We start from the raw sequence: 137004 nt of genomic DNA on the forward strand, positions 1-137004 counted from the left end.
CACAGAAGTGCTGGCAGGGGCCATTATTTCTTTGCTGAGCCCTCCCCCTGCAGGTGTTGAGCCCTCCCCCTGCAGGACATCTGAGTCCCTGTCAGCCTGGCTAACACAGCTTCCCCTGACCTGGTAATTCCCTGTGGCCCTGCCCCTCCCAACTTGTGGGCTCATCCAAGCTGTTTCCAGGAGCTTTCCCATACAAATGTCCTTTTTTTGGCTCATGCTTCAGACTTTCCTAAAAATCTCTCAAGCAAGAAACATCTAGCCTTGGCATGCCCCATACTTCTTGCTAAGTGGGTTCTGGCTCAGCAGCAATTGGCCTTGATTCACAGTTTGGCCTCTCCTGGGCACTTCCAAGACAGCACAAGTTGCAGCCACTTGGAAGATTGCTCTATAGTATATGCATGGTGGCCAGGTGGCCCCAGGCAGGGCACAGGTGGCAGCTGATCTTGGCCTGTACTTCCCAGAAGGTCTGAGAGCCAGTGCACCTAGTGGACAGCTTCAGACTATGCTGAAGTGCCTCCATGAGCAACACACTTGAGGGGTGGACTCAGCAGACAGCAAAGTCCCACTGAAGGGACTCCTGGTCCATGGGGTGGCCCCCGCACAGCAGATCCTCCACATGGTCATACCTAATCTTTACAGTCAATTGGCCTGGGGATAAATCCCTCCCATTGATGTGCCAACAACAATCAAGGCTCTACTACAACAGGAGGGTGCACACAATCCATATGGTGGGGGGTCACACCTGGAGCACTCAGTTCAGGTGACCAGGGAGGCAGTGCCACTGGGTCCTACATAAGAAGGACATCTTCTACATAAGGCCACTCTACCAAGACCAGATCTGGAGACATAGCAGCTCTAACTAATACACTGAAACAAGCAAAGAGAGGCAGCTAGAATGAGGAGACAAAGAAACATGTCCCAAATGAAAGAACAACACCCCAGAAAATAACTAAACAATGGAGACATGCAATCCACCAGATGCACTGTTCAAAACACTGGTTATCAGGATGCTCAATGAACTTAGTGAGTACTTCAACAAAGAGATAGGAAACAGAAAAAGGGAGATAGAAAACATTAAAAAGAACCAGTCAGAAATAGAGACTACAATAACTGAAATGAAGAATACATTATAGGGAATCAATAGTAGAATAAATACACAGAGGATCAAATCAGCAATTTGAAAGGTAAGGAAGCAGAAAACACCCAATTAGAACAGGAAAAAGAAAAAAGAATTAAGAAAATGAGAATAGTTTAAGGAGCCTCTGGGACAACTTCAAATTAACCAACATTTGCATCATAGGGGTGCGTGAAGGAAGAGAGACAGCAAGAAACTGAAAACCTACTTGAGCCCTGGCTGGTGTGGATCAGTGGGTTGAGCGCCGGCCTGTGAACTAAATGCTCACCAGTTTGATTTCTAGTGAAGGCATATGCCTGTGTTGTGGGCCAGGTTCCCAGTTTAGGGTATTCGATGTTTCTCTCCCTCTCTTTCTCCCTCACTTTCCTCTCTCTAAAAAATAAATAAAAATCTTAAATAAAACCCAAATTTGTATTAAAAAACATTTTGAAAAAATAATAACAGAAAACCTGGTGAAGAAAATAGACATACAAATCCAGGAAGCACAGAGTCCCAAACAAGATGAACCCAAAGCAGCCCACACCAAGACATGTTATAATTGAAATGCCAAAGGTGAGAATCTTAAAAGCAGCAAGAGAAAAACAGTTAGCTACAAAGGAGCTCCTATAAGACTGTCAGCTGATTTCTCAACAGAAATTGAGGCCAGAAGTGATTGGCGTGAAATATACAAAATGATGAAAAGCAAGGACCTGCAACCAAAATTACTCTAATCCGCAAAGTTATCACTTACAATCAAAGGACAACTAAAGAACTTTTCAGGCAAGAAAGAGCTAAAGGAGTTTATCAACACTAAATGAGTATTACAAGAAATGTTAAAAGGTCTACCTTAAGAAGAAAAAGATTAAAAAATGTAAACAAAAAGGCAATAAATACATATCTATAAATAATTACTTTGAATGTTCCAATCAAAGGACATAAGGAGGCTGAATTGATAATATAACAAGATCCTTCCTTACATCTGCTGTCTACAAGAGATTTACATCAGATGGAATGACCTAGATCCCTTTCATCCCAACTTCTCAGAAAGTAAAGGGATGGAAAATGATATTTCATGAAAATAAAAACAACAACAAAAAAATAGAACTTTAAAACAAATATGATATCACAAGAGGAGAAGAAAGGACCCTGCAGTTCCACTTCTGGGTATTTATTTGAAGAAACCTAAAGCACTAAATCAAAAAGACATATGCACCCATATGTTCATTGCAGTATTATTTACAATAATTAAGATATAGAAGTGACCTAAGTGTCCATCAATAGATGAGTGAATAAAAGAGAAATGGTGCATATATAAACAGGATATGATTCAGCCATAAAAAAGAATCAAATCTTGCCATCTGCAACCACATGGAGAGACCTAGAGGGTTTCATGCTGAGTGAAATAAATCAGACAAAGAAAGGCAAATGCCATATGATTTCACTTATAGGTGGAATCCAAAAAGCAAAATAAACAAGTAGGACAGAAACAGACTCAGATACAGAGAACATTTTGACAATTGCCCAGTGGGAGGGGGGTTGGGGAATGGGTGAAAACGGTGAAGGGATTAAGAAGTAAAAATTGGTAGTTACAAAAGATTCATGGGAATGTAAAGTGCAACATAGGGAATATAGTTAATAACATTGTAATAACTATGTGTGGTGTCAGATGGGTGCTAGATTTATTGGGGTGATCACTTTGTAAGTTATATAAATGTCTAATCCCTGGGTTATACACCTGAAACTAATATAATATTGTACATTAACTACAATCGAAAAATTAAAAAATATTTAAAAATAAAATCTAATATTAAATTTTAAAAATATCATTATCCTCAGAGAGATGAAAGAAGATATTGTATTTTGGAAATTAAAAGAACAAATATATGTAACAAAACTTTTTTTTTTTCCAAGAATGGAGGCTATATTGAAAACTTCCAGGAAGTAAACAAAAAGACAAATGAGTTGGGGGTGACCAAAGGAACTTCAACTTTAAGTGTAACTTTTTAATATTTTGCACGGAGAATGCAGTCACAGTATTCGTGTAATTAAAAACCTTAGCTCATGTGGCAATCCCTGTAAAGCCTCTGGCACACAGTAGGTCCCTGGTAGTTTCTCTTCCCTCCAGGAGCCCAGAGCTTGGCTGGCAGCCCCAGGTCCTTCCTGACTGGAGGGCTCAGCCAGGGGTGGAAAGTGGTGAACAGCTGATTGGGTGGTGGTAGTGCCCCCGGGCCTGTATTCCAAGCAGCATTCCCAAGGGCGAGCTTCATTTGTTCCTAATTCGGAGGCCTTGATTTACAAGCTATGATGAGGGACACACAGGTCTCTGAAATTAATTACGATTTTGGTCTTTTTCGACTCATGTGGATGGAAAAAATTTATGCGTCCATGTGGAAACGACCAAGCCCGCTTTCATCCCAACTTCTCAGTGTGTTAGAAGAGGGAAAAATAATGCATGAAAAACTTTATTAAAGTGTCACCTACATGGGAATCACTAGGAGTACTTGTTAGTAGTGTGCTTGGGCCCCCTTCCACATCCTGTGAATAAGCCTTGGGAGTGGGGCCCAGAGATTCAGCTGACAACCCCTGAAGAAGGTAAATGTAGAAACCAGATCTCAGTTATACAAATATATTACCTTATTTTTCTTTAGTTCGACTTACCCTTATTTGAGTTTCCATTCTACCTGCTCAAAGGAAACATTCTCTTATTCATTTCCAGGTAAATTCCCTCATACCACCCTTTCCCTTCTGCCTCCACCATTGATCTAAATTTGGGGACGCCTTAACACTGCAGCACAGGATGCAGGGGAGGGGCCGCTCAGTGAGAGTCCTCTCTCGGAGATTAATCCGCCCAGTCCCTGATTCCCTGGATCACACACGCTTCATTTCTACTCTGCTGCTGTCCCCCCCCCCCCCCCCCCCCCGCCACCCTGCCCCGCCCAGGATCCAATAGCATTGTGCCAGCATTCCAAGACACACCCTTTGGGAAATTTACTTCACATTCTGTTCCTTCCATGTACTGGACTCCACCATGGGTGGAGATAGGGATCATTCCTAAAACAGTGTCTAACATCCTGATTAGTCCTCCACCAGTTTCTCCACAGCTAGTGCAGGAAGGGTGTTGGGGGTGGGGGCTCTGCCTGTTTGTACCTCCTTCCAACCTTCCCTTAGACCCAGACACTATGGCTTTTGAACTTAAAAGCTTAGAATTAGCTATTTTTCTTCTCTGGCTAGATAGTAGAGTAGTTAGTCTCAGGGTCAAAACACAAGAGCTAGCACCGCAGAGTGGGATCTGAGGCCATCATGGAAGCCACTCTTTTCTTCCTTTTCACATAGGCTGAGCCACCGGACATTGTGTGTCATTGCACAAGGACCGGGGAAGTGGCTGCTCCTTAGAGGAGGGGGGAGTCGAGAGCATCTTACCTGAAATCTGCTGAGTCCCCACACCCAACACTAAGGCTCCCTGTTCACTCACCTCCCCCAGACAGCTAGGAAATGACACCTCTGGTGACACAGCGACTCCCCAAGCTTCTGTTGGGAGGGGTGGGATGCTGCATGCGGGAGGTTCTCACACCGGGAGGCCCTGGGAAGCCTGGGTGGGAGAGGGAAGAAGCTGGCTCCTGTTTCTCAGAGACAATGGTCACGGGCCTCCCCTCTCCCCTTCTGGGGATACAGTGAGGACCCCGACTAGGGCTCCCCTAAGACGCCTCCTTCTTCACCTGTGAGACTTGCCTTCACCCACCCCACCAGACAGGCAGTTCATCTGGTCCTGTCTTCTCCTAGGTGAGGTGCCAGGCCCGCTGGGAATGAGCTGGGTGGGCACGTGCAGCTGCTGGGTCTGTTACTAGGACCTAAAGAGAGGCCAGTCAGGGATGGAAAGGGCCATGGATAATCTTCTCCACCAAGTTCCAGATCAAGCCATTTAACAAATAGGCATTTCCTGCCTACACAGCTAATGTATTTTAAGCCCAGAGACAGGGCTGGAACTATCCAAGGTCACATCTATGAGGCCAATACGCATGTAAAGTAGTACCATTTAATCTGGGCACACCAGTAGTGACTTGGATAGGATGTGGGGGAAGGGCCTGCCTCATGTCTTTTCCTTCATAGCCCCCTACTCAGGGTCCATGGACCGCAGACCTCCTTTGAGACATCCACCTGTAGGGTGGTTCCCAACTCCACCTCAGCACCAGGGTCCCAGTTATTCTCATTGCCCTGGGACCTGTACTTACCCTTTCTGATTTCCCACCCCCAGCCCGTGCCCAGGGCTGAAGGCGACTCACCAGGTACTAGGACCTGGCTAAAGGGTGAGACCTTGGGCTGTGTGGGGTGCAGACTGATTTAGAGCACAGGAGACGGCTGTGTGGACTCTGGTCCCACAGGGCAGGGTGGCGGGGGGCGTGCGGAGGCCGCAGCCGGGAAGCGGCGGGAGATGAGGGGACCCGGTAGCGCCGAGACCGCCGCCCCGCGGGCACGCCCCCCTCCCCGCTGCGCCCGGCCCCCGCGGCCCCGCTCCGGACCAGTCACCACGGCGCCCCACCCCCGCCCGCAGTGCCCGGATGTGGGTGACGTGCGGCCGCCATCTTCCCGTCCCCGGCAGCCAGCGCCAGTCGGAGCTAGCGCGAGCTGCCGCCGCTGCTGGTGCTGCTGCCATCCCTGTAGTTGCCAAGTCCTGCGCCCGCTGCCCGCGCCATGTGAGTCTGCCGCTCTTGCCCTTCCTGCACTGGCCTGAGCCGATCGCCGCCCTGGGCCCCAGACCCAGGGTTCGACCCGCGCCCCGCGCTCCCCACGCCCGGAGGCCGAGCCAGCGCCCGTGACTGCGCGCGGGCGGTGGCTGCAGGAGGGAGCGGACCCGGTGTCTGCCCTCTCGCCCAGCCCCTGTCCTTTCGAGTCGACCCCAGACCAAGTCTCTGAGGTCGCCCTCATTTAACAGGCGGGGAAACCGAGGCCTGGATGGGGGAGGGGGCCTCATTCAAGGTCACGGATCTTTTAGGCGGTGGGGCCGGACGGGATCCGGGACTTCCAGCGGGTGGCCTTCCTCCCGGGAAGGAGGAAGGGAGGAAAGGATGGAGAGACAGGCAGATGGGCGGAGCCCTGACTGCGGGGCCGAAGCATTCGGGGCCGGGGCCTTAATCCGTCTCTGCCCCCCAGGTCGGCTACCGCTGCCACCGTCCCCCCCGCCGCCCCGGCTGGGGAGGGAGGTCCCCCTGGGCCCCCTCCGAACCTCACCAGTAACAGAAGACTGCAGCAGACACAGGCCCAGGTGGATGAGGTGAGTTGGAGGGGGGGGAGGGGTGCCGAAGGCAGTGGGAAGGTTGGCAAACTAGTGTGGGGATCCACTTGAGCTAGGGATGATGACAGTTCACCTTTATGAGTTTTGGAAGAAAGGTAGCATGCCCCATCCCTGTCAGCGTGCACTTGAAAGGTCCCTGGAATGGTAGCCTTGCTAGCCTGGGGTGTTTCAGCCTGGGCAGACGTGCTCTGGTGACAGGCAAGCTGCTTGAAACTCGATCGAGGGTGCTGCTTTGACATCTGAGATGTCTGGCTATCATCTGCTCCCAATATATGCTCCTTGTGTGGCCTCAGGTGTGGTAGGTATGTTCGGTGTGTGTCCTTGGCATGTTAGCCTGGCAACATCAGGGTGCATGTTCTGTATGTGGGCACGTGGTGGTACAGGAGTGCCCTCATTGAGGTGGCCTTGGCACACCCCCTGCCTTGTGGTCTTGTCCCCCAGGTGGTGGACATCATGAGGGTGAACGTGGACAAGGTCCTGGAGCGGGACCAGAAGCTGTCGGAGCTGGACGACCGTGCGGATGCACTCCAGGCGGGAGCCTCCCAGTTTGAAACAAGTGCAGCCAAGCTCAAGCGCAAATACTGGTGGAAAAACCTCAAGGTAAGGGTGGAACCAGTTAGGAGGACTGGTGGGTGAATAGGGGTTTCATGATCTGTCTCACTGACTCTCCCCTCTCACCTCCAGATGATGATCATCTTGGGAGTGATTTGCGCCATCATCCTCATCATCATCATTGGTGAGTATGGTAGGAGTGGCTAGGGCCCTTTTCTTTGGAGAGGTTTCCCCTATGAGTTCTGGGTTTTGAAGGTCATTAATGTAGTTTTTACTATTCAGCAGAAAGTATATAAAGCTGCCAGTGGCGGTTCTGATTCATTTAGAGCCCAACACCTTGATGTTGTTTAGCCAGTGCTTTGTCTGGTTGTGGGCAATTCTGTTCAGATTTTTGAAAACAGGAAAGCTGGTGGATCCCCACTGTTTCCTTGAGGAGGACCCCCGTCTGGGAAGCCTGGAACTGGGGAGTAAGAGAGCAGGAAAGGCCCTTGGGAATTGAGGCATGGCTAGAAAACCATTGATTAAGAGTTTGTGGTTTCAGAGGCCATAGCACTGGGGGGGGGGGGGTCTCTGGTCCCAAGGCCATGCCATGGGGTTGAAGAGACCTTAGAAGCCCCCTGGCCAGCCCCCTTGCTTTACATGTGGAGAACCTGAGGCCTAGAGGGGAAGGGATGTCAGCCAGCTGGGGAGTGGGGAGGGTGGAAGCGGGGCCAGGCCTGACACACTGCTTTCTCTCCTCTCTTTCTCCCCTCTCCCTCTTCTTCCTTCTCTTTCCCTCTCTGTAGTTTACTTCAGCTCTTAAACCCCCGAGGAGCCTGCCCAGAGAAGGGCCTCTCATCCCCACCCATCCCCAGCCGCTCCTCCACCTCTCAGCCATATCTTCCAGCCCCCCATCCGTGTGTGTGTCCGTGTGTGTGCCCCCTGTAAATAGCCAGCTGTTATTTATACATATATAATATTATATATATTTGGTCTGTTTGTAGTTTTATTACTAGAAGATTTTTCCGGTTGTCCTTAACACCCCTTCCTGAGGTTCCCACCACCTTTCTCTTTCCCTCCTTCCCTTTCCCTCTTTTCCTGACCAGCCCCAAGTCCCTTCATTTGCATCTGCTATGCAATAGCCCCTCTTCCTCTCCTTCTTCCCTTGGATTTAGCTGATCCTTCCTCCCACCCTGGCCTTCCCCATACCCCCACCCCCCTACAAAAAACAGAAACAAAAAGCAATTGTCCAGGCCTCCCTAGGTGCATCTTCTTTGCATTATTTGGGAGGCTCTGAGACTGGCCCCACTTGGTCCTAAGAATCCCAAGGTCTGGGAGCTTCCAGCATGTTAATTAGCATTCATTTACATACTGACATCCCTTTTGGTTTCCTTTTTTGTTCATCATTCTTTAGTTCATTCTTTCAACCCGTGGTTGGTTGGTTTGTTTGTTTCCACTGAGGAGTTGGTCCTCATTGGTCATTGTATCACAGTTTCATTTGCATGACATTACTTGTAGGTGGTGGGGAGCCTGGGCTTTTTGGGGAGCCAGGCTGTTCTGGCCCCCAGAATCATCTCCTAGCCCCTGTAGTCCAGTTTGCCTCCCCTACCCCCATTTTCCAAACCTCTTGTCCCCTCCTCTCCCTCCCCGGAGCTGGTGTGTAAGTGTCTTGGAGTTCAGTGTGTTATGATGGACCAATAATTCTGCCACATGGAGTTTTTCCCCACATTCCTGATCCCCAGTTTTCATGTGGGGCACTCAACTGACATTCCCATGGGGTCTCCCTCCCTCCCATCTGTCTGATCTTCCCCCTCCTCCTCCCTCCAGGAGAGTTGGGGGTTGGCCACAATCTGATCTCTTTTGGGAGAGGTGGCTGCCAGTGTCTGAGGGGTCATCACTGCCTTGGAGAGGAGTGGAGCAGGGCAGAGAATCTCCCCAGTTCCTGCCTGAAGTCTCCTCTGGCCCCATCCCTGCTGGGGGTTGGACTGAAAACTCTCCTCCCCAGTTTGGAGGGTGTTGCCTCCTTCACTGCCCAGCTCCTCTGACTGCCCCCCACCCGAATTCAGGATGGGGGGTACTAGTCACTGCCAATGTGTGTGGAACTTGCTGGAAGACGGGGGTTCTTGCCCTTCTCCAGGGTGGTTGAGCCCAGAGAGAGACCTGTCTTCTCCTTAGGTGAAGTGATAGAGGAAAGGTCTAATGTCTTTTTAAATGGCACAATCAGGGGGGGCCTGAGGGTACAGTTCCTTAAACTGTCACTGGAGGGGACCCCCCCAACTCTTTCCCCCACACTCAAGGTTTCTGTGTGGAGGGGGAACAGGGAGATCTAAGCTGTGGTGTGAAAGGGTAGGGAGAGATGCTGGGGGTGGGGATGCTGTGCTCTAGATCCCCCATATTATCCCAGTGTCCTCTGCCCCCCATTCCTTCACCCCATGCCCCCAATTCTGTGGCGCATCCAGATTGTGAAAATGTACAATAAATGTGTAATGAGTAACTAAATGGTGTCTGTTCTAAGGCCTCTTCTTAACCAACGGGAAAGGTATTGGGTCTGCAGGTTTGTCCCGAAGATTGAGAAGATACATTGGGAAGGGACTGAGCTTTGCTGGAGGGCCTGACCTTGGGCAGGGCAAAGTGTGATTCCCAAAGTGGCCACGGTGGGGCACCAAGCGGTACCACGCGTGGTTAATGGGAGTGTTGATGATCCCTGTGTCTCACCCTGGGGAACCCTGAAGCCTAGGTTTCCCAGCTTTCCGTTCTCCATTACCTGAGGGTATGCTCTTGCTGTTTGTTGGATCCCTTTTACCCCTTGATTTAACTTCCAGACATTGTGCAGTCGCTTCTGGAGTCATTTATACCTAGATCTGAAGTAAATGGCCAACTTCGGTGAAACATCTCTTCCACTTTGTGCCTAGCAGTCCAGCATCCAGAAGGGGTTAATAAATACTGAACTTACCCCTGCACTCTTGTCAGACTCCTGGCGCTAGTCCATGATGCCCCTAATATGGCACCCTAGCATTCTTGTCCCTGGGTGCTTTAACAATGAGTGCAGCCAGATAGTGTTTCCCAAACTTGTCAGCTCCTAAGAACTACCAGCAATTCTTTTAAAGTAGATTTTTAGGCCCCTTCCCTGGAGATTCTGATTTAGCAGTTCTAAGGAACCGAGATGATTCTTTTGAGTACACAGTTGTCATAATGTTCGCCATTTTTTGAGGGTTTACTACACTATATTCCCGTCAGTGCTCAGGACTTTCTAATATTTCATCTACTGAATACTTGTAAGGTTTAGGGTTCCCACAGGCCCTAGGACCTACTTCGTTATAGTGCTAGGGACCGCGGTTCAAATCTTGGCCCCACTACCGACTGGTGTGTTCGTCCAGAAGGATTATGTAACCTTTCTGGATCTCAGTCGCATTTGTGAGGCAGAGGGTAGTAACCAAGCCGGCCTCACTCCGGGTTTGTGAGAAGCGCCTGGTCTGGTCCATAGAAAAGAATCTGGGAGCCTGCTGTCCTCTTCACTCTCATGGTGGCACTGGGGTCTGAAGACAGCTCTTCATCCTAGTGCTTGCACCTTCCGGCTTCTAGGAGCCTCAGGGTCCCAGTGCCAGAGTCTCAGCTCTGGGGAAGGCGGTGACGGAGGCTGCTCTCTTCAAGCTGGGACGCTTGCACTCAGGGTGTCCGCACAAGTCGCCCCCATCAAAGCGACTGCCGCACGCATCAGCCACATCAGCGCCTGCGCGCGGGTCACACTCCCTGCGCCTGCGCCTGCGCAGACTCCACAGTCTCGAGTAGAGTGTCGTCAAGGAAAATCCCCAGCTTCTAGGTAAACAAGTTGCCGCGTGAGATCGCTCGCACGTGTCCTCTACAGCTCCGAGACCTCTCAGCCTATGAGGAAGTTTGGAGGGCTGGACCGGTATTTGCGTCACGGCTCTAGGCTGGGGGGACGTTGCCACAGCCAATAAGAACTTCGGAAGTGGATGGGGGCGAGGCTTTCTGTGGATCAACGCTCTCCGGGGGCGGCCCGCCCGCACGTGGACTTGTCACTGAGGATTGGCAAACCGACTAATCAGATGATGACGGGCGGCAGGCAGCACCAATGGCGACTACGCGGAGGTCGGGCGATGGCACGCGGCGCTGGGCATGGATCCGCGCCCTTAGGCCAATAAGCTCGAGGGGCGTGGCATCCCAGCCGGTGGGCGGGCCTGGAGAAGCAAGTCCCAGTCGCGGCGGTCCTACTTGGGAAGAGATTGGACCCCCGCGTGCTTGCCAGGAGGTGAGTGCTCGGAGGTAGGGGGAGATGAGTGGTGGTCAATGTGAGTTTTTCTTGGGTGGTGCGTTATGTCAGTAGGGATGTTAATGGAGTGTGTTTGCGTGGGTGAGGTGGGGGGGTGCGGTGGGGATACAGCGAATGCGTGATCGCAACGGTGGGAGCCCTGATCGTAGCGGCGGAAGCCTTGATCGTTCTAGGGAAGAGACCATAACTCCGCGCTAGAGGGACGAGGGTGAGGTCTGGGGGAGCCTCTGAGATCAGATCTTTCACTGCCCTAGGGCACCTGGACCCCTGACTGCCTGGGAGGCGGGGCTCGGAAGCCCTCAGCGACCTAAGGGAGCTGAGACCCCTGCTCCCAGGGAGATGCAGGCTCGGGATTTCTGAGAGTGAGTGGGGGACGTTCCAGTGCATGGCTGCTGTCTGGGTATGTGCCTTAAGCACTTGGAAGGCGCAGGGGTTCTGGGGCTGCAGGGACGCCCTGGTAGGGCAGGTAGGAGGGTTCAAAAGGTTTGACATGCTGATGATTTGTGTGACCCTGAACCAGTCATATGGCTCTGGATGTCTTATGAGTAAAGGGGAGCCATCCTTTGAAGTAAAGGTGAGGTAGCAACCTCACCCTTTGTTGGATCCTGAGAGGGAGGATGAGGTTGTACAGATTGGCTGTGCACATGCCTTCCTGAGCCCCTGAAGGTGAGGAGGCACCAACAGGGTGCTCTGGTAACTGTGCAAACAACGAGGCCTGTGGGAGTGTAAGAGTGACGAAGTGGAGTCCCTAGGAAATCACTGGGGCTAGTAGGTGCTAGGATGAACTCAAGGACTTTGTGAGCATGTGAAAACTGGGGCTATGATGATTGGAAATGTGTGGGGAGTGCAAACTGAACGTCCTAAATGATAGGAGGGGTTAAATGGAGTCTGAGTTCTAGGCACCAAACTCAATCGCCTGGACATTTGAGAGGGTCAGGTTTCCCAGTGCTGGGTAACCCTTCACAGGTTCCAGAAAGCTAAGAAGCCAGCATGACAAGCCATTATCATAGGTTACATTTGAACTCTGCGCTCTATTTGTTAAGAGCCTGAGAACATATTATGAGGCAATTTAGTCAGCATTTAGTAACTTGTGAGCCTGAGTAGGTCCTTATGGAATGGGGAGAATGATACCCATCTCAAAGGGTTGCTCTGGGGATTAAATAAGAAAATGTATGTAAAGTGCTTGGCATAATGCCTGGGTCATGTTTTAAAAATTATTTAGCTAAAAAATGCCTATAGACTGACAAAACAAGAGTGGCGGGGTGAGAGATTTATGTGAATATTGTGATTAGGAATTATTCTCACATTTTCAAGTTTTTCTGCAAGTTTTGGTGACTCTGTCTGCATTTCCCTCTTCCTGGTTCCGGTCTTCAGGCACCTGCCCAAATCCCTCATTCCACCCTTTTACCCCTCTGCCAGGAGCCAGGCTTTAGGCTGAGCCACTTGCTGTCCCAGTTCGATTTCCTCATCTTAGACCCATTCTCCTCCCTTCCCCCCCTTCCTCTTTGCCATGGTAACGAGAGATTCAGGCCTGAAGGGGGCCTTTGAAAGAGCAAAGGTGCGTGTTCTCTCACAGAACCTGGGCCTCCAGCTTCCCCACCCTGGCTGTTTGGGATTCGGCCAGCAAATGTGTACAGTTTGGAAGAGGGGAAAAGCCAGTGCCAAGAGCTGTGGGGACAAGCCTAGGGGAGGGCGATGCGTGTCTGGAAGAGAACCAGTCATAGGGGAGGGGGAGGGGGACCCCTTCCTTCTAATCCTCTCTCCAGGAATCCCTGGCTTTGGGACAGGACGGCTGTCGTTGGGTTGGGGGAGGCGCCCGGGTTTGTGCTTGTCCTGGGCCACCAGCCAAGAGAACATGATGTTCCTAAGTGCGCTGGCCGCCGCCCTCTCGGGCTGGCCGCCATCCAAACCGCTGCCTCCCCAGCCTCCCTGCCCCACATTCCCCCGCTTTCTCGCCCCGCCCCCTTCCTCGGCTTTGACGTCACCGCGCTCTCCCGCCCCCTCTCCTCCATTGACGGCAGCAGGGCCTGGTTACTGTGGGGACCGTGAGGCAGGACAACCTGGGCCGTGGGAGCAGGTGAGGGCTGCTGGAGCGCTGGACCCTTTTGTCTATGCAAGAAATAAATATGGAGGTGGAGGAGGGAGAGCAAGGACTGTCTGTGTCAGGGGAGGTTACACCTAAATCCCTGAGGTGAACTAGGGTGGAAGAAAAATTGTTTCCAGAGAAGAGACTGCTGAAAATGAGACAAGGGACAGGGCCACAGTATGTGAGTTGGGGGTACATTTTCAAGTAGAGAAGTCTGGAAACCCAAGCTCCTGAATCCTTTGTTTCCTGTGTTTTCTTGCTTTGGTTTTTCTATGTTATGTTATTCCCTCCTGCCCCCGCCCCCAGTTTTTCCACTGAGCTTTCCCCCTGGCCCCCCAGTGGGGAACACCACTGCCAAGGAAAGCGTAGGCCACGTGACAGTGAGGGGCGTGCACCCACAGCTGATTGTGTCAGCGTTAGCTGGGGGAGGGGGCGCTCTTCACTCTGCCAACCACATTTTCGAGGAGCCCGACAGAAGCTGCTCCTCACAGCCCTGGATGGAGTGGGCCTGTGCGCCTGCAGCGCTCCTCGGCCCAGCCCGGCACTTCAGCCCCCAGATCAGGCCCCTGTTCTTTTTTTAGGACTCAGTGTTCTGTTCTCTCTTCTTTTAAAAAAAGTTGTAATTTTCAGCTCCTTCCTCATTGTTGAGGCCCCTTCCCCTCCCCTATTTTATTTTTAAATTTTTATTTATTGATTTTAGAGAGAGGAAAGGAGAGAGAAACATTGATTTGTTCCACTTACTTATGCATTCATTGGTTGACTCTTGTATGTGCCTTGATGAGGGATCAAAACCACAAACTTTGCATATCAGGACGATGCTCTAACCAAGTGAACTAAAAAAAAATCACTGTTTTTTATTGATCACCTATAATGTGTCAAGTTCTGCCTTAGGGACTAGGGAATACAGTAGAAAGAGGATGTCCTTGGCTTTCTCTTTTCCTAACAGTGGGGATCTGAAGCCCTTACCACCCCACCTTTCTCTGCATAGGGTCTCTCAGGTATTCCCTTTGTTCCCCTGTAACCCTGGGCTTCTGGTCCTTCACTTCGGGGGCAGCCCTAATTGTGTGTTGCTACATCCTCAAGAGAAGCAACGAGTAGGCTGCCTGGAGACCTTTTCTCTGACTGGCCACGGAAACACCTGCCATTGTTTCCCTTCACAGCTCCTATTGGCTCTGGGTACCCATTGTATTATTTGTATCCTCCACTCCCACACTCCCGCCCCCACTCCTGCACACATGGATACTCAATTGCCTTCCTCCTAGCTGTCCAAGTATTTTAAGTGTCAGAGGAAAGGGTTAGGTAAAACAGCTTTATTAAGAAAAGGCTGGGGAAGGGAACCCAGGAAAGGTCAAGCCAGGTTTCTGTCTGTCCCCCTTCTCCCAGGGACCAGCCATCTCATCCATTTTAGCTCACTCACCAGGACTTGCATTTCTTTTTTCCACCCCCAGCAAGGCCAAGGTGTCCTGCAAGGCTGCTCAGTTCAGTAAGTGAATATTTCTTAGGCACCTATTGTGGCCCGAGCATTTTCCCGGAAAAGGGACAGTTTACTTCCCCTCTTTTCCCCTCCCCTCCCTTTCAGTATGCACTGTACAAGGCGTCCTGCGCCCATTGGCTGGGCGGTGGTGTCTGGGGCCCTTCGGTTCAGTGCCAGCACCCAGATCCACGTGCGCGCGCGTGTGTGACACAGACCTGACCTCAGTAGGGGCCAGTAGCCAATCACGGACCAGGATGAGATCCCCAGCCAATCGAGGGCGGGGCTTGTGGCTCCTCCGGTAGGAGGCCAATGAGGGGCAGTGCCTGGCATTATGCAACCCGCCTCCTGGCCCCGCGGAGCTTCCACTCGGCTGCGGGCTGCAACGGTGGGCAGGCGGCCGAAGGGCGCTCGCGCGGGACAGGTAGGCGTCTCCTTGACCACCCAGGGTCCGGTTACCAGCCCAAAACTGGATCGCCATTTCCAGCCTAATGTGCCGCTTTCGGCCCAGGCGCTCTGATGGCCCACCAGTAAATCCGTCTTCCTTTCCGCTGTCCACTCTCTCTCTGCTCCCGGGGATCCAGGGGATCCTTGCAACCCTGCACCGGATGTCTGCACTCCTGACCCTCTTACCTCCGCTTTGCCTCGCGCTGCCAGTTCTTCCAGTCCCACACCTGACCCTCAGCAGGCATGCCGCCTGCCGCCTTTCCTGTCACTCGGGAGGGTCTCCGGGTTTCCCTGGGTACCAGGATCCCTCTGACTTTTCCGCGCTCCGCTCTCTCCCCCCTCAATCCCTGGCCCGGCGCCGGCCGTGATGTCAGCCCGTTTCGGGCTGGAACATCCCGTTCCCAGCTTTAGTTCCTGCTGTTGGCCACAACCTTGCCTTTTCTCTTGGCGCTCAGAAAATGCTTGAGGGGGTTGGGGGTGTGGTTGGACCCAGAGTAGGGGAAGAAATATCCGTTGGCTGTTGTGCATCTCTTGCTCAGAGCTGAGTGTGTCTGCTTCGGATGGGGGCGGGGTATGGGTGTCTAGAAAAGTAGCGGACTGAGGAGAGAGAATTCCTAGATCCCTGACAATAGCAGATGCCGGTTTCTGTTCTGGGGGTCAGGACAGAGTGTAGGGGCCGGAGAAGGTAAGGCTGTGTGCGAATGAACAGAATGACTGGGATCCAGGCGAGCGTCAGGCTGTGGGGCTTTTGTGTGGAGGGCGGTGGCGGTTGTGTTTTGCCCTGGGGAGTGGGGCCAGTCCACGGAACCCCGATGGGCCGCCTCTTTCAGGGGACTGAGGGTGTACTCGAGGTGGGCGAACCCTGGCCACACCCGCCTGTGTGGGAGGAGGTAGATCCCCTTCTTCCGCCGGGAAATGGGGGAGGGTCGTTCCTCCCGCCCTTCTGTGGTCCCTCCAGCAACCGCTGAGCTCAGCTGCTGACGTCGGTTTCCCTGGTGACCGCGGCGGTGGCGGAAGCGCATGGTGGGGCCGCGCATGTCCCCGCGCATGTGCAGCGGGGGTGGCGCCGCCCACAGATAAAATTAGCTCCGAGACCTAAATATAGGAGGAGATTGGCTCACCCCCTGCCCAGAGGCCTTGGAGTCTCAGGCAGAGTGGGAGCCCGAGGGGAATTTGGGGCTGGAAGGTGTCCAGACTTTGGCCTACAGCCGTTCTTCTAGTAGACTGCTCAGGCTGTCTTACCCAGGCCACGCTGGCAAGGCATATGGGGGAAAGCCAAAGAAATGCCCCTTCCCACCTCCAACCCCCTGGCGGGGCAAGAAACAGAACTTACCTAAAGCTCCCTTTTGGAAGCCGGGCTCCCAGGAGCATGGGGGCATGTGGGGGTAGGGTCTGAGTGAAGCTGGCAGGTACTGTGAAGTTCACAGACCAGCTTTTTCTAAGCCCTCCTTATGGTCTCCCTCTCCAGGTACTGGCTGTGATCGAACTTCTCACAATCTCAGAGGCTTGGGTCCTCCACCTCACTCCCCTAGCCAGGCCTCCCGGCCCCCTTGTGCATCCGTGGTGGCCTCTCCGTCATCACTGTTTTCTGCCAGCCCTCCCCATGGCCCAGACATGAGTGGCCCCTTAGAAGGGGCTGATGGGGGAGGGGACCCCAGGCCAGGGGAATCCTTTTGTCCCGGAGGGGCCCCATCCCCTGGGCCACCACAGCACCGGTCTTGCCCTGGCGCTGGCTTGGCTGATGACACGGATGCCAACAGCAATGGCTCAAGTGGCAATGAGTCCAACGGGCTCGAGTCCCGGGGTGCATCTCAGCGTAGCTCACATAGCTCCTCATCTGGCAATGGCAAGGACTCGGCCCTGCTGGAGACCACTGAGAGCAGCAAGAGGTGTGTATGGACGTGTGTTACAGGGCCTGGGAGTGGTCTTATGAGCAGGCCGAGCTAGGAGAAAGGCCCGCGCTGCCAGCCACTTTCTCTTCATCTTGGGCCTGTTTGCTTCTCCTTTAGCACAAACTCTCAGAGTCCATCCCCACCCAGCAGTTCCATTGCTTACAGCCTCCTGAGCGCCAGCTCAGAACAGGACAATCCATCTACCAGTGGCTGCAGGTTTGTGGGGTAAGGGCTGGGGGAGAGGCTGGGGGCCTGGGCCATGCTTTGAGACTAATGCCTATACCCCCCTCCCTTCCCGTGGGCCTTGCAGCAGTGAACAGTCCGCCCGCGCAAGGACCCAGAAGGAACTGATGACAGCACTGCGGGAGCTCAAGCTTCGGCTGCCGCCAGAGCGCCGAGGCAAGGGCCGCTCTGGGACCCTGGCCACACTGCAGTACGCACTGGCCTGTGTCAAGCAGGTGCAGGGTGAGTGGTGCTTTCTTGGAGGGCAGTGGCCAGGTCCTGGGCTTCTATGGTGGGGGGGCCATCTCCCTGAATGCCCCACTGCCCTCACCCTGTAGCCAACCAGGAATACTACCAGCAGTGGAGCCTGGAGGAGGGGGAGCCTTGCGCCATGGACATGTCTACCTATACTCTGGAGGAGCTGGAGCACATCACGTCTGAGTACACACTTCGCAACCAGGTCAGCCACCGCCTAGCTTCCCTGTCCTAACTCACCCTCATCCCCACTCCCATGGCTTCTGAATCCGCTCTTTTCCTCGCTCTCCTGCCCAGGATACCTTCTCCGTGGCCGTCTCCTTCCTGACAGGCCGAATCGTCTACATTTCGGAGCAGGCAGGCATCCTGCTGCACTGCAAGCGGGACGTGTTCCGGGGCGCCCGCTTCTCTGAGCTCCTGGCTCCCCAGGATGTAGGCGTCTTCTATGGTTCCACTGCCCCATCCCGCCTGCCCACCTGGGGTGCTGGGGCTTCGGCAGGTGAGGTCCCCAAGTGCCTGGGGGAGATGAGCAGTCACAGGAAGCCCCCTCTGGGAGGGACCGGGGGACCCAAGGTATTCCTTGCTGGGTTCTTCTCAGCCCAGGGAGGATGTGGGGGCCTGTGCTCACCTCTCTCCTGGTCTGTCCCAGGTTCAGGCTTCAAGGATTTCACCCAGGAGAAGTCTGTCTTCTGCCGTATCAGGTAGGTGGGAGCAGATCCCCTCTACTTTCTACTCGTCTCCCTTCTTTACTGTGTGAATCCTGACCGTGAGGTGGAGGGTAGGTGGCCTTTCATTGATGGTCCCTAACGCCTCTTTCCCTCTTTGTTTCCCTTGCTAGAGGAGGTCCTGACCGGGATCCAGGGCCTCGGTACCAGCCATTTCGCCTAACCCCATATGTGACCAAAATCCGGGTCTCAGATGGGGCCCCGGCACAGCCATGCTGCCTGCTCATTGCAGAGCGAATCCACTCGGGTTACGAAGGTGGGCAGGCCAGGGGCCTAGCCTGGTGGGAGTGGGAGGGATGCACCTTCTCTAGGCTGAGGGTGAGGCAGGACCTGAGTTTGGGAGGCACGATTCAGTCCCTTGGAATTTTGGAACAGAGAGGGTATTGTAAAGATGAGGATTTGAGGTCTCCTTTAGAAGTGGAGTTGGAAAAGAGTCCTGAGCTAGGAGAGGGTAGAGCAGAGTGTCTTGTTCTCAGCTCATTACTACTATGGGGCACAAGAACGGTCCCGGCCATCTTTGTAGGCCAGAAGGCCCAGGGAAGGGCTGTGGGGAGGATTGCCAGCCAGCCTGGGCCCCAGGCAGCGTGGAGGGCTGGGGAGCTGACCACTTCAGGTGAAACCCAGTGGCTGCATTTTCTGTGCTCAGCTCCCCGGATCCCCCCGGACAAGAGGATCTTCACGACACGGCACACACCCAGCTGCCTCTTCCAGGATGTGGATGAAAGGTGAGGGCAGGGCCTGGAGGAGAAGTGGGGAGCCAGGGCTGAGGCCGTGGCCAGACTGATGCCTCCTCCCATTTCAGGGCCGCCCCGCTGCTGGGCTACCTCCCACAGGATCTTGTGGGGGCCCCAGTGCTCCTGTTCCTACACCCTGAGGACCGACCGCTCATGCTGGCCATCCACAAGAAGAGTGAGTTCCTCTCGCCTGGTCGTCCCTCCCGGCTCTCCGCAGGGCTTCTTAACGGACGGACGCCTTTGTGCTTACGTCTCTCAGCGCCTTGCCACCCTGGATCTCCCATGGGGTGGCTCTCTGTCTTGCTCAGCTCTCCCTCCTGCTGACCCTCACCTTATTTCCCACTCCCTTCAGTCCTACAGCTGGCTGGCCAGCCCTTTGACCACTCTCCCATCCGTTTTTGTGCCCGTAACGGGGAGTATGTCACCATGGACACGAGCTGGGCCGGCTTCGTGCACCCCTGGAGCCGCAAGGTGGCCTTTGTGTTGGGCCGCCACAAAGTACGAACGTAAGTGGGCCGTGACCCAGAGCTGGCATTGGATGATGTGGGAGGGGGCAGCGTTTGACTCGCCCTTTCCCACCTCACAGGGCACCCCTGAATGAGGACGTGTTCACTCCCCCGGCCCCCAGCCCAGCTCTGTCCCTGGACTCTGATATCCAGGAACTCTCAGAGCAGATCCACCGGCTGCTCTTACAGGTGAGAGTTGAGGAGAAGAGGCTTTGGAGATGAGGAAGGGGTGGGGTGCAGGGCTGTGGACACTAACTGCTCCTCTCCGCCTCAGCCCGTGCACAGCCCCAGCCCCGTGGGGCTCTGTGGAGTCGGCCCTGTGACCTCCCCAGGCCCTCTCTTCAGCCCTGGCTCCTCCAGCGATAGCAACGGGGGTGATGCCGAGGGGCCTGGGCCTCCTGCCCCGGTGAGTGTACTCCTCCCACTTCACCCCCTAGTCTCCCGTTCCCCTGTCCACCTTTGAATCAGCATTGCCAGTCCCAAAGGAGCCCCGCCGCGTCCCCCCTCCTTGTCTCTCTTGCCCTGCTCTCATCACGGTCTCCATGTCTGCCCACTGGTACCTCATGTTGCTCTGTGCCCTGGGCTGCTGACACTGGCCAGGCCTCCCTCCCAATGCTGCCCGCTGTCCCTCTCTGTCCCACAGGTGACCTTCCAGCAGATCTGTAAGGATGTGCATCTGGTGAAGCACCAAGGGCAGCAGCTTTTTATTGAATCCCGGGCTCGGCCTCTGCCCCGGTCCCGCCTCCCTGGTGAGTTGGTGTGAGCGTGGGTTGGGGGGTGAGAAGTGAGACCAGGTGGTCTCCTGACCTTCACCCCAACCCAGAGGAGCTTCCCTCTCTTTTTTCTCTCCTTGCCTCAGCTACAGGCACGTTTAAGGCCAAGAACCTTTACTGCCAGTCCCCAGACCCAGAGCTGCGGGCAGACCCTGCTTTAGTCCAGGCCCCACCAGCCTTGGCCCCTGAGGAGGCTGAGAGGAAAGAAGCCTCCAGTTGCTCCTATCAGCAGATCAACTGCCTGGACAGCATCCTCAGGTAAGGCCAGTCTGGCACCTTCTCCCACTTGGGCACTGACCTTGCCCCACCCCAGGCCTTGCCCTCATGTGTTCTGCGGCGTCGCCAGGTACCTGGAGAGCTGCAACATCCCCAGCACGACCAAGCGTAAATGTGCCTCCTCCTCCTACACCGCCTCCTCAGCCTCCGATGATGACAAGCAGAGGACAGGTCCAGTCCCTGTTGGGACCAAGAAAGGTAAAGACTGGTGCATGCCCTGTTTTCACCGCCCGGCTGCCGGCCCTGTGTCTCTCCCCTCCTGCCTTGGGGCCCCCACCTCGCTCTGCCCTGCCCGCCCCCACCCCCAGCCTCCACACCCCCTCCCTGCTGTCCGCCCTTCCCCCGCCTCCCTGGGATTTCCTCTCCTGACCTCCCGGTGGGGGCAATGGTGGTAACTGGCACCATCTCTTTGCACAGATCCATTGGCAGTGCTGTCTGGGGAGGGGGCCACCCCTCAGAAGGAGCCGGTGGTAGGAGGTGCCCTGAGCCCGCTCGCCCTAGCCAATAAGGCGGAGAGCGTGGTGTCTGTCACCAGTCAGTGTAGCTTCAGCTCCACCATCGTCCATGTGGGAGACAAGAAGCCCCCGGAGTCGGGTATGGGCTTGGGGTGAGGGGCAGTGCCCGGGCTCCCTTGGGCCCCTAGCCAGAGCTCCCTCCCGCCCGCCTTTCCCTGCCCCTTCTGGCCCTATTGGAGAGAAGGAGGCCTCCATCTCAGCTTGGAGCTGCCACTTCTTGCCTCCATCCCCACCAGCCTTTGCTGCTTTGTCTTTTCCCTGCCCTGCTTCCTGTGTTCTTACCATCAGTTCACACACACAGTTTGGGGTGGGGGTTTCAACCCGAGGTGCTGACCACGGAGAGTCAGAAAAACCCTGTTGAAAAACCCAGAAGGACATTGACCTGGAAAACGTGGGAGGGAAAAACAAGGGGTGGGCTTCCCTTCCAAAGAGAGTATGGAGTTGTCATCCTTGGGTAGTGCCACTGGAGGGGACTGAGTACCCTCTGTCTTGCTGGGGCAGTTTTGCATGGAGAAGAGGGCCCGGAGCCAGTCCTCAGTGGGGAGGAGGGCAAGAGATACACACAGGGCCCGGGCTTGGCTGCGGGGCAGAGGCCAGGGGTAGCTAAGCTGCCGCACAGGGAGGGTGTGGTGTGGCGGTGGTAACCCCTGCGGTGATTCCGATGACCTTTCCCCTGTCTCGCCTTCCTCAGACATCATCATGATGGAGGACCTGCCCAGCCTGGCTCCAGGCCCAGCTCCCAGCCCAGCCCCTAGCCCCACAGTCGCCCCTGACCCGGCCCCAGACGCCTACCGCCCTGTGGGCCTGACCAAGGCCGTGCTGTCCCTGCACACACAGAAGGAGGAGCAGGCCTTCCTCAGCCGCTTTCGTGACCTCGGCAGACTGCGTGGACTCAATGGCTCCTCCATGGCCCCCTCAGCCCCCGGAGAACGAGGTAGCCACCCTTGGCTTCTCTGACCCTGTCCTCCACCAGGTCTAGGACCAGACCTCTTGGGGGAAGGTGGTTCTTGAGGGAGATGCTCCTGCTCCAGGGACCCAGCTGGCGTTTCCCCCACCACCAGCGCCCTGCCTAGGGACAGGCCCCTCGCTAGCTTCTCCCCATTAGGCCAGGGTTCCAGGCTGCAGCGAGAAGAGGGTAGCCTGGGGGGCTGGCGCTGAGACAGGCAGGCAGAGGAGGTCTCTGCTCCAGGTAAGCTGCTTCAGGACCAGCCTGGGCGCAGGAGCAGAAGGTATGCCCGCTTGGACTCAGTTGTCGCTGATTAAGACATCTGTATGGACCCTGGGCCAAACATAGACAAGGAGCACCTGGACAGCTCTGGGGGGGGGTCGGGCTTCAAGGGCAGGAGGCAGCCCAGCAGATGGATGCCCGAAGGAGGCCTGTGGCAGGCAGATGCAGGACTCTGGACTTGGCTTTCCTGCCTACCTCTTCATTGCATCAAGAGCTAGGCAGAGTGTGGCCTTAACTGGCAGAAGGAGCGCCAACGTGAGCAGTGCCTGAGGCAGTTTGGCACATGGACTGAAGCCTTCCACCCATTTGTTTATGGACCCACCCTGCTCCTCCCAGCTGCCAGCGCGTCTGTCTCTTCTGCACACCCCCAACTCATTCCCTCGTGTAACCTTTCCTTTCCCCCTCCTTTCTCAATAAATCCCCCTGTTCCTGCCTCTTGTGATTCTTCCCTGAAGCTCCCATGTCCCCAGAACCTGCTCTGTTCTGAGTGGTTTGGAAGCCAGACTCTCTCTGGGGCCTTCCCTGCCCTCTCCCTGGTTAGAACGGCCGGGCAGTAGGGGTGGCAGGGGGACTGAACCCCAGGTTGAGGCTGTCGCTAACCCTGGTTTCTCCCCACAGGCTGCCACCATGGCCCCACACCCCCCAGCCGCCGACACCACTGCCGGTCTAAAGCCAAGCGCTCACGTCACCACCAGGCCCCTCGGGTCGAATCGCCCTGCTACGTCTCCCACCCCTCACCTGTTCCACCCTCGGCCTCCTGGCCCCCGCCACCAGCTACCGCTCCCTTCCCAACTGTGGTCCAGCCCTATCCGCTCCCAGTGTTTTCTCCCCGAGGCGGCCCCCAGCCTCTTTCCCCTGCCCCCACGTCAGTGCCCCCTGCAACTTTCCCTGCCCCCCTGGTGACCCCAGTTGTGGCCTTGGTGCTGCCTAATTATCTCTTCCCTACCCCGTCCAGCTACCCCTATGGGGCACCTCAGACTCTCCCCGAGGGGCCTCCTACCCCCGCCTCCCACTCCCCTTCTCCGCCCCTGCCTCCCCCGCCCCCCAGCCCTCCCCACCGCTCGGACTCTCCACTGTTCAACTCGAGATGCAGCTCCCCACTCCAGCTAAATCTGCTGCAGCTCGAGGAGTCCCCCCGTGTTGAGGGGGGCGCGGTTGCGGGGGGCCCTGGCAGCAGTGCTGGGCCTCTTCCTCCCAGTGAGAAGGCTGCTGAGCCAGAGGCCAGACTGGTGAGCACCGATCCGCACCCCCTGCCCCCGTACCCGCTTATGGTCCTCGCGCAGCCCTTCTCCCCTCGCCTCTCCGCTGTGTGCTTCCTGCTGCCCGCTGCCCGCTGCCATCTCTGTCTCCATGAGGTGGTATAGTGCGGTGGGTGACCCCAGCTGAGTTTCTGAATAAGGTGGACACCAGCTGCCTCACCTGCGAAGGAACCCAATAACTTATGAGTGCATCTGCCACTTGGAAATGGTCCAGCATCACGTCCCTAGTCTTTGTCAGCTCCCTGCGCTCTCATTCTGGTCCCGCTGTCATGGAGTGGGATCGGAGACCACGTGGGTTGGTGTGCCCCCCAACCAGTGGAAACAGTGGAAGGGAAACCCAGGTGTCGATCCCTTAATTTCTCCCCATTTCCTTCCTTTCTCCCTCCTCCAGGTGGAGGTAACTGAGTCCAATCAGGACGCGCTTTCTGGCTCCAGTGACCTCCTGGAGTTGTTGCTGCAAGAAGACTCTCGCTCTGGCACAGGCTCTGCTGCCTCAGGCTCCTTGGGCTCTGGCTTGGGCTCTGGGTCTGGTTCCGGCTCCCATGAGGGGGGCAGCACCTCAGCCAGTATCACACGTGAGTGGTCCCCCCAATACCTCTCAGGGTAGGACAGTGACTGGGAATTAGGAGGCCAGGCACCACCATGGCTGAGCTGCCTGGGCCCAGGCCCTGCCTCTCAAGGCCAGGGCAGTGGACGTGTATGTGGTCCTGAGGGAGGCCTTGCGATGTCCCCGGAGTGGGGAGCACCGGCTGGCCTGACGTTGGCTGGCCCTCTGCTTCATAGGCAGCAGTCAGAGCAGCCACACAAGCAAGTACTTCGGCAGCATCGACTCCTCTGAGGCTGAGGCTGGGGCTGCCCAGGCCAGGGCTGAGCCCGAGGACCAGGTCATTAAGTACGTGCTCCAGGATCCCATCTGGCTCCTCATGGCCAATGCTGACCAGCGTGTCATGATGACCTACCAGGTGCCCTCCAGGTGAGGAGTTTGAGGCCTCCTTGGTGACCTTCACTCCGCAGCTAACTTGGGTTTTCCTTTCTGGGGCTGGCTCTGCTCTGTGGCCCTCTGTCCCATCCCCTGCCTTTTGGAGCTCCCGCATTAGTTCCTCCCAGGCTGAGGGCAGCTTTCTTGGTCTCAGGAGCCCTGAGCTCCCAGAGCACTCGATTCAGAGGAGGGACATGAGGCAGCAGGTGGGGCTTGTGGTAGGGAAAGAATACCAGCCTCGTGGGCCCTGGTCCCCGCTCCGAGCCTTTGCCTTCTGAACCCCTTCCCTGGGCAGGGACGTCGCCTCTGTGCTGAAGCAGGACCGGGAGCGGCTCCGGGCCATGCAGAAACAGCAGCCTCGGTTTTCAGAGGACCAGCGGAGGGAGCTGGGTGCTGTGCACTCCTGGGTGCGGAAGGGCCAGCTGCCTCGGGTCCTGGATGTGATGGTGAGAGGGAAGTCTGGGCCGGGAGGGAGAAGAAAGAATTGAGCTCAAGTCCAAAGGAGAGAGGCTAAGGGCTGACTCCTTTTATTGTCATTGGATTATTCTGAAGGTGGCGATTCCACTAAGTTTGCTGCTGGGTTATATGACCACATGTGTTTGGTAGACTTTTTCTGGGCCAAATCAGTGCTAATGTACGTTGTGACTTTCCCGTAGTAGGGACTAGATACGGGATACAGTGCATTTTCCAATCTTGATCCTGTAGTCTCTTTGTGGTCTCACGTTTCTTCCAAGTACATTTGGGGAAGTCTCTCGGGCTGGGGGACAAGGGAGCTGGGGGAGCAGGTCACCAGCGAGGGAACCTTGCCTGACTCACTCATTCCCTTTCTCCCTCCAAGGCCTGTGTGGACTGCGGTAGTAGCACCCAAGACCCTGGCCACCTTGATGACCCGCTCTTCTCAGGACTGGATGGATTGGGGCTGGAGCCCATGGAGGAGGGTGGAGGCGAAGGTGGTGGTGGTGGTGGTTGTGAGGATCAGGGCGGCGAAGAGGCCCAGGCCCAAGGTGGGGCTGGGGCCTCCAGCCCTCAGGACCTGGCTATGGAGGAGGAGGAGCAAGGTGGGAGCTTGTCCAGCCCAGCCTTACCTGCCACAGAAAATGGCACCAGCTAGACTACTTTTGGGGGCACCTCCAGGAGTGCATGAGAAGCTTCCTTCTTCCACATCCAACTCTCAGAACTCAGATGTGGCTGGACCAACCAATAGCAAACTGCCCCAGGTTCTCCCGCTGTGGGGGCTGGACCCCCATCACCAGCCCAGGATCCAGGCGTTGCCTCTGGCTTTTGAGGGAACAGAGGATGGAACTCTCCAGAAAAGCCTCACCTTCCACCGCTGGTGGAGTCCTTCCTTCCCTGGACAGAGTTGCTGCCAGGCTGCTGAAGCGGTCTCTCTGAGTCCCAGCTGAGCCCTAGTCCTGGTCCCCGAGGGTTGGGCTGCACTTATTTATTGAGGGAGGCAATCCTCTCTCCTACCCCCTCCCCAGATGGGAGGAGGAGGGCCTGAGGCCCAAGCAGGAGCCAGTGGTCCAAACCCCGAGCTGCTCCAGGGTGGGGGCGGTTGGTGGACCGTGGAGTCCCTGGTGCTGCCCCTCAGGTGGGACCCAGGTGTTCTCAGCTGTATCCTCTACCGATGACATTTGTGTTTTTGATATTGTGTCTGTTAATATTTTTTTAATACAAAAACAAAAAACAAAACCCAGGAGTTTGTGGAATGAAGTTTGCAGGTTGGGTGAGGGGCGGTCTTTGTGGGGAGGTGTGGCCCAGCTTCCAGGAGGGATGTCCTGGGAGTGATTCCCAGCCCTCTTCTCCCCACACCCTTTCCCGCGGAAGGGCCTTGCTGAACCTGCTAAATCTCCACCTCTTCCAAACCCTCCTCTCACCTCTTAACATTACCTTAGCTGTGTTTGTCCAGGGAAGGAGAGATGAGCAGCAACTTGTGGCTATAGGCAGGGGTCCCCAACCTTTTTGGCACCAGGGACCGGTTTTGTGGAAAGACAATTTTTCCATGGACCAGGGGTGGGTGGGATGGTTTCAGCATGAATCAAGCGCATTATATTCAAGCTCACCTCTTGCCATGGTTCCTAACAGGTTTGTCTCCCGCGGTTGGGGATCCCTGGCTAAATAGGGGCTTAGGCAAGCTCCATTGTGGGTCATGGTGCCTGAGTGGGGGATAACCCACTGAACCTACTAGCATCCTGAAGCAGTTGAGGGCTCTGGCTTTGTTGCCACACAGGAAAAGACCTGAGGGTGTCTAGGTGGCTAGGGGAGCAGGAGTCATGCACCCATGCATGGTCAAGGTGGCTGCCAAAAGTGTGGGCACAGAGCATTAACTTTCTGGTTCAGATCGCGGGACCTAGAAAGGGAAGTCAGAACTGGAAGGGATGAGTTACTGAGGACTTTGGGTCAGCCATTGTTCTGTAATTATTTCTCACTGTCCACATAAGTTGTTCATCTACCTGTAGATGTAGCACTGGCTTAGCTGGTTAAAGTGCCTGTCTATAGTAAACAGGTTATCCTGGATTCCAATCCCAGCGATACCTGGGCCAGTTGACAGTAGTACCTATTGCTGAGGGTGAATGCCTTTCCACCTCTTCCAAAGGGCCTATCGTGGAGCAATCGAAAAATTCTTCTTACCAAGTCTCATCCTTCTCTGAGCTTCGGTGGCCATGCTCTTTCCGTGTTCACCTCTAGGCTGACTCACACTGCGTTTCCACGAACTACTGTGAAGCGGGCCTTGTTTCGTCAAGGGTGTAGGGCCCTGCCCTCAGACTTTGACTGACTTTGTTGGGGCCGTATTTGGCTCCAGGGGAGGAGGGGGAAAAGGAAAGTCGTGCCGACTGGGCTGCCGGTGGCTGGTGCAAAGCAGATAGGGTCAGCAGCACCCAGCCAGGGCACACATTCGTAGACGTCTCCAGATAGTGGGGTAGGGTCGCAGGAGGCGGGCCTGTTTATAGGCAGCTATAGTTGCACAGGCCTTAGCTTCCACGTGGCTGTGATGGCCGAGTGGTTAAGGCGTTGGACTCGAAATCCAATGGGGTCTCCCCGCGCAGGTTCGAATCCTGCTCACAGCGTCAGTAGTTTTGGGAGCGTTCCTTAGTGCCTTCGGGGAGATAATTTGTTTTCTCCACTGCTGTCTTCCCTTGGAGAAGATCTGTCATTTACTCTGGGACTCGCAGGGATTCAGCTACATGTAACCATTCCGCGAGCGCCCCCTGGCTGGCCTTAGAGTCCTTTATGCGTACACCTCTGAAGGTTGTGTCCGGCAGGAACCTTGTAACTGAGGATATGGGTCGTAATTCTGCCAAATTTAGGTGATCCCTCAGGGATATTCCGCAATTGTAATCCGGTCACCTTGCAACTCATCTGTACTGTTTCATTCCTCTCCATTCTCCTCAAACCACAAATCCCTGAATTCTCTCTCAGCTTTGTATGCTCTCTTACCGAGAAAATAAGGCATTCGGAAGACATTTCCCCATCGATATCCATCTACCTACCTACCTGCCCACCTGTCTGTGGCCACACATTTTCCCTTTCTCTCATTACTGCAGATGTACCCTTCCACCTAAGGTCAACCCCTACACTTACTAGATAGACGTCCATTTCCCTTTTGGCCCATAACGGCTCAAGAACACTGCCCTCTTTCCCATACCATCAAATTTTCCAAGTCAAACTGGATTATTCCCACCAGACTACAAATATACTGAAATGTATTCCAATTTTGAACAAGCAAGACAACAAAAGGTATCTTGACCTCATGTCCCCACGCCATCTACCACCTCATTCCTTTGTTTCCCTCTCCTGCAAAGTAAGTTATACCCACTGTCTCTAATTCCATCTTCCCAGTCTCCTTTGAACCATCTCTCATAAAGTGCACCCCCTCCCCAGTTCATCAAAGCTGCCCTTGTTAAAGTTATCAAATGGCCATTTGACACACATGCTTACTCCCTTTTAGAAATACTCTTTTCGCTTGTCTTCTAGGAGACCACGTTCTTCTGATATGCCTTCTACATCATTAGCAGTTCATTCACAGATTCCTTTGCTGGCCCATCTTCTGAATCTCTAAATGTTAGAGTGTTCCCAAGGCTCAATTTTCCAACCTCTTCTCTATCTGCACTCACTCCTTTAGTGATCTCCAGTCTCAGAGCTCTACAGATCAACTAGTAATACATGCATACATCCAAAATTTTCATCTCAAGCTCTGGAATTCTTTCCTGAATTACAGAATTCAGAAAATGCATATATAGTATTGTCTACATATCATTCCCACTTGAATATCTAGTAGGCAATTGCAAACTTAAAAAATCCACACAAAACTCCTGGTGGTCTCCCCAAAACCTGCTTCACCAGCAGTTTTTCCATCTCAGTTAATGGGAATTCCATTCTTTTAGTTGGTCAGACTAAAGACCTTAGGTCATCTCTGATTCTTCTCTCACACACTGCACATTCACTCACTCAGCAATTTCTTATTTAAAATATGCAAAAAAAAATATTCAACTACTTGTCACTACTTCACCACTACACCCTGGTCCAAGCCACCCTCATCTTTCACCCGGGCTATTGCATTAACTCCTAAATTATTTCCTTGCTTCTGCTCTGATTTCTCGTTCCCTCACAGTCTACTCTGAACACATTGGGCAAAGTGATCCTTTTAAAAAAATAAATTAGGTTCTTTCATTCCTTTCTTCTTTTAAGGGGGTATCAATATGAATTCATTTTTTAATGTATGTGAAGAAAAATGTATGCACATACACAACCAAAACACATACATATAAGAATATTTCCTAGCTCTGTTCACTGTGAGAGCCTAAAAGGAATGATACGCAAGTAGTGATAAGTACATGAGTGTCCAGATCTTGGTTACTGAATATCATTCTCTACTGAATTGAACCAGAGCTCCTTGGAAAAAGGCTGATTCCAGAGCTGTGGTTGAATTACAAGAGAATCTTGAAACATTTTGTTGCACCAGGAAGTAAAGAGGTACTCAAAGAATGGTGGGTATGTATCAAAAAGACACAGTAGCTAAGGACTGTAGTCAAAGGGGTTCCTTTGGCAAATTTGGGACAATTTGAGCATTAAAATACATAATGATTGTGGTGAATTATAGCTCACTGAATCAAGAAAGAATCCAAAGTTCATATCAGTATAAATAAATGGGAGGAAAACTGAAAGCTCTTTTTCCAGTAAACTGCCAACTAATAAATACAGGAGTGCTGAAGTTAGAAATCAGCAGTTAACACTGCATTAGTGGGTGAACTTTTGATGAGGTACTAAAGAATCTCAAAATGTCTTCCCACAAATTACAAATTAATTACTACTAAGGGGAAATAACTCTACAGTGGAGTTATTATTGGCAAACACCACTTTAACCATGTGATCAAAGTGAATATCTCAGTATTGGGACACACTGACATGTGTCCCCTGATGTGATGCATTGAGAAGGACACAACATTCCTTCTGTGGTGACATTTCTGCCAAAAGTGTATAACCTGAATAATTTGAATCTAACTATGGAGAAACACCTGGCAAAACAAACTGAAGGACATTCTACAAAATAATGATCCCAAACTCTACAAAACTGTGAAGATCAAGAACAAAAAAGATTCTTCCCGATTAGAATTTGATAACCAAACTATCAAATTAGGTGAAGACATTTTCAGACATACAATGTTTAAAAAAAAAAAAATCCTACCTGTTCCTTCTCAAAGCAAACTAGAAGCTGTGCAACACCAAGACTGAGGAAGTCAGTCAAGAGGACAGGTGTTATTAGAAGCCCAGAGTCTAACACAAAAAACACGTGAAGGGGCTTCTGCAAGGTGACGATATAGAAAATCCCAGGAGCTGCGCAGCAGAGAGAAGCAGCAACCAGTCCAGACTGGAGCAGGAAAAATGCTCCAGAAGGAAGACCCTTAAAAAAAATGTAAAGCTGAAATTGAAGGATTATGTGACCTGTTTGCTCACATTTGAGAGTTTAAATTGAGTTTCAGTGAAGAATTAGTAATACATTATAGAAAACTAAACCAAAAAATAAAGCAATTATTAACTCCAGGAAGAATAAAACTATAATAAAGTTGACTCAAATGCAAAAATATTTACCTTATCATAATTATATAAACACTAAATATTCATTTAACTAAAAGTTCCAATAACAGAACTGGAAGAATGAGAGAGAAATAAAAACATCTGTGGAGAGGGTTCTGGAGGAACAGTGTAGAAAGCCCATAGAAAGTGTCTCAATGGGGGAAAGGGCATCCAGTATACATGTATGTAATTCAGAAGTATGCAGTACAGATTTAAATGGCAGAATAAACAACTATGAGCTGTTAAGTTGCCTCTGAAAAGTAGGAATTGGGGATGTGGAATGGAAAGCCAATTAGACAGACATCGAGGAGAACTAAATAGAAGCCACCTGGAAAAATAAAAATTAAAGAATCATAAGTGATATTTAAAAAAATATATTGATTTTAGAGAGAGTGAAAGAAACATTGGTGATTGGACCTGCAAGCTTTCGGTTCACTGGATGATGCTCCACCCACCTGAGCCACGCCAGCCAGGGGAAGGTATATTTTCAACAAGGGCAAAAGTAGGTGTGAAGGAGTAGAAACATGGCAAAACAAAAGGAGGTGACACACACATGAAAACACAATGGGAGACCGAGGAGGTATGAGGCTATGGACCCGTCCCTGCCCTCCGGGACACCAGCAACCCAGGAAGCAGTCAGTTCTGCCGAACTGGGTGCCCAGCAAATGCTAACCTCTTTCTACTCTTCACAGCTGCTGGCGTCCAGTGCTGTCATTTCACTGAGATCTAAGTGTATAGACTACCTTCACAGGTTCCAGAGTCTCCCGCTCGTCAGTATGCCCAAGTTAACGATTTTTTCCTTGTTTGAAGAAAAACATCTGATTAAAATAATACTCTTTAAATGTTTAAAAAAGAAAAGATTCTTTCAGATTAATTGAGGCTAAGCAGACATAACAACTAAATGCAACATGTGGTCCTGTATTGGATACTGGATTGGGAAAGAAGAAAAAAAAGAGCTATAAAGGATGTCAGCAGAACACTTGGGGAAATCTGAATATGGAGTGTGGATTAAGTAATAGTATTTTATTAACTTTAATAGCCTGATATGGATAACTGTACTATTATGTACCATTATGCCGCCACTGTCCTTGTCCTTAGGAAACACACGCTGACATATGAGCATATTTCCTAGCTCTGTCCACGGGGAGAGCCTAGAAGGATTCTTCCCCAAAGGGCCTGATGTCTCCAACTTACCCCTGCATGGTTCAGAAAACACATATTTTATATTTGGAGGGCAGTGATAAAGCAAAGGGGGCAAATGTAAACAGTTAATGGTCCAGGGAAAAGAGTATACAGGAAGGAGTTCCTTGTATTATTACTGTAACTTTTCTGAAAGTGTAAAATTATATAAAAATTTAAAGTGCCAGAAAACAAAACAAAACAAAAAAGCAGAGAGAAAAGAAAGCCCTCCAGTGGCTTCTCAGCTCACTCAGAGGAGCAAGTCCCGGCAAAGTCTTCGCAGTGGCCTGGACGATCTACGAGATCAGCCTTCCAGTTTATGGCTCCAACCTCACCTCCTACAACTTCTGCGCTTGCTACCTCCACCCCAGCCATGCCTCTGGCGGTCCTTACCGCTCTCCGTTCCTCGGACAAGCCAGGCCTCTCGGTCAGCCAGGCCCTCGGTCTGGAGCGTTCTGCTCCCAGGCATCCCTGTAGCTTGAGTCCTCCCCTTACGGTTTACTGGTTTACTGGCGTAGCGCCCCATCTCATCTCACCGGCTGTAACAGTAGTTCTCACTCTCTACTCCCCTGCCTCACTTCTCCGCGCAGCACTCATCACCATCTGACAAAAGATAAGTTTTGTATAATATTCATTTGACTGTTTCCCTGCCCACTCCCACCCAAGAAGTGTATGACTCATAAGGGCAAGGAGTATTTGTTTGGTTTGGGATGTATAGAGGTCTTCTATCCCCATTCTTCCCGTGGCCCAGAGGCCTGGTCCTCCTACTTCCCAACCCCCAGCCCGCGGGATTCAACCTTCCAGGTACTCCCCCTACCCAGGACCCAGGGGGTCCCAGGAAGCCAGCCTTCCCTTTGAAGAACAAAGAGGGAGGAGCTGAGCCCTGGAACCCAAGCCTGGGGAGACAACACAGCAGGGGAGGGGAAGCTCAGACAGCGGGACCAGCCCACCAGCCTGGTGCTGTCTCAGTTCTTTCCCTGCCCCCGCCTCGCCTCCGTAGGGGCCCAGCTCTGTGGGACAAGAGCTCACGTTTCCCAATCCCAGACCTGGCTCAGCGTTGAAGAGGCTGGAGGCCCAGACATTCATACGCACACCAGGCACACAGACACAACCACAAACAGACATACGTACAGGCCCACGCTGACACAGAGGCGTGTCAAACACACAGAGACCCGATCCTATAACCCCAGAAACGCTGGGAATGGGGCTGGGAGATGTCCTCAGAGCCACATCTGCACAGGAGTAGTGGCTGGAGAAAAATCCCCCAGCCCCAACAACTGCTCTCAGGTTTAGGGCAGCTGAAGTGTGTGTGTGTGTGTGTGTGTGTGTGTGTGTGTGTGGCTTTTTAATTTTCTCCATTACCATTTATCTACCTTTATACCCCCCACCACAATCACCACATTGTTGTCCATGCCCATGAGTCCTTTTTCCTTTTTTGCTGGATCCCTCGACCCCCCGCCACATGCCCCCTCCCAGCTGTTAGCCTGCTTTCTATGAGTCCGTCTCCATTTTGCTTGTTAGTTCAGTTTATGATGTGTATTTTTTTTTTTTTTTGGAGCAGAGAGGGCTTTTTATAAAAATAATACAAAATTAGGTACAAAAAGTAGTATTGAGAGTGACAGATGAGATCACATCTTACAAATTGAAAAACTGACAAATGTCACAAAGTCCAGAAAAATAACTTACTTGTATTAATTATCTGTCTGAACACCTCTACAATACTTTCCAGAGACTAGCTACTGGCTCTAAACATTCCGAATCTTGTTTCTCCTCTACTACCCACGTACATATAGTGACAAGAGTCACTGGACACATTCATATCACAAGTGCCCTCTGGCTTTGCACCTCCAGAGCACAAAGCCTGGTGAATGGGCACAGGCGGTCGGAGCGCTCCTGGCAGCCATTCTGACACCAGGGTGGCGAGGCTAACTTACCTGTGTGTGGAATGACTGGGAACCATGTTAAGATATCCCACAAAACCATAAATCTTATGTCTTTCCTACGCACCTTCCCTATAACCAAATCCCCCAAATGCCCATAGCCACGCCAACACAGGTGGAGGGCAGGGAGTGTGACAGGGAAGTGAAGTGCAAAGTGACAGTGGTCTTTACCATGCAGAGTTAAAAATGTCTTCACTCCGAAACGTTACAGAAGCACACAGCGTGTGAGGAGGCTGCCGGGGTCCTCCCAGAGGCTGTGTCAGTGAGGAGTCCTGAAGCCTAAGCTTCTTCAGTTTCGCGGTGAGTTGGCCTCTGAAACGTTTCATTCCACATCTCAGATGGACTCTCAGCCTGCCTAGAAACCCTATTCTCCTAGTTTAGGTTTGTTTTTCTACTCTCTAAAGTGAACGTTTCACACTTTCTTTCTGCTCAAAGGACCTGTAGCTCTCTCCCCTCCAGAGATAAGCTTGATTGATTCTTCTTTGAGAAAATGAGAGCAACCAGAGATAACTTGCCTCACCCTTCCCCCACCCCAACTGACAGGGCCCTCTGTCCCTCCTGCCCACCTCAATACCAGCTGAGGCGGATTTCTCTCCCTGGCACGGCAGTGCACCTACCCGCCTCCGCCCTGCCTCACAGCCCAGCTTTTGGTTGTTCCCATCAGCCTCAGACCCTTTCTAGCAACCCTCCTCTCTTGTCCTCGTACCTGCCACACATTGTTCTGCTTACCATTCAAAGCAAAACTTGATGGAGTTGTCTATACCCACTGTCTGCATGCCTTCACTTCCCATTCTTCCCTCATCCAGCTCAGTGGGACTGCACAGTCACTCTCCCCCGCCGAGGTCATCTGTGACTTCCAAGATGCTAAACTGGATGGTTGCGTTTCTCTTCTTACTCGGCCTCCCAACAGCTTAGCTAGGGCTGACTGCTCCCTCCGTCTTCAGACATTCTCTTTTCTTGGTTTCCTGGACACCCCACTCCCCAGGCCTTTCAGCTATCTCTCTGATCACTCCAGATTCCTTTGGCAATTCCACATCTTCAACTTGACCTCAAGTGTTAGGTTGCCTTAGGGCTCCTTGCTCAGTCTCTTCCCTTTTCTCTGTCCACATTCTCTCCCTAGGTACTCCAGCCTCATGGAATTAAAAACCATCTCTTCCAATGACTCCCCTGTATTTACCCTCCAGCTCTGATCCTCTAACTTGTATATCCCTCCACTACCTGGAACCTCCACTTGGATGTCTAAGGGGACCTCAACTAACCTGACTAAAATATAATGTTTATTTTCTGTCCCCAAACCTTCTCTGTCCCCTCCCCCTTCCCATTTCAATTAAAAAAAAAAAAAAAAAAAAGCCACCACCAATCTCCCTGTTACTTAAGCCAAAAACCTAGGTGTTCACTTTCCCTCTTTGCGGCCGCCACCTCAGTACCAGCAGCAATCATGTCTGCCTAAATGACTGCTCTGCCAGCCCAGATGATATCCCTGCTTCCCTCCTCCACACAGCAGCCGAAGTGATCTTTTAATACATAGGTCAGTGAATATAACATTCCTATTAAAACTCTCCACTGGTTTCCCATGGCACGTAGACTACAATCCAAACTCCTGGAGCTTCCAGGGCCCTGTGTGATGGGCTATGCATTCCATTTTTATCATTCCACACTCTAAATTCTCCATCCTAGGGACACTGGCCCTCTTTCTTCAGCTCTCACCAGCAAACCCCGTTCCTGCCTCACAGCCTTTGCACTTGTTATTTTTGCCTGGATTCAGAGCTGCCGGAGCCGGGCTCAAATACCACCTCCTGATAGAGGCCGCCTCTGAACACCCAGAGTTAACAGCACCGCTTCCCTCTGAAGTCTTTGCCGTGTCTGATTGTTTCTCGCTGCTTCCCAGTATTATACCATCTGAACTTATATTATTTTATGCTTTCTTAATTATTTTTGACTTCTCTGACCACTATAATGTAAGCTTCAGGGTAGCCCGGACCCAATGTACTCTCAAAGCCTAACCATACTGAGCACACAGGAGGCGCTCCATAAATAGCAGCCGCTGTGCAAGCAAGACACACAGATGCCCAGATTTTTGTACAATTTTTTTTTTTCTGGGGACCACTGTCCCACCTTAGAATTAAGAAGAGAGCATTCCCAGTTGCTGACACAATCCAGAGACAAGACCTAGACCCGGGCCCAGGCGACACAGGCTGAAAGAGAAAGGAGACAGAAACCAGAGGCAGACGCACAGACCCAGAGCGAGTTCTAGAGAGAGTGACCGAGATAGACAAGGCCGAAATCCAGGCTCAGAGAATCAGAGACCTGGGCCTCCACAGGCCCAGGAAGCAGCCAGAGACAGGGCCAGAAGGAGGGGCACGGAGGGAGGCCGAACAGGCCGGAAGGCAGAGGAAAACCAGCACCGCCAGGGAGCCGGGCGGCCCCCGCCCCCGCTTACTAGTGGCCGCTGCATCTGGCGGGTGTGCCCGGCCGCCCGCCGGCCAGACGCGTGCGGGATCAAAGCCGCCGGGAAGGGGCAGGCGAGGAGGTGGCAGGAACCTGGAGGTGTGAGCGAGCTTCCCAGGGAATGGCAGGAGCGTGGGAGCGCAGAGTGCTGGCAGGCGACAGAGACCCCGAGGGAAGGCGAGAGACCCCAGAGACCCGGAGACAGCCAGAGATCGAGACGCGTACGCAGATGCAGAGAGAGACGGAGAGACCTGGGGCCAAAGCTGCAGAGGCAAGTAAAGACCCAGAGAGATGAGCGCAAAAATTGCTGAGACCAGGAAAGAACGTGAAATATGGAGACAGAGACGCCAAGAGGTATGCAGCACAGAAAAACTGCGACAAAAAAGGCCGAGGCACCTGGGCTTGCAAAAAGAAAGGGCGCTTTAGAGAGAACAAGAGGTAAGACAGAGAGCGAGGCAGAGAAATGGAAAGAAGAGCCAGGGAATGGGAGCGCTTGGGGCCGGGAGATCTCGCCCCGCCCCCGCGGAGGGTCCAGAAGACCCCCGGGGCAGGGATCCGAGCGCGGCGTCTTTTCTCAGGGTCACGCCTGCGGAGGTGCGGGAACCCGGGGCGGAGGAAGGGGTGGGGAAGGCAGCAGGAGCCCCTGGCTAAGATGGGCGTGTGAGGGTATATGGAATCAAGACCTCCATCCATAGTGTCCAACCCTGCGATGAAGTAAACCAGTTAAATATTAATATCTGATGGAAATATTAAACACAGATGCTTCTCAGACGTAGCATCAGGTTTTTTCCCGTTTTGGGGAAAAAGGGGAAGAAAACGTGAGCTTGCATTGGCCGGGAATCGAACCCGGGCCTCCCGCGTGGCAGGCGAGAATTCTACCACTGAACCACCAATGCAGATGTACACAGGGCTTTACCAAACTCTACAAGAGATTAAGGCAGAGGTGGCACGGTGGCTTGTTTGAACCGCGGACCCAGTGAAAGAGTGGCTGTGAATAGTTCTTCGGGGTGGAGCAATCAAGCCAGCCTTCCTCTCGCCGGAATCCGGTCACCCGGCCATAAAATCGCCCCATATGGCCAGGGGCGGCCCCACACCCGGGTGCGAATAGCCCGGGGCCCCCAAACCTCGCGTGCAGGTGAGAAAAACTCAGCCTGAGCCCAGGTTCCCAAGGAGGGGGGCGGCGGGGGCTGCTGGGGCCACACATCTGCGCTCCCATTTGGCCCAGGTAGGGGGAGGTGGGCTTGCCGGGGGCCCTGAACCCAAATGGGAGGGCCCTCCCCAAGGTCTGTGTCCCTTCGGGCTCGGACTTTGGCATGGCAGGCTTGGTGAAAAACGGAAAGGTGTGGAGGGGCTCGGGACGGCTAGGCGGAGTCCCATTCGTTTCCGCCTCCGCAGTTACCTTCCGACTCCGTCTCCCGCCTTGTCTTTACATCTCCTTGTTCCTAGCACTTTTGCTGTCCCGTTAAACCTCTGATTTTATCTTCTCAGGCATTTTGTCCTGCAGTCTCCGAGCGTTCACGCATCATTTTTGCAGAGGGCCATGGTCCTAGTTTGAGGTCGGTGTTGATCCCTTTCTTGTATTCCTTTCTTGTCCCTTTCAGAAAACTGTCTGCTCCCCTACAATCACGAGGGGCTTCCTGGGAACAAGCAAAGCGAGCACACTTGTGTCAGGTGTTCTGGCAGCCACACGCCTAACTGCCCTATAGTTTTGAATCAAATAACTTGTAAATAGAAAGGTCTCTCCACCTCCTCTCCGTGCTTCAAATCTTTGCTTCCTCTTCCTTGGGGTTTCCCCCGCCCCAGGTCAGATGTCCCTCAGGATGATCCTTTTCCCGATCACCTACTTTACTCTGATACTATAATAGATATTTGATAACATATCCCCCCGCCCCCACTAGATCCTTTCTAGTGCATATCTCAGTATAAAACGGTCCGGGCCTAGGCCAGTGCGTGCCCACCGCTCACGAGCGCGGATGGCCGTCGTTCCTCCGGACTCCGGCGTGCGGACCGCGTCCCTGCCCTGCTGGGGAACTTGGACATGACTGCCCTAGGTCTGCCAGAGCTGCTCTTCCACCTCCAGACAGAGGCCCAGTTGAATCAGACGGATCCATCCCGCACCCTCGGGTCTCTCCCTAACTAAAGTAGGAGGTAAAATCTGGGGGAAGAAGTATAGGATCCAGCCTTGGAGCTAACTTCTACTTTACGGGTCAGTGGGGGTACAGTGATCTCCCCCAAAAGCTGCGATTCTGGGGCGAGTTCTTCCCCCAAATCACCTGCACTCTCTCCCCCTAATAACCTCCTCCCTTCAGCTGGGACCCGCCCCGTTATACAGCCTTATGGTCTTTAAACCAGCTGGTGCTGCATTGACCCCTCAGTTCCCACACTTCCAGGCCGGTGCACGCCTTCCCCTCCCCCTTGCGCTCCTCCCCTTTCCGGGAGCCTCGTGCCCGGGGCCGAGCTGGGGGGGATCCGGGTGCCTAAGAGGGCGGGTCCGGGTCTCCCCTGCCCCCCACCGGGGAGCCTGAGAGATATAAGGGGCAACGCGAGCAGGGACTCGGTCCACACCAGGGTCCAGAGGAGCGATGGTCACCCGGGATCGAGCCGAGAATAGGGACGGCCCCAAGGTGAGAGGCGGGAGAAGAGGGAGCAGAGAACCCTGGTCCGGTCAGGGGACCGTTTCTCTGAGGCCGTGGGTCTGGGAAGAGGCTGGAGACGCCGGGCTGGAAGCGGGGGGCTGGGGAGGGACGTGCACGGGAGATCCGAGGAGCCAGGAGCTGGGGAGGAGGTTGCAAAGTGTCAAGAAGGGGACAGGGTCAGAGCAAGACCTGCGCGGGCGGCGGAAGCAAGGGTCGGGGGTTTGGGCGAGGGGAGTCGGCCGCCTGCCCCCTCGGGGGCGTGGGAGGGGGCTGGCGCTGGAGGGAAACAGCCGAGAGGAGCATAGAGCCAGGGGCGGAGGGTGGAAAAAGAAAGCGGAGATACACACTTGCTCCACGCTGGCTGGCCCAGTGGGCGCTGGTTCCAGAGACCTGAGACCGGGTGGAAGGTTTTGGGTCCCCCTGAGAACGGTGACCGCTTAAACGGGTTAGAGAGAGAAGAGGAGGCGCGGTCGCGCTGGGTATCTCGCTTTCTACACTCAGGGTCGCCAACTCTGAGTCCGGCACCTTGTGGCCCACGTGTCTGGGCGCAAAGAGGGCCCCCAAAGTTCTCCACTGAGACAGAGAGAGACTGCACGGTGCGGAGAAGTAGAGAGAAAAGAGGAGGAGAAGGAGAGACACAGAGAGGGGAGGAGGGAGGACGAGACTGAGAGAGGAGGATGCAGAAGACCCGGGAAAGAGAGGAGGCGAGCTTCAGAAACTGACCCTAGGGGCGTCGGGAGGGGGAGCGGAGAGGGATCGAGCGGGTCGGGCCCTAGGCTCTCCGGGGCCTTGGGGAAGGGGCGGCGGCGGGACCATCCCAGCGGCGGGATTCCGACGCCCGCGCGGCCGCGCTGAGCCTTGGTCCGGTCGGCCCGCTCTCCCTTTCCTGCTGGTCGCAGATGCTGAAGCCGCTTGTGGAGAAGCGGCGCCGAGATCGCATCAACCGCAGCCTGGAAGAGCTGAGGCTGCTGCTGCTGGAGCGGACCCGGGACCAGGTCAGTCTTTCCGGACCCCCAAGCATCCCGTTCCTGCGTCCCAGGGTTTCCCACTCGGGTGGGGACATAAGCTGGCTGCACTGGCGACCCTGGCCCCCAGGGCATCCTGACCTGAGTCCCGCCCTTGGAATCCCATCCCAGACCCCCTCTTGCTCTCAGAACGCGATCTTCACGGCCACCCCTCGGGTCTGTAAGTTCCACACCCGGCGCTGTAAATTTCACTCCCGGGGGTGGGGGGGGGGTCGGTTTCAACCTCTGGGTCTGTAAATCCTTCCTCCTCCCCCTCCCCCTCCACAGCCAGCGGGGTAGTTAATTTCAGCCATTGGGTTTGCTACTTCAAATGCCCTCCTCACCACGCGGGACTGGTTTCATTCCCTCGGGTTGGACATTTGCGTCTCAGGGTGGGTGAGGACCGTCCTTGGTCGTCTCCACTCCGCATCGGGGAGCGCGCTCTGTGGCCCGCGCGCACGTGCGATCCGGGGGCACCCGCAGCTCCCGCACCCCTCCCTCCTTCCTTCCCCCTGCCACTTTCCCCCTCTCTCCCCACCCCTCTGTCTCTGCGCCCTGCCTTCCTGTCCGTAGAACCTCCGGAACCCGAAGCTGGAGAAAGCAGAGATACTGGAGTTCGCCGTGGGCTACTTGAGGGAGCGAAGCCGGGTGGAGCCCCCGGGTACAGCGCGGGGGTGGGGCAGCGGCGGGGCGGAGGGGGGTTCCCTGAAGTCCGGGCCGGGGTAGAGATGGGGCGGACTTTGCCGTGGATGGTGGGCTTGGGGAGTGGCAGACTCTGCTCTGAGGCGAGGTTAATAACACCCGCGCGTGTCTGTCTCTGTCTCCCTCATTTTCTCCCTCTGTCCGTCCATCTGGTTTCCTGTCTCTGTGCGCCTGTCGGGCCTTGGTACCTCTGCGCCCCGCCCCTTCCCTTACCCCTGCTGGGTCCCTGCCCTGACTGCCCGTGCTCCCGTCGGCCGCACCCGCCGCCGCGGCTCCAGGGGTCCCCCGGTCCCCAGCCCAGGACGCCGAGGCGCTCGCCAGCTGCTACTTGTCCGGTTTCCGCGAGTGCCTGCTTCGCCTGGCGGCCTTCGCGCACGACGCCAGCCCGGCCGCCCGCGCCCAGCTCTTCTCCGCGCTGCACGTCTACCTGCGCCCCAAGCCGCCCCGGCCGGAACCCGTAGATCCGAGACCCCAAGCGGCGCGCCCACTGCTGGACCCCGCCGCCCCGGCGCCTGGCCCCGCGCTGCACCAGCGCCCCCCAGTGCACCAGGGCTCCTCCAGCCCTCGCTGTGCCTGGTCCCCGCCCCCTTGCTCCCCCCGCGCCGGGGATTCCGGCGAGCGGGCGCCCCTCACCGGACTGCTGCCGCCGCCTCCGCCGCCTCACAGACAAGATGGGGCGCCCAAGGCCCCGCCGCCCCCGCCGCCCGCTTTCTGGAGACCTTGGCCCTAAGCTTTGGGGGGTGGGGGCGGGGCTGGGGGTAGGTAGAGACTCCAGCCTAAGGGCAGGAGAGGGACCCGGGCGTCGGGGTGAGGAGGTGTTGGGGAGGGCGGCGGGGCGCGCGGGCGCAGCGCGCGGGTGAGATGTGGTCTATATTAGAGTATCTATATAAATATATATTTCCCTGGTTTCTGTCCCTTTCCCCTAACTCCCCACCCCCGCGTCTAGGACTGTACCCTCTCTGCCCCCGGCCCAGCCCCAGTCCCTTCTCGAGTCCCTAGTGCATGGAATAAAGTGGTTATTAAACCCCCGTGTGTCCCAGAGCCAGGGGCCTGCCTTTATCTCGGCGTCCACGCCCACTTTCCCCTTCCTTATGTCTCCCATCCCTCCCTCCGCCCCCACCACCCCAGTCCTGCTCTCCATGGCCCAAGCCCCGGGGCAGACAGGTAAGTAAAGAAGAGAGCAGAGCGAAGACTGAGGTTGCAGCTGAAAACAGGTGGGAAACACAGAGATAGGGTAGAGGGAGAAGGGATGGGGGACCTTTAAGCAAAAACTAGATATAGAGGAAAAAAGAAAGTTGAATAAAATCGACTCTGGTGGGATTCGAACCCACAACCTTTGAATCGCTCATTTCATCACTAGAAGTCCAATGCGCTATCCATTGCGCCACAGAGCCCACTGGTGGGCTGTGGCGTCTGATGGTTTACGGGTAATAGCATGGGGGAGGGGAGGATGTGTGCCAAGAACGCGTGGTTTGAACCTCGGAGGCCTGCCTGGGAGAGCGGGCGCAAAGCAGGTGAACCAGGTGGGAGTGCGGGCGCACATGGGTGGAAGAAAAGAGAGAGAGTAACCAAATAGGAGCGAGGGGGTGAGCTACAGAGCTCCGGCTGCCTGCTTGGGGGATGCTTCCAGCCCAGGCGCACCCCACTCCCTAGATGTGGCCTCACCCATCAAAATAAACTTGTTTCGTTGTAAATTTCTGTGTTGCTGTTTCCTTTAGTCTACCTGCTCTGCCATCCGCAGGTTCAGAGTTCTGAGTCTAGATTACTTTCAAACAAAAAAACGGTTAATTAAATACGACCATTACTCGGTTACTTCTCCACAGTCTCTTAGGAGGACTGCGGAGGAACCTTCACTTCACGCAGGTAGCGTGGCCGAGCGGTCTAAGGCGCTGGATTTAGGCTCCAGTCTCTTCGGAGGCGTGGGTTCGAATCCCACCGCTGCCAAGTCAGAGTTTTTCCCGTGGGTTATACACAATGGAAAATTATATAAGCCCCTGTGGGGTCCTCCTCAATTTTACGAGGACTCCTGCTGGAATTCTCACTAATCTTCCCTTTCTGGTAGTTCCAGACGTAGTTTTAGCTAGGACTGTGTTCTGGTCCCAAACCAAAACCTGAAGGAAACTGCCAAAGTAACCCTCATTTCTTCACGGCTTATCTCCCCTTTAACATGTCCTCAAATGACGTTCTCAAATCTCAGAATAAGTACACTCGTTCATAAACACATTTAAGTGACTTACTGTGTGTTTTCCTAACTGTGTGCTAGAGCATCCAACTATCCGCCCCGAAAAGCTCATCGGTTTGTAGTTTTTCTTTTTAGATCCTCAGATCATAAAAGCACCTCATTTATAAAACTAATAAGACGCACTGGTAATGAAAACAAAGCTCAAGGTTCCACCGAGATTTGAACTCGGATCGCTGGATTCAGAGTCCAGAGTGCTAACCATTACACCATGGAACCCGCTCGCTCTCCGTCTTTTCTGAATCATTATACATTAGCGAACCCCCTGTTCTACTTACTCCTCTGCACTCCGCCCTTTACAGAAGACAAAATAACATAAGAACAGCTGTCGGATAAGGTAGAAGCCGCTATTGAACATCTGAAATACGAATTGAGATGTACTGTAAGTGTAAAATAGAAACTGTACTTAGCATAAAAATTGTAATTTCATGAATATGAAAATGTTAATATGTGTTAAAATGCTAAGATTTTTAATATTTTGGGTTAAATAAAATGTTATGAAAATTAATTTCGACTGTTGTTTTTACAGAAAAGATTTTCTTTTTTTCTTTTGTTACACTTTTCCAACAGATATTTATTGTTAGTTAAGCCATAATTCAGGATCCTAGGATGGGATGTACCCAGGTCCCCCCTTCACCTCTCTGGGAGAAGGATGGAAGACAGAGGACAGGTGGGGTGCAGCCAGTTCAGACCTTCCCAGGAAATGTACCTTGTGCCCGGCGGTCATCCCAGGCCGACAGCCAGGATACGGGGCAAAGGGACTTGTACACACGCCGGTACCAGTCACACACGGAAACTTCACCCCCTTCAGCAGTCATTGCCTTCTCACAGCGGTGGAAATCCAGGTAGTTGTGCCAACAGTTTCTGGTCTCATTCTGGTTGGGGAAGCGGCTATCAGAAGGGACAATCTTGTTGTTCTTGATTTTGGTCTTGATGTCTTCTGCTATGTTGTTGACTCCTAAAGACGCCCCTGAAGCCGCTCGCAGCTCAATGGGAATAACAGATTTTATTTCTTAGAACAGTTTTAGGTTTCCAGAAAATTTGAACAGAAAGTACAGAGAACTCCTGGCACATCCACAGTTTCTTCTTCTACTATTATTATTCCATTTTTAGCCTTATTTAGGTATAATTGATATACAAAAACTGCACACATTTAGTGTATATACACTTTGGTGGAACATTTTACTCTTTTTCATACAGCTACTAGAAAACGTAAATTAGTGTATGTGACTCGCATATGTAATGTTCTAAAACATCTTTGCTTTCCTTCCCGTTATTCGTTCTGCCTTCTGAAAACTAAAACCCGCGACGCACTTAATACTACTTTTTTTTTTTTTTTTACAGACTATAAAAACTCTTTGTTAATATTCGAATATCATCCCCCATGGGCCCTGTGGTCCACCCAGACATCCAAGACCCAGACGCAAATCCAGCGCAGCGTCGGAGTCTCTCGCTGTGACTCCAATAGGGTGAGCATGCGCCCTAATGCACAGGGCCTTTCACGCTGTGGATGATGGAGCGACTCGTGTCGTCCACGAATTTCACACGTACCTGCGTGCACCGTCCCTGGGGGAACGGTTCTGATCAGCACCTTAGTGACCCTGGCTAGCTAGATAGGTTACACAAGACTCGTGTCTATAATGGCAGCGGCCCTGCCACCACTTCCTTCTAAAATTAAGAAATAGTATTTTCTTTATTCTTTTCCTTTTTTTGTTCGAAGGAGTACGAATACTAATTGTACTAAAAAAGGAGAACGGTGGTGTTTAGGTAGAAAAAGTAGTCGCCCGAACAGGGACTTGAACCCTGGACCCTCAGATTAAAAGTCTGATGCTCTACCGACTGAGCTATCCGGGCTCCTGCATGAAAGCTGCTCCACTATCCTTAATAGTATATTACTTGTAAAAGTTCACGCTCGCTAAACCGAGGGGTAATTGTATGTACGTGTTCAGAGGACTCCGGCACACTCTAGGGAGCTGGAGCAGCCGAGCTACTGCTGATAGAGCTTCTTAGCCTCTCTCGAGCACAGTTCCCGTGGAGTTCGGTTTGCTAAGGCTGGAGCGCAACGAAGGCTGGGATGGTGCAGTGCCGAGACTGGCCGCGCGAGGTCGCTGCCGGCTGCCTGCTGCCGGCTTCCCACGCGGGGTGGTTTCTGGCTAATCTGGAAGACGTGAATTCGAGGCACCCCGGCACCCCCGCTCCCGCCCAAAGGTCGAGGGCGGGCTAGGAGCAGAAGAATGCCACATGGGGCTTTCAGATGCTGTGCACCTGGAGTGCACTTCGGTACCTAGACGGGCCCCATTCCAAGGGAGAGATTGATACTGGTGTGCCGAAGACGGGGGACACGGAGGACTGGGCGTGAGAGGGTGGTGCGGAGTGCGTGGGGTGACAGGAGAGTTGTTTCTGACCCCTATCGAGTTTGCAGGAATACATGTGAGACTCACCTGCGTGTGGCTCTAGTCACGTGTGGTTTACGGTAGTGTGTATCACTTGTGTATAGTGATTCACATGGATGATTCACAAGCGGGAATGTGGGTGCTCTGTTCCCAGTTGCGTTTGAGAGAAGAAGAAAGGGTCTTGTGGGGGAATTTGGGTGTGGAGGGACGGACAAGGGCCCCAGCGTATCTGCAGGTCCCCTGACGAGGAGGAGGGCAATGTTCCAATCATACAGACGTCACCTACTCCCTCTTTTTCAGCATTTGGTCCCTCCCTTCCCAATGGGGCTCGAGCTCCTGATATCCATCCGGGTGATCCGCCCTGTTCTGCCAGCCTGAGGGACCGGCTGTGCCAGAGGGAAGCAAACAACTATTAGGGTGCGAGTGTGGGCGGAGAGGGGGAGCCGGCAGTGAGCAAGGGCAGAGGCCAGGAGTTTCTGGACAGGGAGCATCTCAGAGAGAGCTGAGCCTTTTCTCAGAGGCCAGGTCTGCCCCCACACCTCCCACCTCAGACCTCCCCTCAGCATCCCAGCAGTCCAGACCTGCCGGGTCTGCGGCGCACCTCCAGGCCAGCTGCTGCTGGGGCTAACTTTGTCTGAGGGCATCCCACCTTCTCTCTCTTCATGGCAGTGTACCGCGTGCGTGTGACCACTGGTGCCTACCTGGGGGCAGGCACACTGGACAACATCTCTGTCACTCTGGTGGGCATGTGTGGCGAGAGCCCCAAGCAGCTGCTGGATCGCTTGGGCAGGGACTTTGCCCCTGGATCGGTGAGTACAGAGAGAGGGAGGAGCGACCCAAGGGGCAGGGCTGACAGGGGACCCTGAAGGAGGGGACCGTTTTCCCTCAGGGCTCATCAAATCCTGAAGAACTCAGAATGCGGGCCCTGACCTCTTCACCATCCATGGTTCTGTCTGGTTCCTTGTCTTTCCTGGGGATAATAAATCTTACCTGGACAAGGGCTGTGAAGGAGCCCTGGGCAGGAGGGTCAGAAGAATTCCCCTGGCTTCCTAACTCCTCCTCTCAAAACTGAAGGTGGGCTTTGGGCAAATCGCTTGACCTCCCATAGTCTGGGTTTCATCTTCCTGGGGGGATCAGCCTGTCTCTACCAGGTCCCAGGATTTTTTGCTGATGGGTCTTGGGGAGAAGTCGGCCGCCAAGGGGCCTAGTGAAATCCAGAACCCTCCCTTGCCTGTGGTGGCTGTGGTTGCCTCTGCCCTATGAGGGGAGGCTTTTTTCTAATACCTACAAAACATCACATGGGTTAGCAGCAGCTCAGGTTTCTATGCCAGAATAAGCATAGGCATAGCTGCTCTTTGCAAGGTGCAAGGACAGCTCTGGCAGTTCCTTGCTTCTCACCCTCTCCCTCTCTTGGTCCCCTCAGGTGCAGAAGTACAAGGTGCGCTGCTCAGCAGAGCTGGGTGAGCTCTTGCTGTTGCGTCTACACAAGGAGCGCTATGCTTTCTTCCCCAAAGACTCCTGGTACTGCAGCCACATCTGTGTCACAGCCCCAGATGGTACCCATTTCCACTTTCCCTGCTATCAGTGGATTGAGGGCTACTGCGTTATAGAGCTGCGACCAGGAACAGGTGGGCCAGAGGCAAGGGCTGGCCTGGGCTGCAAAAAGCATCTGTTGGGATTAGGGGCAGGGTCTCCACGAGCCCGGGGTGTAGGAAATAGGGTTGGGGTTAGTGTAACAAGTTGAGGGCTCCCAAGTAGATGCTTTCTGGAAAAAAGTGAACCTCTGAAGCTCTGAAAGGCAGGGGTTTCTGGACAGTATGTACCCCTCTGGAGACACACATAGACTAGACACATACTAATGCACACTCACACCACCCAGACACAGACACAAACACACACGGAGGGCAGTTTTCTTTCTGCTGACTCCCTCTGCACATCCCCAAAATGGAGTCCCCTGGAGCCCAGAGAGGAGCTAACCTGCAAACTGGGTGAATTTCAACAGGTGGAGAAGCCCTGAATGTTGAGAGAATTTAGCTAAAAAGTCCCCGTCCACTACTACTGACTTTTCCAGAGTGGATGAAGTCCCTGTGGGGTGCTGTTAGGATTCCTTCTTGAATTTGGGTGGCCTTTCAAGAATGCTGGGCTCTAGCTCCTTCAGCCTCTGGACCCCTCCTGAGCTGCCTGATCTAGAAAGGTAAAACTAGGGCTAGTCTACGGTTTGAGATGAGTCTTAGGGAGAGATGCTGTTTTAGATCAAGGTAAGGAGAGTGAACATTACCCTTTGGCCCATAGTGAGTTCTTCATAGATTTCATTCTGAACCCTCATCTATCATCATAGGAATCCATTCATCACTTCACAAAATACACTCTTATATGTTTGTCTTGTATAGTGTGTGCATGCTATGTGCACTGCGCTAGGCACCATGCTAGAGGCTGAGAATACGAAAAGTGAATACAATGTGACTTCTGCCCAGAAAGAGTTTATAGTCTTGGGAAGGAGACAAACATGCAAACAATGTGGAATGTTGTTATAGTTTCACTGCCCCGGATCCCTTCCACTGATGAATGCACAAAGAAAATGGGGTATCTATGTCACTGAGAGATTGGACACAAAGGTTAAGGGGTTCAGGCAAGCTTTGCTCAAGAAGTTGTTTGAAAAAAGACTTAAACGATGAGTACTTTTCATTTCCCACAGCGCGAACTATTTGTCAAGACTCCCTTCCAATCCTTCTGGACCACAGGAAACGGGAGCTCGAGGCCCGACAGCAATGCTACCGGTGAGGATGGCCTCATTTGATTTCTTTCGCCATCTTTATTCTGACCTCAGAATTAATCGCTTTACTAACTCTGACCTCAGTGCCAACCTTGGGGGCCCAAACTCCAACCAGGACCATTATTTAAACCTAACCTCAACCTAATACTGACTGTGAGTCTGGACTCAGAACACCAGTACCAATAGTTGTCTCAAAAGCATCAACGAATCCGCACTCCGCCCCAGCTACCCTTCATGTGACCTGAGTACTGATGAAGCTCAGCGCATCCTCAGACTCACCCCCTCAGCTTCACTCCAAAACTGTCCACGATCGTAACCTTAGCACAAACCTGACCCTAACACAGCCTGGACATTCATGTCATCCTCTAATCCTACCTTGGTCTGAAGCCCAGTGCCTCAGGGAGAAACTCCCAATTTTTGTCACCTACCCAGAAAGTGGGAGTCTTGGGAGTTTTAACTTCAAGGCACGCCTTTAAAAGCCAAAGTTCCTGTGTACCCTAAGTTCGACTTACCACCTCTAACCTCGTTTCCCTGGAAGCTGGAAAGTCTATGCCCCTGGCTTCCCGGGCATCGTGGACGTCAGCAGCTTTGAGGAGATGGAATCAGACAACAAATTTGCCTTGACCAGGACAACACCTTGTGCGGACCAGGACGACAGGTAAGGGAGGACGTGGGCTTTGGGAGGAAGGTGGAGGGTGTGAACTGGAGCATCTGCTGGGAGGCTGGAACCCAGGCAGCTTGGAAAGAGAAGTTGGGAACTATGATAAGTGCAACTGAATCCAAGTGTTGGGGATGGAATAGGCTGGGATGGCCCAGGGGCCTGGCAGGGGGAGGAGGTGGTTTCAGTTCTGATGGGAGAGGGCAGGGGAAAGTGGGAGTGAGGGGAGGCCTAGCAAGTAGGGGGGGGGGGGTGGAGAAAGGGAAGGGATTAGGGAAGGGAGCAGCAGATCTTTCTGACTGTTCTCTGTTCTTCTTCTCCACAACCCCCGTCCCTAGCAGTGGGAATCGGTACCTGCCTTTCTTCCCCATGAAAATTGACATCCCGCCGCTGCTGCACATGGAGCCCAATATTAGATACTCAGCCACCAAGACGACCTCGCTGATCCTCAAGGCCGTCCCTCCGTGAGGCAGCTGCCCGCTCTGCACACCTGCCCCTCTCTTGTCTGCCTCTGCCCCTTCAGTGCACAGCCACATTCTGCTTCGCTCTCCCTCCTTCCTGCCTCCAGTCTCCCTCTCATTGTCCCCTCGTCTCCCGTATGTGGCCTGTAGTCTCCTCTCTGGCCCCCAGTCTCCTCTCTCTCCTTAGACTCCTCCATTCTCTATCTTCCCATCACCTCCTCTTTGCTCCTTATTCATACTTTCTTTTTTTATTCCTCAAACCAATACCATTAACTGTGCGCAGCATGGTCCCAGGCACTGTTGGGACCATACTGAGTAGAACAGAGAGGGCTGGCTCTTAGGCTTTAAGGAGGTGGTCAGACCACCTCAGTTTCAATTCCCAGGACCAATGCTTTCTAACTGTGTGAACCTGATTTCACTTAGCCGCTGAATAGTTTCCTCATTTATAAAATGACAATAATACTCATACCTACCTCTTAGGTTTGGGAGTGAATTTAATGAAGTAACACCCAGCACAAAATAACCTGTCAATAGATGCTAGTAGTAGTCGGATATAATCTTGGCAGGGAAGAGCTCAGTATCACTAGGAAGACATGTAACATAGTTAATTAGCAATTGGAAGGGTCATTAGCAGCTCAAGGCAACAGTTGAAGTTCTAAGTGTGACATGGTTGGAGAGGGTACAGTCCATACTCTGGTGTCTAGAGGAGACAGGGATGTCAGGGTGGGTGGGCAGGAGGTGGCTCCTGGGGTGGCAGGAGGGACTAAAGCAGGCTTTGAGCCACAGGGAGAAGGAGAGGGGAGGGGAGGGCAGGTGGGTCCTGGGCAAGCCCATTGACCTTGTCAGTTACCCCCCCGGACCTCTAGGCGGCGGACACAGTGCTCCTGGCAGCCCCAGACTCCACCTTCACTTCCTCTACCCCGCAGGTCCTTGGGCATGAAGCTTCGAGGGCTGCTTGACCGAAAGGGCTCCTGGAAGAAGCTGGATGACATACGGAATGTCTTCTGGTGCCGCAAGACCTTCACTTCAGGTGTGCAGAGCCAAGCAGGAGACGTCCATCCGCTAGCCTGTCCCATGCTCACAGCCCTCTGCCCGTCCGGGGAAAGCGCCCTCCCCAGCATTCCCAAGAGACTGCTGGGCTCCAGTGGGAGGGGCTCCTGGTTTCACTGGTGGCAGCCTCACAGACCCCCCTCAGGAACCCACGCATCTCCCCTTCCTCCGGGGGGGGCAAGAACAGGGGGGTGAGGATGAGAGATACTCTGCTTGCCTGAGAAAGAGTCAAGTGTCATTTAGGGAGTCCTGCTCCTGACCAGGAGCACTCACCTCTCTTCCCCCCAGCCTCCCCACCAAGCGTTCTGGGCTTTGGGGCCAGACTTAGGTTCAAAGTCCTGTTATGCCACACGACTAAGCAACTTACTCCATCTCTTTGACTCTCAGTGGCCGGTGTTAAATGAAGATGTAATTCACGTACTTCATAGGGTTGCTGTGAGGAAATCCTAAACCATAGCAATGAGCAAAGTGCTGGGCTTTGCAGGATCTGGGGAGGTAGTTTCCAGACCAACTAGTCCTGCCCCCTCTTGCCCTCTAGAATATGTCACAGAGCACTGGTGTGAGGACTACTTCTTCGGGTACCAGTACCTGAATGGCGTCAATCCTGTCATGCTCCACTGCCTCTCCAGCTTGCCCAGTAAGCTGCCTGTCACCAGTGACATGGTGGCCCCCTTGCTGGGACCTGGCACCTGTCTGCAGACAGAGCTAGAGGTGGGTGAGTTGCCGTGATGGAGAAAGGATGGTGTGAAGAGTAGGATGGGAGGGCCAGGGCTGCCTGCAGCCTGCGGGCCTCATCCTCTGGGCGGCCCTGGCCCTGCACCTTTTAAGGAGAGTAACTGTGGCTGAGGGCCAGGTGGCACTGGGGGTGACCTGAAGCCTGGCCTGGGGTCCGGGGAAGTGATAGGAATGTTCAGGACTCACTGAAGTGGTATGAATGAACAGGACAGTTTGGAGGAGGCTCTCCCTCTATTCTGGGCCTCTAAGATCCTAAGTGCTGATGCCCAAAGTAGGCTCTTTTAGGACAGGCGGTGCCACCAGATACAGCAGGTAGAATCACAGAGAACTAGGAGTTTTGAGGGTGTGGGAGAAGATGATCCAGTCTCTCTGAAACAGTCAAGTCCTCAGGTATCCTCCAGAAGACTGGAGATGTGGTTGGTGGTTTTGTTTTTCTTGCATACCCTGATGTCATCTGCGTTGAGAGTAGGAAGGACCAGGTATGGGCAGAAGGGGAGAGGATGAAGGCTTGTCCAAGCTGAGAAGCCAGCTGAGAGAGGTCGCAATACGAGGTATTCTGCAGGACCTCATTCCGACCATTCTGGGAAGGGCGGGGTGCCCAGCATTGACCATGAGTGCAGATAGCAAGCATTACCGAGGCCAGAGCTGAGGTGGAAATGGGCAGAGAACAGGGAGAAAAGCGGAGCGCGGGTGGGAAGGTTACCCTGAGGCTCTGTGCGTCTTCCGCAGAGAGGGAACATCTTCCTAGCCGACTATTGGATCCTAGAGGATATCCCCGTCCAGTGCCTGAACGGCCGCCAGCAGTACTTGGCTGCCCCGCTCTGCCTGCTGTGGCTCAACCCCCAGGGGGCGCTAATGCCCTTAGCCATCCAGGTGAGCCTGGGGAGGGCTTTTGGAGGTGGGGCTTCAAGGGGCACACTAGCGTCTTAACTCTCATCCCCTTATCATTCTTGGACGCAGCTCAGCCAGACCCCCGGACCCGATAGCCCCATCTTTCTGCCCACTGACTCAGACTGGGACTGGCTGCTGGCCAAAACGTGGGTGCGCAACTCTGAGTTCCTTGTGCACGAGAACAACACTCACTTCCTGTGCACGCATTTGCTGTGCGAGGCCTTCGCCATGGCCACGCTGCGTCAGCTGCCACTTTGTCATCCTATCTACAAGGTCGGTGCAACGCCCGGTTAGGGCGAGAGGGGGCGGGGCCAGGGCGGCCTCATCCCCTGACCTTTGGCTCCTGTGACCTCATCCCACTCGCAGCTCCTGCTTCCCCACACTCGGTACACGCTGCAGGTGAACACCATCGCCCGCGCCACGCTGCTCAACCCTGACGGCCTGATTGACAAGGTGCGGCCTCCCCGACCCCAGCCCACCCCGTCTCTGAGGTCCCGCTCCGAAGGATACTTTGCCCGACCTATTAACTCAGTTCGGCCTCCAATCTCATCCCACAGTTCCAACCAGCCCCTTTTCCCAAGACCCTCCCGTCCCCTCAGTCTCCTACGTGCACCCACCCACAAACCCTGTCTCCTCCGCCCACCCCTCTCACGTACGGGTCGCACCCCTCAGGTCAAGTCCCAAATGCTCCTTGATGTGGGTGGGGTACTCCCAGCCTAAGCACAAGCCCTCGCTGACCCTGGGCCGAGCCCTGCTCCACATCCTTTCCTCCCTAGCATCAGTTACCAAATACCTAAGGATTACCTCCTGTGCACATAGTAAGGCCACAACCTTGGCAGCCCATGTCAAGTCCCAATGGGTAATTTTATTCCTTGATCTTGGAGCTTGATTAACTGAAAAATCCCTTCTGCTGAGTCACTAGCCCCATCTTGTCCCCAGGCAACAGGGTTGAGGTTGGGAGGGCCCCAGAGCTGAGCTGTGATGTGTCCTCAGGTCACCTCCATCGGGAGGCACGGTCTCCTACACCTCATGAGCAGTGGCCTGGCCCACTTCACCTACACCAATTTCTGCCTTCCGGACAGCCTGCGGGCCCGCGGAGTTTTGGCTATCCCGCACTACCATTACCGAGATGACGGTCTGAAAATCTGGGCTGCCATTGAGAGGTGTGGGCCGGGGACCCTGAAGCCAACCCGGCTCAGCAAGGCCCTCCTGGTCCAGGGGCTGCCTGGACCTCTGTGTTGACGCAGGCTGGGGTGCTTGGTGCTGGGGTTTCCGGTGTTCTCAGCTTGGGGCCCTCCCAGGGGTGACAGTTAGGGTCGGGGTCCCCTATGAAATGGCAGATAGCTTTGGGCTGGGGAGAGGTTGGGCTGTGTGTGAATGTAGTGGAGGAAGGGAAGGCCCAGGTATCCAGAGAAGGTGAAACAGCGAAGTGCAGCCTGGGGCCTCCGGGCAGGCAGGTCTTCTTTCTCCTGGGTGCTGAGCGGGGAGGGTATGCAGCATGAGTCTGGCTCTCCTCTGTGGACCCTCCTCCCGCCACCTGTGCAGGATGGAGGCCCAGAGCACGCGTGACTCAGGAATGGGGGGTAAGACTTGAGGGCAGCCTGGGCACTCAGGTTCCAGCTGCATCTGGGGATCTGCCATGGGCTCTCAGTGGACTCTGACCAGCTGGCTACCCCCAGCCTGAGCAGCACTGGACCATGGTTTTCTAGCCAGGCCTGAGCCCAAGGTCACTGCTATGGCATGGGCATCTCTTTCCTGCAGCTTCGTCTCAGAAATCGTGGGCTACTATTACCCCAGTGATGCGTCTGTGCAGCAGGATTCGGAGCTGCAGGCCTGGGTCAGCGAGATTTTTGCTCAGGCATTCCTGAGCCGGAAAAGCTCAGGTATCCCTTCTCTATCCCTTAACCACAGGCTCCCAGTGGCCCAGGGCCCCCACCCCCAGCCTCACCATTAATCAGTTCCTATTTATTGATGAGAGTGTGAAGGACATGCTAGTATTAGCCCCAATGAATAGACGAGGAATAGGCATGGAGAAGGTTATGTAGCAAGTGGTAGAGGCAGGATCCGGAGCCAGATCCCGTGATCTGCAAAGCCCTTGCTTTCAACCACTACCCTAGGCCCCTCTGGCCCCTTCTAGACCTTTCCATGAGTCCAAGCCCATCCATTCTCTTCTGCTTGCTGAGTTGGATGGATGTGTTCCATCACGCAGTGGGAGCCATCTTCGGCCTCAAACAAGAATATTTCGCAGGGCATGCTGTGGTCTCCACCTTGCGTCATCCTGGGAGGCACATACTGTCAGGTTGTCTCACTATTAATGATGCCTAGAGTGATTTCTGAGTAAAGGTGGTGACAGCCAGATTGCTTTGGGGTCCTTTAAAGGGCGACCGCTCCCCGAGCTTTGCAAGCCTACTGTTAATCACGGGCAGTCCCGATTCCGACCGCTCCTCTTCCTGAAGGCAGTTTCTCTTTGCGATGGTCTGTTTCCTATGGAATACCCAGAAGGGGATATAATTACCCTTGGCTCCACTCTCCTATCTTACTTAATTAAGCTTGTCTCTAATTTAACACACCAGAACGTGCTTCAGACTGGCAAACATCTCTCCTGCCCAGTATAAACTTAAACTAGATTCATATGTTTTAAGGTAAAGCACTCATTCATTACCTCAGTCAGTGTGCCCTTTGCTCCATATTTCAAGGGGGGAAATCAATATGAGTTACAGAAAAACTCCCAGAGACGATCCGACGGCTTTACTTTTTTATTTTCAGCCCTCAAGTTTAGCAGAGCAACCAGGAATAGGGCACTCAGAAATTTCCCACACACTCCCAGGCTGATACCCAGTCCTTCCTCGAAACCTCCCGGCCTGCTCTGTTGCCTCAGCCTCTCTCCAGTCATCCTGACTCCAAACCCTGCAGCCGTCTTTGACTCATGCTCCCCTTTGTCTTCCTCTTCCCCTAAATCCAGTTGGGTGGTAAATCCTATTGTCCCCATAATTTCCCACTGTCATCACCCTAGTCCCAGTCCTCTCACTATTCCCGCATTGTGGCAGCTGCTTCTCAACCAGTCCCACCTCTCCCAGCTTTGAGACGCTCGCCTGCCCGGCCCGCGGGGCGCCGCCCGGGCAATCCTCTGAAAGAGTGCCCAGAAGCCACCTGGCCTGGCGCCCTGCTGCAGCCTCGCCCCCAATGAGTACCCTCCCTGACCCTTCCCCTTGCTCCTGCTCCATTGCTTCCCACTCGGGCTTCTCACCTTCTCACGAACTCACTTCACTCAACCAGTCATTACTGGGCTCTTTTAATATGTATTAAGTATTGTTCTAGGTGCTGGGCTTCAGCAGGGAATAGGACAGCCAAAAATCCCAGCCTTCATGGAGCGTAATATTCTTGCCGGGAGACACAGATAACACACACATATGTTAGGTGGTTATGAATGCTAAGAAGAACGAAACAGCATCTGAAATCACTAGTGTGTTGAGGTGGGGGGATACTTTCCGATAGGTGGCCAGGGAAGGCCTCCCTGAGGAGGTGATGTCTGAGCAGAGATGGGAAAGAAAAGAGAGATCTGGTTCTGTGGATGGCTGGGGTTAACGGGCCAGGCAGAGGTGGGAGTGCCAGGCGCCAAGGTGGGAGCGTGTTGGCAGGTTTGAAGACTAGGAGGAATGTCTGTGTGGCTGGAATAGAGTGAGAGGGAGAAAAGTTGGGAAGGAAACAAAGTCAGAGAACAACCCAGAGCCAGGTTGGGTAGGATCGTGGGGAGGTAAGAGAGATGGGAAGCCTGCAGAGGGATTTAACAAGTAGTGACAGAGTTGAATATGTGATTCTAAAGGATCACTTCCTGTAGCTCTCAGGGGTGATGGTGGAAGCAGTCAGGCTCACCCAGGAGTGAGATGGTGGATACTGGGTAGTAGTGGAGACAAGGTGATGCAACTACTGGAATTGGCTTCTGGAAGCGTTTGCTGGCGTGCGGTGAGTGCGCAGGACAAAGACTATCCAAACGGGGTGGCTGTGGGAGGGACAGGTTTAGGGAGTGTGTAGAGTGGAAATCAAGCATTAGGTTTTGCAGATGTTAAGTTTGAGATGGCTTGTTGACAGTCAGGGGCAGCTGTCAGGTGACAGCCGCAGATTTAAGCCCACTGTTGAATCTAGAGTTCAGGGGCGGAGGGAGCCAGCCAGAGGTGTGAACTTAGGAATCGTCAGTGCTTGGGGGGCGGTTAAACCATGGACTTGGAGGAGACCAGGCAGGGAGAGAAGAGGGCCAAGGGCTGAAATGTTCCCTCTGTCATCTTTTTTTCCATTCAGAGCTTACCCACTCTTACTCAGGAAGCCTCCTTCTCTTCCCCGAAACACAGCCCTAGTGCCCTGCCTGCTTGCCCTCTCTCAAAAGAGCCATGCCCTGGCCTTCGAGCTTCCTTCTCCTTCCATCACTGCAAGCTTATGAATAGCACATTCTGGTCATCTGTCCCTGCGACTAAGCCCAGTAGCAGATGACCTGCTTGCTTGGACAATAGTGAACTGAGTAGACTTAAATCGTTAAGTGCCAATACGGGCTGCAGACAGCAGCGTCTTGGTGGTCGGCTTGGACCTGGCTCCTCTGCCATGGGCTCTGCCAGCTGGGTGTTTCCTGGTCTGACCCCAGCACCCAGCTCCCATCCAGACCGCCTTCAGAGACCACCAGCCTTGGCGATGACCATCCCTAACCTCAGCCCAACCCTAATCTTAGTCTAAACGCAGTGGTGGCCAAATGTTCAGCCCTCCCTTCCTCACTCTCCCCCTGTGCTGAGCCCCAGCCCTGAGCTGCCCGTAGGAATCCGGTCCCCTCCACACCCTCTTCCCTTCCTCCCACGCCCAGGCTTCCCATGCCGGCTGTGCACCCTGAAAGAGCTGGTGAAGTTTCTCACAGCGATCATCTTCAACTGTTCCGCCCAACACGCTGCTGTCAACAGTGGGCAGGTGAGGCTGCAGGGGGCACTGGGCCATGAAGCACTGGGCTCAGCGATGCACGGGAGGCCGGAGTTCAGGCTGAGAGCGTGGGTGGGTCCGGTTGGAGGTGGGTTTGTCATTAGGGATGGGGTAGGAGTGGTGACTGGGTGGAGTGAGGGCCTGGGGTTGGGTGGTGGCTGAGGTGGAGCTGGGTCCGAGGCTGTAATGGTGGCTCGAATTGGTGTTGCCCAGGGAGTAGAACTTATGGACTCCTGTCGTGGTTAGGATGACGCCAAGTGGAGTGTCAGGGTGCTCTGTGTGCCATGCCAGCCCAGGGCCTATTTCTAGAGTTACCTCCCCTCCTCCTTCCTTGGTGATTCATCCCGCCCAGTCATGGAACACTGGGAGGGGAGCGACAGGGGTGAGCCAGGCTCCTGCTCCACTGCTGGGACTTCCCATTCTATACCCACCCCCTCTCCCCTTTCCACAGTCCCCTCGTGCCCCAGCTGTAAGACCTGGGATGGGAGGGGGCAGGGGCAGGGATGATGATAAAGGAGCTGGTCCTCTCCCTCTGGCCAATTGACTCAACTGGGGCGGGGGTCTCCACAGCATGACTTTGGGGCCTGGATGCCTAATGCCCCATCATCCATGAGGCAGCCCCCACCGCAGACCAAGGGGACGACCACCCTGAAGAGTTACCTAGAGACCCTCCCAGAAGTGAACGTCACCTGTAACAATCTTCTCCTCTTCTGGTTGGTCAGCCAAGAGCCCAAGGACCAGGTGCGTGTGGGGGGTGGGGTCAGGGGAGTAGGGGTTTGCAGGGTCTTGGCAGGGGAGGTGATGGTAGCTGTTCCCGGGAGACTTGGAGAGTGACTGCTGGCATTTATGTCCACTGCTGAGCTGCTGTGGGTTTTTCAGTTTCTTTAGAAAATGATAGTTGATCTCAAGAGACATACATTGAAGCAAACACCAGTTAGTGGCTGGGTACAACGTCCATGCAATTCACCAGTTTACCAATCCGTCCATCCACCCATCCACCCAAAAAACCATTTATTCTTGCATCCAACAGCTCTTCATCCATCAGCCACTTATCCATTCACCTAAACATTCAACACACATTTTTGGAATACCTCTCCTGTGCCAATACAATGCGAGGCACCAGGCACGTGAAGCTGAGTAAGACCTTCCTGCCTTCAAGAGTCCTATCGTATAGTTGAGGGGAAACACAGATAAATGCAAAGGAGTACCAGTACTGTAGGAATGATTTAGGTACTCATTCCTCCATTTGAACATGTACTCCTCGAGCACCTGCAAAGTGCCAGGCACTGATGGGCAGATATGAACCCTGGCCTCGTGAGATGACCACAGTCTAGCGGCAGAGGTGCGGACGGGGCCCTGTTGGAACCTGACCAGTGTGGGGTTGCCAAGAAGCCAAGGAGGTTCCTTGGAGGAAGTGACATTTAAGCTGAAACGTGTGAGACAAGTAGGGGTTTGAGAGACAAAGGAGAGGCAGAATTCATTTCTAGGCGAGAGTCCCCTGGTGTGTCCCAAGGATCACAAGTGGCACAGTGTGGGCACAGTGTTCATTCAGAAGACAATGGAGAGACACTGAAGAGATTTAAGCCTGCGGTGAAGAGGCTAAGTTTGGGTTTTAGCGAGCAGTGCTTCCGTGGCTGTGTCAAGGGATGAGAGGGGCTCTTTTGGAGGCAGGAACTACAGGGAGGAGGCGTTCCTTAGGCTCGGCCTCACGGAGGTGAGCAGCCCTTGAATCACCAATCGCCATCATCTCCAGGTACACGCTGGGTTATCAGTCATGCCTCTGCCCTCCTGGGTTTGTTCACAAGCTCTCTGACATTACAAGAATATCCTCATATCTCCTGCCTGACTCCATTTGATCAGATATTTTATACCCTTAACAAGCTCTGACTTACCATCTCATGCCTGGGAATGGCAGTCACTCATCCCTGGGTCCTGATCCTTTCTGGTCCCATCTCCCGAGGATTGTGAGCCATTCATTTCTGTCATTATAAAGGAAAAACTCTCTTTTCTTGGTCTACTCACAGAATACTTTATTACTACTCTCAACGCTCAATACTCTTACTCAAGACTTCAGGCTACCAAATGCATGGGGGTTGTTCACCCCAAGCAATTCTAACTGGGTGTCCTATAATTTAGCTCAATTCCCCATTACCCAGAGGTAGTGTCAGGTCCCACAGGTGAAGGACTCAGTCCCACAAGGCTGCCGCTGCCCCCCTTCAGATGCCAACTGCCAAATGAAAGTCCAGGTTGTCAGCTGTGTTTCTGACCAACCAGCTATAAATCAGAGGTTTCTACAGCCCCCTCCTCGGGTTTGATTATGTGCTAGAATAGCTCCCAGGACTCAGGAAAACAGTGTCTAGATTACACGTTTATTAGAAGAGGCTACCACTCGGGGACTGCCAGATGGCAGACACGCACAAGGCAAGGCGCGCGGGAAGGGGCGCAGAGCGTTCGTGCGCTCCGGGGTATGCCGCCTCCCAGCACCTCCGCGCGCTCGCCAGCCCTGGAAGCTCTCCAAACCTGCATTGTAGCGATTTTTAATGAAGGCTTTATTACATAGGAAAGATTGATTAAACTGTTGTCCATTGGGGATTAATTTAACCTTCAGCCCCTCCCCTCCCCAGAGGTTGAGGTGTGGGACTAAATGTTCCAACTCTAATCACAGGGTGGATTCCCATGGGTAACCAGCTGAGGGGGGCTTTTCAGACATCACCCCATTAACATAAATTCAGGTGTGACTGAAAGAGGCTTATTTTGAGTAACAAAAGACGCCTGTAATGCTACCAGGACATTTTAAGGGTTTTAGGAGCTCTGTGCCAGGAATAGGAGGAAGAGCAAATATAGATATTTCTTATAAATCACAGTATCCCAGTGAAGAGGGGTGAGTAGGCAAGAGGATGAAGATGGAGGATTCCCTCCCCATGAGCCAGCTGAAAATTATAATAACCACAGTAAAAGCAGCTATCCCTTTTTGAGGATCTATCATCTTAGTCATTTCAGATACCGGATGTCCACTGTTTTAAAATACAAAATAAATAAGTAGCTATATTTAAACTACTTCATACAGTGTCTAGCATATTCCTACTATTCAAGAAATGGTAGTTCCATTTTATAGAAGAGAAAACAGAGGTTCAGAGACGCTAAGCCATTTGTCCAAGGTCGCGCAGCTAGTAAGTAGGCTTTGAACCTGGTCTGTCGTACTTCTGTGTTCTGCTTTTTAAACAATGATAGTTTTAGAAGTTAAAAGCCTATTTGGTAAATCAGACATAAAACTGATTCTTTGAAAAAAATCAATAAAAGGAATCAGAGGTGATTCTTGTCAAGAAAAAAAGAAAGAACATAAAGGCACGGCATTAGGAATGGGAAAGGCATACAGCCACAAATACAGGGAAGACTGAAGAAATTAAAAAGAAATTCTACTTACAGTTTTGTGCAAACAAATGTGGAAATCTAGATGAATTAAATGATTTTCTAGGAAAACACAAGCAAAATTTAACAGCAGAAGAGATGAAAACTACACATAAATGGAAAAGGTTGTAAAAGGTCTGATTCCTGTCGTTGCAAAGGGAGATTCTAATAAATCTTCAAGGAACAAGTAATTTCTAAATTATTCAAACTGCTTGAAAGTATAGAAAGAAGTGAAAGTTTCCCCAATGACTTTACTGGGTTCTGTTTTCCTGGGGACCCTGATACCAGCCCCTGGCAAGGGCAGTGCCCCTAGGGAGGGAGGAGGGCCTTCGGTAGAGAGTGCCTATCCCAGATCCACGCCTTTTTATTGAATTTTTTTCTTTTTATTGAATTAATCGGGGTGACACTGGTTAACAAAATTGTACAGGGTTCAGGCGCTCAATTCCAGAACACACCAGCTGTACACCGTGCTGTGTGCTCACCACCCCAAGCCCAGCCTCCTCTGTTCATCACTCACCCCCAGCCCTCCCCCACCTTCCCCACTGCGGGCCCCAGAGTCTTTATCTGTAAAGTGAGAATGACAAGAGTACCCGTCTTACAAGATTGTTGTGCCATTGTGACAGTCCTACTGGCTGTAATTAAGAAAATAAAAATCATAAACTTGTTCCACTTAACTACAACAATCTTAAAAATATATCATCAGCCAAGGAAGGCCAATAGTACGTCGTGAAACAATAAGACACCATGACGAAGTTTAGTTTATTCTAGGAATGAAAGGAATGAAAGGTTGGTTAAACCTTATGAAATCTAACAATATAATTTGTTACATCAGTAAAGAAACACACCATATAATCATCTCAATATAGGTCAAAAAAGCATTTGGTAAGTGTGAACAGCCATTGCTAATAAAAACTCAATGTAAAATGAAACCCCCTTATGGAATTTTGATAAAAAGTATATTCCAGAAAACAAAACACTATAGTTATGGTATAACAATAGAGGTCTCCTTTTTAAAGTCAGGGACAAGAAAACAATGCCCACTGTTGCTGATGTCATTTAGTACTTTTCTAGAAGGTTTTACTAGGGTAGTAAAACAAGACAAGGAATTTTCAAACACCACTATTAGGCAACAGTTACATAGCATGAAGGTCATATTGGGCAGGAGGTGCGGGCTGTTTAGGAGGCTGGCCCCGCGACCGATGACGGAGAACTGGGTGCGTGGCGCGGCCGAGGAGAGAGGCAGCCCTGGGCTGCCGCAGGAGGGCACTGACAGAAGCTCATCGCAGTATTTCTTGACTGTGGTTGGCCACGCCGTGCAGTGTGACAGTGTATGGTCGTGGTGACTGTGTTGGCAAAAATTTCACAATGTTGGGTGATTGGGAAGCTACCTCAGGCCTGGTTGTCTTCAGGGGTTGAATGTTGTTCTCTTGTGAGATGTATAAATAGGGCACATTTGCTGGAGCGTGTTCACGTTGCTTTCCTTTGTGTTATGAATGCGGTTGCGTTCTTTTAGTTCACAGAGCAGTGGACCAGGCACTGGAAGGGGCCTGCAGAGATTTTCTAGTCCAACCGGTCCATTTTCGCGGGCAGAAACTGAGTCAGAGTAATAGGCAAAGGGTTACCAGCAGAGGGAGCACTAACCTTTGGTTGGCTGGCTCCCAGGTCCCATTCGCTCCCCAGGCTCCACGAGCTGTGGGTGTCGGGGCTCCTCCTTGCGGGTTGCGGTTGCGTGGGGTGGTGCTTTGGGGCTGTGGTTTGAAGGGTTTGCGTTTACAGGAGCTGTGCGCGGTTCATGCCCTTAGAAGCACCCTTGACTGCATTTGCAGTCCTTCATTATTCTTCATCCTACCCTGCACATCACCCTGACCCCCGCACCTGATTTTCCCGCAGCGGCCCCTGGGCACGTACCCGGATGAGCACTTCACCGAGGAGGCCCCGCGGCGGAGCATCGCGGCCTTCCAGAGCCGCCTGGCCCAGATCTCTCAGGACATCCGGGAGCGGAACCAGGGCCTGGCGCTGCCCTATACCTACCTGGACCCTCCCCTGATCGAGAACAGTGTCTCCATTTAACCCCTTCCTCCTGCCACCCTGGAAGAAAGGCCCAAGAATAAAGAGGGCCAGTTTCTCCTGGACCCCAGGCTCTTTCGCCCTCCCTGATCTCCATCAGCCTGGAACTTCTCTGCAGGTGGGGACCTTTCCCACCCAAGATGGTTCTCGCATCCTATGAACTGGACCCTGAGCTGTGAGGGACCAGGAAAACAGTATTCAGGGTGAGAAGCTGCTGGCTAAAGTCAAACGCACAACGGACCCTCCGAAAGGAAGCAGCCCCATCACCCCTTGCCTTACTTTGGGCAGCCTCCTACTTCCCTCTCCTGTCAGAATCTACCTCCTCCCATCGGGATCCCCAGCTTGGGACTCTAAGCTCTCCTTCCCAGCCTCCCTGCCCCCATCCCCAAACTTACTCCTATCTTGCCTGTTTGTTTCCACTTTCCTCCAACTCTGGGACCAATCCAATGGCTTTCTCTGGAAGAGCCTGGAAACTGGGCAAGAGAGATGTATGCCCTGGATCTGCCATGTGGAGAGCCCTCTAACCCCAGCATCTTTAAGGGGAGGGTTAGAAATAGAGCCCAGGTTACCTGGACCTAGTTGCAGTTCCTTCAGGGCCAGGCTCCCCGGCCTGCGTGTATACGTAGCCTCTCCCTGGCTCTTGTCCTCCTGCTATGAAGCCCCCTCCTTTTATTTTGTTTGTTTGTCCTTGAGCCCAATGAGTTCAATAAAAACCAACATAATTGGCTCCTATTTCATTTTTGGTTTGACGTCTGTGTGTGTGTGTCGGTGGGTAGGGTACTAGGAGACTGGACAACGTTGGAGCAGCTGTGATTCCCTGGGTCGTCCGTTCTGGAGACAGGAAACCTCCCAGTTTCACTCAACACCCAGCCAAGCCCTACACTCCTCCCTTGAGCTCCCAGAGCGTGCCATCCATCCATCAGGAAGTGAAGGAATATCCAGACTCAAAGGGCTGATAGGAAAAAAGTAGGCATTTTGCAAAGCCTGAGAATCCAGCTTCTGGGTGTGGGAGTTGTTAGTGTTGCCTCTGAGATCCGGTTTCTCTTCTGGACTCAAGGAAGACTCAATCTCTAGCTCTTTTGTGGGTGGGTAGAGTCATGGATGAGTTTTGGCTAATGAGCATTTAATTACTAGCACAAAACTTCCAGAGTTCTCTCTGCCTCTGCTGTTGGAGAAGCATGTGTTGAGATGGCATTTCCATCAGCTTCTGCTTCTGAACCTAGAGCAGAACCCCCGCTGACCTGGATAGGATGCTGAGAGAGAAATAAACATTCTTGGCGGTGGGGGATAAGGGTTAAATCATTGAGATTTCAGGATTGTTTGTTGTTGCAGCATAATTCAGCCCATCCTGACTGAGACAGATGGTAATCTGGGGAGTCTGATGTTCCCCCTGCCAGCCCTGTTGCTCTTATGATTCGTAGCTTTCTCCACAACCTCTGAACACCTTCCTATTCCCTGCTTCCCTAGACCTCAGATCCCACCTCCCTCACCAGCTCTGCTGCTTGAGTCAGATTCTGTGCATGAGCAAACCTTGCCCATGGCTTCTCTCAGTCACAGTGCAGGGAGTGGTGGGGTGGTGAGGAAGTTAAGGGCAGGGTGTGTGCGTGCTCACGCGCGTGTGTGTGGTGTGTGTGTATGTGCGCGTGCATCTTTGGCTATGCCGAAGGTCAAATTTTCACGTCTTGCTCCTGAGATCCTGGGAGCAGATGATCCCCATGTCATTGTGCATGAAGGAGTGTGTTTGGGTTTATCTCACCTGCAGATTCCAACCTAAGAATTTAATCAGAATCACCAGATTTTGTCCATTTTTGAACAAAATCTCAGGACCAAGACATACCCAGAGGCGCCCCCTTGTGGCCAGGAGGCCTGTAGCAGGGGCTGGTCACACCTGCCCTTTAAATTTGGGGTTTGGCTTAGAACAGCAGGACGAGGATAGGCTGGAGGGATATCAGGGAGCCTGTCCCTTCAAGGGGACGAACACTCCTTGGCCTGCACTAAAGTTAGTATTAGGAGGCATGCCCGTCCTAAAAAAGCCCCTGAGCTGGAGAGGGAGGGACCAGGGCAGGTCACTGGAATCTGGTTTCCCAGAAAGCCAACTTGGAGGGAGATTTATTGAGGAGATACACCCAGCGGCAAGCAGGATTCTGCCAAGCTCTGGGCACCTCTGGGGACAGGACGTGGGGAAGAGGCGCCCGTAAAGCTCGAGCCCTGTCAGATAGGAGGCTTCCTCCAGAGAGCACTCTGGACACTTCTATTCTTTGTTGTCAGTCTGGAAGGTGACTGGTACAGTGGGAAGCATGCTGGCCCTCTCTCCCCAGCTGGCCTTGAGGAAGTCCTTCAGCCTCGATGACCCAAATATGTCAGATAAATAGGAGGGACAAGGAGACTCAGAAAGTCCTCCAGCATTGACATTCTAGGATCTTCTTGCTTCATGGCTCCTGCCTTCCTAGACACTGTTTGAGACATTGGGGAAGCAGCTGTAAAGTCCCCTGGTACCACCCCTACTTCCACTGGCTTCCTGGGAAACAGACAACAAACACATAAATAATCACACAGCAAATAAATTCTTTCAGGCAGTTGTAGTACAGTCAGGAGATAAAACCAGGTGGTGTGTTAGCATGACTGAGGGTGGTGAGTGGGGAGAAACTTAAGGTCTGGTGGTCAGGGAAGGCCACTCTGAGGAGTGGCAGTTGAGTTGAGATCTGGATGACAAGAACAAAACACTTGGGACAGCGTGAGGAAAGGTGCTACAGACCAGGGACAGCTCAAGTGCAAGGTCCCTGAAAGGCATGTGCTTGAGCAGTGAGGAATGGCTGAGGGGTGGACAGAAGCTAGGTCAGGCATGGTGCTGTCGTCCATGGTAGGACCTTCGTCTTGACTCTAAGGGCAACACCGTTTTAAGCTCTGATAAGTTCTGAGCAGAGGAGTGACCTGATTTGACTTTTCTCTCTGAGTCCTGGGAGGGGAGCCCAAGGGTTGCTCCCTGACTCGCAGGGCTTAGGGTGAGGCAAAGAGGGGGGTGCCCCAGCAGTGAAGACTTGGCTTCCTGTGTGGGTGGCCCTGTGAGCCAGCCGTGCAAGCTCGCATCCTTCCCAGCAGCCTCTCCTGCTCTCTGGGTCCACCCCTGGTCCAGGAGAACCAGTTCTTCAGCCCAATGAGCACCTACCCAGAGTCACGCGTTCACGTTTTGGTCGTAACTGGGAAGTTCCCCATTGACAACCTTATGCCTAATCCCATCCATGTCCCCAGCCACATTTATATCCCCACCATCCCATACACATTTCCATCCCTGTTTCCTTCCGGAACCTAATTCCCACTGCAGACTTCAGCAGAGTCACCACTCCTGCTTTGCTGGGAGAGAGGGGCTGGCTGCGGGGCACCTATTATAGTGGGTATGACTTGAGGAGGCAGCTGTTGGGGATGGAGGTATATCCTTCCATTTGTGGTGACACCCAAACTCTTCTACACCATCAGCTCCCTTCCCTGTTTGGCTAAGGTCCCCTCCCCCTCTACCTTCCAATCTCCTGTGTGCCCCTGCTTCCTCCCCACCCCCACAGAGTGATTTTTTTCCACTGGATTAGAAGGTTAAGACTGGGCCTGTCATCCTTCTGCCCCAGGACCCTGTGTCCCAGAGAAGCCTGAAGATGCAGTTTCCCAAGTCCCTGAGCCTCAGTTTCCACTCTGCCCCACCCTGCTCCTCACCAGACCCTAGCAGACCCTAGAGGACACAGTCTCCAAGGGAGGGGAGTGGCTAGAAGGCAGGAGGCTGGGAGAAGTTGTAAAGAATTTGCATCTTAAAATGCAAATTTCTGTCGTCAGGCATTCCCTGAGAGTCACGGGGTAGCTGAGCAGAGCCCAGGAGGGCGGGCCTGACCTGCCTGACAAATCCTATCCTCACTGGGGACAGCACTGTGCCGGGTGCTTGAGACAGTCCTGCTGGTCACCCAGGGCAGGGGCATGACCTTCATCCCCAGCCTCTTCCTCAATCCTGCCTCTATCCGCTTACCCCTCTCCTCCATACCACTGCCCGCCCCTCACCTTGCCCTTACCCCAATCTACCTCAACTCCCTGAATCTTCACCCTAATTCCAACCCCATTGTTGATGCAGTTCCTAATCCTGTCCTTGTCCTCATTAGTAGCCCATCCAACCATTAAGAATTATGTTTCAAGGTATCAGGTACTGTGCTGGGAGTTAGAGAGAAAACCAAGCCAAATGACAGACTATCTAATCTAGTGGGGAAGACAGATATCAATGAAAAATGTTAACTACCATGCTGTGAGAGCCATTAATAACTATATTTGGCCTTCCTTGACGGAGCAATTGCCAGCTAAGATCAGAAGGAAGAGGAAACAAAAATCAGCTCGAAGAGGTAGAGGACAGCATGTGCAAAGGCCCAGCGGTTGGAAAGGGCTGGCTCACTTCCTTCATTTCTCTACTGAAAAGTCCCATCTCAAAGAGCTCTTCCCTGGCCACTCTATATCTAAAATTTGCTCCCTTATACTTTATAATATCCTTCCCTGCTTTGTTATTCCTCTTCAGCGCTTATCACTATTTAACATGGTATTTAATTTACTTGGTTATTAGGTAATATTGTCTTTCCTCAACACTAGAATGTAAGCTCCAAGAGAAAGGCAGGAATTTGGCTGCATTACCTTCTGAGGCTCTGACACAGTGCTGGGCACATAGCGGGTGCTCTGCCTGCTGATGATGAATGAAAGGCGCTTAGTCCCATATAGAAGAGAGGAAAGGGGAATGTGTGGGAGGATGAGACGTGTGAAGCAGGCCCTGGGAGTCGCGTGAACGGATGATGTCCTCATCTCCAAGGCAAGAAGGAGCCACTGCCAGGCTTGACCTAGGACTGGAAGAGATGGGGGTGACAGGAGCAGACTTGAGTCTTAGAAAGGTCATTTCATTCCCTAAGTCCAACCACATCCCTATCTCTATGTTCAACCTGAACTGCAATTTCACCCCTATTCCTCGCCCAGTCCAGAACCTACCAGAACCTTCTCTCCATCTCAGAATCCCAGCTTCCTTTGGCCTTAACAAGGCCCAGGCACATGTGTGACTTTCCCTTGATGGTGACGGAAGGGTCCCACCAGGAAGGAAACCTGGGTTGGTGCTTTCTGGTTGGCAGGAGCTGCCCCTGGGAGGCAGAAGGAAAGGAGGGCCCAGGAAAGGGGGACAGGAAAGTGACTTTCTTCTCACTCTCTCTTGGGTCCCAAACACCATCTGTTGAGAGTATAGCTCCAAGCATCTCTCCTACCAGAATCTCAGTCCAAACACCTCTCTAAACTTAGCCTCCCAGGGCCTGACCCCACAGCAGCCCTCAGGCCTCTGGTTTCTGCATTTCTATCACAGAAACCAGACAACCCCACTCCCCTTTCCTCTCCAGATTTTTCCTCATAGCACTTACTATTTAAAACTATTGCAAAGAAAGTATTGTTTGCTCTTTCTTGTCTTTCTCTCCCAGCTTCAACAAGCTCTGTGTGGATTTCATTTCTGCTTTGTATCTGCAGTGCCTGGGACAGTAGCTGGAACGCTGTGTGCTCTTGAAACATGTCCTGAGTGAACGAAGGTGTGGAGGAATGAATGACCGGGTTCCCTGGGAGCCGAACCCGGATTCCAACCTCCTTCTTAACTTCATTCTTTGTTTCCTTTTCTTGTGGGGGTGTGGTGGGGGATGCAGTGAGTACTTTATAAAATTGAGGGATAACATAAATATAGTAAAATGCATATAGTGCCTTTTAGTCCACCCCGATCAAGAAAGCACATCTCTGGCTGCCTGCATGGCTCCCCATTCCAGAGCTACTCACTGGTCTGACTTTTATAAGAATCGTTTGGCTTTGCCTGTTCTTGAACTTCATACCAATGGAATGACAGAGCATGTATTCTTTTATGTCTGGCTTCTTTCATGCAATATAATTTTTGTGGGATTCATTCATGTCATAGTTCATTTATTTTTAAGTCGCTGGGTAGAATTCTATGTTAGGATTATACTACAAATTATATATCCATTATTTAGCTTAGTACTTGTGTCCCAAATGTATTCCAACTATCTTCTATTTTTGTAGTCAACCCCAATCTCCCCTCAGCTAATCCTGACTCAGCAGAAAACAACAAACTCCTCCCCCCCACCCCCGCCCCTCCCTGATCGTCTCTCCCTGGAGCCTCTCTGTGCTCTAGGGTCCCTGAGCTCTAGCTTCAGCACCCGCCACACTTCCTCTCTTGGGCTCTGGATGGGCCAGAAGGATGGGCCAGGCTTCCCGCTGAGGCCACTATGTGTTCCATTTCCCAGCGAGGAACAGCCAGGCAGCAGGCCAGCTGCTCAGAGGGTTGGCGCTGCACTCTCTCCCCTAGCCCTCACCCACGGGGGGCCCCAGAACCAAAGCCTGTAGCTGACTGCCCACAGTTCTGCTTCGCAGGGATGCCCAGTTCTGTAGCCCATGGGGGCGGGCAGAAGGAAGGAGCTTATTAGGTTGATAAAGATCTGGGGCCCCGCCCAGACCCCTCCCCCAACTTCCCTGGGGCTGTGGCTCAGGCTGGACTGGCTCCCCCGCCCTGAAGTCTTTTTCATCCAAGGCATCTTCCACCGCCCTCTCAGAGGCAGGCCAAGCGCCTCCTGTTCCTCCCTGCCAGTTCCCAGAGGACTTGTAGCCCAAACACCTGCTCGGGAGCACGACCTCACCCCAGCCTGCCTGGCTCCCATCCCGGCCGCTGAGGGCAGCAGCTTCTCCAGGTTCTAGGCTGCTGGGGGGGCCAGTCGTCCCTGCCTCACCCTGCCACCTCGGGAGGCTGGCCCTTTCCACTCCTCTCCGTGTCTGGCTTCCGCCGCCTGGCCCGGGGCCCCTGTGCGGCACTCCACAGGGTTGGCATTGAGCCCCTCCTCCTGCCTCCTGAAGAGCAGCCATGGCCACCTACAAAGTCAAGGTGGCCACTGGTGACGACCTCTTGTCAGGAACGATGGACTCCATCTCGCTGACCATCGTAGGGACCCAAGGAGAGAGCCACAAGCAGCTGCTGAACCACTTTGGGAGGGACTTTGCAACGGGGGCGGTGAGTGTGCGCGCGCGACTGTGTGTGTGACCGTGTGAGTGTGTGAGGTGTGTGTGAGTGTGTGGAGTATGTCTGTGTGAGTGTGTGCGGTGTATGTGTGAGTGTGGTGTGCATATGTGTCAGTACAGAGTACGGATGTGTATGTAACATGTGGTGAGTGTGTGTAGTGTGTGAGTGTGAGTGTTGTGTATGTATGTGTATATGTATGTGTGAATGTGTGTGTGGTGTGTGTGTGGTGTGGTATAGGTATGTATGTGTGTGAATGTATCTATGGTGTATGTGTGAGTATGTGAGTGTGGTCTATATATGTGTGAATGTGTGTGGTGTGTGTATGTGAGTGTGATGTATGTATGTGTACATCTGTGTGAATGTGTACTGTGGGGTATGTGTGAGTGTGGTGCGTGGTATATGTGTGACTTGTGTGATTGTGTGTGAGTGTGTGTCTGGAGGGACGGAGGTGTGCAGACAAGGATGACAGAGCTTGGCCAGGAGAGGCTGGGGAGCTTGGGAGAGATCTGACAGCGCCGGGGCTCCCAGGGGACTCTGGCTGCCCCTCACCATGGACCTGGCTGCCAACCTTCCTGGTCTTGGGCCAGTCTTCTTCCCTGGCCTGTTGCCTCTCATCCCTTTTTGGTTATTCCTCATCTCTTTCCCCTCTCCCTCTTCCCCTCTCTCATCATTCACTCTATATCCCGCATCTCTCAGCCCTCCCCTACTCCCTTTACCTCTTCTTCTTTCTCATCCCTTTCCACTCCTTCCCTCTCCCATTTCCTCTTGCCCACTCTCTCTCATTCCTCTCTCTTGTGTTCTTACCTACTCTTCCTAAGTTAAGGTGCATCATAACTGGCTTAAATTCACACTGGAGACTCTGTGACTTCAGATGACACCAGACCAGCCTGCCCAGTGGTGGCCTGCCTACTCCATGATGAAAGGCACCATTTGCTGGGCCCCTGGCCCTCAGCCCTGCTTCTGAGTCAGGTTCAGTAACCTGCTGCTATGTGACCTTAATAGGTCACTCTGTGCAGCTACGCGGCCATTTCTGAATCTGCACATCTTCATCGATAAGTGGGAGAAGGAGGGACTGGCTGGACCACTTCGGCCTATTCTAAGACTGTAGGAGGCTTGAGGAGTCTTGGACCCCATTTGGGTCCCTTTATATAACAGCCCCTGGGGTCTGTACAGCTCCTGCGGTGTCAGATGACTGGGGAGGTGAGTGAGAGGGTGGGACGTCAGGAGCTGGGAGTGGAGAGAGGCAGGGCCTGGGTCCTGCCCTGCCCTGGGTAGAGGGGCCCATCAGGGACAGTCAGGTTGGAGGGGTGGGAGGAGAGCCCAAAGATCAGGTCAGCCCGGTCCAGAAAGGTGAGCGTCCCCAGCTTGAGCAACGTGAGAAGCTAGACCAGGAGGAAAGCCACGGTTGAGACCTCCATGCTTAGCTGGCTCTGTGCCCTGCCCAGGTGGATAAGTACACTATCCGGTGCCAGCAGGACCTGGGGGAGCTCATCATCGTCCGCCTGCACAAGGACCAATACTCCTTCTTTCCTAAGAACTCCTGGTACTGCAAATATGTGCAGATCTGTGCGCCCAATGGCCGCATCTATCACTTCCCCGCCTACCAGTGGATGGATGGCTACGAGACCCTGGCTCTGCGGGAGGCTACAGGTAGGCTCTCACCATCCCATCCATGCCAGTAGGCCCCTCGCTCTAGCTAGAGCACTCCAGCATGGCCGCTCCGGACTCCCCACAAGCTAGCCAGGTGCCAGCCCCACAGGGACTCCTGGGAACTGCTGCCCCTCTCACGTTCTCCTCTCAGTCATCACTGCTGTGCTGGACCCAGCTCGGGCTACGCCCTGAGAAGCAGCGATGAATAAGGCATGGACTACCCTCAGGATCTTAGTCTCGCAGGCTCTGGCAAAAGACAAGAGTGCTCTCCATTACCTCCACTGTCCTCCCCTGGATTCCCGTGGGTTTCTCAGCCATTCTAAAAAGACCCCTTGCTACTCTGGGTACAGGCTCAGGACTCTGGAGAAATGCCCTATTTATTCCAAATAGCATGTAAAGCTACTCCAGAAAGACCCCGTTACCTCAATAAGGTTCTGTTATTGCAGCAGGAGGCCTTGTTACTCTAATCAGGTGCGCCAGTACTCCAACTGTGGTCTTGTTTTTTCATTAAGAATGTTAGCCCTTAGCCCTGACTGGTGTGGCTCAGTTGGTTGGGCATTGTCCTGCAAAGCAAAAAGTTGCAGGTTCAATTCCTGGTCAGGGCACATGCCTGAGTTGTGGGTTTGGGCTCTATAGAGGCTTGTATAAGAAGCAACCAATCGATGTTTCTCTCTCATTGATGTTTCTTTCCCTCTTTCTCCTTCCCTTTCCCTTGCTCTAAAAATAAATAAATAAAATCTTAAAAAAAGAAAAGAAAAGAAAAGAAAAGGAGGCTGTTAGTTCAATGGTTCTCCATGGTGCTATAACAGGAGAACTTGTGCCTTATTATGATACCCTGGGTTTCTTTTTATACAATTTTTTATTATTTATTTACTTATTTTTAGAGAGAGGGGAGGGGAAGGAGAAAGAGAGGAAGAGAAACATCGATGCACAAGAGACATGTTGATCGGTTGCCTCTCGCACACCCTGAACTAGGGACCTGACCTGCGCTCAAGCATGTGCCTGATGCTGAGCAGCCTCAGCCAGAGCCCTGGGTTTCTTAATGAGCATTCTTTAGACTGATGGGGCATTTTGTTGCTCCAAAGGACTCCTTGTTACCCCAACAAGACGCCCTATTTCTCTAACAGGACTCACTGCTTCTTCCAAAGGCCCCCTTAACCCACTAAGGCTCCATGCCACTTCCATAGGAGGCCATGTCATTCATATGGACTGTGGGGGTTTTCCTTGGTGGCCCGGCTCCTTTTCCTGTAGCTTGGTGGCTCCCAAGGAAAAGGGACATGACCTGAGTGCCTGTGCTCTTTATGTCCACCCCTGACAGAGCCCTTGTCTGGTGGCTTGGGCCAGCTTCCCAATATGTGGCTGCTTCATAGGAACTGCAGGCCTGTCCTCTTTTGTCCCCTGGCTCCACCTCCGAGGTTCTGCCGGCCTTGAGGTGGGTGGGAGGGGAGGACAGAGCTGAGGGGCCCAGGGGCCTGGAACTCCACCCTCCCCACCGCTGACCACCCCACTTGTGTCTCTCATGTCCCTGTGGCGAGAGTCTCTTTCTGGGAGGAGGGCGATGGGGCCTGAGCTGGGGAAAGGAGAGTCGGGGTAGAGGGAGGCGGGTGGGGAGAGGTGGGAAAGCCAAGCGGGGGTTCTTACTGCGGATTTGAAGCATCTTCCCACAGTGATAGGTCTGAGTGACACGGAAGCCCAGGACAGGAAGGGTGACACTAGGTGGCAGGGTAGGAATGGGGTTGGGTGGGGCAGCTGCCACACAACACCAGGGCAGGGAGACTTGAGTCACCTGCTGGGCTCTTGAAGCAACGAGGTTCCCACTCTAGGAATGAGGCTGAGCTGGGGCTCTGGGTCGCACAACTCCAGGGGGAGCTGTTCCCCAGAACACAGCCTGAGCTGAGGCAGATGGAGGAGGGAGAGGCTAACGAAGGGGGCCTTGAGGGAAAATGGTGAGACTTTAGTGATAGGCCCTTGTCAGCCTGGGACTACCAGCCAGGATGCTGGAGAGAGATGAGCCTGGATTTGGGTCTCAGCTCCACCACGTACTAACTGCACATGCTGGCTATACTTCTATATCCTCTTAAGCCTCAGTGTCTTCATCTGTAAACTGGAGCTAACAGCAGTATTTACTTCATAGGGTTGATGTGAGAATCCAATGAGACAATCTCTAAGAGGAGTTTTTAAAAGGCTTAACAACTACTGGTGGCTGTTAGCTGGCAGTGGCTGAGTGATCAGAAGGCTGCTGTCTGGGTTCAAATCTCAGCTCGCTGTTTTCTCTGTAATATGAGCTGTTTTTTCCTTGTAAAATGAGCGTGACAATATTGTCCCTTAGCTGAAACTGTGGGGGCCAGAGATGTTTTGAAATTCAGATTTTAGAGAATGGCAGTTTTACGCTTATCTTATACATTAGAATCAAAGAGGAGACATAGGTGAATTACATGAAATTCATTGGTGGTAGATTAGGGAGGCAGGAAAAAGCAAGGCAGGGAAACGTCTGAGATTGGATAAAGATCAAAACAGAGAGACATATACTTCTTTTACAGTGGCAGGTACAGGATAGTTAACAATGAACATTTCCAGCACCTAAAGATGGTGTGGGGGGAGCAAGATAGCAAGGAGGGGTCCTTTGGCCTGGTGCTCTGGTGTGAGGTCATACCTGAGGGATCCGGAAAGGAGATCACTCTGACTTTCCAAAGGTTTGCTATCTTTGATGCAGAAAGACAAAAACAGGCTTACTTAAGAGAAGGATTGACCTTTGTCAAGGAAACTTACAAGCTAGAATGTGACTACTCAGTCAGACTACCATGATCTGCTTTCAGTTAGGAATGTTCAGACCATCCTACGTGGTACCTTTCTGCCTCTGAGTCTGTAAGGTCCACATGCAGACTTCCCCTGAGCTTGTAAGGTTTAGTATGTGGCCCTTTCAAAAAGAAAAAAGAAAAAAAGATATTCAGATTTTATTAAGAAGAGATATATAAATGTGATACACACGTATCTTTATCTCCATATATCTTCTATACATATACACACACCATGTGTTATGTGATATTTTCACTAGGGCACCCCCTAATCAAATATACTAATATCCTGTGTGGCAGCAGCAAAAACTATGAATAGTTACACCAAGTGAGCTAAGTGAAGACTGTCTATAGCCTCAGGTAAATGTTGAGCAGGTTTTTCTGACCAAGGAATTTGTGCTTAACCTGTTGCAGGGGGAAAAACCAACAACAACCTGATTTGTATGGCTTGTTGGCTTTTGGAATTGTCGAGGGCAGGCTGTGAGCATATAAGAGTAGTCACCTGCCTTAAAAGGTTGTTCTTGTGCGGATTAAATTATTAATATAAAGAAAGTGTTTAGAAAGCGCCCCATCCCTAGTAAGTGCCAAATGACTGCTGTTAATGTTTCGGTGGGTCTGGGAGAGGGGCACCCCTGCAGCGGCAGGGCCCAGCTTGAGGGGAGAGGTGGGTGGTCCCTGATCCTTTTATTTCAGTTTTGCGCGGGAGAAACACCCTCCTTCTCCCAAGGTAAGCCTTCCCCATCCTTGACCATGAGCCCCTGGAGCCAACCTGGGATGCAGGAGCTGAATTCTGATTCTTGAACTGGGAGGGGGGCAGGCAGATACTGGGGGTCTGACCTTGACCCCCCTCTCTTTGGTTTCCCTACAGGAAAGACAAGAGCAGACGACACCCTCCCAATCCTTCTGGAGCATCGACAGGAGGAGATCAGAGCCAAGCAGGACTTATACCAGTGAGCGGAGGGCGGCAGGGGCTGCGGGAGGTCAGGGCGCCAGTGACGGCTTTGCCCTCTGCCCCTGGGATGGTGCATGGGCATCTGGGCTCACTCTCTCAGCTTCTCTTTGTAGCTGGAGGGTCTTCGTTCCTGGCCTGCCCAACTACGTGGACATCCCCAGTTACCACCCTCCGGTCCCGAGAAACCCCAACCGGCCTGAGTAAGGACCTGAGGCGGCCCTGGGGCCCTCCCGTGGCGGTGGCGGCGGCTGACGGCTGGGCTCTGCCCCTTCCTCCCGCCCTGCACCCCGGGTATCCTCCCCAGACCAGCACTTCTTCTTGCAGGTGGAATGGCTACATCCCTGGATTCCCAATTCTCATCAACATTAAGGCCACCAGGTTCCTGAACTCGAATCTGCGCTTCTCCTTCATCAAGACAGCCTCCTTTTTTGTTCGCCTGGCGCCCATGTGAGTGTGTGAGTGGGGCGGGGCGGGGGGGGGTGTTATGTAAAGACTGCCCCTCTTCCTCTGCTCCGTACCCACCTCCCCCACAGCCCCGAAGGTTACAATGGCCAGAAAGGTAGAGGGATCTGCTAAGACAGGCCAGACGAGGCCGAGGCCGAGACCTAGAAAGACCTTGAGATATGGGCCCAGGGACCTGAGACCCAGGGGTACAGAAAACACAGATTTTGAGACTTAGAGGCCTAGCTGGGTCGTGGCAGCTTCGACCCTTTCCCACCCTGCACTTGGCAGCCTCTCTGATAGCTTTCCCTTCGAATCCCATCCCCTAAGGTCGCTGAAGCTCAAAGTCCAAGGCCTGCTGGACTGCAAACAGCCGTGGAAGAGACTGAAGGACATTAAGAGAGTTTTCCCTTTCTACAAGACTGTCATCTCAGGTATGGGGTGGGGTGTCCTGAATGGAACACAGGGAGCTTAGCGATCTCTGGCGGAAGAAACTCAGAGATTCGTCCAGAAGGCCAGGCCCAGGAGCAGCTGGGTGGGAGGGTGGGCGATCCTGAGGCAGGATTTGCGAGGTGGGTGGGTACACCCTCCGGGATCTTCTGGGGAAACGTTGTCCTGGGCCACTCCGGCAGCTTATGGGAGGCTGCGGGCTTAGGTTTCCTCTCTGGTGTCCATTGTCTTCCTCTGGGCTTTGGCCCCGTGGCTCTCTGTCCCTGAGGGGGACCAGGTGTGATGCTCCCGCACCATCCCACCAGAATATGTGTTCGAGCACTGGACAGAGGACAGTTTCTTTGGGTACCAGTACCTCAACGGCCTGAACCCAGGCCTGATCCGCCGCTGCACGCGGATTCCCGACAAGTTCCCCGTCACAGATGACATGGTGGCCCCCTTCCTGGGCGAAGGAACGTGCCTGCAAGCGGAGCTGGAGGTGAGGCCTGGCCCGGCGGAGACCTCTCACGGCCGTGTGGCCTTCCTCCCTCCAGGGCATCCCCTCTCTCCCCACCTTCCCGCCTGCAGAGTTCCACGTCCCCCGCCCCACCCTGCAGGCACCCCCCACTTGGTTCCTGGCCACCCCCTGCATCTGGGGGACCAGAGCACTCCATACCCCAGGTATGGGTCATGGGTGCCCCATGTTGGTGCTCTGCCCGCCCATGGTGGCTCCCTTCCAGAAGGGGAACATTTACCTGGCAGACTACAGAATCTTGGAGGGCATCCCCACCATTGAGCTCAATGGCCGGAAGCAGCACCAATGCGCCCCGCTCTGCCTGCTGCACTTTGGACCGGAAGGGAACATGATGCCCATCGCCATCCAGGTGTCTGGGGGGCAGGCCGCCCGCCGTGTGAGCATGTTGCCTGTGTGCAAGTTGATGTATGTGCATAAATGTGTGTGTGCCCTTAGGCGAGTGTGTGGTGAGTGGGTCAGCATCTGTGTGTCTGCCTGTGAACCTTATGTCCCCGTGCACCACCTGTCACTGTTTGTGCCTGTGTGAGCGTGCGCCTGTGTGTGTAAGCATGTGTGTCCATGGGAGTATATGCCCCTTTGTGTGCCTCTGAGAACATACCTATGTTTATGTATATACCTGTCAGGGTGCGTGGCTAGTGGTGAGCCTGTTGTGTGGTCCTGGGTTCAAGCCTTTGGCTGGGTCTCCACGTACATCTGTGTGCTGCCCCTGTGTGCTACCCACGTGTGAACATGGGCTCCTGTTGGTGCACTGTGTGTGCAGTCGGCATGCTGTGTGAATAAGCATGGCAATACTGAGCTCATCAGACCTTGCCACTGCCTTGAGAGTCTGGTCTGACAAAAATGGAACAGAGGTGCTTCCTTCCCAGAGGTCCCCACTAGAGTCATGTCCAAATTAGAAAAGGTCACCCCTCTGGGGGGGATCAGTCAAGTCCTGATGCTCCTGGCTTGTTAGTGGAACAGCTTAGGCTAGATTTAAGTGACCCCTGACCCGTGGGGGCTGGGCATCCTTGTGCAGTGCGCAGCCTGCACGGCTGAATGGGGAAGCGGCTTGTGAGCTGATTCTTGAAGAATCAGTGGGAGCTGCCAGGTGGAGAAAGAAACAGGGGAAGGTGCTAGAGGCAGTGAGAAGAGCAAGAGCAAATGTTAGGAGGGAGGAAAGGCCTTGGTGTGCTCCGGGGAACGGGGGGACTGGAGTGTAGGGAGTGGAAGTTTTACCGCCTCAGGCTCCCCTTAGTCTCCCTCCTGGGGACCTTGTATGTGTAGGTCCCTGCCCTCATCTAACTGTCCCTCCTTCCCCACTCCCAGCTCAGCCAGACCCCTGGGCCCAGCAGCCCCATCTTCCTGCCCAGCGACTCTGAGTGGGACTGGCTGCTGGCCAAGACGTGGGTGCGCAATGCTGAGTTCTACTGCCACGAGGCTGTCACCCACCTGCTGGGGACCCACCTCATCGCTGAGGCCTTCTGCCTGGCTCTGCTGAGGCAGCTGCCCATGTGCCATCCCCTCTACAAGGTATGGGCTGGGCTGATGCCTCTGTGAAGCATCGCTGCCCTCAGGAAGCCACCTGGCTTGCTCAGCTCTCAGAGGGATTCCAGTTAGACTAGGGGAGGCAGCTGGGGACCCAAAAGAGAGGGCGTGGGGTGGGGACTTCCCAAAACGAGTGGGTCTGATGTTGCAGAAATGGGGTGCTGAGGCCCTCTGGGGGATAACTCCAGTTCTCTTTCATCGTCCTCCTTGCTTTCTCTCACAGCTCCTGATCCCCCACACCCGATACACTGTCCAGATCAACAGCATCGGGCGGGCCCTCCTCCTCAACGAGGGGGGGCTGACTGCCAGGGTAAGACTGCTGCCCCCACACCAGCAAGTTGTTCTCTTTCCTTCTGGCCTTTGCAGTGAGACTAGCAGCAGAGTTTCCCACTTGCCGTTAGTTCAGGGGGAGCAGGGAGAGAGGGGGCTGGTTAAAGTAGGTGCCGTGTCTACAAAGGCATGGTGGCAAGCGCTGGGCGTGCTGACTGGAGTGCGGGGATTCCGGGGGTGGGGCAGGTTGGCGAGGGGTTAGAGGAGCACTCAGGGCCTGTGTGCGAGACAGGCGTGAGCTTCATCAGGGAAGACCTGCAAGGAACCTGCTGGCTCCAGCGTCTGCTTCCTCCCCCACAGGGCACGGGTCTGGGCGTGGAGGGCATTGCTGAGGTGATGGTGCGGGCTCTGTCGCAGATAAACTACGACAGCTTCTACCCCCCCAACGACTTCATGGAGCGCGGGGTTCAGGACCTCCCGGGATATTACTACCGTGATGACTCCTTGGCGGTGTGGGACGCACTGGAGAGGTTAAGATCGGCACGGCAGTGGGTAGCCCTCAGGGCGGACACCCTGAGATGTTGGAAGGGAGCCCTAAAGTACCTGAGCTTGGGCCTGGTGCCATCTTCTGTCTCGACAAGCTGCCCTTGCCATTTCTGCCCCACAGGACCTGCCCACCCACAGGCCAAGGGCAGCTCTGGGGCCAGGGCATCCTGGGAAAAGTGGGAACCGCAGATGGGGAGGGCAGGGGGAGGGTCCAAACTGAGGCCCTGCCCCCTGGTCAGGTACGTGACAGAGATCATCACCTACTACTACCCGTGCGATGCAGCTGTGGAGGGTGACCCGGAATTGCAGTCCTGGGTGCAGGAAATATTCAAGGAGGGCCTACTGGGGCGTGAGAGCTCAGGTAGGAGCCTCGGCACCTGAGCATCCAGCTCAGGGGTCCAGGGCTTCAGGGTGGGCCTGCCCGGGCTGGGCTGGAGCACGTCTCACTGGGGGCTGTGGGAGGCCAGATCACTGCCCCAGAATTTTGACGGGGCCCTTCCCTGCCCCTTGCAGCAGCATCTCAGAGAGATTGGGGAGGAAAGCATGGCTGGTCACTGGTTCCTGTCTGAGTTCAGGGGCTGTGGATCATCTCTGTGGAGACCTGGAAGGGTCCCAGTCCCCCACCCAGAAGCAAGCCTTTGTGGACCGAGAAGTGGGGCATGAGCTCAGACAGGAAAGGGCAGAGTGTGCTGCAGGCCGGGGAGCGGGTGGGGCGCTGGGGTGGGCTCCGGGAGCGGGGAGAGCATTCGACGTCATGCCACTGCACACCCACTCAACATCCATGAACGCTGTGCTGGTTATTGAGGAGACAAAAGGGAATGAGAGAGGTGGAGGTGCTGCCTCAGGGAGTTCACAGCCTGGCAGGGGGTGGGGTGGTCTGCTCAGCGGCCTGGGCAGTCACGTTACAGCAGGACCGGCGCAGTTTGGTGGTGGGGATACAAGCCCAGGGCAGGCACCTCACCCAGTTTGAGCAGGGGTGGTGGGTAGAGAGCGGGAGTGGGTAGCAGCAAGCTAAGATCTAGCTGAGATCTAATACCTTAGCTAAAAGCTGGTTTCCCCAGGGGGCGGGGGGAGGTCAGCTGTGAGATGACAGAGGTGAGGCCAGAGAGTTCTGGGAGCTGCTGACCGGAGCTGAGAATGGGAGCTGCGCAGGCTCCTGGCGGGGCTAAGGCTGACAAGAGCAGGGGCCAGGCTGCACAGGATCGATAAGGGGTTTGGAATGACTCTGAGCACCAGAGGGAGCTGTGGCAGAGGGAGGTTTGCAAGATCAGATTTGTATGTTAAGAGTATCAGGCTGCCCGTTCAGTAAGGGGAGAGTCGGAAGCTGCTGTGGTGTCCAGGAGGGAGGTGGCAGGGACCTGACTAGGGTGGAGATGCAGAGAATTCTAGAGAGAGTTGGGAAATAGAAATGACGGGACTCGGTGATTAATTTGGGTTTGGCGGGGAGGGGGGAGGGAGGGACCAAGAGCGGCTCTCAGGTTCAGAGGTTTCGAAACTGGGTAGATGGCGCGAGTCACTTCTTGAGCTGGGGGCATAGAGAGAGGAGGGCTTCAGGGAGGAAGATGACTGGTCTGGTTTTCTGGTTTGCTGGTTTGCATGTGTCGGCCTTTTGGAATCTGGGGTCGCCATGGCAACTAGGGCTGGCTGCTTACGTGGAACAACAGGGAAGAGAAGCAAGAAGCTCGATTAGGTATAAGACCAAGAGCCAGGCTACTGAGAAATATATCTGGACTGAGCAGTGTCTCAAAAAAAGTGCATGTAGTGGGGAGCGGATGAAGAACTGCAGTCGGGGGAGGAAAGCCAAGATCCTTCCAAAGCCTCCCCTCCCTGAGACCCGGGCCCAGAGAGCTCCCGCCAAGGTAGCAGGAGGAGAGAGCTGAGGGCCCCATCTCAGGCGGTGCATGGAGCAGGCCTAGACGACGTCCAGCCAAGGCCAGCAGAGGCCTCTCACCAAGGCTTGTGGTCTGGACTCGGGGAATGGGGTTGTGGCCATAGGAAGGCCAAGCAGGATGAGGGCAGGGATGTGGCAGTTGGAAGTGTTGGCAGCACAGGCTGAGCAGGGCTTGGTCCCGTCCCCTACCGGCCAGTCAGGACCAGGGCAGGACTGACACGGCCTGGGCATTTCCTCTCCCCTCAGGCTTCCCCACGTGCTTGCGAACGGTGCCGGAGCTGATCCGGTATGTGTCCATCATCATCTACATCTGCTCTGCCAGGCACGCAGCTGTCAACACAGGGCAGGTACTTGTGCTTCCCAGCGCCTGCCCCAGCCCCGGGCCCGGACCCAGCCGTGATCCCAGCCTGAAGCTCAAACCCAACTCTAGCCAGCCCTGACCTGCCTCAATCTAAGTCCAATTTAAGCTCGAGAGTCCCTGGGTGCTCTCTGACCCGCAACCCCTCCTCTACTCCACCTCCAGCTGGAGTACACCTCCTGGATGCCCAACTTCCCGTCATCCATGCGGAACCCACCGATGCAGGCCAAGGGGCTGACCACTCTGGAGACCTTCTTGGACACATTACCGGATGTGAAGACCACGTGCATCATCCTGTTGGTGCTCTGGACGCTCAGCCGGGAGCCCGACGACAAGGTGCCCTGGGGCCTCCGGGTGCAGGTTGGGGTGGGGGAACTCGGAGCATAGGCAGGGGGCAGGGAGCTGGCGCGGGGCAAGACAGGAGGGGTGTGTTGTGTGTCAAGGGAGGAAGGTGGAGACAGAGGTTCCTGAAGGGGAAGGGAGGAGGGGTGGGGCCCAGCTGCTCGTTCTGTGCCCACAGCGGCCCCTGGGCCACTTCCCGGACATTCACTTCGTGGAGGAGGTCCCGCGCAGGAGCATAGAGGCCTTCCGCCAGCGCCTTGACCAGATCTCGTACAACATCCGCCAGCGCAACAAATGCCTCGCCATCCCCTACTACTACCTGGACCCCGTGCTGATCGAGAACAGCATTTCTATTTAGGACAGCTCTTTTTGCCCAGCTTCTCCCCGCCCTGCGCCTGGCTATTTAAAAAACAAACAAACAAAAAAACCATAAAACTTCAAACGCAAGCCCTGGGTCTGTTACTGAGCGCAGCCGTTTAAGAAGGACCAGACAGAAGTGGAAGGTGGGGGAGGGGAGGAGAGCGGGGAGGGAAGGCAGGAAAGGGCCGGAGCCGCGCTTGTAAGGAGATACTGCTGCCCGCCAGCGCGGGGCCAGGTAGGTGTAGGGCCAGGCCCCATTCCGCTCCCTGATATCCCGTGAGATAAGGGCCAGGCGATTGTTATAGGCGGTGACCGCCCGCTGCCCTGCCTCCTCGGTGAAGTTCTCGTCGGGGTCGGTGCCCAGGTGCCGCTAGGGACGGCGGGACAGAGGGCTGGGACCTCTGACCCACGAGGACGCCACTGCCTCATCTTTCAACGCAAAGCGATTCTGGCCCATCGTAAGTCCCCCAACTTAGGCACTCAGACCACCAACCACCCCAGCCCACCGGAAGATCCACTCAACCAGCAAACCACAACCCGAGCCCCTTCCACCTAGGCACTTGGACCACCCAAGACCTGACCAACTTGAAGCATAAGCCCCTCAGCCACCCAGGCAAAAGGCTGCCCTAAGCCCAGTGGAAGGGAAATCCAGGCCCCTATAAGCTCCATCTGCTAGGAATCCTGCTGCCCTAAACCACACCCTCAGAAACGCATGTCTTTGCAGGCGCTTCCCTCAAAGAAGGGGCCCAACCTGCTAGGTGCCACTCCAAGTAACCCATTGTCCCGAGACCCCTTCCTCAGGAGAGCGCAGGAGCCTGGCAAGTGGCATTGACCTCTGGGAGTGAGGCCCCAGATCTGTCTGGTGGGCCGGGGAGCCCCATGGTGGTGGAAATATTGGGCATCCAGGCGCTGAATGCAAACTGAAGCCCCACACTCAGTAAGCACAGGGCTGCCGGTGCTCCGGCCGGGTCTGCTCCTCCTGTGACCCGCGCCCCGGCTCTGGCACGGGCTCACCCGGCTGCTGTTGACAGCAGCATGTTGGGCTGAGCAGGTGACGATGGTCACGGTGAGATATTCGATGAGGCCAGTGCAGTTGCCCAGGGCCCAAAGGACCCCTGGACGGGGGTAGGGGGAAGAGAATGGAGCTGAAACCCAAGGGGCTGCTGCCCTGGGGATGTGGGGTCTAGAGGATGGAAGCCTGGGATGGACGTTTCACCTGAGCTCATGTGGCTTAGAAATCCCCCCCGGACGGTCTCCCTGACCCAGGCCTGCCGCTCCGAGTCCCTGCTCACTGCCCGGTCATCAACGGTATCAGACACAAAGCTGGGGATCCAGGAATACATGGTGACTAACAGTTGGGAAGTTATGCCGCCCATGAGTGAGAAAAGGTGCTGAGACCAGTTGTCCAAAAAGAAGGAAATGGGCCAGAGAAGGAAAATGGCCAACATTTCATAGGCCACTGAGCTGAGCTTCAAACCTGGAGGCTTCATCCCCCTCAGGGGCTGCCAATCCAGGGCCCGAGAGCCAGAGTTGGTTCACAGATGTGTTTTGAATGACTGTCAAGGTTTCTTTTGTTGTTGTTGTTGTTGTTGTTGTTGTTTTCTTCCTTTTTCAAGATGAATCAATGGCCAACATTTAAGTATTAGAAAATGTCTCATTTCTCTTGAAAAATCTAAAGATCTGGCTATAGTCATAGCTGAGTCCCCTTCAGACAAACATGAGTTCTCCACCAGCCCCAGTCCTGCCCACCTCAACAGGCATTTGGGTTCTAGCTTTCTGAGCTTGAGCAAGCCACCAGGAAGGACTGAACAGCAGCCACCACCCCCCACACCCTTTCTGGTGTTGGGACTGGCACATTGGGTCCATCTCGCCCATTGGTTCCCAAAGGGCAGAGATGGGATCCACCCACAGCCATAGTAGGGCTCACAAAGGGTATGTGATCTATTACTAAGAAGGTTTTGTTTTGTTTTGTTTTTAAATCTCTTAGAGAGAGGGGAAGGGAGGGAGAGAAACATTGATGTGTGAGAGATACATGGATCAGTTGCCTCTCGTGTGTCCCCAGCTGGGGATCTGGCTGGCGACCCAGGCATGTGCCCTGAGAGGGAATCAAAATGGTGACCTTTCCGTTCGCGGGCTGGCACTCAGTCCACTGAGCCACACCTGCCAGAGGCTAAGATGGGTTTTGATGCAGGCAGCTCTATCTATGAGTGTTCATAGGTGAGTGTGGGGGTGCCCCTGAGGTCTTCAAGGGGAGGTGTGGCATGAACTGCGCTGGAAGAGGGGGCAGCGGTTGGATAAAGAGGGAGAATGGGGTGCCTGGCCTCCCCAGGTTCAGTGTAAGCTGAGGAAGAAGAATGGAACGGAGGGCAGCAAATTCTAGAAGGGCTGCGATGCCACAGTAAACACTGCATTCCACGTGGCAAAAAACGGAGCCACAGGAGGCGCATGAGCACTGCTGCCATAAATCCCAGGGCCTGAGAAAGGTTGTTATGCAGGTTAATGGAAGGAGCTGGGGAGGCCAGGCATTTAGACAGCTGGCCAATGGGATGGAGGCCAGAGGGACATCCCAAGGAGGTCTTCTGTGAGGAGGATTTAGAAGGAAGACTTGGAAGCTTTATGGGGTGAATACTAATAATAGCTAATGTTCAGAGAGCGCTTCCTATTCACCCGAGGGTTGTTAGCAGCGCTTTACATTTAATCCTAATTATAACCTATGAGGTAGTGCTATTATTATTCCTGTTTCCAGATGAAGAAACAGACACAGAAGTGAAGGTCACACAGCTGGGAAGCCAGAACAGGAGGCAGGAAGGGGCTTCGAGGCGGCAGTGCGTTTGGGCAGAAGCTGAACTCTACAGACCCCCTGGCCTGCCACAGCCTGCCTGCCCTCCTTCACGCCCCAGACCTGGCACGGGTGGTCTGTGGAAGATGAAGCTGCTTTGGATCCCATCCAGGCTTGCCCAAGGGGTGATGTTCCTGCAGAAAGAAAGACAGAATCAGAATGGTACAGGCTGGGAAGGAAATGAGGTGCCGCGCAGGAGGCGTCCCGTGGGGCAGGCCGGCTCATGCGAAGAGAGGGCAGGATTTCTGGCTGATGTTTTGGTGGCTGAGCAGTGCAGGGCGGGATCAGGCTCCTTGAGGTTTTCTGCATCCAGGCTGCGGGGCATCCCTGGGAAGAACTCACTCCACCTGTAAAGGGCAGAGGTGGAGGTGGGGGTGAGGCCGATGACTGGAGGAAGGGCCTCAGGGGCTGGGCCCCTGGGCCTGGTTGTGCAGGGAGGGACTTAGGACTGGGAGCCTATGAGGGGGGCAGTGCCAAGAGGTGAGGCTCCCCGCACGTGTCCTTTTAGGTCAGATTTGAGGCTGAGCTGACCTCAGCAAAAAGGAGAATGGAACTCTTAATTAATTAATTAATTAATTTAGCCAGAATATTAAGAAGCAGGGACTCGGGACCACCAGCCCCAAGACTCCCTTTGTTGCTCACTGGTATTTCTGCTGCATCTCCTTCATCTCTGCCTGGGACCAGGCACAGAGCAGAAGGTGGCTGTCCTGCCAGGTGACTTTAGCTGGGGGGGGCGGGGGGGGGGAAGGAGAAAGACAGGGACCTGCCCGGAATCCTCGGCACCCCAGCATCACATGTTCTCTCCTCAGACCTGGCCGGGGGCTGTCTCTGGACTGAAACGTCAGCCAGCCGCTTGCAGCTTGGGCTGTTTTACCTCTTTCCCCCTCTCTCTCCACAGAGGGGCAAGTCCCTGCCCGCTCTTCTTCCCATCCAAGGCAGACCCTGCCTCAGCAGTCCCCCTCCATTCCTTGACCCCAGCTCAGCAGCTGAGGCCCCGGCAGGCCAAAGAGAAAAGCTGGAGAGCAGAGGAAGGAGGGCGGTAGCCATGCCCAGAAACCCCACCGTGTTTGGCCCTAGTTGCCTGCCTCCCCTCCCCTCTGCTCCACAGTCCTGTCCTTTCTCCACCAGCCCCCTTTCCTCCACTCATTGCTTTCCCCCAGCACTGACACCCGGTCCTCTGGTCAGAATCACTTCTTTCCCGCACCGCTCCCACCCCACCCCCGACCCGCCTTGCTCCTTGCACCAGGTCTCCACCCCTATTCAACCACCAAGTGAGATTCCTCGCAATCATTCCTCCTCCTCCCCTGTGCCCCTCTTGTCGCGCCCAGCTGGTCTCCCCTCCTCTCGGGCTGTGGTCACACCAGCTCACCAGTGCCTCCCCTGACCCAACACCGCACGAGCCTCCCTCCCGCGTCAGTCCGCTCCGCACCGGTCCGCTCCCGCACCACCAGGCTCCCCGCCCCTTCCGGCCGCTGGCAGCCGGGGCGTCCCGCGGCTGCGTGAGCTGGAGCCTGCGGCAGAGCCGGGAGTCCCGGCCAAGGGCACCGCCGGGGAGCCTTGTGCGCGCGCAGCAGAAGCACCTGGCCGCCGTCCTAGGGGCAGTTACCTCGAAGTCCTCCCCCTGGGGGCTGGGGATACGTTTGGTATCCGGGAGGACCGTCCCTCCTTCTTCCTCCCTTGCTCCCCTGCCACGCCCCCTCACCGCGCCCACGGTGAACTCCTTGCCTAGATGGTCCAGCGGCGGGAGTAGCCCTCTGGGTCTCCACGATGGTGATGGACACTTTGTCCCACGTGCCAGTCCCGAAGGCCTCCCCAGTGGACAACCTCACTCTGAACTCGGCCATGGTGCCAGCCTGAGTCTGGATTTCTACTGCTGGATTTGTACTGCTGGTTCGCCCGGGCAACCAGGCAGCTCGCTCTTCAGGGACGCGCCCTGCCCCATCCTGGCCAGGCCAACGTCAGGCAAGACTGGTTATTGTCACCGACTTCTTTGCCGCCCTCAAAAGCCTGCCCAGGATCGCGGCAGGGAGTGGGGGGGGAGGGGGTGGCTGAGAGGCTGGAAGGGGGACCTGAGGCCGGGGACCGGGCTGCGCGCTGGGACCTGGGGGGACCGTTCGGTGATGGTTCAGAACCAGAGAGCGTTGGGATCCACTGGGGTTAGGAGGTTCATCTGCCCCCCTTTTTGTTTCTTTCTTTGCCTTCCTAGACTTTAAACGCCTATGCAGGACCACCTCCCTACTTTCTACAACTCTTTTTGGCCTACATTCATCATTTTATTTTTAGTCAGTAAATAATTTTGAGAACCAACTACCACTCCCAGGTACTATGTTAGGTGCTGTGAATATTTCCCCAGGCACCCAGTCTATGCCCTTTTTCAGGTTAAAAATTAAGAGTGGGAGAAAAATAAATAAACAAGGAAGCAATGCAGTGAAGGAGAGTGACGTCAGGGGGAAGGTATGCATTTAGCTCTAGGGGATAACAGTTTCAGGGGTTCTGGTCTGGAAATGCTGTTTGAGGTGCCTGTTAGACATCCAAGTGGCTTATTGGCCATTTGTATATCTAATTTGGAGCAATGCCTACTGATGGTCTTTGTCCAAACCATCCATTATTTTTTTTTTTTTTTAATTTATTTATTTATAGAAGGGAAGGAGAAAGAGAGGGAGGAAAACATCAACAGGTTGCCTCTGGTCCACACCCACCCTGACTGGGAATTGAACTCGAAACCTAGCCATGTGCCCTGGCTGGGAATCGAACTGTTGACCTTTTGCTTTGCAGAACAACATCCAATCAACTGAACCACACTGGTCACGGTGCCGAGCCACCCATTTTTACTGATTATCTTTGCCAGGTCAAATTTTTAATTTATCATCAAATCATATGCAGTAACAACACATTTCCAAATATATTGAATATTGATATATATATATATTTTTTAATCCTCACCTGAGTATATGTTTATCGATTTAAGAAAGAGAGAGAAACATCAATCAGTTGCCTCCTACTCCCACAACCTAGATATATGTCCTGACTAGGGATCAGACTTGCAACCCATTGGTGTACAAGACGATGTTCCAACCAACTGAGCCACTGGGCCAGGACTATTAAATTTTTTTTTACTTGAAGTTTACTCTTATAGTATAAAATAAATATTATATGTATCCACGTGCCCAAATGTAGTGAGTCTAAGAAATAGTAATGCTTTAGTGTTTCCCACCCTAAAATACATCATCAAATTCCCACCATCTGCTAGTTCCCTTTTCCTTTTGCCTTTTATAAATTTAAGTAAACTTGACTTTAAAGGAAACTGTAGCCCTGGCTGGTGCGGCTCAGTGGATTGAGCACTAGCCTGTGAACCGGAGGTTCACCGGTTCGGTTCCGCGTGTAGGGCACAGGCCTGGGTTGCAGGCCAGGTCCCCAACGGCAGTGCGCATGAGATGCAACCACACATTGATGTTTCTCTCCCTCTCTTTCTCCCTCCCCCTCTCTAAAAATACATAAATAAATCTTTTTTAAAAAAATAAAGGAAACTGTATCACTACTGTAAATTGAAAGTCACTTTCACTTCCCATAACAAAAAGTAAAAATAAGCATGAATGTAAGGATAAGCACAGTGTTACTCTTTTCTAGGTAGATTCTGTCACCTGCTGCCGGTTCCCTGTTTCAGAGGAAGGTCATTTAGTGCTAAAAGGGTGCTAAAGCTATACCAAATAACATAGGGTGATTATTCTTCAGAACCACTGTCCTTGAGCATTTAAATATTTGTTTACCTTCTGACCTACAATCCAGAATGATCTACTGGCAGAGTCTTCTGGAAGCTGTCATCTAACCCTTTAAGATATAGATGAAGAACCCAGAGTTATGACACAGGAAGGAACTTGCTTGATGTTTAAAAACGTCAATCAGATCATTTTAACCCCTGAATTATTTGGTGCCTATCTTTCTTTTTCCTCCCACCCTTCCTTCTTCCTTCCTTCCTTTTTTCTGTCTTTTAAATTCTAAATTTTTGATCAAAACTGTAGATGCACATGATTTAAAGAGACAAATAGTTCTATAATTTTTTTTTTTACCACCAACTGCTGTCCCCATGCACCATTCTTGCTGATTTCTCCTCATCAAAGACAAAAGCTTGTATCTCCTTTAGTTGATAAGCTTGGTATTCAAAGCTGCACCTCAAAATAACATGCGTGCATTGCCTATTATTGATTCTTCAGGTTCAGGCAGCGCCTTCCCAATCTGGAAGACAGGATTGCACTCACTCTCTTTCCTGGCCTTGCTCCTCTTACCCTGGCAAACCCTCCTCATTTCCCCTCCTTCTAAGTGAGTTTCGTTAAGACAGTAGGCAAACCAGCGCTCTGCATTTGCATGATTTTATGCACGTGCTTTCCGTAGGGGTGCTTTGGAGTACATTGTAATTATTTTTTTCCTTCCCTACAAAACCTTTTGCTGTCTCTCTAGGTAATAATTATGCATTTATTATTATGATTTGTCTCATTTTCTACATATTTTTTATTAGTTTAACGCACTTGTCTGGATCCCCTCTCAGCGAGTTCAGACACATGGGACACTCCCAGGCTGTCTCCAGTCTGCCCTGTCATCTGGACTCTTGCTCCCCCACCGTCCTGGGCTTCCTTTTCTCCCTTTGCTGTGCTAGAGCTCCTATTTCCTGCACCCCATATTTTCTTCTGTCTTGGCTTATTTCCTCATTTCTGTGGAGCATGTCCTTCAAAAGCTGTATACTTCAGAAAGAGTATTTGGGAAGGAGGAGAAGATGTCCTCCTACATGTCTGAAAATGTCTGGTCTATCTATACACTTGAATGGTGGTTTGGAAATAATTTTGTTCAGAATTTTTAAAGCATTGCTTCACTGGAAACTGTGTTGCAAAAAAGAGGCCTGAAACCATTTGGATTGCTGACGCCTTTCATAGGACCTGTTATTCTCTCCAGAAGTTGTCAGGATCTTCTTTGTCCCCAGGGTCCTGTAACCTCACGACCACACACCCTGGTGTGATGTTTTTAGTAACTACCTTGCTCTCAGTAGGCCCTTTCAACCTTGAAACTCATGTCCTTCCCGTTGAAATGTTTCATGTTATTTCCTTCTCTTCATTTTATATATTGTCTCTTTTTTGAACTCCTGTGATTTAGATGTTGGATCTCTGGAACCTGTTCTCCATTTCCTTTTACTTTGTTTCCTATTTTCTATCGCTTTGCCTTTTGTTCTGCTTTCTAGTATATTTCCTCAACTTTCTCTTCCAATCGTTTTTATTGAGTTTTTATTTCTTCTATCATATTTTAAGTTATAAGAGCTATTGTTTTCTGTGTATATTTTAAAAATAGTGTTCTATTCATGTTTCATGGTAGCAAAATTTTCTCTTATTTTTCTGAGGTTTTTAATGATGGGGTATTTTGGATTTTTTGTTTCTGGTATTTGTGGTATAGGCTGGTTTCAGTTATCTATTGCATAGTAAACCACCTCAAATCATAGCAACACCAAGGATCACTTATTTTCTGAGGATTCTGCAATTTGGACAGGGCTCCGTATAGTGTCAGCTGGCGTCCCCCACACAAGTAGGACCACAGTGGGTTCAAGCTCCATTCACCTAGGAGATAGGCTGGGGTTAGAACATCCACAATGGCCCCACTCACGTGTCTGGAATGGCTGGGGACTGGCAGGGCCCTTTTCTCTCCACACGGCCTCTCACCAGTCAGTAGTCTAGCTTAAGCTTCGCTACATGGTGCCTGGATCCCAAGAAGCCCAAAGCTATAATTGCCAGGCCTCTTCAAGCCTAAGCTAGGAGCAACACAACATCAAGTCAGATGCATTCTGTTGGTCAAAGCAAGTCGCAGACCAGCTTGGAGTCAACATGGGAGAGAAAATGGACATCGCGCACGGAAGGAAGAAGAAAGAATTTGTGGGCATGCGTCATCTACCACAACACCGTTTCAAAAAACCCCCCACAAAACCCTTTAGTGCCATTTTAATGGGGAGAGGGGGCAAAGTCAATATTTGTATTAAATCTAGTTTTATCCAGAATAACAAAGAAGATCAACCTGTTGCATTTCTCCATCTCTAATTGCCCGCTGGTCCCATTGATAGCCCGCTTCTCCATTTCTATTACCCTTTATTGTTTTCTATGAACTTCCACGGAAGCAGCGTAAAGGAGCAACACTTCTGTCCTCTTTCTTGGGAGGGATTTTATAGGGAGCCACGAGAAGGTAGAGCTAAAGCAAAAAGAGGTGGGCCCTTGTAAAGTGTTTGCATTCATTTTATTTTACCGTTTGTTATTTGTTTTTTTTTAATTTTTAAATTAAATTTATTGGGATGACATTGGTTAATAAAATTATATATGTTTCAAGTGTACAATTCTATAATACATCATCTGTGTATTGCATTGTATGTCTAATCTCCTTCCGTCACCTTGTATTTGACCTCTTTTACCCTTTGCTACCTCCTCCCCTTTATTCCTAGTAACCTCCATACTATTACCTGTGTCTATGAGTTTTTGTTTGTCTTTGTTCTTTGTTGATTTCAGTTTTATATCCCACATATGAGTGAAATCATATGATTCTTGACTTCTTTCCATCTAATTTTGCTTAGCATAATATTCTCAAGATCGATCCATGCTGTCGCAAATGGCAGTATTTCATCTTTTCTTATGGCTGAGTAGTATTTTGTTGTACATATGTATGAAGTCTTCTTTATCCACTTGTTTATCAAAGGATACTTTGATTGTTTTTATGTCTTGGCTACTGTGAATAATGCTGCAATAAACATAGGGGTGCATATTTTTACAAATAAATGCTTTTCAATTTTTCAGGTAGATACCTAGAAGAGGGGTTGCTGGCTCATATGGTAATTATTCTTAATTTTTTGAGGAACCTCCATACTGTTTTCCATATTGGCTGTACCAGCTCACATCCTCACCAGCAGTGAATGAGGGTTCCTTGTCCTCCACAACCTCTCCAGCACCTGGAATTACTTATCTCGTTGAGAATAGCCATGCCAACGTGTGTGAGGTGGTATCTCATTGTAGTTTTGATTTGTGTCCCCCTAATAGCTAGTAAAGAATTGGCTGAACTGCCACCAGCACCGCCTGTAGGTCCCAGGCCTCGCGCCCACCCCTGCCTTTCCTGAGCACATGTCCCCCACCGCTCATGATGTCTCCTTCTGTCCACGTGCTATTTGGGCTTAGTTCCCTCTGACGCTGCATGCTGAATCCCCGAGGTTTGAGAATGCCTAACGCAGAGAGTGGCTTTTTCTTCAGGGCCTCCACATCCAGGGGTTCTGGTTCCTGGGAGGCTGGAGACCTCCCGCAATGATCCAGATTTCCACGGAGACAGACCCCCTTCTGCCTGAGCCCCCGCTCTGACCCCCACCCTTGCCAAGGCTACCTCAGATTCTCACCTGACCCTCCACCTCACGCATCTCACTACTGGCAGATGCATGGCCACCCTTGTCCCTCACCACGCTGGGGACAGGAAGGAAAGCTCTCTGGCAGGCTTTTCTTCCTACTAACCACTTGCAGGCTCCACTTCTACCTCTGCCTCAGAGCAAGAGGCTCCTGCTCTCTAAAGCTACTTCCATTTCCTCAAGGACTCAGTCCCATCCGTTTTTGCCTCTTTATTAATAGTGCAAAGTTTAAGACCTTGGGAAAATACAATCTTGACTGTCATATAGTAGCTGTGTGACCTTAAGCAGGTAATACTACCTTTCTGAGCCTCAGTATTATCATCTGTAAAGTGAAGTTATAATAGTATCTGACTCATAAGGTAGTTGAGGGCATTAAATGAACTTGCACAAATAACATTCTTAGTGCAGTTTCTGGCACATAGGAAGCACCTACTAAAGTAGGGCTCCTTCCTCCCCTGCAATGCTCTGAAGATGACCTCACGTCCTACTTTACTGTGAAAACAGGACCTCCCAGAACCTGCAGCCCCCTGACCCCCAAACATTCCCACTCCCCGGCCAGCTTGTCCTGTGCGTATCCCCCTCCGAGGGCTTCCCTCCCCCATCCAAGGGAACCCTGCTGTGCCTGGACGTGCCCTGGTGGGACACAGGACGCGTCTCCCTAGTCACCCCCTCCACTTGCTCCTTCCCACCAGCTATTGCTGGGCAAAGATCTCGCCCTTCTTTAAAAAAGAAACACAACCCCCCACCTCCCCTGCCTCCCTTGGGCTCCTGAAGCAATGTCTTCTATAGCTGTGACATCACAGAATGTCTCTTCTGGCCTTCTCTGAGAGGCAGTGACTCTTTGGAAGGACTATTTTCTGGGACAAGCGTTGGCCTTGGGAGCAATCCGACCACCTCAGCGTGCACGGGCTTGGCCCTGTGCTCAGGCACCAAGATGGGGACTGGGTTGGGGCCTGTTCCCAAAGCCAGGAAAGCCTCCGTTACTCAGGGGCAGTGTGGCGGGTGAAATAGCCAGTCCTCATTTCTCCTCTTCCCCTTTCAGGGCCTGTTGGTCTGAGGTCCTTCGGTGTGGGCCCTTAATGCCACTACGCAATCCCTCAGAACTTGTTTCAACTGGTGCCACCAACCGCCTTGGCAGAGAGTGTGGCAAGAACTCTCGGTGCCATCAATCCTGAGATAAAAGCTAAGTCCTTGGGGCGATGACCTCAGGAATGAAGGTGGAGGACTTGCCAACGACAGGCATGAGACCACATGGCCCCAGATCAGACAGTCTGTTGATGGTAGTAACAAGGGAGTTGTCAAGGAGGCACACGGCTTGGGAGTGGGTGGTTGGGATGAAGAGAGAGGCCTGAGGAGACAGTGCACTGGCTGGGCTGGCCAATGGCAGAGAGAGGTGAGGTGAGGCCATAAATTAGGTGGTTATAGTCATTTATTTGCTTGGCTTGGTGGTTTAATGATGAAGTAAACTGGAAGGAAAAGACTTCTGTTGAACTTGCAGTTAGGAGCACGTTTTAATTAAATTGATCAACATTTTGTCATGATAAAAAAAATCATGGGAGTTTTGTGGCATAAATTAAAAGTTAATTTTGTTTGGCATTAAAAAATGATTTGTGGTAATAACCTACCTGCTTGTGCAACCCATTCATGAAATATCTATTAATTCTTTTGTAATAAGGTGTTGAGCAAAACTTTTCCTGTGGTCACAGAGTTAGAACTAGGGCCTACAGTTGAAACTATAAGTACTAAGAACTCCACAGTCTAAAACAGAGACACCAACAAATGGCTCAGCGCCCCCCACTTGACCCCCATTCTGAGAGCTTTGTGACAGTTTGGGCAACTGGCTCTGCTGTAATCTAATCTCCCACTTCCCACTCTCCAGGCCACCCAGCAGGGGACTGGTGGGGGGGGGGGGAGGGAGACAGCCTCTGGGCCGAGGAAGCTGCCCTTCCCCACACCAATGCCAAGTTCTCTGGAAGAATCGTTTATGGAGACGAGGCGCCTTACCTGAGGGTAAGAAACGGGCACTGCTGGCTGCATGGAGCTGGGCTGCAGAACACAGAGAGGAGTCACACCTCCTCCGGGGCCAAGAAGAAGGCAATGGTTGCTCCCGTCCCCTTCCCTGTGGCCTGCGAGGGTGAGGAAGAGGACGGACAGTTCTTTGGCTGCTCTTGAAGGGGGATAAACTGAACCTTGGAGCTGCCCTGGCGTCCCAGGGAGCCATGGGACACTCAGGGCCTGCGGTACCCAGAGAAGGACATGGGCTGCCCACAACTGTTGGGATAAAGGAAGAGCTGTTGCTTTCAGGGGGTTTCGTAACAAAGAAGCCCGAGGGTAACCTGAACCCCAGTCCCCAAGGGACCACATCCAGGATGGATCCAGATGTTGTGAGGACCTGAAGCTTTTCCAATTTTGCAGGCTCTCTTTAAGAAAAAGAAAACAAAATTGGCTAGAGGGGTTTGGAAGGGGCTTGTGCAAGAGAAGGGCCGTGAAGTTTCAATTTTATTCACTGCCTAGTGTACCCATCTCTGCACATGCCCACGTGGGCAGGGACCCCCGCCCCTCCCAGCCCAGCCAGCACCAGCAAGCAGCTCAGCGTTGCCAGGGGAGCTTCTATAGTTCTCACTTGAAGATTGAGGGGGCAGGGTTCTCAAGATCAAATTATGCTCCCATGCCCCTCCTGTCCTGATCATGCAGCCAGAGTTGGGGGAGGAGGAAGGAGTAGATGTGCACTCCCCCCCGCCCCCAGTCCCCCGACAGGCGTGGCTGGGAGCAAACAGTTCGACCAGGTAGAAAATTGGAGTTTCCAACTGGACTAAAGTTTTGAAGGCACTGATTAGAGAAACGTAAAGTATGTCCATGTTCATTTCTCGCTAAGTCAAAACTCTTTCATAATCTGATTACACAGAGACTGATTTGGAGTTTGAATTGAGCTCTTGCGGAAAAGAATCAAGGAAGTGTGAGGTAGAACTGATGGTACCTAAATATCTCCAGGGCGCCCGTGAGGAGCACCTGAGGCCCAGAGCATGAGTTCCTGGGTTGGCTTCCTGATCCCAAGACTTGCCGGACGTGCGGTCTTTGATAAGTCTTGCCGCTGCTGGGAGCCTGTTTTCCTGTGTGTGAAGTGGGTGTGTGAGGATAGAGGATAGAACGGGTACATGTCTGGACACCCTCCTCTGGGTCCAGAGCTAAAGAGAGGCTCAGGGGTGGATGGGGAGGCGGAATGTCCGAATGTCCCTGGTGGAGTGACAAGTGGCTTTAGTATGGATCGGTGTCTCTAGATGTGACAAATGAGCTCCGCCCTGCAAGAACCCAGGCTTCCCAGACACCATGCTGTCCTTCTCCCTGATTTCTCTGCTCCCTTCCCCACTCAGGGGCAGGGGGCCCCGCCTGCCCCATCCGAATCTCCCTGTCAAGGCGAGTCGCTCACCTCAGAAAGTGTTGACAGCCGGCGCTTGTGCTGGGTTTAAAGACCGTTCACGCTCTCACTTGCATCATCTCCTTTAAGGCAGGACCTGAAATATTCCTCTACCTTCTAAATGCTGAGTCAGCGCAAGAAGCCTGGCAGGACCCAGGCCCTAACCTTTCCGTAGGCTCCGTTCCCCTAAATGGACTTTCCGGGCGCAGTCATACCACAGGCAGGGCCTGGGCTGACCCCCAGTGGGGTCCCCTCTCAGAGACTGTTCATCCTGCACGCTCCTCCGCCCTGCCAACCCAGCATTGTCCTCTTCTCTTTCCTGTTAAACCAGCCTATCCCCCACGGCATTCCATGATCTTTTTGAGGAGTGTCTATCAGGACAATCGTGACTACAAAGAGCAAAGATACTCACTTTGATGAAGCCTAAGCAAAGAAACCCCTTGCTAGCCCATGGTACTCAAGAGCCGGATCTGGCTTTAGGCCCAGAGAGCTGGAGAGGCTTAAACAGCGGCAGCAGACTGGCTCTGCCCGCCTGTCCGTTTGCTCCTTGTCTTTGGGGTGCAAGACCGCTCCGTGTCCCATCCTCTCAGCAACCCCAGAGAACCAAGGCACATTTTCCACTTGGCTTCCAGCAGCTCTTCAGCCCTGAGCCTCTTTTCCCTGGTCCAGGTCACCTCCCTCTCCTTGAAGCAATCCCTGCAGCCAAAGGGGTGGAGAGATTGGAAAAGTCTGGGCTCAGTCCCGCCCAGTCCCACAGGGACCGAGAATGAGGCGGGGGTGCTTGCCCACTGTGGAGCAGGAGGGGTGCTGGAAAGGCAGAGCAGCCACGGTCCGTTATGAGTCGTCATCATGCCAAAAACACTGGGCCTGAGGCAGGGACAGCCGCGCTCAAAGAAATTGGCTAACTAATCAGCCGGTCACACACTGGTGGCTTTGGGATGGTCTGTCCTGCTCTAATGCCCCAGTGGCAGGCTCTTGAGGGGTCAGAAGTAGCATGTGGGTCCAGAGACCAGTGGACCTCAACTTCTTCACCTGGGGGTTCTGCTCCTTCAGTCTTGACCTCTGGCTTCCATGGGTCATGGGTCATGGCCATAGATAAGCTCTGCCCTTCTCTTTCTTCCTCTTTCTTGCCTATGAGCAAGGGGGTGAGGCCACGCCACACATGTGCAAGAGCCTCAGAGACCTTGATTTTTTCCTGGAGCCTAAATGGCTTGAGGCTTCCCTGCTTGGTCCCCTTGGAGCAGACCTCCTAGGCAGAGGAGTTCCTCGGGGCTTGCTGGCCGCAGCTCGCCTTCCCCTGCTGAGGTTCTATCTAGGGCTCCCCACAACCTGAAACCCTCCCTACCAATGCCAGGTTTGAACATTCCAGGGATGGGGTACAAGCAGGTAATACTACCTTTCTGAGCCTCAGTATTATCATCTGTAAAGTGAAGTTATAATAGTATCTGACTCATAAGGTAGTTGAGGGCATTAAATGAACTTGCACAAATAACATTCTTAGTGCAGTTTCTGGCACATAGGAAGCACCTACTAAAGTAGGGCTCCTTCCTCCCCTGCAATGCTCTGAAGATGACCTCACGTCCTACTTTACTGTGAAAACAGGACCTCCCAGAACCTGCAGCCCCCTGACCCCCAAACATTCCCACTCCCCGTCCAGCTTGTCCTGTGCGTATCCCCCTCCGAGGGCTTCCCTCCCCCATCCAAGGGAACCCTGCTGTGCCTGGACGTGCCCCGGCATGAACGTCCCCGGAATGTTCAAACCATCCAGGCCAAAGGACCACATGACATGAAATGGAAGGAGGCACACCTTTATTTCTGTCCCCGCCCACCTCCAGGACCCAGCACCACGGCACTTGGCCTGGTGCCCACAGTGCACAGCCCAGAAGATCCCAGGGAACAAAGCCCTGTAACACAGCATCAGGATCCCTCAAAGGGGGGTGCCCGGCGTCCGCTGGAGGTGGGGGTGGGGAGCAGGGCCCAGGCCCTCAGGAGCAGCACAGAGAAAAGCTGCCAGGTGAGTCTCAGGACGTGATGTGGAGTCCGAGCTACAGGATTAAAGCAGCAGCTGCGGGAGGTCCCTGGTTTGACCACCACTAGTCCTGGTTACAGAGCCATTGCAAAGACGAGGACAGTTCCAAGTGTCCTGGCACAGGCCAGCTGGCAGAGGTAGTGGAAACACATCTGAAGGTGGGGAGTGCTTAAGCCCTAGCCAGGTGCTCTCTGGGCTAAGAGTTGCCCGGGTTCCAGGAATAACAGGAGGGAGAAGGTGGAGAGGTCTTGAATCAGAGGGCAGCAGAGCTTGAGGGTATTGACTAGGCCCAGGAAAAATGAGTCCACAGAAGTGGGGTGACTGCAGAGAAAGACAGGGAGATACTGCCAGGCAGAGAGAGGACACTGGGGACAGAGGAAGAGGAGACTGGAGGCAGAGAGACAGGGAGACTGAGAGGGGGAGGGACAAAGGAAGGGCAGAGAGGAGACAGAGGCTTAATTTTCCCTTCCTCTTTTCCCACTAGCCCTGCGAGCTTGGGGGTGGGTGGTCCCCAAATTGTCCTGCCTGGGGAAGAGGACAGGATTCTCCTCTACCAGCTCCTCCCCAGTCACATCTGCTCACTTGAGGCGGGAGGCCTGAGTTGAGGTGGGAAGGGACCTGCTCAGCTCTGCCTGCCCCATTTCTACCCCAAACCAGGTTTGGACCCCGGCTCATCCCCCTCCTCCTCCCCTGGGGGATGCCCTGCCCCCACCAATCCGCACTAATCCCCCTGCACGCAACCCCAGGTGGACTCTTCCCTAAGGCTCCCCTGAATTACAGGTCATTAACCAGCCCAGGTCCCTCACAGGTGGGGGGAGGGAAGTGGAGGGGTGAGGGAGTGGGGAGGGAAGAGGCAGGGGAGTGAGCGCTACATCCACACTGTCTGGTCCAGCACCAGCAATGTAGAGTCGGCCCTCAATCCCAGACCTAAATACAGAGAAAATCTGAAGAGAGATGTTTAAAAATATACATAATTAAAAAAGATATTTTGTGTGCACAACAGGGTATTTACAAAATCTTTTATTCATCAATTCCATATTCTGTTTAAAATGCTTTTTTAAAAAATGAACTAAGTTACTCAATATAACATAACCACCTTAAGTAACCAGAACCTACAAGTGCTGGATATTTAGATTTTTCTACCTTTAGGAAGGAGGGAAAGACCGCTAAGCTTGTAGATTGCAGGGATGTGATGAATCAGACAAAGCAGCTTCCAGGAGTGCTTGCAACCCTTACCACCAGGTGCTTCAGGAGTCCTGAGCTCAAATGCCTACAGGTGCTGGACAGGTGCATAAGAGATGTTCAGAAAATCTTGGTGTCTTGGAGTCCCCAGGAAGTGGTGGGGACCATGAGAACCGAAGAGTGAAGCCTCAGAGAGAGGGACAGTCGCTCTTTAGCTCCAGGAGAAAGTCAGTAGTTGCCCCTGTGCTGGGCTTTAACTTTCAGAGAAGACAGAAGTGTGGTGTATGTATTTAAAAAGTGGTATCTCTTGATTTTAAAATGTTAACTCAAACAAAATCAAAATCATCCCATAGGTCAATCAGAACAAGTCTCAGGGCTAGTTTCTAGCCTGGTTTTTATGCAATCTTAGAGATTCCGAAACATTAGGGATCCTAGGATTAGTTACTTCCATGATTCAAAAACTATAATGTGCATATAAGTACTCAGGAACTTGTTGAAGTGCAGATTCTGAGTCACTAGGTCTGGGCCTGAGATTCTGCATTTCTAACCAGCCCCAGGGTGATGTTGCTGCTGGTCCACCAACCATGCTTTGCATAGTGAGAACCTAGTCCATCCTCCCACCTAGGAATTCCTCTGACTGTTACATCCTTGGTCAAAGATGTCTCCAGTTCTACTTGTACAGTTCCAGGGACTGCGCACTCACTACCTACAGTGGCAGTTTGGGAGCCTGCAGCTGCTGCTAACCTCTGTCATGGTCGGTAGCAGTGGGGAAGGACACCCAGTCAAACATGCCAAGGCCAGGCTCTGGGACATCAGAACTGCACGAAAGAAACCAGCTAGAGACTTGCCAGGATGGGGTTGACACTTGTTGCAAAGACCTAAGCACAGAGGATTTTCTGTTCCAACTGCTTGCTCAGCACCAGCCAGTTAAACAGACAATACTACTCTCCTTGGGTGTTCTGGTTAGTAAAGGTTTGGTGCAGTTTGTTTCCTGTCCTCAAAGCCTTGAAGCAAGATTTTCTCTGCACTTGGGCAAGTGATGTGGTTATGCCCACAGATAGAGGAGCCAGTTTCTGACTGGCGGGGGATGGAGAAGGGACTGATGCTTGAGGCTAAGCAGAAGCCCTCACATCCTTGGGCCATGTGACACCCTTACTCTGGGAACTGGAGATCTCCACCTTCTCTAGGGTTGGGGCATCCAATCCCAAATCCTCCTTCCTTGTGCCTTAAGAAGCCCTGGAAAGTGGAGAATCCCCCACCCCAACATCCTGATGGTCTCAGGGTCTCTGGGACCGGAGGGCACTTTCCCAGCGCCCCGTATCCCAAGGCCGACTGTTGTGAAACCTCGCTGCCAGGGCCATGGGGCGTGGCAACCACCTAGGCCACTCCTCATTTCACCGCGGAGGAGAAAGCCAAGCCCAGAGATTGTGGGGATCTTTCCCAAGGTCACTCGGCTGGTTTGCAACCAGCTCTTCTGAAGGCCCAGGATCCTTTGATGAAGAGCTGGATGGAAGCCACGGATAGCAGCCAGATTTTGGTCCCCTATAGCAGCAACTTTCAGGAAGCAGACCTTCTGGAATAACCCTGAGGGGAAGAGGAGTGTCGCAGAGGAAATCATGGGAAGGAATCGTGAGGGCTCGCCTGGGAAGGGGGGGGTGTCATGGATCGGAGTTCCTTGAGGAAGGTCGAGGACAGAAGGGCTTCTGCTCCAGCAGAACTAGGGGTGGCCGTCCTCTGCTCCCAGGTTGCCCCCTTGAGTTCTGTCTCTAGTGCAGTTCACAGCTTGGGGGAGGGGGTGGGGGGGCTGGTTAATGTAGTGGGGGGGGGTCGGAGGAGAGGTCACAGAAGGTCATGGTTAAAGGGGTTCCCAAGTGTGAATTCCTGGACCACTCCAGACCTACCCAACCAGAATCCGTGTGACTGGGGTTTTCCTCCCAGGGTAAACCTCAGGGTTTAGGAGCCAGCCTGGGCCCCCCAAGTCAGAGAGAAAACACAATAACTGGCCTGGGTGGGAAGTTCTGCAGGCAGGGCTAGTCCTTAGATTAAGAAAAAGCGCCCGTCCTCCAGGAAGCATCTCCCAGAGGTGCGTAGCCCCTGGAGTCTGGGGGAGCTTGGCAGCTGGGTGTGGGAGCCAAGGAGCAGCACCTGTCCAGCGGGGCCTCACTTTCCGGGGAACTGGCCCGGCCTCGCCTTCTCCAGCTTCCGGCGCCGCTCGGAGGGTATCTCCTGCAGGTTGATACCGTGGTTGCTGGTCCTGCGGGGAGAGCGCGGCAGCCTCAGGGATCGGGAACGGAGGTTTGGGAGGGCAGGGCCCAGGCCGTGCTACTGCGAGGCGAGGCAGAGTCAGGCACGGGGCCAGAGGCAGGGAGAAAGGCTCTCTCGGCCTGTGTCCTTTGCTTGAAACTTGCCCGGCCTGCGGATGCCCGCTCCTTACCCCGGTTGCAGGTCGGGCGGTTTGGGAATGGGCTTGGTGAAGCCGCGTCTGCCCACCAGCCAGTACGTGTCCTCGGAGCCCTTGCCCTGGGGAGACACAGGGGAGGGAAGGACTTAGGCGGGCTGGCGTGAAAGCGGCTGGATGTGGAGGCCTAAGTGAAACGGGAAGACCCGGGGTCGGGCCTAGCCGGGCGTCGTGAGCTGGGTTTCCCGGCCCCGGCGCAGGAGGGGGCCGGCCCATTCTCACCTTCAGCTCCGTGCGGCCTCGCATCTCAATCTGGAAGCCCTCGTCTAGAGTGCGGAGGATCCGCACGGTGCTCACGTTGACGTGGATACGGTAAGCTGCGCGACACGGGACGGGGTGACCTCGGAACTCACCTCCCGCTTCCTTCTCCCCGCCCGTTCCCTCGGGACCCCGCGGCAGCGCCCCACCTTCCCCCGCGCCTCCAACCCCGTTACACTCACGCAGCCCAGTGGACTCCATGCGCGAGGCGGTGTTGACGGTGTCCCCAAACAGGCAGTATCGCGGCATGGTCAGGCCCACCACGCCGGCCACGCACGGGCCTGCGGAGACGCGGGACTGTGGTGGAAAGGAGGTGCCTGGCCCGAAGCTGGAGGCTGGGTGGCACCTAGGGCCTAAGGGGACTTTAACACCCCATAATCTCCACCGACTCCTCCAAAGAAAACACTCTCAAGTGCACCCTAACCACAACTACCCTAATTACAACGGAGTGCCTGGTATGCAAAGTGGCTTCAGGACAAGCCCCTTTCGTCGCTACTCCCCCGCTCCCAGAGTGCGCCTCCGGTCTGGGAAATTTGGAGCTGAGCTCTCGAGAGGCGGCCGGACCCAGAGGCTGGGAGGGCGAGGCGGGGCGGGGGGTTACCCGAGTGCAGGCCGATGCGGATGCGCAGGGACACCTCAGGCATGTGGCGCATGCGGAAGGAGCCCACGGCGCTGAGGATGTCCAGGGCCATGTTGGCGATCTCTGCGGCGTGCCGCTGCCCGTTCCGCTGGGGCAGCCCCGAGGCCACCATATAGGCGTCCCCAATTGTCTCCACCTGAGGGAAGACGTACGAATTCAATAGTGAGCACCCCACTCCCCCAAAGTGATTTTCCCTTGTCAGGAGAGTTTAAAACTAAACTGGGTTTACTGCAGAGATCCTGGGGAGCCTTCAAGCTGGTGGACTGAGCTGGCGGGCGACTGGCAGAAGAGCCAAGAAACAGAAGGGCTGGGAAAGAGGACTGGGCTGGGAGGCGGGCGGGGCGGGGGTGGGGGACTGAACAGGGCTGGAAGCTGGTGAGCCTTAGGGAAGGCTTGTCCCCTGTCCACTCCACCTTGTAGACATCGTGGGAGCCGATGATGGCATCAAATAGTGTATATAAGTCATTGAGCAGGTCCACTACTTCGATGGGTTCACTCATGGCAGAGATGGTGGTGAAGCCCACAATGTCGCTAAAGTACAGTGTTACCTCTTCAAAATACTCAGGCTCCACAGGTGTCCCCATCTTCAAAGCCTCAGCCACAGACCTAGGGATGGCAGGTGGTGAGGTTACCTGGAGGCCACCCCAGTCTGGCTGGATTCCAGCTGCCCTCCTCAGCCCGCCTTTCCCCATTGGCACCCACGGAGGCAGCATCTGCGTGAGCAGCCGGTCTGTCTTCTGCTTTTCTAGCTCCAGCTCCTCTGTGCGCTCCCGTATCAGGTCCTCCAGGTTACTGGAGTACTGCTCCAGCATGCGCAGCATGGAGTCAATGATGTTGGTCTTCCGGCCCTTGTTGATGCTCTTGAACTAGCAGAAGGAGGAAGCTGCTGAGGTTGCTGAGGACCTCCGCTGCCATGGCCCTCTCCTAGGGCTGTGTTGTGCCTGGCTCTCCACCCCCCCCATCCCCATTCACCTTCAATTCGTTAAGCCCCTCCCCACACACCCCAGGATGCTGAGCGCTGTGTTTTTACACATTATTGGTAGGCACACAGGAAATGGGGGTCCCATGAGGTCAGCTGTTCTCAGCTGGTAATTGACAGACCACTGGAACCAATCCAGCCTTTGTATTTCCAGGCCAAGGGCCTTTCTGTCACTCTAGGTCAAGCACATATTTGGTTCTCAATAAATGATGAGTTGAATTCAATCTTTCTCCACTCCCCGCACCTCCCTCCCCCGGCCTCCCTCGCTGGCTCCAAAGGCCTCTACAGCCCTGTTGTAACCCTGCCCCTACCAAAACCCCAGTCCTCAGGCTACCCCTTAAGAAAAAGCCTTCTGGGTCAGAAATCCTGCCAGCCTGCCTTCCTGCAGCCTCCCCAGGTTGCTGACAAGGGGCCAGCCCAGCCCTTGCCCAATCCCAGCCCCTAACCAGGTCAAAGATGCGGTCCATGGAGGGCCGAAGGTCCAGTTGCTCTGCCCAGCACTGTTTCATCAGCTGGATGCACTCCATGGGCGCCTGGTCCACGGAAACCGAGGGCCGACACAGCGGAGGGGGGTTCTGCACCCTCTGCACCACCTCTGGAGGCATGAGGGGACCATGACGGGGGCGGTGCCAGGGCAGACGCTACCTCTGACTCTGGCCTCCTTGGTGAAGATCAGGTGAGGGGGACTGGAAGGGGGTCCCTTAAATCAGAGCTTTGGTAAGTGGGGAAGTGTAGTGTGGAAGGGGGTTGCTGGGAGCAAGAAGGGGACATTCAACCCTGAGGGGCAAGGGGCAGACAGAGGCGACAGGCAAAGACTACCATTTATTAAACATAAGTGAGGGTTAGGATGAATGATCAAGTAACTTGCTGAATCCTAGAGATGACAAGTAATGTGGATTTAAACCATGTCCAACGGCTCTATTCCCATCTTTCCCCGACCCTGCTCTCTCCGTGGGGCCACTAAGAGCCAGAGAGGAGCCTGTTCCATCCGCTGGGGAAGCAGTTTGGAGCCCAGGATCAGGACAGAAAACCAATGAGTTCTGGGCGCCTAAGAACTGCCCCCTCCTACCTTGATGCTTGACTCTCCACTGCCCTGATCCTTCAGACCCCAGCTTGAAGGGAGGCCCACATAAGTAAGTCTCAGTACTGGGCTTTCGGGGGAAAAAGCGAGGCTGAGTCTGGCCAGGCTACGCCTAACAGCAGGATGCCCTTCTAGCCCGAGCGTCACGCGCGAGGCGGCGGTACCCTCGGGCGTCAGCTCCAGCGTGGCGTAGGGGGCGCTGCGGCACACGACCTCCTGCATGATGATGCCCAGGCTGAAGACGTCGCCGGCCAACGTTCCCCGGCGCTCCAGGGCTGGGTCCCGAAGCAGCTCGGGGGCTGTCCATAGCTGGTCTGGGGTCGGGAAAGAGGACGTGGGCACGCGGAGGGCCAAGGGGACGATGGGGAGAGACACCCCAACACCACCGCCCAAAAGCCAGGCTCACACCCGCTCACCAGGCCCCCAGCCCGAGTCTGGCCCTGCGGCCACCGCTACCGAGAGCGGGGACTACCCAAAGCGGGTTTCAGAAAAAGCCCAGCACCCCCAAACAGGCCCTGCCCTTTGGACCACGCCCTTTGGACCCAAGCCCTGTCCTTAGGCAAAACCCCTCTTAGGACAGACACAGTTGGGAGGACAGGAGCTCCGTTTCTCAGGGACAAGCCTGCTCCTTTACAATGCCACCGCCTTCCTGGTTTCACAGTCCACCCTCCTCGTCTCGGAGGTCACGAGACCTTTTCCGTAGCAGAGGTCACGGCCAGGGGATGTGGGATGAAGGGAATGAGGGAGGGGAGGAAGGGCCCCTGAGAGGATTGCGATCCGAGGGCTGCTCGTCCGCGCCGGCGGCACCGGGAGTCCTACCCTCCGCACTGGGAGGCTCTGGGAACACTCTCTGGGCTTCCAGTAGTCTCCCGTGGCCGTGGTCGGTGACTTTAAGCACGAACCTCCCGTCCACCACGCAGTTCCGGGACTTAAGTCGCCCGTGGGCCACACCTCGGTGGTGCAGATACCTCATTCCCTGGAGGAGGTGGGGTAAGTGGCAGCTTCAGCCTGCGGCTCCCCCGCGCTCTCCTCCCTGCACCCCCGCTTCTCCACCCCCACACCTTGATGAGGTCCAGGAGGAGGGAGGACTTGAACATCCAGTCCAGCTTTATGTCTCTCTGGGCGAGGAGGTCGTGGAGGGAGCCCCGGGCACAGTGCTCTGAGACCACAGCCAGCGTGCCTTCCCCGGGGCCCGCGGCGCTGTCCGCGCCTCCCGCCAGAAAGAGCCCCAGGTAGAGGGCCACGTTCTCGTGCCGGAGCTCCCGGAGCTGAGAGGGGGAAAGTTAACACGCATTTCCTGCCCTGGGCGCAAGGTGGGGGTCGGGTGGGGTTCGGGAGGGGGGAGGCTGTTATTCAGATCTGGTTTTGAGTATCTAAACTTGGAGGATGGGCTAAAAATGGTGAACGGGAAGGTCTCTAGGGCATGTAGGAGCGGCTTCCTTGTACAGATAATTTCTCTCTCTGGAAAAGAAAACACCTTCAAAGGCTACCCTTCAGATACTGAATATGGTTGTTTAATGGTATGAATGAAAAGACACCCTTGCACTGGTTGTCAGGATCTAGGCAGATTATGGTTTAATAACCATGAGACTTTGAACTGTCAATGTCTTAAGTAAAACACCTCGTGAAGCAGAGGCCCTTGATGTGACCGCCCTCCCCTTCCGCTGTCACAGCCTTTGGGGGAAGACCCAAGGAGAAACTGCACTGCTGTCAGAAAACACCAGAAATGGCTTGTGCTGGGGAGCTGGCCCAAGGCTGCTTTGCTTGGTTACATTGTTATGTCAGCTGAGACCCAGACTCCCACCCTTCCCGAGTCAGTAGACTGAGTAGTCAAGCTGTGGTCCCAGAGAGCCACCAACAAGGTCACAGTGACTCTGCAGGACAGAGGCGCTCATGAGCTGGGCATGCTGGGAAACAGGGCTAGCAGTTGATTGGTGCTTTTTCTAGCTTTCCTTTGGTCTACTAAAGGGCTTCGTTTTGTCTTAAATGCCTGCTATTAAATGGTGATTTAGTCCATTGACCACTTAATAGTCCACTTAAGTCATTCTGCAGCTATAACCAAGAGCTTCTAGGGAGACATCAGGAAAAGAAGCCAGGCCAAGCCTTCATGGTGTTAGGGGAAAGGAGGGAATTAAAAGTTAAAGTACCAGCCCTGACTGGTGTGGCTCAGTTGGTTGGGTGTCAAACCACAAAGCTAAAGGTCATTGGTTCAATTCCCAGTCACAGCATGTGCTTGGGTTGTGGGTTTTGACCCCCAGACTCCCTGTTGGTGCATGTATGAGAGGCAGCTGATCTTCCTCCCTCGCTCCCCCTCTCTCTAAAAATAAATAAAATCCTTTAAAAAAATTGAACTGAAAGGACCAGAATAAGCCAGTCTACAGCCTCCTTGCCAACTTTCCACTTTGCTCAATATGCATCCACTAGGCCATTCTGCGTGAATGACCTGACAGAACTGAAAACCCATTTCTTTAAATTTTCTATTATTCACTCAACAAACATTCATTGGGTCTCTCTAATGTTCCAGACACTATGCTTTGCTGAAAATACAATGGAGGGGGCAGGGGGAAGCCCTCACTCAGCTTACAGTCTAGTAAGGGAGACAGATAAGAAACAGTGAAGCCCACAGATGAACATACAATTACAAATTATGACAAGCACATCAAAGGAAAGAACTGGTGTTATGAAAGAGCATAATGGGAAACCTGCTCTAGAGAGGAGGGGACACTTCACTGAGACCCCCTGATCTCTCCCACACTGGGGCTACCTCTGTACCCAGCTGCAAAGAGAGGGCAAGTAGAGAGAAATGGTGGCCACGCACACCCCATGACGGGCCTAACTCTCACCTTGGAGAAGGCTGCCTTGGTTGCTGGGCGGATAGCTGTGTGCTGATCTCCCGGGAATTTCTTCAGCCACACCCAATCTCCCTGGAGCAGAAACGGGAGTAGAGAACTCAGTTTCTTAAATCGCCATGATACAAAGAGCCCTAGACTCCCCATTTCCACTGGCCCACTGCCCCAGAACATCTTCCATGTGACAAAGAGTGTCAGGAACCAGAGGTTTGATGTCTACCAGCCCACTGCACAGCTTGCTGGGTGAGAGTCCCCCCACCCCAGGTAAGAGATGCAGAGGGCCTGAATGTCTGTCCTCACCAACCCAGATGCGCTCACCAGCAGCCCTATTAAGCAAGCTGTTGCCAAAACAAATATCATTGAAGTCATAGCCCAGTCAGCCTCATCACCATTTGTTGCCACAAGAGAGCACTGTGGTGGGAGTCAGGAGTGTGGGTAGATCAAGCTTTATTATAGACTAACTGTGAAGTGTAGGCAGCTCCCCTCCAGGCTCTGGGCCTCATTGACCTCAGCGGATGGCGAGGCTGGTTCCTGAGCATGCGGCAGGTACAGTCACACAGGCACCCAGGCTCAGTGGGGCCTGGGCTCAGATCAACGATCTGCTATTGTCATTTTGAATGGACAAGAAGCTCTCATTTTTATTTTTCCCTAGACCTAGTAGCTGGCCTTACCTGTTGATAAGGGATCTGGAAGAGAAGAGAATTTTGGGGGTTTGATACTGACCCCCCCAAAATCACTGGGAAATAAATATGGAGACGTTTTTAACTGTCACAAAAACTGAGGACTGTGTTTAGTAAACAAGGTCAGAGACAGGAGACACTAAACATTGTTCAAGACACAGGGTAGTCCCATACAGTGAAGAATAATCGGCCCAAAATGACAATAGTGCTCCTCTGAGAAATGGCTGTGATGGCCTCTATGTGACACATTAGGAGCCTCTGTATCCTCTCAGTGATCTGACCCGCAGGAGCTCTAAGTCTCCCCGCCACCCCTGCGTAGCTGAGCTCTCTGTCAGCCCGCCCTGAATTTGTTCTCATTACCTCCCAGTCGTCCCCCCCTGTCAGATTTGCTGACCCCATAGTTAACGTCCTCATGCCCTTTTGTGACTTTCTCTTTCCCTCTCAGACTGGCTATTCGTGAGCCTGGTTGGAATTGGGTCCAGAACGTGGGTCTGGCTTGAGTCAGGGTACCCCTGTCTGGAAACGCCCTGCCCTGAACCACCCCCATCTTGGAAATGTCCTTTCTGTGACTGGGAAGCCAGGCCCCAGATGCTCCTCTGCCCCTACCTTTCCAAGGAGATCTGTGCCCTTCAGTAACCAGGAAAGCGGGCTTATCACAGAAGGGGCAGGGCCAGGGCCTCCTAACAAGGTGGGGGATGGTCTCAGTGGCCACACCAGGCTGCATGTGGTCCGGGCATGCTCCCCGCCGGCAGGACGCCTGCCCCTGGGTCCCTGTGATTAGCCTTTGAGGAGCCCTCACCTGAATAACCGTTAGGGGAAAATCCTGGGGAAGGAAGGATTACCAGATGGTTCCCTTTGAGAAATTTATGAGCTCTCCCTAGATCTTCTGGGGTCCTATCCCCATTTCCTGGAGCCTGTGGGGTCTGACACGACTCTAAGAATAGAGCTCAGCCTAGTTGGGGGTCAGGCTCACCTCATAGAGGCCAATGTTGGAGTTATCCGGGGGCTGGCTGGGGACACTGCGAATGTCTGACACACTGTGGGCAACCAGACTTGACCGACTACTACCCTGGGCCACCTGGAGGGTAGGAGTCAATGCAAGGGGTCAAAATATACTCAGAGTCCTGGATATAATGAGTTCTTAGAGTTTTGGGAATTAAAGAGGGAGAGGAAGAAAACAACGAGGGAAGGTGATAATGACATTACTTTCTAGGCGTATAGCACTTTACAATTTATAAAATAAACATTCATTTTCTTATTGGAACATCACATTGCCCCACGAAGCAGTCAGGAAAGGGGCCATTATCCGCAGTGCACACATAAGGGTCTTGATTGCCAGAGCTCAGGCCTGGGACTGGGCTAGAGCAGGATTCCTTTCCAGTTGGGGCCTGGGGTGAGGGCTGGCCCAGGCAGGGGACCAGAGAGACGGGGAGGACAGCTGGATCCTGGCTCCCAGCTTCTCCCACCTTTTGAGTACTGCCCCCTTGTGGGTGGAGGAAGGTGATGTCGTCCAGAGTCAAGATGATCTTGTTGGGGCCTGAGATCATTTGAATGTGTAGTAGCCGGTGCCTGGTAGGGGAAGGAGGTCATTTCCAGAGAGGGGACCAAGGTGCATGAGAGGAAGCCAGCAAGGGGTAATCTTGGCTCAGGGGAGGGCAGCCATCCCCAAACCAGACATCCCCTTGGGACTCTGCCAGCCTTCCGGGGCCCCTTCTCCTTCCCCCTTCCAACCTCCTACCCCGCCTTCTATCTTGAGGGGACCCAGCTTGCTGTGTTTGCTGTACAGTTGCCTTTCTGGCACGCAGAGAGCCAAGCTCATCTCCTACTTACCTCGCTTCCCTACTCACCTCACATAATGGGCCAGGAAGGCCCCCGTCAGCCCCATCGCAACCACCAGGAGGAAGCCGATAAAGACGAGACCAGGGTCCACTCCTGGAGGGGCAGTGAGAGGAGGGACACTGGGGACCATGGCAGAGGGGAGGCGCCCGTTCTAAGGAAGCGTGCAGTCATGTCAAGTCCCAGAGGCTCCTGGAGGCCCCAGGAAAGGGGGTTGGGAACCAAGAAAGGAAACTAGAAAAAGGTCATGAGTGCTGCTAAGGGGGAGCATGTGGGAATTCTAGAAAGGTTTCAAGAGGGCTTTAGGGGTTCAGCAGGGAGGGGTCCTACACAAGTCTGGGGTCAGAGAAGGACCTGAGAGGGACTCAAGGAGGAGTTACAGGAAGAGTTCAGTCTCTTTCACCACTTGGGGAAAGGTGCCTGGTGACTCCCCTAGTGGAGGCTGGGTGTTTGCCCTCACCTCCATTGCAGACGATGTCTGGGTCGAACCAGCAAGAGGGGTCAGGCCCAGGCCCTTGGCCCCCTCTAGGGAAATGCACTGGGGTCCCAGCAGAGTGGAAGGAGCCCCGGGTGGGGTCCAGCATGTATGTGGTGAACAGCTGGTCCCCCGCCTCATCCGTGTCCAGCAGCACAAACGGGGGCTCCTCGGCTCCTCCCAGGGTTCCACAGAAGCCTGGGACCTGGGCATCCTGGACGTGGTGGACCACGGCTGCTGCGGACACCCATCTGCCACCTACCGCCGCCCAAGCTCGCGCCACGCCCCCCGCCAACAAGAAGACTGCGTCATAGATGGTGCCGAAGAGTGGGGATACCTGGGGAAGGAGAGTTCCGGGTCACGGCCCATAAACAGACAGGGACTTACTGCCCTCTCCCTCATCTCTTCACTGGGCCCTGCAAACCCTCAAGCCCTTGACTGTTCTCATCTCCTGCTTAGTGGTTCCTCATATTTCTCTTCGTTGTCTCTCTCTCTTCCTCTCTCCTGTTGGCTATCCCACCCTTTTGCCCCACTGACCTTCCCTCTTTTCAGGATTCTTAGACTCTTCTCACCATTGGTTAATTCTAAGGCTATTACCTACAGATCCTCTCTTCCCTTTCCTCTTGGTTGTCCTGAATATATTTTTAAATATCATTACCTACCATTCACCTAAAAGCCTTCTTTCCCATGCTTTGGTTAGCTTCTCTTTTTCATTTTTCCTTCTTTTCATTGCCCGAGTTCTCATCGAGCCTCTCTATTGTTCCCAATTCCCATCTCTCACAGCACCAGGAAGTGTGTAAAACACTAGGGATACATCGATATACAAGACAGAGTCCCTGTCTCAGGGAATCTTTCATCTAATGGGCAAGACAGATAAGGATGTTAAGGCAGCGCAATGAGTGAGGGTACAGGTAACCAAAGGAGCCGTGGAGGCAGGGAGGAGGAGGAGGCTTCCAGAAGAAGTGACCATCCCTCAAGATATGAGTCAGAATGATCTGGAGGACAGTGGAGGCAGGAGAGCAGGAAAAGCCCACCCAGCAGAACAGAGGAGAAAGAGAAGTACGGATTCAGGGAACACGAAGTAGCTGGTCTGATTGAAGCTCAAGGAAGGTGGAAGAGGGAGGAAGACGCCAGGCCTGGCGAGCTGTGGGAAGAGACCTGCATTTATCTTGCAAGCAAAGGCACTTGGAGCTTTGAACAGAGGTGTGACACAGTCACATTTCTGAAGTTCAGTCTGATCGGTGGGTGGAGACAGGCCTGGGCAGGCAACTGCTGAAACAGACACCATTTGGGAGATTTTTGTTTTGAGATTTGGACCAGAGATGTTGTGTCCTGAACCAGGGCAGTGACAGTGAGAGTGGGGAAAGTGGATGGATTCAAAGGGCCTTTAGGGAGTAGGAAGTGACAGGACTTGATGTCTGGATGTTGAGGGGAAAGGGTTAGAGGGATCCAGGGTGACTCCCCGGGGTCTCAGGCCAGGTGGAAGGCTGTGCTACCGGTACTCACTGAGAACTGAAGAGGTTTTTTCACTACTTCCCCCACTCACTCGCTTCCCTCCACCTGGTGTCTGTTCCTAGGGCCTCCTCTCCTCTTCCTGACTATTCCCATCCTTCCTTCCCAGTGGCTACTCCAAATCCGAGTGGAGGAGACAAGCGGATTTGGCGGCGCATAGTTTACCCTCCTCGTGGTGTGTGGCCCTCTCACATGTGCAGCCCTTTGTGCAGGGCCCTTTTAGTGGTTCATTTACTGCCCACTGACATCTAAGTTCCTTTTATTCTTGGTGGTCTCCAGCCCCCATTTTATGAATGGGGTGGGTCTAGATGGTCTGAACTGGGATTTTGGGTTCTCAGGGAATCCTGGGTATTAGCTGGTTTCGGGGAAGAAACTGTGGATCTAAATGATTATTGAAACGCCTGGCTCCACCTAGGGACCTTTCTGCTTCTCACTAGATGTCAAGGCTTTCAGAACGTTATAGCCATCAGAGGAAGCCCCGCAGAGGGAACCCCCTTGAAATGGGCACGGAGGTCGGGTCTGCATCCTCCCGTCTTCCTGCTCCCTTAAGAACACCGGCTGCTCATTACAGCCTGCATGGTGTGGCGGTGCTGGGAGAGATGTTGTAGTGTAAAGTTTAGGGTTTACCCCTTGGAGCTGGGCTGGAGACGGCTCACTGCAGCCTCCCTGAAGCATCTCAATACACTAAGATGCACCAAGCAAGCAAGGCCAGAGCATCCACGTTACCCAGGAAACTCCAGAACAGGTAGAGCTGCTAATTATTCTCTCCCTATGGCCCCCCTCCTCTCTCCCATTGACGCCACCCTTCTCTGATTTCGGACTGTATCCACTTCTCTTCCCTTTGCCTCCAGCCTCTTTCCCCGTCTTTGGCTATCTTCTGCTTTCTTCCCCAGGTCTCCTTCCCTCTTCTCTCCTCCCTGGCCTCTCTACCTGCTGCAGGTTAAGGTCAGGCGGCAACTCCTGGTGCTCTTGGGCCTTGCGCAGGCTGTCCAGCACGCTGCCTCCAGGGGGACAGCGGCGAGTGAGGGTGAGCACGGCATCGTGGGCCCTGCGGAGCTGCGAGTTGTTGACCAGCGCCGCCAAGGCCGCTGGGCCTGGGGACAAGGCGTAGTGGAGCGTGTCGAAGGGCAGGAAGACCAGGGAGCCGTCGGCCAGGCCCAGCTCCTCTGCAGCCTCCAGCAGGCAGCGTTGCTCCTCGCCGCCCAGCAGCACCGAGTGCATCACCATGATCACTGCTGTGGACACAGAGACTCTGCCACTGACTCACCCGCGGCCTGGGGGGCTGCCAACCCCCCCGCCCCTGCGGGGAGCCTACCTCGGACTCTGGGCCCGTCCTGGACCCTCCTCAGGGCCTCTCGGGCTCCAGACCGGTCCGAGGGCTCCATGGTGGTCATCAGGGCAACTGGCAGACCCCGGGCCCTGAGTGCCGTGGCTAGTGAGCGTCCCGCCTCCACCCACAGGTCCTGGGGGGCGGTGATCAGGGCCACGCGTGCCCAGCGGAACTCGCGAAGGAGGGCGTAGAGGGCGTCCGCCGCTGGCGTCACTGCGGGGGTCGTCGTGCCCGCTGCCCGCGTCTCCGGGCAGCCCCAGGGCACCAGCACGACCCCCGCCTCCTGAGCCAGGAGCTCGGCCGGCCGACAGGCTGCAGGGTTCACGGGACCCACGAGACCCGAGACGCGGGCCAGCGCGGAGGACACCGCCCCCAGCGAGCCCGGCGTCCGGCACGGCTCCGACAGCAGCACGACCTCGAAGCGGGGGCCGCCTTCCTGGGCTGGGCCGTGGCTCAGGCGGTGGGCGGCCAGGCGGACAGCCAGGTCCGGGCGGGCACGAGCGAAGATGGGGTCGCAGGCCCAGGGGCCTAGTACCCCTACTGTGAACACCTCGGGGAGTGCTGACGGCGGCAGGAGGAGCAGCAGCAGCAGCAGCAGCAGCAGCGGCAGCAACAGGAGCTGAGGCTGGGGCCAGGGCAGCACCCGCGGGAGCCCGGGAGGGGATGGAGCCCATCGCGCCGGGGCGCAGAACCGGAGGTCGCGAAGGCCATCCGCGAGGACGGCGCGAGCGGTCATTGCCGGCTTCTGCGAGCATCAGCAGAGCAGGGGGAACGATGAGATCCCCGCCCCAGAGGTCTCTTAGGGCTTTCTCCACAGCCCCCATTTGCTTCAAACCCAGTGAATCTGTGGTGTATCTCCACTGCCCCTCCTCAGGCTCGAAAGACATGATGGAGGTCAAGGGCATGGCCTAAAAGCCCACCACATCCCCTCCCCTTCGGCTTCCTGTTCCCCCTTGTCCACCCCTCCCCCCTCATCAGAGCCGCAGGAGGGGCAGAGGGGACAGGACCATGCTGTCCTTAGAGGCACCGGTGGGGAGAAGGAGCCCGAGTCTATGTGGAGGGCCCTTTGCCACTCACCTGAAAGTACCACTCGGCCCAGGGCCGGGGTGAGGGGCCACACGCCCTCCCACAGGTCTCCTTTGCCGGCCCAAGGCGGGGATGTGGGAACAGCTGGTGGGAGCCCTTAATCTATCTAAGCTGATTAAGGCCCCCTAATCAGGCAGGGAGGAGCTGGTGGAGGATGCAGCTCCCTGGGGCAGTACCTGTCCTGGCTTCCAGGCAGCCAGCCCCGGCTCACCACGTCTCTTAAGACCCCCACGGTAAAAGAAGCTGCAGGTCTTCCTTTCAGGCTGCTGCCGCCACACTAGCCTGCTCAGCCTGAAAAGTGACAAGATTGTGCCCCTGGACACCTGTGGGTGCTCAGTCCTGGGGTGGGAGTTCTCTGAGTTCCGTTGGCTCCAATCGTCTTTTCCCAGTTTTGCCAGCCAAATCCAAGCCCCATCCACTGGCTGGCAAAGTCTATATACCCCAGAGACCAAGGCTGAACTAGCCTACCTGCCTATCTTCTCTTGCCTGCCCACACCTGATTCTATGACAACCACATCTCCATGCCTAGGAAACTTAGTTTGGCCTTGGGAAGGCAGAACCCCAGGAGTTAATGGAAAGAGCTCTGGTCTTGGGCAGATTTAGGTAAAAATTCCTGTTTCCTGACTTTGTGACCCTGGAAAAATTTCTTAATCTCTTGGAGGTTTGTGTGACAATGAATACAATTGCCTAGGTGACAAAAATAAGTAAGACAATTTTAAAGAAAAATATGATGGATTACTTGCCCTATCATATATAAAAATTTATTACAAAGTTATAATAATTAAGACACTATACTATTGGTTCAGAGATAAACAAATAGACTAATGGGACAGAATAGAAAACGCTGGGGGGAAAAAAAAGCCAGCCCCCCCCTCCCCGCAAAAGAAAGAGCCTTGGCTGGTGTGACTCAGTGGGTTGAGTGCCGGCCTGAGAACCGAAGAGTCACCATTTCGATTCCCAGTCAGGGCACATGCCTGGGTTGTGGACCAGGTCCCCAGTTGGAGGCACATGAGAGTCAACCACACACTGATGTTTCTTTCCCTCTCTTTCTCCCTTCCTTCCCCTCTCTCTAAAAATAAATAAATAAAATCTTTTTTTAAAAAATAAATACGATGTATGAAGAAATGGACTAGTGGGAAAAGAATGAGTTATTCCACAAATGGAGCTGATTGGTTTGCCACATTGGGAGGCAGGGGGAGATAGGATTAGATCTCCATTTCACACTATATGAAATCAATTTCACATTAAAAAACATACATAAAAACAAAAAAGCTTTTAAGTGAATCAGTTTTCAATCATCATGGCAAGGATTTGATCAGACAAGAATCATCAGTGGATGCTAGAACTGGGGAGAAATTCTGATGAGGAGCAGGACAAAGGCAGGTCTTACAGTGTCTCCCTACAAATTGCTTATGAGGTGGGAGAAGGGAAAAAAAAGCAGAAATTGGGCAAACTTTGACCAGGTGATCAAAATCAACCAATGAGGGACAGATAGATATCATATGCCTCCAGATGTGATACACTGAGAAAGACACAAAACTACATTTACATAATACTACAGAGATGCAATTCTTCACAACTCTGCATCTTTGCAGCGTTCTAGCTGAAAGTGCATTTCATCAGTCTAATCACGAGGAAACCTCAGATAAACACAAAATGAGGGCCATTCTACTAAAAAAGAGGGTGGGGACTACGTTCTTCAAAAATATCAATATCATAAAAGACAAATCCAGATTAAAGGAAGCTAAAAAGACATGGCAATTCAATGTAATACATAACCCTAGTTTGGATCTACAATAGGGTTGTGATAACTGCTATAGGGGTACAGGATTTCTAAGATTATGAAATTGCTATGAAGAACATCAACATCCAATTTGTCGACTGACAAAACTGGGATATGAAAAGTATTTTATCAATGTAAATTTATGAAGTTGATAACTGTACTGTAATTGTTAGAGAATATCCCTATTTATAGAAAATATACACTGAAGTGTTTAACTGTAGAGCACCATAATGTACGTAACCTTCCTTCAAATGGTTCAGAAAAATATATGTTGCATATATTATACATTTAAAGTGATAACAAATGGAGAAAAATGTTAATACTAACTGAATCTGGGTAAAGGGTATGTGAGTGTTCTTTGTAGTATTTCTTTTTGCAAATTTTTGTAAGTTTAAAATTATTCCCAAGTGAAAAAATTAACTAAAAAAACTTACTTAAAAAAGATTATTTGGCCCTGGTTGGGTAGCTCAGTTGGTTAGAGTGTTGTCCTGATACAGCAAGGTTGTGGGTTTGGTCCCTAGTCAGGGCACATACAAAAAAAATCAACCAGTGAATGCATAAATAAGTGTAACAACAAATCTCTCCCGGTCCCCCCAATCAATAAATTTTCCCTGGACAGTGTGACTCAGTAGATTGCATGCCGGTCTGTGAACCAAGGGGTCGCTGGTGACTCCCCGTTGGGACACATGCCTGTGTTGCTGGCCAGGTCCCCAGCAGGGGGCGTGTGAAAGGCAACAGCACATGGATGTTTCTCTTCTCTTTCTCCTTCCCTTCCCCCCTGAGAATAAATAAATACAATCTTTAAATAAATAAATAAATAAAATCAATAAGTATAAAAAAATTTTAAAGAGATTTTCTATATCAATCCAAGGTAGGAAAGGTTTTCTTAAACAAGGCACATAAAAGACAAACCATAATGGAAGAGATTGATAAATATGAAGACATAAAAATTAAATTTTCTGGTCAAAAACATACAACGAAGAAAAAACATAAGCCGATGACAAGAAGAATATATTTGCAAAACATTAACAAAGGGTTAGTAGCCAAAACATATATGAAAAAGACAACCCAGCAGAAAAATCAGCAAATGATATGAATAGGCAAGTCATAAGAAAAGCCTAGGGAAATATGCCCAACCTCACTAAATAATCAAGAAAGTTCAAAATAAAACAATGATATACTACTAATATCCATGAGATGGCAAAAATAAAGCGTGGCAGTAGCAAATGTCAGCATGGATGAGGAAAACACAAACCCTGCATAGGTTCTGGTAGCAGTGTACATCGGTGGGCTGTTGGCAATGCTTAGTAGAGTTGAAGCAACTCCGCTTATAGGACCGACCATAGAAAAACTCACATTTATCTGTTAACTCAAATAAGAAGTCATTCATTCACTCCAAAAACATTCATTGGCTTTCTACTATTTGACAGACGCTGTTCTAGGCTCTGGGGATACAAATTTAAGAAAGAGTGTTAAGGTCTCAGGGGATTTTCTGTATGTTTGAAATATTTGATAGTTTAAAAAAAATTTACATTTTTAAATAAAGAAATTGAATTGCTGACCTGTAGTAGAGTCTCAAAAGGTATTAGGTGTCAATGTTCATTTATATAGCCCTGGGCACACTAGTTTCCAAAAGGGTTACTTCCCTCAAATCTCGCCTCTGCTGACACAGCCCGGAAGTGCGGACGTCCCACCAGCCCTTCCACAGCACAGGTGACGGGACCGAGGCCCTGAGGCTGATTTGGCTTTGTCCATGATGTCCTGGTTTTCCTCTAGGGTTCGTGAAGTGACAGATCATGTAGATAGGATGAGGAGCAGGATTTTCTCAATTTTTTTGTTGTGGTAAAACGTGTATAATATAAAATGCATCATGTTAGTCATTTTTAAGTGTACGATTCAATGGCTTTTAATATAGTCGCATTGTTTTGCCACCGTCGCCACTACCCATCTCTGAAACTTTTTCATCATTCCAAACTGAAACTCCACACGCAGTAAACAGTAATTCCCCATTTCTCCCTCCCCCAGCCTCCACTATGCACCATTGCACTTTCTGTCCCTATGAATTTGACTCTTCTAGGTACCTCGTATAAGTGGGATTATACAGTATTTGTCTTTTGTGTCTTGCTTATTTCATTTAGCATAATATCCTCAAGGTTCATCCATATTGCAGCATGTGTCAAAATTTCCATCCTTTTTGAGGCTGAATAATATTCCATTGTATGTATGTACCCCGTTTTGTTAATCCATTCATTTGCCCATGGACACCTGAGTTAGTTCCACCTTTTGGCTATTGTGAATGATGCTGCTATGAACATGCATGTGCAAACATCTGTTTGAGTCCCTGCATTAACATTTGGGGGGGTATATACCTAGAAGTGGAATTGCTGGATCATATAATAATTCTATTTTTACTTTTTTGAGGAACTGCCTGTTTTTCCACAGCAGCCGCACCATTTTATATTCTAGGGGCAGAATATTTTAAAACCATCCTGGTCCTCGTACCCCGTTACACAACCAGCCACCATGCTGTCCCTCCCTCCTGGTGACTCATACCAGAGCTTGTTTATGTTTCTTATTTGTTGACTGCTAAAATTATACTTGTCTTTAATGCTCTGAAGCAAAACACACCTCTTCCATAAAGGGCAGGGCCAGCTCTTAAAGTGGCAGTTCTGCTGTGCTTACCAGAGGTCAGATTTATATTTAAATACAACTCACACATAACCTCAACTGCTGGTAGAGCTCCCCTCTGGAAGGTCTTGGTTTCTCTGCTTTTTGAAAGGGAGTGGAAAAATGTCTTCTAAGATTTTTAGTTCCTCCTCTGCCCCCCATAAAGTCATGAAATTTGGAATTGACAAAAGGAATTAGAAGTTTCTGTTTGTGGAATCGCTGCAGGAGTAGACAAGGGGGAAAAATGATTCCTTAAAGGTTAAGTGAGGCAAAGGACTTTTTATCTTTTTAATCCAATCTGGCCTGCATCTGAGAGTAGGAGACAAGTCCTGGGGGCGTCTGACTCAAAAAAAAAAAAAAAAAGAAAAAAGAAAGAAAAAAGAAAAAAATTCAGTTGAGTTAAAAAAAGAACACAGAATCCAAAAAATAAAAGGCAAAAGCCAGGATTCCATCAAACTGCAGTTTGTAATACTTAAAGAATAGTGAGGAGAGGACAGAAATATGTCATGCCTCCCTATTAATTATAAAATAATTTTAAAATTATCATTTTTTGTTCTTTCTGGCTACAGAAATAATGTACCTTTCTTGTACAAGTTAAAACAAACAAAAATATGTAAGTAGAAAAAAAAGTCCTGCAATGATATAGTTTTTAAAAATGTATGTAATAGAAAATAATCATTTCTTATATTGCTTTACAATTTGTTTCCCTCAAAAATATTTTATTTTATACTAGTTTTATAAAAAAGAATACATTTATATAGTTAAAAAATAAAATACATAAAAAAGAGTACAATGAAGTCTCCCTGCCTGTCATCCCGGTCCTTCCAAAGAGGTGACCACTATTAGATTCTTATTTATTCTCTGGAGATCCTCTGGGTACACGAACCAAAGGTGAACATACTTTCTTATAGTTCCTCTTTCATAGGTATCTCTGTTCTGTACCTTGCTATTTGATTTTGATTAAAGACTTTCAAGGTTTTTCCATTTTTTGTTTCATAGCTGATGAAGAGGTCTGTCCAGAATGTATCCAGCCATGTACTATGAAAAATAGAGACGTTTATTGAAGAAGATACAAGATACAAGAAACATTGTACATAGGACAATGATGCCTCAGTCTCCTTCAAAGTAGGCACCTTGAGACCTCACACAGTTCTCTTAATCACCACCAGCTGTCCCATCATATTTTTCTGAATCTCATCGGCAGCCTGAAATCTCTTCCCTTTCAAAGGTGATTTTAGTTTTGGGAAAAGTCAGAAGCCTCAGGGTGCCAGATCTGGGCTGTAGGGGCGCTGAGCCACCTGGGTTGCCAATCTTTGTTGATTGTAGCCTGTACATGTTCAACATTCTCAGCTGTTCTGCTTGTTGCAGACCTACCAGAAGGTGGATCCTTGTCAACAGATTCTCAACCATCTTTGAAGTGTTTGTGCCACACTTTTATTTGCACTGCACTCATAGCATCATCCCCAAAGCCTCCTGAATCATCTAAATAGTTTCTGTGGAGGAATGTTCAAGCTTAATGCAAAATTCGATGTAGATTTGTTGTTCTACTCGCTCAGTCATTTTGAATGCGATGGCCACACATTAGACATGCTCACTCAATGGGGTCTACCGCCCCCACTGACTAGTATAGTAAAGTCATAATTGTTCATGCATGCACATTCCAGTCCACTCTCCTTGGCTGCCAGTTACATTGATATTCTGCAAGCTGTTCTCGTTATATTAGCAACGGCTGGACTCTTTCTGGACAGACCTCATATAGCTGCACAGTGTTCCATGGAACGGAGGTATAGTGAGCCGGTTAACCAGTTAACTTTTTGCTATTACTAACACTACTCCAATAAACAACCTCGTACAGATTTCACTTTACATATATGCAAGCACACCTGTAAATTCCCAGGTCAAAGGGTATATTCCCTGTAAATTGGATAAATGTTGCCAATTGTCCACTATGGGGATTATATCAATTTACACTCCCATCAGTAATCATTAGTGTCTCTTTGCTAAGAGCTTAGATACAGAATGCATTTAAAATTTTTCCAATCTAATTTTTAAAAAGGCATAAAAAGCCATATCTCAGTGTAGTTTAAATTTGTATTTTCTCTGAGTGAAGCTGAATATATTTTTATGTTTATAAGCGATGTGTATATCATTTTCTAAGAATTGTCAGTTTATATATCCTTTGCTAGCTTTTCTATTGGGTTATTGGTATTTTTCTTATGATGTCTTAGAACTCTTTAAGTGTTAGAATTGCGCATTTGTGATAATAATATTCAAATATATATACAGGCATATATTTTCCCCAGTTTATGTTTATTCGTTGCTTATAATGTGGGAATTTTTTTCCAAGTATATTATTAAATGTGTGTTTCAAAATTTTTTTAATGTTTTTTGGAGTTTAAGTCATTATTTAAAAAGGCTTTGTCATGCCAATGTTATAAACAAATTTCCCAGTTTTATTCAAGGACTCATAGTTTCACTTCTGATGTCTAAATCTTTGACCCATTTGAAATTTGTCCTGATATCATGAGGTATCAGTTATGGATCCAACTTCATTTTTTTCCTGGCTAGCTCTCATTGTCCTATTACTCTTCATTGAATAATTCACCTCTCTCCCCATACGCATCATAAAGGACATTCCTGAATGAATCTGCACCTACTTCTGGCCTTTCTTTTTGCTTCTTTTGGTCAGTCTGTCTAATATCAACCAGTACTATAGTCTTTTAATTGCTGAAATATAGCATTTTTATATAATTAATAGAGCTGCTCTACACACCCTCATTGTTCTTCTTTACCAGAATTTTCCTGACTATTCTTATGCATTAATTTTTTATATGACCTTTATAACCAATCTGCCTAGTTTTTAAAAAAGCATTAGTACCTTCATTGTTGTGATACATTTATAAGTCTATTTATGGAAAATTCACATTTTATAACGCTGAATCTCTCTGTGTAATAATATAGCACGTATGTTGATTCTTTCAAGTGTACTCTTGTGCCTTGCAGTGTTTTAAACTTTTCTTTAAATAGGTTTGATATGTTTCTTGTTGAATTTATTAGAAGGTATTTTGTCTTTTAATTGTTCTTGTAGGGTCTTTTATTATATCCTTAATTGGTTGTTGCTTATTAATTTCTATCTTTCTCTTTATAATATACCTTGACATTTCCCCATGTTCTTATAGATTTACTTCATTTTCTCATGTTCTTGAGTATAGATTTATATTATTTCCTTAAATAGTGTTTTTCTTTGTGAATGTATATACGCATTAGGATTGGGAGATGGGAAGGTTAGTCTGGATTATCTGGGTGGGCCCTGCAGGCCATCACACCTGTCTTTATAAAAGTGAGTCAGAGGAGACTTGAGACAGAACAAGAAGGCAAAGTGAGGACTGAAGCACGATGCTATCTTGCTGGGCTTTCTCTTTTCCTTTGGTCAGTCTGTCTTATATCAACCAGTACCATAGTCTTTTCTCTCTCTCCCTTTCTCTCTTTCTGGAAGCAATGAAAAAATATCCTCAGGAGAGGATTTAAAAAAAACCCAAAAAACAAGACTACCACATGTTGCCAGCTTCTTTTCTCACCATTGTTTCTTATTTATCATGTTTTAACATTTACTGTGTTGTTAATTCTGATTCATGTTTATGTAGCAGGTTTGTGCATTTATACACACACACATACACACACTTAGAGGTGCACATGATGGAGATGCCTTATGTCTATGACTGTTTTTTTCCCCCCTTCCTTTCTCATGCTGGCCCCAGGAGAAAATACGCTAACTTAATGCTTAATGGAATCTGTTTCCTCTAGAACAGACACTTTCTTTGGAGTAAAGATAGGGTGGGGCAAAAGTATGTTTACAGTTGTTCATATGGAAAATAATACAATGATTAATAAATAATAACACAAGGATATGAACTTCTGGCCAAGAAGGAGGTGTATGTAGACACACCTCATCCCCTCACACAACAATAAGAAGGATAACAACCAATCTAAGAACAAAAATCAACCAGAAGTGCCAGAAAATCAAACTGTATGGAAGTCCAACAACCAAGCAGTTAAAGAAGAAACACTCATCCAGACCGGTAGGAGGGGTGCAGATGGGCAGTCGAGGTGGCTAGGACGTGCGGTGGGAAGGCAGTGGCTGGGAGAACAGGTCGTCCCGCATTCATGTGCTGTGGATAAAAATCAGGAGGGATGACTGGGAAGTGAGCAATCAGCCCCAGGCCAGACAGCACAGCCCAGGATTCCAGCACTGGGAAATAAAGCCACATAACCTCTGGCTATAAAAACCAGTGGGGGCTGCGGGGCAGAAGAAACTGCCAGTCTCACAGGAGAACCCATTTAAAGGGCCCAGAGTATCCTAGAACATACACAAACCCACCCACTCAGAGAATCAGCAGCAGGGCAGCAGCCAGAAGGGCACCAGTCGCTTATGAGAAGTGGGGGAAGTCACTGAAAACAGGGTGAGAGCTGAGCAAGAAGCATTGTTCCCTCTCTGACTCCTCCCTCACATACAGCACCACAAAGTAGTGAAGCAGATTGCCCCACCCTCGCGAATATCTAAGGCTCTGACCCTTAACAACATAACAGCTGTGCACACACAGGGAATCAAGCAGCTCTGCTTAATACACAGAAACACAGGGAGGCTGCCAAATAGAGGAGACAAAGAAATATGGCCTAAATGAAAGAAGAAATCAAAACTCCAGAAAAAGAACTAAGTGACACGGAGATAGCCAACCTATCAGATGCAGAGTTCAAAACACCGATGATCAGGATGCCCAGAGAAATGATTGAGTACAGCCACAAAATAAAGGAAGAAGTAAAGGCTATACAAAGTGAAATAAAGAGAAATATCCAGGGAACCAACAGTGAAGGGAAGGAAACTAGGATTCAAATCAATGATTTGGAACAGAAGGAAGAAATAAACATTCACCTGGAACAGAAAGAAGAGACAAGAATTTTAAAAAATGAGGAGGATTAGGAACCACTGGGACAATTTTAAACTAACCAACATCTCAATCACAGGGGTGCCAGAAGGAGAACAGGAAGAGCAAGAAATTGAAAATTATTTGAAAAAATAATGAAAGAAAACCTCCACAATCTGATGAAGGAAATAGACATATAAGTCCAGGAAGCTCAGAGAGTCCCAAACCAGTTGGACCCAAAGGGGGCCACACCAAGACACATCATAATTAAAACACCAAAGTTCAAAGATAAAGAGAGAATCTTAAAAGCAGCAAGAGAAAAGAAGAGAGTTAACTACAAAGGAGTTCCCATAAGACTATCAGCTGATTTCTCAAAAGAAACCTTGCAGGCAAGAAGGGACTGGCAGGAAGTATTCAGAGTGATGAAAAGCAAAGACCTACACCCAAGATCACCCTATCCAGCAAAGCTATCATTTAGATTGGAAGGGCAGATAAAGTGCTTCCCAGATAAGGTAAAGCTAAAGGGGTTCATCATCACCAAGCCCTTATTACATGAAATGTTAAAGAGACTTACCTGAGAAAAAGAGGAAGATCAAAACTATGAACAGTAAAATGATAACAAACTCACAACTATCAATAACTGAACCTAAAAAACAAGAACAAAAACAAACTAAACAAACAACTAGAACAGGAACAGAATCATGGAAATAGAGATCACGTGGAGGGTTATCAGTGAGGAGGGGGTGGAGGGAGCATGGGGGAACAGGTATAGGGAATAAGAAACATAATGGGTAGGTGCAAAATAGATGAGCAAGCTAAGAATAGTATAGGAAATGGAGAAGCCAAAGAACTTATATGTATGACACATGGACATGAACTAAGGGGAAGTATTGCTGGAGGGAATGGGGTACCGGGTGGAGGGGGCAAAGGGGAAAAAATAGGACAACTGTAATAGTACAATCAATAAAATATACTTAATTAAAAAAAGAATAAACTTTATTTCACACACCCACAACCGTAAACCTCCTTTGGCCCTACCCTGTATACAGTCATTTCCAAGTTCATCTTCTCAACAAGGCTGTCCTTCCATTTTTCATCACCTTCCCCAAAGTGACATCTGGGCATGATGACAGGGGTGGTTGTCCCTGTGTTGTCTAAAGTTATTTCCAGACCCAGGCTTGCTCGTCTACTCGGCTGGACCAGTGTATGCTGGGAGCAACAGGTCCCACCCGGCCTGGGCATGTTGTGGCGTCTACGGCTACCTGCTGACCCTCCATGCCTGTGGCCATCAGTGTCTCCTCTCTTCAGCCCCAGGCTCTCAGCAGATTAGCAACCCCCTCACTGTGTCAAGCTGGGAGTACTGGATCTCCTGCATCAAACCACACTGTGAGGCTCTTCTCCTTTCCCACCCCAATCTGTGCTTTTGCCCACATCTCTGTTGGTCGCAGCTACCTAAGAGGGTTCTGGTTTGAAGCAACTCCTAGTCTATGTCCATAAGCTTCTGCACACCCATCTGGATGGATCCACCATGCCAGGGTGCTCCAATTCCACACCCAGAAGGGACAGCAAGAACATGTGGCCCGACTTTTTCCACACATCTCTTTTTTCCCCCTCTTTCCAGGGCCTGAAGAGTTGGACTTTGCTTTCTTAGCAGGAAAAGTTAAGCTTGCTTTCTTAGCCGTGTCTCCCCTTCCTCCTCTTAGGAACTTGCCACTCAGAGTTGAGGTGAGGTGCAAATGATGCGTTCCTTGCATTGTGGAAAGGACACTATGCTTTTGCACTGACGGGCCTCATTTTTGATACTGAAACCACAAACTTGTTTCTTAGGACTTACTAAGGATGTCAATAATTATAAACCCAAAGAGAGTCCTCAAAAATGTTCTGAGAGAGTACTTCAGCTGGAGGGCTAAGTCATGCGGTTTTTAAAGCAGAGTCCATTCCATTATTCTCTTCTTCTACTGAGGTTTTCATTATATTCTAAATTTCTAACAACACTCTTCTTTTTCTCTGATTGCTGTCCTTTTTCTATAACTGGTTGGTTTGGGGGATTTTTGGGGGGGCGATTTTTTTTTATTGCAGTATAATATACATAGCCCAAATTGACTATCTTAACCATTTTAAGTGTACAGTTTAGTGGAGTTAAGGGTATTCACAATTTTGTTTAACCATCACCACTACCTATACTCAAATGTTTTTCATCACTCCCACAAAAACTCTGTACTCACTAGACAACTTTCCCTTCTCCCTTCCCTCCAGCTCTCCTGGTAACCACCATTCTACTTACTTCCTTTATAAATTTGCCTATTCTAGGTCCCTCGTATAGGTGTAATCATACAATATCTGTCTTTCTGTGCCTGGCAATTCACTTCGCTTCATGTTTTCAGGGCCCATCCATGTTATAGCATATATGAAATTTCATTCCTTCTTTAGACTGAATAGTATGCCATTGTCGGTATATATCAGGTCCTTGTTTTTTGTATACCAGGTCCTTGTTTTTTTAAATAAATGGGACATTCTGTCATAAATATTTTTGAGGATGTTAATTTGAATATTTTAATACATTTGTATTTCCTCCATTCCACTGGAGACCATTCTTTTCCAAATTACCCTTCCTGATCCACTTTCTCAAGGATGTTAATGGTCAGTCCTTTGAGGTGCCTCTCCTTTGTCTATTCACACTTTGGTGTGGGGGTGGAAGAGGGAGAAGAATAGAGGTTGGTGTGGGCTTCCTGGGTATTTGCACCAATCATCCTTTGCGTCCTCCATCAGGCCCTCTCTGCTACCCAACACTGCGCAGCACTGTGAAGGGCTGGCACTGGGCTGTCTGCTTTCTGGGTGCTTTGTGAGTGGAGACAGTTACCTGCAGAGACTGACCAGCCACAGGGTGCCCCAAGGATGAGGCAGGGGCTGCAAGGTTGCAGCAGCACAGACACAAGGGCACCTGGGAGTACTGGGCCCACCCCTGTGAAGCCGAAGTGGGAAGGGACCCCTCTCTCCCCAGCCTCCCTTTCTCTAGCCTCAGCGGTGGACCTCAGAATTGTCCGTGTGCAACAGCGTCAGGTATCCGGGGAAAGGGCTGGATTGGAGTGGCCACTGGAATTTGCTGGATCGTTGCTCACATTGCCTCTCTGGCTTCCTCACCCACTTCTGTACCAGCTTTGGCATGTTTTCACAGCTTTAGTGACTGAGGAACAGTATGATGAGTCACTGAGCACCAGCACAGCTCAAAACTGTTTGCCTGGACATGTAGGCCCTATTCCTAGGCCTTGTGCTGGAGTTGGGGCCTTGCTTTTCTCTTACACTCACTCCCACTTTCTTCCCAGGAAACCCTCCTGTGTAGGGGGTTCTTGGCTCTACACTGCTTGACTTCCATTCCCAACCAGAACAAGACATTTCCTCAAACCCCTCAAACATTCTATTCTGTTGATGGCATTCTCTCTAGGTTTTTGGTTTCTGGAAAAAATCTTTTTGTTGCTGTTGTTGTATTTTTCTCTTTGATCATTTCCATGTGATGTGGAGAGAAAAGAGAGGTCTGTGTGTGGAACAGTCCTTGAAACCAGAAGCCAATGAAGTTATACATGACTAGATTTTAAAATTCTACTACATTACAGTTTTCTGTTTCTCTTCTCTTGTCTTTTTACTATTCTCATTTTAGACAGTTATAAAAATTTATCCCTGTATCACGATCTAAATTCACTGCATGATTTTGGGACATGTTTTGTTCAGGATCACAGTTCTGAATGACGAAGTATTATGGAAAAGGTTTGTGATCAAGACTATAAATAGCAGCAGTTGGATATTTTTTGAAGTAGGAAAGATGTTCTAAATCAACCTAGATATGTGCAGACTAGTGGGACACATGGAGGATTGAAATAAAGGCCTATTATCCAGACTCTGAGAAACAATTGTTTTCCACCAGGGGGAGCTCTAGGCTATGGCTTAAGTGGTTCTCCACCCCGCCCCCCGCCCCGCCCCGCCCTGCCCCGTTTGTTTTATTTATTTTAAATATTTTCTTGATTATGCTATTACAGCTGTCTCAATTTTTCCCTCTTTGCCCCCTTCCACCCAGCACCCCCCACTCCCTCAGGCCATCCCCTCATCATTGTTCAAGTCCATGGGTCACGTGTATAAGTGCTTTGGCTACTCCATTTCTTACAGTGTACTTTACATCCCCATGGCTATTCTGTAACTACCCATTTGTACTTCTTAACCCCCTCACCTCTTCACCCATCCCCCCACATCCCCTCCCATCTGGCAACTCTCAAAACGTTCTCTGTATCCATGATTCTATCTCTGTTCTTCTGGTTTGCTTAGTTTGTTTTTTAGGTTCAATTGTTGATAGATACTTATTTGCCTTTTTATTGTTCATTGATCTTTTTCTTAAATAAGTCCCTTTAACATTTCATATAATAATGGTTTCATGATGATGAACTCCTTTAGTATTTTCTTGTCTGGGAAGCTCTTTATCTGCCCTTCGATTCTAAATGATTATCTTTGCTGGGTAGAGCAATTTTGACTGTGGGTCCCTGTTTTTCATGACTTTGAAGGCCAATCCCTCCTGGCCTGCAAAGTTTCTTTTAAGAAATCAGCTGACAGTCTTATGAAAACTTCCTGAAGGTAACTAACTGCTTTTTTCTTGATGCTTTTAAGATTCCCTCTTTTCATATTCATCAATATATCTGATAAGAGGTTAATATCCAAAATTTATAAAGAATTACAAAATTCAACACCAAAAAGCAAATAACCCAATTAAAAAATGGTGAAGGACCTGTATAGACACTTCTCCAAAGAGGACATACAGACGGCCCATAGACAATGATAAAATGCTCAGTGTCACACTAATCATGGAGAAATGCAAATTAAAACCACGATGAGATATCACCTCACACCTGTCAGAATGGCTATTATCAGTACATCAACACACAAGTGCTGGCGGGGATGTGGAGAAAGGGGAACCCTTTTGCACTGTTGGTGGGAATGCAGACTGGTGCGGCCACTGTGGAAAGCATAATGACAATACCTCAAAAAATTAATAATGGATCTGCCTTTTGACCCAGTGATCCCACTTCTGGGAATACATCTGAAGGAACACAAAACACTAATTCTAAAGAACATAAGCACCCCTAGGTTCATTGCAGCGTTATTTACAATCGCTGAGATATGGAAGCAGCCCAAGTGTTCAGCAATAGATGAGTGGATAAAACAACTATGGGACATTTACACAATGGAATATTATTCAGCTGTAAAAAAAAAAAAGAAAGTTTTACCCTTTACAACAGTACGGATGGACTTGGAGAACATTCTGCTAAGTAAAGTAAGTCAGGCAGAGAAGGAAAACTACCATATGATTTCACTCTATGCAATCTGATGAACAAACAGAACTAACAAGCAAAATAGAGACAGGCTCATAGATAGAGAGCAGGATGACAGCTAAGTGGTAGGGGGGAGGGTAGGAGGTAGAAAGATTGAGCAAAAAGTAAGGACTCATGCACAACAGTGTGGTGATTGTCGGGGGGAGGGGGCTTAAGAGGACTAAATCATAAAAATACAATGAAGAAATTATTAAATAAAAAAAGATTCTCTCTACTTTTAACTTTTGGTACTTTGTTTTTTTAAGTGTATTTTATTGATTACACTATGACAGTTATCCTATTTTTTCCCCTCTGCCCTCTCCACCCAGTACCCCTTTCCCTCCAGCGATACCTCCCCTTACTTCATGTCCATGTGTCATACATATAAGTTCTTTGGCTTCTCCATTTCCTATACTATTCTTAGCTTGCTCATCTATTTTGCACCTACCCATTATGTTTCTTATTCCCTATACCTGTTCCCCCATGCTCCCTCCACCCCCTCCTCACTGATAACCCTCCACGTGATCTCTATTTTCATGATTCTGTTCCTGCTCTAGCTGTTTGTTTAGTTTGTTTTTGTTCTTGTTTTTTAGGTTCAGTTGTTGATAGTTGTGAGTTTGTTGTCATTTTACTGTGCATACTTTTGATATCCTTTTTCTCAGGTAAGTCCCTTTAAAATTTTGTAAAATAAGGGCTTGGTGATGATGAACCCCTTTAGCTTTACCTTATCTGGGAAGCACTTTATCTGCCCTTCCAATCTAAATGATAGCTTTGCTGGATAGGGTGATCTTGGATGTAGGTCTTTGCTTTTCATCACTCTGAATACTTCCTGCCAGTCCCTTCTTGCCTGCAAGGTTTCTTTTGAGAAATCAGCTGATAGTCTTATGGGAACTCCTTTGTAGTTAACTCTCTTCTTTTCTCTTGCTGCTTTTAAGATTCTCTCTTTATCTTTGAACTTTGGTGTTTTAATTATGATGTGTCTTGGTGTGGCCCCCTTTGGGTCCAACTGGTTTGGGACTCTCTGAGCTTCCTGGATCTCCTGGACGTCTATTTCCTTCACCAAATTGAGAAAGTTCTCCATTATTTTTTCAAATACATTTTTCAATTTCTTGCTCTTCTTCTCCTTCTGGCACCCTTATGATTCAGATGTGAGAACATTTAATGTTGTTCTACAGGTTCCTAATCCTCTGGGAATTCTTGGAATTCTTGTTTTTTCATTCTGTTCTGGATGAATATTTATTTCTTCCTTCTGTTCCAAATCATTGATTTGAATCCTGGTTTATTCCCTTCCCTGTTGGTTCCCTGTATATTTTGCTTTATTTCACTTTGCATAGCCTTCACTTTTTTCTCTACTTTGTGACTGTATTCCACCATTTCTGAGAGCATCCTGATTACCAGTGTTTTGAACTCTGCGTCTGATAGGTTGGCTTAGTTCTCTTTTTGGAGTTTTGATTTGTTCTTTCATTTGGGCCATATTTCTTTGTCTTGTCACACCTTTTATGTTGTAAGGAGGGGTAGCCTCCTTATTATTTTTTCAAGTAGAGATCCAATTTCTTGCTCTTTCTCCTTCTGGCACTGCTATCATGTGAATGTTGGGATGCTTGAAGTTGTCCCAGGAGCTGCCTACATTATTCTCATTTTTTGGGGTTCTATTTTCTTCTTCTTGTTCAGATTGGTTGTTTTTTTTTTCTTTTTCTCATGTTCCAAATCATTGATTTGATTCTTAGCTTCATCTCCTCTACTGTTGTTTTCTTGTTAATTGTTCTTTATTTTAATTAGTGCATCCTTTGTTTCTGACTAGATCTCTTTTATGCCGTTGAGTTTCTCACTAAGTTCCTTGAGCATCCTCATAACCAGTTTTGAACTCTGCATCTGATAGATTGCTTATCTCCATTTTGTTTGGTTATTTTTCTGGAGCTTTGACCTGTTTTTTTCATTTGGGCCATGTTTCTTTGTCTCCTCATTTTGGCAGCCTCCATGTATTTGTTTCTATGTGTTAGGTAGAGCTGCTATGAAGTCCGTCCAGACAGTATCCAGCCATGTAATATGAAAAATAGAGACATTTATTGAAGAAGATACAAGAAACATTGTACATAGGACAATGATGCTTCAGTCCCATTCAAAGTAGGCACTTGGGACCTCACACAGTTCCAGTTGCCATCAGCCACCCATTGCATTTTTCTGAATCTTATCGACGGCCTGAAATCTCTTCCCTTTCAAAGGTGATTTTAGTTTTGGGAAAAGTCAGAAGCCTCAGGGTGCCAGATCTGGGCTGTAGGGGCGCTGAGTCACCTGGGTTGCCAATCTTTGTTGATTTTACATGTTCAATCAACCTGTACATGTTCAACATTCTCAGGTGTTCTGCTTGTTGCAGACCTTCTAGAAGGTGGATCCTTGTCAACAGATTCTCAACCATCTTTGAAGTGTTTGTGCCACACTTTTATTTGCACTGCACTCATAGCATCATCCCCAAAGCCTCCTGAATCATCTGAATAGTTTCTGTGGAGGAATGTTCAAGCTTAATGCAAACTTTGATGTAGACTTGTTGCTCTACTTGCTCAGTCATTTTGAATGCGATGGCCACACATTACACATGCTCACTCAATGGGGTCTACCATCCCCACTGACTAGTATAGTGAAGTCATCATTGTTCACACATGTGCATTCCAGTCCACTCTCCTTGACAGTCAGGTTACATTAATGTTGTGCCAACGGTTCTCATTATATTAACAATGGCTGGACTTTTTTTAGACAGACCTCATATGACTTCCTGTCTTGGTCATATGGACTAATGTAGTTGGTGCCCTGTAGAGTCCAGTGACACAGACTCCCCTATCGCCCAAGCTGGGTACTCGAGGTGTGCCCTCATGCGGACTGAGTACAGAAAACAAAACCCCCTCCTCTTGTAATTGAGCCTTGGCTGTTGTTGCAGGTCAATAGGAGGGACTTATCAAAGCCAGTCAGCTTCAAGGACTGGCTGTAATAACTGACCATCAACCTCTGCCCTCTGTGGAAGATAGCTGTGCAGGGGCAGGGTGGTGATGCTCCGACATGGCTGTAGCTGTCCACTGGGTGCACAGGCTCTAGGGTTTCTTGGGTGAAGCAGGCCAAGGTCAGCCTCTACCTGTGTTCTGCCCATGGCCACCCTGCACAAACTATAAATCAATCTGAGATGGCTGCTACTTGTTCTGGGTTTGGAAATTCCCAGGAGAAGCCAAGCTGTGAATCTAGGTTGGTTGCTGCTAGTGCCAGGCCTGGGGACAGTTAGCATGAGGTACAGAGGCTGGGGGCTCACTGAGGCCAGCTGTTGCTTGTTTGAGAGGAATTAGGAAGTTGTGAAACACGAGCCAAGACCAGCCATTCATATGGAAAAGTCACCGTTAACAGCTTGGGTGGGACAGGGTCTCAGGGGATCTCCAGGGCAAGTCAAACAGTGTTAGCCAGGTTGGTAAAGTCTCAGATATGGCACTCGCTTGGGGGCTCTGTGTCTCTGTTGGGGGAGGGATCAGGAAAGGGAAAATGGCCTCTGCCAGCCTTTCTGTCTGGGGGAAAGCTGTCCCCCAGCTCTCCCCTTGATGCCACATCAAGTTTCTCCCAGTATGCTGCTGATGCCTTTCTAGCTGCTACCCCAGTGCTGGAGCTCAGAGGGAGTAAGTCTGAATAAGTTCATGTGTGGGTTCTTTAAGAGGAACTGCTTGGGACTCCAGCAGTTTTCCCCATTTGTTTTAAAAGAGAAATATTTCTTTATGTATTTCTTGTGCCACTTTTAAACATGATTTTCTTGATAGATTCGGTGGGGGCCACAAGACCAAACAGGCTAAGGCAGAAAGCCTGAGTGGATTCTTATAACTGAAAATCTGTGGGATAGGACTGACTTCAGGCACCACTGGATTCAGGTATAAAGAACACCTGGTTTCCGTTAGGCTTTGCTCTCATCTGCGATTGGCTTTATTGACCAAGCCAATAAAGTGGCAAAATGACTACAACAGTTCTGGCTTCCCATCCTCCCAGAATTAAGTTCAGCAAAGACCTTACTTACCTAAAGGCTCCCATTGTAACTACACAGGAATTTCCCTTTTAATTTTAATTTTTTTTCTTTAATTCAAACTGACCTCACCTAACACTCTGACTCACCCACCTTTCTCTCCTTTGCTTATCATTAAACACTCAGGACAATGAGGTTCTGGTCAGCATTCAATCATTTTGGAAACAAAGCCACAGCTCTGTTGACCACAGAGAAAGAGTTTAAGTCAAACTAGAGATAACATTTGGCCTCAGTTGTGTTTCAGGTCCAGAACGACCCCACCAACCGCATGCTTGGGAAACCAGATGAAGCAACGATATGGCTGATATCAGCACAAGATGCAATGATCAACTACCGTCTACCCCAGTGCTGATCGATCAGTAGACACTACAACCTTGACCATGACCCTAACTCCCTTAGTCATCATGATTAATGATTTTCCCCTATATAATCCATCCGCTAGAAGCCACAGAGAGTTAGGTCTTTGAGCACAAGCTACCTGTGACTCCTGGCATGGTGCCATCTCCTTAAGTAATCTGCACTTTCTTGGCTGCAAACTCCTTTTGTGTCTTATTGGGCTTTGATGTATGTAGGAAAATGGAGCCCTTTAGTCTGGTAATACTGTGAAAGACTGAGAGGTGAGTGTGTTGACTCTGACCGTCTGCTCCTCAGCTCATTTTAGTCACCTGGCAATGGGATAGATTGGCAAAGCCTGGGTCATGCGAGGCTGAGGTGGAGCCAACCTAGCCCAGATGATGTGCACAGAGGGTGTAGGAGGAGAGGTCTGCAGATAAAATCAGGCTCTGCTACTGGAAGCTGCATGGCTGGGTGCCGGGCAGTCCTCAGAAAACATGGTGAGGACACAAGGGAGATGGAGCGGGTCAGGCAGAACTGGGAGAAAACGGATAGAGTACAGCTTGCAGGAGCAGCTTCAGACGGGGGGAGAGACTCCACAGCCAGCCATTGTGATGAGTAGGCTGTGCTGAACTAGTGACATCAGGCATGTGGCCATCCAGGGAATGACACAGGTGGCATCTGGTCCTGTGAGGGGTGGCCGAAGCAAGTATTTTCACATGACACAAGGAGGGCAAGGAACTGAGAGGAAGAGTGATGAATGGACCACTCATGGGGATGTCGAAGTCATTAGAATGAGAACATGGAGCGCTGATGAAGAGGCTGCGCTCACTCTGGTCAGTAGATGGTGGCGTTCCTCACGGAACAGATGGCATGTACCTTGAAGAAGCATTGGGGGGTAAGGAGGACACTGACTCCCTCTCAGCTCTTGTGTATGTGGAGTCTGGGAGGAGGCTCTAAGAAGAGGAGCTCTTGACTCTGTTAAGAATGCAGAAGAAACTCTGAATTAAACGGGGTAGATTAAACAGATCTATTTATCCCCTCTCCCTCCCAAAACCCCACTAAAATTATCTTAAATGGATAAAAAAAGGCATGCATCCACCAGACAAGAAGAATGGAGGAAGAACTGGGAGCAGACCATGGAAGTCAGCATTCTGGAACCTGGGGAGGGATGATCTATAACTGACTCAGCAGAGAAGAGAAAGCTCAGACCCAAGTGCTGGCCGGGACAGACATTAGAAAAGCAGAATCCTGGAAGTCTTGATAACCGGAAATATCCGGTGTTTTGTCAACTGATTGCGAGGTAATAAAACACCCCGATGTTTAGTGCCTTAAATCGACAACCATTTGTAATTTCATAACTCTGTGGATTGGTGGAGGTCACCTGGGCTGTTCTCCGACTGCACGTGATGCTGGCTGGGCACCAGGATGGCTCAGGGGCATGGATGGCAGCAGATGTGGCTGGTGTCTGGTCACTCAGCTGGGCCGTCAGTTAAGGACCTTTGTCCTTCTCTCTGCAGTGCCTCCAGGTTTCCTGGGCTTCTCCTAGCATGGTAGTATGGAAATTAGCTGATGGTTAGCTGACTCAGGTCTTCCTCTGGCCAGTTATTTTCCCAATACCTTTGAGTGTTGGTTGTCACTCTCTTCATAAGACCTGTTTATACGAGGCAGTTGAATCTTAGAAATGAGAACATTGTTACACCACACTGGTGTGGCAGTAGGTGTAACCTGAAAAAAAAGAGTCAAAAGACATTGGCACGAGTTGGATCAGTAGCGGAGTGGAAAGGGACCCCAGAGAGCCCTGAGCAGCCCCACCGCTGCCGCTGGCCCAGTTACCATCACACCCCATGGGCAGCCGCAGCTGCCACAGCCGGCCCAGTCACCATCATCAGCACAACCATGATCAGCGAGGCGAAGACCCAGCAGTCACAGGCCGCCGCACTCTCAGCACTGCCAACCCCAAGCCCAGCACCACGGGCAGCGGGCAGGGAATGGCGGCCCAGGTGGCCTCACCTTATCAGTACTTCCAGTGGGGACAAGAAGGTCATCGCAAGCAAGGATTTGGGAACAATGACATAGCTCAATGTAAGAAACAGATATGGTTTCATCAACAGGCATGACACCAAGGAAGATGCGTTTGTGCAGCAGACTGCCATAAAGAAGAACAGCCCCAGGAAGCACCTTCGTCGTGCAGGAGACGGAGGGACTGGAGTTTGATATTGTTGGAGAAAGGGGTGCGGAGGTAGCCTGGTGGAGTTCCAGTGCAAGGCAGTAATTATGCAGGTGGCTGTAACCCTTATGGACTCTACCCACGTCACCTGGGTCCTCCAGGCAATCACCAGCAGGATCACCGGAACAGAGAGAGTAGGGAGAGAATAAGGGACTGGAGAGCGCTCTCGAAGGCCAGGCCTGGCAGAACCCGTCCTACCACAGGCCACCGTTCCCACCTTCTACATGCGGAGACCCTGTGGGCATTGACCGCAGCGTTCCGATCCTCCTGTGCAGGGAGGAGCGATGGAAGGTGCTCACAACCGGGGTGCAGAACAAGGTAGACCGGTGAGACAGACTATGTATGTATCGGGGCTATCGACCGCGACGATTCCGCCTGGGAATTCCTCCCAAAAGACAGCCTACAGAGGACAGCAGTGAAGAAAATAAGGAAAATCAAGAGATGAGGCCAAAGGTATGCAGCCACCTCAACGTTGGTACTGACGCAGATGCCCATTAACTAACTCTAAACCACAGATGACAAAGAGACCAAAGCAGCCGATCCACCAGCTGAGAATTTGTTGGCTCGCGGGGCTGAACAGGGCGGGGCCGAGGAAATGCTGGTTGACCATCTCTACCATCACCCCATTTAGTCATCCAGCAAGAAGAAACGGACATGAAACTCCAGTAATGAGAAAGGAGCAGAAGATTGGAGCCAAAGACCTTCAGTGCTTGCTTTTTAGCCTGTTGACCACACAGTTATAACTATCTGCATTATCTACGTAGCATGGAGTCTTCATTTTCTTTTTAGCCTAAAGATAGCTCTTTTGGGTAATGACAAAAAAATCTTTTAAGCCTGGTTTTCCTCGATACACCTTTAAAAGTGTTTAAACTGTTTCATATCTGGTCAAGTTGAGATTTTTAAGAGCTTCTTTTTTAATTTGTGGTAAAAGTTGATTTTTCCAAAAATTCAACAAACTGCAAGCACCTATTAATAAAGGTTCTAAATAATTGCCTTTGTGGGAAAAAAAAAAAAAAAAGACAATGCCACATTACTAAAGTCCTACTCAGTCATCAACAATTGGTCCTGCCCTCCCCTGCATTGTTAACCAGTGTGCCTCAGAGATGCCACGCAGGATGGCAGGCTTCCATTTGACTTTGTCAGGTTCCAAAAGCAAGGTCGGTCTTGGTAACACGTGGCTTCACTGCTTCAGGCATTCTATGTCGTTGGCTAAGAAACAACGTAATCTCTTGCTCTGAGCTTCTCTGGAGGTACCATGTAATACTGAATTTCCCTCATTTATTCATTCCTTTACAAGCAGCTACCTTTTCTCCTCTCTATTTATATCCAAACTTTTCCACCTTTGAAAGGGAAATTAGTTTTGTCACTGTGCTGGTCCAGAATGCCCTCAATAATACTATTCTAGCAGATGCTTCCCCCTCAGCCCACTGCCACTCAAACAGGACAGGGCTATGCAGGTACGACCTGGTGGGCTACCTCAGCCTGGGCTGTTTCCACTGTTAATCCCAATTTTGTCAGATGAGGTAAAGATGCAATTCACCCCATCAGGCCTGTGGGGATTCTGACAGAAAGGTTTAAAGATGCAGTTACGGTGTCCTCCTCTGAGGTCACCCTTGCCCAGAGTTGCAGCTCTGGTCCTGGGACCGCTGCATTAGGTAGAAAAAGAGAAACTAAGGTGACACGGGAAGACCTGTCTAATTGTGCCAGCATCCTCCCCCTCCCTCTTTCCCCAGATCACCCAGAAAAGCGGAGGGACCTACCTAGTGGCAGCTCTCCCTTGGCCTCCCTACTATAGAGTGTGAGCACACATTCACGAAGGCGTGTAAGCCAGCACTTCATGACTTTGTCTCTCCCTGTTTTAGACAACAAATGTTCTATTGTCTGTTTCAGTTCCCATCAAATGATTACTCTGAAGATGAAAGCTGTGTTCCTCGGTACAAAGAAATGCAACTCAGCAGGACAAGTTGGGGCAGGGTTTTCTGTTTAAATCTGTTATAGCACTTGGAGCATTTGCATCTGTCGCCAAGTACACAAAGCCCTGTCCAGAGTGTCTATTCCCTTCAGGGCCCATGTGTAGCCATCGGCAGTACTTGTCTCTCTTACTGGCAGATAGAACAGTTCTTTTTGGCATTTTATGTCTCAGAGGGTGCAAGAAGGCTATATATAGATTCAGCTCATCTGTGCTTTGCTGCAGTGCACCCCTCTCCATTCATTTTATGTCAGTACAGCAGGATGTGCTCCTGCAGATTCT

At 51.6% G+C, this 137004-nt stretch overlaps 7 protein-coding genes, 6 non-coding genes and 1 pseudogene across 19 annotated transcripts; 7 read left to right on the forward strand and 7 right to left on the reverse strand.

Moving 5' to 3' along the window:
* Positions 1 to 5670: 5670 nt before the first annotated feature.
* VAMP2 (vesicle associated membrane protein 2) lies at positions 5671 to 9444 on the forward strand. The gene is made up of 5 exons (XM_054575695.1): positions 5671 to 5805; positions 6263 to 6383; positions 6846 to 7004; positions 7089 to 7140; positions 7742 to 9444. Coding segments are annotated over exons 1-5 (351 nt in total). The 5' UTR covers positions 5671 to 5803; the 3' UTR covers positions 7759 to 9444.
* Positions 9445 to 11136: 1692 nt separating this feature from the next.
* On the forward strand, positions 11137 to 26308 carry PER1 (period circadian regulator 1). 4 transcript variants are annotated; one of them, XM_054575699.1, is made up of 24 exons: positions 11143 to 11205; positions 11481 to 11588; positions 16699 to 17119; positions 17240 to 17338; positions 17433 to 17587; positions 17683 to 17804; positions 17897 to 18098; positions 18249 to 18300; positions 18438 to 18580; positions 18971 to 19049; positions 19127 to 19233; positions 19411 to 19564; positions 19645 to 19753; positions 19839 to 19970; positions 20208 to 20313; positions 20424 to 20595; positions 20684 to 20811; positions 21031 to 21207; positions 21820 to 22062; positions 22975 to 23585; positions 24007 to 24190; positions 24399 to 24588; positions 24890 to 25040; positions 25433 to 26308. In XM_054575699.1, exons 3-24 carry the CDS (start codon positions 16845 to 16847, stop codon positions 25703 to 25705), a joined length of 3864 nt encoding a protein of 1287 aa, XP_054431674.1. In that variant the 5' UTR covers positions 11143 to 11205; positions 11481 to 11588; positions 16699 to 16844; the 3' UTR covers positions 25706 to 26308. The 4 variants fall into 4 exon arrangements, with proteins under 4 accessions (XP_054431673.1, XP_054431674.1, XP_054431672.1 ...); XM_054575698.1 differs by lacking the exon at positions 11481 to 11588 and having other exon boundaries at positions 11137 to 11205; XM_054575696.1 differs by lacking the exons at positions 11143 to 11205; positions 11481 to 11588 and adding an exon at positions 14900 to 15207.
* Positions 26309 to 27580: 1272 nt separating this feature from the next.
* TRNAS-CGA (transfer RNA serine (anticodon CGA)) lies at positions 27581 to 27662 on the forward strand. Its single transcript has one exon. It is a non-coding gene; the product is annotated as a tRNA-Ser (tRNA).
* Positions 27663 to 36592: 8930 nt separating this feature from the next.
* HES7 (hes family bHLH transcription factor 7) lies at positions 36593 to 41308 on the forward strand. Of its 3 annotated transcripts, none has more exons than XM_054575586.1 (4): positions 36593 to 36674; positions 39772 to 39867; positions 40450 to 40537; positions 40857 to 41308. In XM_054575586.1, exons 2-4 carry the CDS (start codon positions 39772 to 39774, stop codon positions 41306 to 41308), a joined length of 636 nt encoding a protein of 211 aa, XP_054431561.1. In that variant the 5' UTR covers positions 36593 to 36674. The 3 variants fall into 3 exon arrangements, with proteins under 3 accessions (XP_054431561.1, XP_054431559.1, XP_054431560.1); XM_054575584.1 differs by lacking the exon at positions 36593 to 36674 and adding an exon at positions 38808 to 38860; XM_054575585.1 differs by lacking the exon at positions 36593 to 36674 and adding an exon at positions 38808 to 38860 and having other exon boundaries at positions 40450 to 40531; positions 40836 to 41308.
* On the reverse strand, positions 37062 to 37132 carry TRNAG-GCC (transfer RNA glycine (anticodon GCC)). The gene has a single exon. It is a non-coding gene; the product is annotated as a tRNA-Gly (tRNA).
* Positions 41309 to 41884: 576 nt separating the features above from the next.
* On the reverse strand, positions 41885 to 41972 carry TRNAR-UCU (transfer RNA arginine (anticodon UCU)). The gene is given in 2 exon segments: positions 41885 to 41920; positions 41936 to 41972. It is a non-coding gene; the product is annotated as a tRNA-Arg (tRNA).
* Positions 41973 to 42440: 468 nt separating this feature from the next.
* TRNAL-UAG (transfer RNA leucine (anticodon UAG)) lies at positions 42441 to 42522 on the forward strand. The gene has a single exon. It is a non-coding gene; the product is annotated as a tRNA-Leu (tRNA).
* A 442-nt stretch (positions 42523 to 42964) lies between these two features.
* Positions 42965 to 43036, reverse strand: TRNAQ-CUG (transfer RNA glutamine (anticodon CUG)). The gene has a single exon. It is a non-coding gene; the product is annotated as a tRNA-Gln (tRNA).
* A 467-nt stretch (positions 43037 to 43503) lies between these two features.
* On the reverse strand, positions 43504 to 44013 carry LOC129072246 (cytochrome c oxidase subunit 6B1-like). The gene is made up of 2 exons (XM_054575666.1): positions 44004 to 44013; positions 43504 to 43775 (listed from the first exon to the last, which is right to left on the reverse strand). Exons 1-2 carry the CDS (start codon positions 44011 to 44013, stop codon positions 43504 to 43506), a joined length of 282 nt encoding a protein of 93 aa, XP_054431641.1.
* Positions 44014 to 44192: 179 nt separating this feature from the next.
* LOC129072248 (40S ribosomal protein S28-like) lies at positions 44193 to 45854 on the reverse strand (annotated as a pseudogene).
* TRNAK-UUU (transfer RNA lysine (anticodon UUU)) lies at positions 44599 to 44671 on the reverse strand. The gene has a single exon. It is a non-coding gene; the product is annotated as a tRNA-Lys (tRNA).
* An 18-nt stretch (positions 45855 to 45872) lies between the features above and the next one.
* LOC129072170 (hydroperoxide isomerase ALOXE3) lies at positions 45873 to 62212 on the forward strand. 2 transcript variants are annotated; one of them, XM_054575588.1, is made up of 15 exons: positions 45873 to 46019; positions 46634 to 46838; positions 47906 to 47987; positions 48522 to 48641; positions 48980 to 49105; positions 50029 to 50132; positions 50691 to 50863; positions 51617 to 51760; positions 51848 to 52051; positions 52145 to 52231; positions 52772 to 52941; positions 53540 to 53661; positions 56625 to 56725; positions 57305 to 57475; positions 62033 to 62212. In XM_054575588.1, the coding sequence occupies exons 1-15, from the start codon at positions 45873 to 45875 to the stop codon at positions 62210 to 62212; spliced, it is 2136 nt and encodes a 711-aa protein (XP_054431563.1). The 2 variants fall into 2 exon arrangements, with proteins under 2 accessions (XP_054431563.1, XP_054431564.1); XM_054575589.1 differs by having other exon boundaries at positions 48983 to 49105.
* Positions 62213 to 69116: 6904 nt separating this feature from the next.
* LOC129072171 (arachidonate 12-lipoxygenase, 12R-type) lies at positions 69117 to 81363 on the forward strand. The gene is made up of 15 exons (XM_054575590.1): positions 69117 to 69263; positions 70718 to 70922; positions 74586 to 74667; positions 74783 to 74869; positions 74994 to 75116; positions 75441 to 75544; positions 75866 to 76038; positions 76280 to 76423; positions 77380 to 77583; positions 77822 to 77908; positions 78229 to 78398; positions 78654 to 78775; positions 80552 to 80652; positions 80829 to 80999; positions 81184 to 81363. The coding sequence occupies exons 1-15, from the start codon at positions 69117 to 69119 to the stop codon at positions 81361 to 81363; spliced, it is 2100 nt and encodes a 699-aa protein (XP_054431565.1).
* Positions 81364 to 100398: 19035 nt separating this feature from the next.
* Positions 100399 to 113072, reverse strand: GUCY2D (guanylate cyclase 2D, retinal). Its single transcript, XM_054575591.1, has 18 exons — positions 112322 to 113072; positions 111937 to 112241; positions 109480 to 109831; positions 109031 to 109115; positions 108650 to 108752; positions 108157 to 108261; positions 106498 to 106578; positions 104716 to 104922; positions 104474 to 104630; positions 103819 to 103968; positions 103020 to 103168; positions 102297 to 102460; positions 102008 to 102200; positions 101556 to 101730; positions 101137 to 101235; positions 100919 to 101013; positions 100673 to 100758; positions 100399 to 100492 (listed from the first exon to the last, which is right to left on the reverse strand). Exons 1-18 carry the CDS (start codon positions 113070 to 113072, stop codon positions 100399 to 100401), a joined length of 3351 nt encoding a protein of 1116 aa, XP_054431566.1.
* Positions 113073 to 137004: the final 23932 nt, after the last annotated feature.

This window comes from Pteronotus mesoamericanus, unplaced genomic scaffold (genome assembly GCF_021234165.1).
Source record: "Pteronotus mesoamericanus isolate MK-2021 breed Mesoamerican mustached bat unplaced genomic scaffold, CSHL_Meso_final contig_317, whole genome shotgun sequence".
In the NCBI taxonomy this organism is placed as follows: Eukaryota; Metazoa; Chordata; class Mammalia; order Chiroptera; family Mormoopidae; genus Pteronotus; species Pteronotus mesoamericanus.

What these genes read in the sequence shown, in the direction of transcription:
- VAMP2 (XM_054575695.1), top strand. An exon ending in CACAGGCCCAGGTGGATGAG is followed by an intron (nt 6,384 to 6,845) that starts GTGAGTTGGAGG and finishes CTTGTCCCCCAG; the next exon opens with GTGGTGGACATCATGAGGGT. An exon ending in ACTGGTGGAAAAACCTCAAG is followed by an intron (nt 7,005 to 7,088) that starts GTAAGGGTGGAA and finishes TCTCACCTCCAG; the next exon opens with ATGATGATCATCTTGGGAGT.
- PER1 (XM_054575696.1), top strand. Translation starts at nt 15,096, where the DNA reads ATGAGGGGCAGTGCCTGGCATTATGCAACCCGCCTCCTGGCCCCGCGG. An exon ending in CCATCTACCAGTGGCTGCAG is followed by an intron (nt 17,339 to 17,432) that starts GTTTGTGGGGTA and finishes TGGGCCTTGCAG; the next exon opens with CAGTGAACAGTCCGCCCGCG. An exon ending in CAAGAAGCCCCCGGAGTCGG is followed by an intron (nt 21,208 to 21,819) that starts GTATGGGCTTGG and finishes CGCCTTCCTCAG; the next exon opens with ACATCATCATGATGGAGGAC.
- HES7 (XM_054575585.1), top strand. Translation starts at nt 38,819, where the DNA reads ATGGTCACCCGGGATCGAGCCGAGAATAGGGACGGCCCCAAG. An exon ending in TGGAGCGGACCCGGGACCAG is followed by an intron (nt 39,868 to 40,449) that starts GTCAGTCTTTCC and finishes TCCTGTCCGTAG; the next exon opens with AACCTCCGGAACCCGAAGCT. An exon ending in GGAGCGAAGCCGGGTGGAGC is followed by an intron (nt 40,532 to 40,835) that starts CCCCGGGTACAG and finishes TCCCGTCGGCCG; the next exon opens with CACCCGCCGCCGCGGCTCCA.
- LOC129072170 (XM_054575588.1), top strand. Translation starts at nt 45,873, where the DNA reads ATGGCAGTGTACCGCGTGCGTGTGACCACTGGTGCCTACCTGGGGGCA. An exon ending in GGGACTTTGCCCCTGGATCG is followed by an intron (nt 46,020 to 46,633) that starts GTGAGTACAGAG and finishes TGGTCCCCTCAG; the next exon opens with GTGCAGAAGTACAAGGTGCG. An exon ending in AGAGCTGCGACCAGGAACAG is followed by an intron (nt 46,839 to 47,905) that starts GTGGGCCAGAGG and finishes CATTTCCCACAG; the next exon opens with CGCGAACTATTTGTCAAGAC.
- LOC129072171 (XM_054575590.1), top strand. Translation starts at nt 69,117, where the DNA reads ATGGCCACCTACAAAGTCAAGGTGGCCACTGGTGACGACCTCTTGTCA. An exon ending in GCCAAGCAGGACTTATACCA is followed by an intron (nt 74,668 to 74,782) that starts GTGAGCGGAGGG and finishes TTCTCTTTGTAG; the next exon opens with CTGGAGGGTCTTCGTTCCTG. An exon ending in GCCTGCAAGCGGAGCTGGAG is followed by an intron (nt 76,039 to 76,279) that starts GTGAGGCCTGGC and finishes GCTCCCTTCCAG; the next exon opens with AAGGGGAACATTTACCTGGC.
- GUCY2D (XM_054575591.1), bottom strand. Translation starts at nt 113,072, where the DNA reads ATGACCGCTCGCGCCGTCCTCGCGGATGGCCTTCGCGACCTCCGGTTC. An exon ending in CTGACCTTAACCTGCAGCAG is followed by an intron (nt 109,832 to 111,936) that starts GTAGAGAGGCCA and finishes CTCCTTCCCCAG; the next exon opens with GTATCCCCACTCTTCGGCAC. An exon ending in TGGACCGCATCTTTGACCTG is followed by an intron (nt 102,461 to 103,019) that starts GTTAGGGGCTGG and finishes TCCTTCTGCTAG; the next exon opens with TTCAAGAGCATCAACAAGGG.